This window comes from Balaenoptera musculus, chromosome 8, assembly GCF_009873245.2.
Source record: "Balaenoptera musculus isolate JJ_BM4_2016_0621 chromosome 8, mBalMus1.pri.v3, whole genome shotgun sequence".
In the NCBI taxonomy this organism is placed as follows: domain Eukaryota; kingdom Metazoa; phylum Chordata; class Mammalia; order Artiodactyla; family Balaenopteridae; genus Balaenoptera; species Balaenoptera musculus.
In genome coordinates this window covers 62729365-62864713 of record NC_045792.1, presented here as the reverse complement: position 1 = coordinate 62864713, position 135349 = coordinate 62729365, and the positions used below count along the sequence as shown (strand labels likewise).

At 40.8% G+C, this 135349-nt stretch overlaps 1 protein-coding gene across 2 annotated transcripts; it reads left to right on the top strand.

Moving 5' to 3' along the window:
* Window positions 1-23879: 23879 nt before the first annotated feature.
* Window positions 23880-132782, top strand: DENND5A (DENN domain containing 5A). 2 transcript variants are annotated; one of them, XM_036860164.1, is made up of 23 exons: window positions 23880-24040; window positions 63698-63769; window positions 64532-64641; window positions 66314-66971; window positions 76344-76531; window positions 85981-86298; window positions 87501-87716; window positions 88216-88450; window positions 104924-105074; window positions 106497-106590; window positions 108797-108928; window positions 113814-113966; window positions 119425-119509; window positions 121066-121150; window positions 121942-122070; window positions 125722-125843; window positions 127013-127158; window positions 127736-127854; window positions 128257-128438; window positions 129051-129133; window positions 129631-129754; window positions 130736-130904; window positions 132432-132782. In XM_036860164.1, exons 1-23 carry the CDS (start codon window positions 23929-23931, stop codon window positions 132613-132615), a joined length of 3867 nt encoding a protein of 1288 aa, XP_036716059.1. In that variant the 5' UTR covers window positions 23880-23928; the 3' UTR covers window positions 132616-132782. The 2 variants fall into 2 exon arrangements, with proteins under 2 accessions (XP_036716059.1, XP_036716060.1); XM_036860165.1 differs by lacking the exon at window positions 63698-63769.
* Window positions 132783-135349: the final 2567 nt, after the last annotated feature.

Genomic DNA, 135349 nt, shown 5'->3' with positions numbered 1-135349 from the left:
AGCCATTCTTTATTCTTCACCCTGAATTCGATTCATCAGCACAACTTATTAATTATGCCTCCAGCACTTTTTTAAAAAAAAATAATTAATTAATTAATTTATTTATTTTTGGCTGTGTTGGGTCTTCGTTTCTGTGCAAGGGCTTTCTCTAGTTGCGGCAAGCGGGGGCCACTCTTCATCGCGGTGCGCGGGCCTCTCACTATCGTGGCCTCTCTTGTTGCGGAGCACAGGCTCCAGACGCGCAAGCTCAGTAGTTGTGGCTCACGGGCCTAGTTGCTCCGCGGCATGTGGGATCTTCCCAGACCAGGGCTCGAACCCGTGTCCCCTGCATTAGCAGGCAGATTCTCAACCACTGCGCCACCAGGGAAACCCTCCAGCACTTTTTTAAAAAAATGAATTTATTTATTTATTTATTTATGGCTGAGCTGGGTCTTCATTGCTGCGCGTGGGCTTTCTCTGGTTGCAGTGAGCGGGGGCTACTCTTGGTTGTGGTGCACGGGCTTCTTATTGCAGTGGCTTCTCTTGTTGCAGAGCACGGGCTCTAGGCTTCAGTAGTTGCGGCTCGCAGGCTCAGTAGTTGTGGCTTGCGGGCCCTAGAGCGCAGGCTCAGTAGTTGTGGCGCGTGGGCTTAGTTGCTCTGCGGCATGTGGGTTCTTCCCGGACCAGGGCTCAAACCCGTGTCCCCTGCATTGGCAGGTGAACTCTTAACCACTGCGTCACCAGGGAAGCCCTACCTCCAGAACTCTTGAATCCAACTACTTCTTCCATCTTTATTGCTAGCATTGTAGTTTGTCCAAGTCCATTTACCTTTGACCTGGAGTACTTCAATAACCTAATTTGTCTGCCTTTTGCCAGGCTTGCTCCTCTAAATTCCATTTTCTACACAGCAGCCAGCATGATCTCTTAAAAACTTGTTACCTATCAAGATTGTGAACTAGCATAGCCTGCTGGCTTCGTGTCCAAAATCAGCCCTAGAGGAACAAGGGAAGCAAGAGAGAAGCACAAACATCATGAGAAACCTCTGGGGAGAATGAAAGCTTTAGAGACTCTGTGTGTGTTTGCACATGTATGCTCACTAGTGCTAATAGCTAGAGCCATGGGGGAGGACTGGAGACAAATGAAAGTATGGGTTAAAAGTTTCGAAGTTACATTTTTTCTCTTCCTGCGTTAAATAATAGTCCAGACTCCCTGTATCACTGGGGTAACAACAGGATAGTGCGAAAGTGCTGCTGGGGTGAAGAACTGATGAACACAGGGCCTAGCAGCCCTCAACATTCACTTCTCTCCACCCCTGCCCCCCACCCCACGCCAATCCAGGACTGAGGAATCATAAACTAAGGAGGCTACCTCCTACATTGGGGTTTCTTTCCAAGAGTTTATAGGTAAACCCCTGACGTGAGGAGTGGCCTAATAAAGTGGCAGTCAAAGGAACCTAGTATCTGAGGCTTTCTACCCTGGAACTTATTCCATCCTCTCTCTTTAAATTCACTGGGAGAGACACTGAGACTTGGCCTTCAGTCCCTGCTTGGTAGATATTAACAGAAAGAGTAACTAATACCAGGAAAACATGCGATCATTAACCAAGACAACTAGACACCTAAGAAGAACAATCACTAAAAGAAAGACAGCAAATTGAACAACGTATAATACTTAAAGCAGAATTATTGGATCAGATAAAGGTTAAACAATAAATATATTCAAAATAATAAAGATATTAATATGCTATAAGAACAAGAAATCATAAAGAACTAGGTAAAATATTAAATATGATATGTATAATCATTGAAATAAAGAATATAATAGATGAATATTTAAACAAAAATTTTAAGTGAGAGGATTGAAAGATATACCAGGTAATTCTAAATCAAAAGAAAGCTGGAGCACTTGACAAAATAGACTTAAAGACAAAAATATCATAGGTGATAAACATATACTGGGAAAAAAAGTATAGAGTAGAAGATACAATGATTATAAGTATAAATGCATTAAAAACATAGCTTCAAAATGTAAAAAGTAACAACCTATAGAACTGTGAGGAAAATTAATTGCGGTTGGAGATTTTAACACATCCCTCTCAGAAACTGATAAGCAGACAAAAATGAGCAAACATTGAATATATGAAAAGGAAATTAATTAAAGCATATATATGTATGATATATATGTAGAATTATGCACCCAAAAAAGAATACATATTCCTTCTGAGCACATGCAAAATCTTTACAAAAACAGATCACAGAGGAAGCCTCAATAAATTGCAAAAGATTGATATCAGACAATTTTTTAAAAATAAATGTATTTTATTTATTTATTTTTGGCTGTGTTGGATCTTCATTGCTGCATTCAGGCTTCCTCTAGTTGCGGCAAGCGGGGGCTACTCTTCGTTGCAGTGCGTGGGCTTCTCATTGCAGTGGCTTCTCTTGCTGTGGAGCACGGCTCCAGGCGCATGGGCTTCAGTAGTTGTGGCACGTGGGCTCAGTAGTTGTGGCTCACGGGCTCTAGAGCACAGGCTCAGTAGTTGTGGCCCATGGGCTTAGCTGCTCCACGGAATGTGAGATCTTCCCGGACCAGGGATCGAACCTGTGTCCCCTGCATTGGCAGGTGGATTCTTAACCACTGCGACACCAGGGAAGCCCCTAGACAATCTTTATACTGCAGTGAAGTTAGAAATTAATAACAAAAAGATAGCTTAAAAATCCAATTTGTGGGACTTCCCTGGTGTTCCAGTGGTAAAGAATCCGCCTTACAATGCAGGGGATGCGGGTTTGAACCCTGGTCAGGAAACTAAGATCCCACATACCACACTGGGCAACTGAGCCCATGCGCCACAACTACTGAGCTCGCGCACCTCAACTATGCCCGAGTGCTGCAAACTACAGAGCCCACGCGCTCTGGAGACTGCATGCCACAACTGGAGAGAGAAAACCTGCCCACCACAACTAGAGAGAAGCCTGCGTGCCACAACAAAGAGCCCATGCCACAATGGAAGATCTAGCATGCCTCAGCGAAGATCCCGCATACCACAACTAAGACCTGATGCAGCCAAAAAAAAAAAATAATAAAAAAATTCCAATTTGTGTAGTAAAGGAAAACATAAAGGATATTATGAAATATTTGAAATTGAATGATAACGAATATCTTATATGTTAAAATTTATGAGACACAACTAACACAGTAGTTAAAGTGAGATGGACTAAACACACTTAAATATTTTAATTACATCAGAAAACAAAAAACATTAAAATTTAAAAATCAATCGATGTAATCCACTATATTAACACACTGAAGAAGAAAGTTCATTTATCATTTCAATAGATGCAGAGAAAGCATTTGGCAAAATTCAACAACCACTCATGATAAAAACGTTCAGAAAAATAGGAATACAGAGCAACTTCTTTAACTTGATAGAAAACAACGGCTAACTAAAAAAAAAACAGTTATTATTACACTTAATGGTGAAAGATTGAATGTTTTCCCTTAGATCAGGAACAAGGCAAGGATATCAACTCTCACCAATTTATTTAACACAGTGTTGCAACTTTTAGCTAGTAAAATGAGGCAGAAAAAGGGATAAAAAGCATAGAGGGACTTACCTGGTGGTGCAGTGGTTAAGAATCTCCCTGCCAATGCAGGGGACACGGGTTCGAGCCCTGGTCCTGGAAGATCCCACATGCCGTGGAGCAACTAAGCCCATGAGCCACAACTACTGAGCCTGCGTGCCTAGAGTCTGTGTTCCACAACAAGAGAAGCCACAGCATGAGAAGCCCGTGCACTGCAGCAAAGAGCAGCCGCCGTTGGTCACAACTAGAGAAAGCCCACGCACAGCAACGGAGCCAAAAATAAATAAATAAATAAATTTATATGAAAAGAAGCATACAGATTAGAAAGGAAGAAATAAATTGTCCCTATTTGCATATGACATGATAATTTCCATAGAAAATACCAGGGAATTGACCAAAAAAAATGCCTAGAACTAATAAGTGAGTTCAGCAAGGTTGAATTTCTATATACGACGATGAACACATAGAAATTGAAATTAAAAATATAATACCATTTATAGCCACTCAAAACAAAATGAAATACTTAAGTATAAATCTAACAAAATATATACAGGACTTGTATGCTTAAAACTAGATGGGAAAGAAGAGACATACCGGACTTTCCTGGTGGCGCATTGGTTAAGAATCCGCCTACCAATGCAGGGGGACAAGGGTTCGAGCCCTGGTCCGGGAAGATCCCACATGCTGCAGAGCAACTAAGCCCATGCGCCACAACTACTGAGCCTGTGTGCCACAACTACTGAAGCCCGTGCACCTAGAGCCTGTGCTCCACAACAAGAGAAGTCACCGCAATGAGAAGCCTGCGCACCACAACGAAGAGTAGCCCCAAGCACTGCAACAAAGAGTACCCCTTGCTCACTGCAACTAGAGAAAGCCCGCATGCAGCAACGAAGACCCAACGCAGACAAAAATAAATAAATTAAATTAATAAATTTATTAAAAAAAAAAAAAAAAAGAGAGAAGAGACATACCATCTTCATGGACTGGGAGACTCAACATTGTAAAGATGTCAGGTCTCCCCAAATTGATCTACAGGTTTAACCAATATCTCAGCAAGATATTTTGTAGATATAGATAAGATTATTTTAAAATTTGTATGGAAAGGCAAAGGAACCAGAATAGATAACACTAGAATAGCTAAAAAGTAGAATAAAGTAGGAGGAATCACTCTTCCCCATTTTAAGACTTATTATATAGCTACAGTAATCAAGACAGTGTGGTACTCACAGAGGGACAGATATATAGATCAATGGAACAGAACAGAGAACACAGAAAGAGAACCACACAAATATGCCCAATTGATTTTTGACAAAGGTGCAAAATCAGTTCAATGGAAAAAATATAGCCTTTTTAACAAATAGTGCTGGAGCAATTTGGACATTCATGGGAAAAAAAAATTAACCTCTACAAAAACCTCAAAACACATATTAATTAACTCAAAATTAATAATAAAACTCAAATGTAAAATATAAAACTAAAACTTTTAGAAAGAAATATAAGAGAAAGTCTCTGTTATCTAGAGCTACGTAAGGTTCTTAGACTTGTCATCAGAAGCATGATCCATAAAACGAAAAATTGATAATTGTACTTCAAATTTTAAAATGTTTACAAAAGATCTTGTTAAGAGGATGACAAGACAAGCTACAGAATGGGAGAAAATATTTGCACACCACATATCCAATACAGGCCTGGTATCTAGAATGGATGAAGAGCTCTCAAAATTCAACAGTGAAGGGGCTTCCCTGGTGGCGCAGTGGTTGAGAATCTGCCTGCCAATGCGGGGGACACAGGTTCGAGCCCTGGTCTGGGAAGATCCCACATGCCGCGGAGCCACTAGGCCCGTGAGCCACAATTACTGAGCCTGCGCGTCTGGAGCCTGTGCTCCGCAACAAGAGAGGCCACGATAATGAGAGGCCCGCGCACCACGATGAAGAGTGGCCCCCGCTTGCCGCAACTAGAGAAAGCCCTCGCACAGAAACGAAGACCCAACACAGCCATAAATAAATAAATAAATAAACCCAAAAGTTAAAAAAAAAAAAAAAAAAAATTCAACAGTGAAAAAACCCAACAATGCAATTAGAAAATGGGTGAAAGGTATGAACAAATATTTCACCAGAAACAATATACAGATGACAAACAAGCACATGAAAAGATGTTCAACATCATTAATCATTAGAGAACTGCAAATTAAAACAACAATAAGATATTCCTACACACCTGAGTGGCTAAATAAAAAATAGAGACAATACCAAATGTTGATAAGGATGTGGAGAAACTAGACCATTCATTCATACATTGCTGGTGGAAATGTTAGATAGTATAGCTAATCTGGAAAACAATTTTGCAGTTTCTTAAAAAAAAGTAAACATGCAGCTATCATATGACCCAGCAATTGCGCTACTGGGCATTTATCCCAGAGAAATGAAGACTGTTCACATAGAAACCTGCATATGAATGTTTATAACAGTTTTATTCATAATAGCCCCAAACTGGAAACAATACAGATGTCCTTCAATGGGTGAACCATTAAACTGTGGCACCTTCATACCAGGGAATACTACTCAGCAATAAAAAAGAATGAATTATTTATTCATACAACAACTTGAATGAATCTCCAGAGAATTATACTAAGTGAGAAAAGCCAGTCATAATATGTTATATATGATTCATTTCTATAACATTCTAGAAGTGACAAAATTATAGACATGGAGTAGATATTAGTGGTTGCCAGAGACTAAGGAAAGGGTGGGTGTAGGACAGAAATGGGTGTGGCTATAAAAGGACCACTTTAGGAATCGTTGTAGTAATAGAAGTGTCCTGTATCTTGACAGTAACAATGTCAATATCCTGGTTGTGGTATTGGACTATAGCTTTCCCAGATATTGCCTTTGGAGGAAATTGGGTAAAAAGTAAATGAGATCTTTCCATATTATTTCTCAAGGCAACATATAAATCTACAATTATCTCAAAATAAAAAGAGTAATTTAAAAACAAATGAAATGATGGGACTCCCTGGTGGTCCAGTGGTTAGGACTCTATGCTTTCACTGCCAAGAGCACAGATTGGGAAGCACAGACCAGGGACTGGGAACTAAGAACCCACAAGCCGTGCAGTGTGGCAAAAAAAAAAAAAAAAAAGAGAAAAAGAAGAAGAAACATATTACATAAATATGTTGGAAATAGAGCAAAAAATCAAAGCCCCAAAACAAAAAAAAACAAGAAAGAATAAGATAACAGTAGAAATTAATGAACTAAAGAACAAAAAGCCAATAGAGAAGATTAGCAAAATAAAAGTTAGTACTTTGAAAAGATTAAGTCAGTCATGTTTGACAAGTCTGATCAAGGCAAAAAGAGAAAATGTGCAAATAAATAAAATACAAACAGAAGAAGAGGAAATGGCTATATGCACAATAGAAAATTTTTTATATTTCTGAAATAAATATATATTGGAAAATTTAGATGAAATGAATAAATTCTTAGAAAAACATTGAAAGTATACAATGCCACAACTGGCAGAAGAAAAAACAGAAACCTTATACAGACCAAAATGTACTAAAAGAAATTGCAAAGGTAATCAGGCACATCACTCTCAAAATCCAGGTGTTTCTCAGGTAAGTTCTAACAAACTTTCAAGGAACAGTTTATTCCTATCTTATACAAGCTTTTCCAGAGAGTAGAAAAAGACAGAAAGCCTTCCAGTTCAATGTGCAAGTATAGTGGTATAATTTTGATTCCAAAACCTGGTGAGAATAATTCAGTAAAAAAAAATTATAGACTCATTTCTCTTATGAACACTGATGCAAAAATTCTAAATATTGTATATCTAAATCCAACTCTTATATTTAAAAAATACATCAAGAATAAGTAAAATTTATTCCCAGACTATAGTGATAGTTCAACATGAGAAAAATTTATCAGTGTAATTTGCCACATTAAGAGGAGAAAAAAATACATTATTATCTTGATAGATGCAGGAAAATTTCTGTTAAAGTTCAATATCTATATATAGTAAAAATTGTAATTATTACAAGTCAGTAATAAAAGGTTATTTCTTTAATCTGATAAATTGTTTACCAAATCTATAGCAAATGTCATTCTTTTTTTAATATATAAATTTATTTATTTATTTATGGCTGGATTGGGTCTTCATTGCTGTGTGCGGGCTTTCTCTAGTTGCGGCGAGCGGGGGCTACTCTTGGTTGCAGTGCATGGGCTTCTCATTGCGGTGGTTTCTCTTGTTGTGGAGCACAGGCTCTAGGTGCGCAGGCTTCAGTAGTTGTGGCTCGTGAGCTCTAGAGCTCAAGCTCAGTAGTTGTGGCGCATGGGCTTAGTTGCTCCATGGCATGTTGGATCTTCCTGGACCAGGGCTTGAGCCCGTGTCCCCTGCATTGGCAGGTGGATTCTTAACCACTGTGCCACCAGCGAAGTCCCAAACGTCATTCTTTTTTTTTTTTAATAAATCTATTTATTTTTTATTTATTTAAGTTTGGCTGCATTGGGTCTTCATTGCTGTGTGCAGGCTTTCTCTAGTTGTGGCTAGCGGGGGCTACTCTTCGTTGTGGTGCACAGGCTTCTCACTATGGTGGCTTCTCTTGTTGAGGAGCACGGGCTTAGGCGCACGGGCTTCAGTAGTTGTGGCACAGGCTCAGTAGTTGTGGCTCACGGGCTCTAGAGCGCAGGCTCAGTAGTTGTGGCGCACAGGCCCAGTTGTTCGGCGGCATGTGGGATCTTCACGGACCAGGGCTCGAACCCGTGTCCCCTGCATTGCCAGGCGGATTCTTAACCACTGCACCACCAGGGAAGTCCCCCAAACGTCATTCTTAATGGAAAATTTTAGATGCAATCTCTTTAAGATTGGGAACCAAATAAAGATTCCCACTGTGATTGCTACAGTTTGACATGATACTGAAGGTCTTGGCCAAATGCTGTAAAGAAAGACAAAGAATTATTAGGTATAAAGATTGGAAGGGAAAGATATAACTGGCAGTATTTGAAATTGCTACAATCATCTACTTAAAACAGCAGAATAAACAAACAAATTGAAACTAAAACAAGGCTTTAGCGGGGTTGCTGGACACAAATAAATGGCATACCAGTTAATAGGATCTACCATCTTAAAAGATAATCTTTGGAATCTCAGCCTTAAACTACAAGGCAGTCTCCTCCATGAGGAATTTTTGTACAGCTGTTAAAGGACTAAATGTTCTCAATGTAGTTAGATCTATTTGCTCTTAACTAACCATGAGCTCTTTGAGTACAGGACCTTTGCTGATGAGAGGGAAGTTTGATGCAGTCCCAACCAACTGGTATTACTTCAAGAATGGAGACATAGACTTCCAGTTACAAAATAAGTGAGTCACACACCTGGAGGAAATGTATAGCATGGGGAACACAGTAAAAGAAAATGTAGAGCCCTTTGTTCAAAAAGCAGAAAAAAAATTAGTGCCATTAAAAGTACTTAAATGTGGGACTTCCCTAGTGGCACAGTGGTTAACAATCCGCCTGTCAATGACGATTCCCACGTGCCAAGAGCCCACGCTCCACAACAAGAGAAGCCACCTCAATGAGAAGCCCCTGCACCGCAACCAAGAGTAGCCCCTGCTTACTGCACTAGAGAAAGCCTGAGCGCAGCAACAAAGACCCAGTGCAGCCAAAAAAAAAAAGAAAAAAAAAAAAGTCCTTGAATGTAAACATTTTTCTTTGCTTCCAGGGTCTTCTTGATTTGTCCTGGTGTTTGTGTTTAATGTTGGTCTAAGCAAAGAAAAATTAAGATTGTAAATTATTAGCTTGAATTTTATATTTATCTTTATATGGTGCAGTGGCAGTTTTAAATGCAAATATAAGAGCATTTAACTGAATGTAGAAGCACCGAAATTATACAGTTCTACTGTGACGCTCATGCATGCATATTCACTTTATTCTTACATGAACATTGGAAATACTGCAAAAAGTACCTCAACCGTTTTTGTTTCACTTCTTGATGAGCACTCCTTCTACCAGCATTCTTCGACTTACTGATGAATGAGAAAGGCCTGAAAGGAAAAGGAACTATGGGTTGCCCTGTTTTCCCCCTTCCTTCTATGTCACCATTTTTAGCAAGTCATTGGCTACAACAAGGAAGTCACATAAATAAGAATATGCTAGGGTTCCTCAGTCGTTTGCATTTCTCAGAGTGCCATTGCCCTCTTTCTGTGTTAGAAGCAAGTTCTGGTCTGAATAGAAAGCACACCCTGGCAGGGTAGTCAGCACCCCTACTTATGAAGTTGTAGACATAACATGCTTGCCCTGTACTGGCTTTAAGTCTCGCTGAATTCCCAAGCATCACAGGTCCACCGGAATTCACCAGCCGTGGAGTATTGCAGACACTGTATGGGAATCAGGCAGCAAGGAACAGCCGACATGCATTTGCTCATACGGCATCTGCTCATGGGCCTGCTCCTTCATTCCATCAGACTTCACTTATAAAACACAAGTTCAAAGATAAAGTTACTAAGAATTTTAAGGGAATTCCCTGGCGGTCCAGTGGTTAGGGCTTGGCGCTCTTACTTCTGGGCCCCCGGTTGGATCCCTGTCAGGGAATTAAGGCAAACCCCTCCAGGCGACCAAAAGAAAAAAAAAAAATTAAAACTGCAACAGCCCAGAATTAAACCAAGTTCTGAATACAGAGTCCTGTGCATAGGTGGAAAGCCCATGGAAGTCGCCCTGGGTGTAATAGAAGGAGGTAAGAATCAATGTTGACTCCAACTATTATTATATATCCAGTATAGACATTTGTAAACAGATGAGTGAGGAGTGAGGATGGAAAGTGAGGGAGAAGAAGGAGCAGAGGGGCTAAAAGAAGCCATGGGAGGTGGGGCACGGGGAGAGAGAGAGAACAACTAATGTTGACTTGACTTTCTAGTTCTGTGAGGCCCAGTTCTACTTCCTGTGTCTTGCTGTTGACCAGCACCATGTTGGGCAATGCAGAGAAAATGCAGCCCCACTGGTAGTTCATACTGTGATTCGGGGTGAACTAGAAAAAGATGCCTCTTTCTTAAGATACTTTACTGCCATCTGTTGGAAAACTGTCATAATAACTATGTGAATGAATAGTGACCACAATGAATGGTATCTCTGGGGCAATGCTCTGTCTGTATAGTGAATGGCAGCCCTGCCTGTTACCCTTGGGGTCCCCAGGAGTCAGAGGCACAAATGGGGATAACTTACAGCCTGAGCTTAGCAAACAGTGGGCGGTAGACAGGAGTTGAGGCAGCAGGCCAAGGGGTGGCCCAGGCACACCTCCAAATCGTAGCCTCAGAGGCGTTCAGTTGAGAATCAAAACCAGTAGTTCCTCATTTTAATATTTATTTATTACTTATTTATTTATTTTATTATTTACTTTTGGCTGCATCGGGTCTTAGTTGTGGCACGTGGGATCTTCGTTGAGGCACTCGAGATCTTCCGTTGCAGCATGAGGGCTTTTCCCTAGTTGTGGTGTGTGGGTGTGGGTTTTTTCTCTTCTCTAGTTGTGGCACACAGGCTCTCTAGTTGAGGCGTGTGATCTCAGTATTTGTGGCGCACGGGCGTAGTTGCCCCTCGGCATGTGGGATCTTAGTTCCCTGACCAGGGATGGAACCTGGGTCCCCTGCATTGTAACGTGGATTCTTTACCACTGGACCACCAGGGAAGTCCCCCAGAGATGTCTTTCTAATTATAGGGTCCCTGAGGTGGGAAAGCAATGATAGAACTCTCAATGATGCAGCTATTGGAAACTGTACTCAGGGCCAAGCCCTTCTCTGTAGAACTGGGTAAGCAGAAGACTTGAGAGAATGAGGGACCTACCGAGGTCACATCATCTGAGTGTACTGCAGAGTCAGGATTTTAACTCGGGTTTCCTGGCTCCTGAGCCATACTCCTTTACAGTCCCCAGGAGTGGCATCTGCTTCTTTCTTCCTTCTCCTCCTTGTCTTGAAATTTCATGAACTTTTATTCAGACTAAGAAAAAACCCAAACAATTTCATTAACATTTGCTGAAAGATTATTGGATATTGTGAGTATACTGCATTTAATAACAATCATTAATAATTCTTTTGCAAGCTCCACAGTTACCAGCAACCCAGTAATATCTCTTCCTTGCCCACAGAGTACATTAAACTGTACTCTTTTTTTTTTTTAAACTGTACTCTTAAAAGAGAACATCTTGGGAATTCCCTGGTGGTCCAGTGGTTAGGACTTGGCGCTTCCACTGCCAGGGCCTGGGTTCAATCCTTGGCTGGGGAACTAATATCCTGCAAGCCGCAAGGCGCAGCTAAAAAAGAAAAAAAAAGAACATTAAAAAAAAAAAGAGAACATCTCCCCTATGTACGTACGAATAAAGACAAAGTGTTCCCCAAATATAAACTAGGACATAATGCTCTGAACTTTTTTAGAAGTTCAGTTTATTTTGATTATAGTTAATTCTTGATGTGTTCGAAGTCTTGTGCTGTTTTAGTTCTGTCAATTCATTATTATAAATTTAATCATTTCAGTAATTAAATATCTTTAATTTTTCTATATGTAATTATTCTTACATTTTTTGTCTATCATACTAAAGGCAAATTGATATAACCTAGAAAACTGATAGTGTGACACTGTATGTTTTCGTTTATAGTCAGCTGAAAAAAATACTAACATATTCAATTGTCGATTGTACAGACTTTTCCATATTTTTTATTAAGGTATCGTTTACAGTAGAATTCACTCTTTTTTTTTTTATAAATTTATTTATTTATTTATTTATTTTTGGCTGTTTTGGGTCTTCACTGCTGCGCGAATACTTTCTCTAGTTGTGGCGAGCAGGGGCTACTCTTCGTTGCAATGCGCGGGCTTGTCATTGCGGTGGCTTCTCTTGTTGTAGAGCATGGGCTCTAGGCACACGGACTTCAGTAGCTGTGGCATTTGGGCTCAGTAGTTGTGGCTCACGGGCTCTAGAGCGCAGGCTCTGTAGCTGCGGCGCACGGGCTTAACTGCTCCACAGCATGTGGGATCTTCCTAGCCCAGGGATCGAACCCATGTCCCCTGCATTGGCAGGCGGATTCTTAACCGTTGCGCCACCAGGGAAGTCTTAGAATTCACCCTTTCTAGTGTACAATTCTGTAAGTTTTGACAAACATATACAATTATGGAACCACCATCACAGTTAAGATATATAACAGGGCTTCCCTGGTGGCGCAGTGGTTGAGAATCTGCCTGCCAATGCAGGGGACACGGGTTCGAGCCCTGGGCTAGGAAGATCCCACATGCTGTGGAGCAGTTAAGCCCGTGCACCGCAGCTACAGAGCCTGCGCGTCTGGAGCTTGTGCTCCACAACAAGAGAGGCCGCGACAGTGAGAGGCCCGCGCACCGCGATGTACAGTGGCCCCCGCTCGCCGCAACTAGAGAAGGCCCACGCGCAGAAACGAAGACCCAGCACAGCCAAAAAAAAATAAATAAATAAATAAAGTGTAAAAATTAAAAAAAAAAAAAAAAAGATATATAACAATTCCATCACCCCCCAAAAACCTTTGAGAGCTCAGCCACAGTTAAATATATCTTCTTTTTGGGATCTGGTCCAAGGGCCTTTCACTTCCCCTCAGGAGACCATTTGGCCTTTCCCAGAAAGCTCTTGGCTCTCAAGTTGATGGGAATAGCAAGGGACTGTGTTCACAGTCTAAGGGAGAGGGCCGGATACAGCACACATAAGGCCATCCACCCAGACTCTCAAAATGCTCTCAACCCAGGAGGATAGAAGGGAGGAGGGGACAGAGGGACCACCAGTGAGTCACTCCTAGGTTTGTCAAGAGCCAAAGGTACCCCTTTGCTTATCTGGTCTAGCAACTCTGCCCTGTCTCAGCCTCCTCAGATACATACAACACACACAAACATACACACACTACACACAACACAATTGTTTACACATGCAAATACACAAGACACACATCTAATATATGTGAGTGCCTACATATACATGATCGACTCTATATACAAATGTTCATTCACATACAAATAAATAGACGTGTATAGATAAACACATGCACACGCTCATGCAGAACTTTTGGGAAAGTTGCATCACATGTGAACATTATCAGCAATTGCTCTTCCTGTTGCTCAACTTCATACTTCCCCAGGCCACGGGGCAGCAGATCCTGCTTGATTGCTGACTCTTCTCTGGGGCTTCTTTGTTGCTGTGAGTTATGGTGGCTGAAGGTGATGCCTGATTTTCAACTGATTTAGGGAGCTTGTGTGGTTGAGAGACATGAGGAGCCTGATACTGGTTATGAATGAGGTACTGGGGGCTGGTGGGACAGCAGGACATGGATCAGTGTGCAGAGAGAGCTGACTGCCAGAGATGGCTGTGGGTGTGTCACTCTTTACCCAGATGTATTTGTGTTTCTTGTCTTAAGAAAGACCATATTGTGAAGCTTATGTTTTTCTGTATGATCAGTGAGATTCATTTCAGTTTGCACATGGTGAACTCTTCACTGAGCATTGGAGAGGAAGGGTTTTGAGAATCTCTGGGTTCACCAGCTGACCTTTCTTTATTTTTTTTTAATTAATTAATTAATTAATTAATTAATTTTTGGCTGTGTTGGGTCTTCGTTTCTGTGTGAGGGCTTTCTCTAGTTGTGGCAAGTGGGGGCCACTCTTCATCGCGGTGCGCGGGCCTCTCACTATCGCGGCCTCTCTTGTTGCGGAGCACAGGCTCCAGACGCGCAGGCTCAGTAGCTGTGGCTCACGGGCCCAGTTGCTCCACGGCATGTGGGATCCTCCCAGATCAGGACACGAACCCGTGTCCCCTGCACTGGCAGGCAGATTCTCAACCACTGCACCACCAGGGAAGCCCCAGCTGACCTTTCTTGAATGCTATGCTGTGAGCTGGGAGTGGGCAGGGTCTCGCTGGGTGGAGTCAGCCCTGTTAGTATAGATATGTCTCTGAAAGGATAAACAAGGCATTGCTGACATTGACTGCTTTGGGGGAGGGAAACTGAGTGGTGGTATCAAGACCCTGTGTGGTGAGATGCAGAGGGCTCTAGGAGTCCCCAGTTGTGGACTCTTAGAAGAGGTGCTGCATTAGCTGGGCCCCGAGGGAGGTCAGCAGGTGAAGGAGGGCAATTAATCTGATACTAGCTTGGAGTCCAGCCTTGGCCCTATCTTCTGTTCAGAGGCTCTACCTGAGGCCAAGGCAAGAATGTACAGGTGGGAGGGTAAGGGGGGCTGTCCCAGCCTCCTAGCCTATATGGTGTGTCAGGCCAAGGTCCTCCCATCTGCCTAACCACTTTTCCCTTTCACCTCAGAGCAGGCTTAGTTTGGAAGGAGGAGGTAGGGAAGTTCCTGCTCCTGAGGTTTTCTTAGTGCAAGAGGCCCAGGGACTTTGGGATCCAAAAAGCTCTTTCTCCCTTTCAGAGGTACAGGTCTAAATTGGGTTAGCAGGGCCCCAATCTAAGGCCTGAACTTCTAGGTCGTTATCAGGCTCAGGTAGGGGCAGGGAGGTTTTGTATGTGTTTACTGACACAAATCAGAGAAAACGGGTGAGATGGGAGGTGTGGAGGTGAGACAGACTAGGACCTGGGGCCTTGGACCCTTTGCTGCAGTGGTTGTACAAGGGACTAAAAATAACTGTATGCATGGGCAGTTGGGGCAAATTATGAACAACAAGATACAAAAAGACCAAAAGCCCAACTGCCACTTCTGAGGTGTCAGGAGCAAAAGCAGGGTGTGGCACATGATCCCTGCACACAGCATCACCAAGGGGGTGGGCGGACCATCCAAGCCACCCCTCCATCTCGACCCCTGGACCCGCCCCTACCCTCACCCCATTTAAGGGGTCAACTCATTCCCCTCAGGGAGCGAGCAAGGGCACTTGTTACTTGTTTTCCCTCCCTTGTGCTGCAGCACGAGTCCCAGTAAAGCTTTGCCTGAATTTCTCATCTGGCTTCTTATCAATTTCTATTAATTAAAGAGTCCAAGAACCCGGGTGGGTAACAGAGGAAGAGCCACAAATAAGTGATTAACTTTGGGCTTTCCAAATGCCAAGGTGAGGATGGGTTATGGGTACTACAGTCCCAAACGGGGTGACTGCTGGGAAAGTAGTTGAGTGAGTAGTAAGGCTTGACTGGAGACAGACTGTGTGAAGGGGGGTGTTGGAAGAATAATAGGATGGGTGCGTTGAGCCTGGATCATACAAAGCCTTAGCAGTCACACTAGGAAGAGTTTGTGCCCTACCGAGGATTCTGACTGGCAGGGTGTAGCATGACCAGAGCTGTGTGTCTGGCAGATTAATCTTGCTGTGTGAGTAGGGGAGACTAGAGGAAGGGGATGGCATTTCAAAAAGTTTTAATAATACTTATTTTTTGAGTAGATAACACATTCTTATGGTTCAAAACTCAAAAAATACAAAACAATGTATAATGAAACATTTCCCTTCTGTTCCCGATCCCTGTCATTCAGTTTCTGTCCCTAGAAGCAATAAAGTTTAACAGAATAATTTATTCTTCCAAAAATAGTATATGCATATACAAGAAAGAATAAAGTACATATTTCTTTTATTTTATCTTTTTTACACAGATGATAGCATATTACACACACCTTTTTTTTTACATGTATCACTTTAATTCACACAACAAACATATGAGGCAAGTAATATCATTATCTCCATTTTACAGATGAAAAAATTAAGGCACAGAGAGGTTAAGAAATTTACCTAAAATTACAGATTTTGTAAATGGTAAAGTTGAGATTTGAACCTTGGGTGTCTGACTTCAGAGATCCATTCAGAGTTCCACTCAGAGCTGTTCTTTAATAAGTGACTTTGTTTCTTCTACATTTTATTTATTTATTTTTAATTTTATTTTTTTGAAGTATAATTGATGTACAACATTATATAAATTACAGGTGTACGATGTAGTGATTCACAGTTTTTAAAGGTTATGGTTCATTTATACTTAGCATAAAATATTGGCTATATTCCTCGTGTTGTACACTATATCCTTGTAGCTTATTTTCTACCTAACATTTTGTATCTCTTAATCCCCTACCCCTATATTGCTTTCTCCTTGTGTTGTACACTATATCCTTGTAGCTTATTTTCTACCTAATATTTTGTATCTATCTCTTAATCCCCTACCCCTATATTGCTTTCTCCTACATTTTACTTGTATCTTCAGCTCAGATCTACTTTTTCATTTTTAAAAGCCAGTGTCCAAGAAGTAAATTCAGAACAAACAAAGAATGATGAGTTACCTTGAAATTTTATTTTATTTTTACTGTGGATTTTTTTCTCAATTTGAAAAATTGTGGTAAAATACACATAACATAAAAGTTACCATTTTCATCACGTTTAAGTGTACATTCAGAGGCGTTAAGTACATTCATAATGTTCTGCAGCCACCACCACCATCCATCTCCAGAACTCTTTTTATTTTGCAAAATAGACACTCTATGCCAATTAAACAGTAACTCCTCATTCCTCTCCTCCCATCCCCAGCTCCTGGCAACCGCTTTTCTCTTTCTGTCTCTATGACTTTGACTATTCTAGGTACCTTATATAAATAGAATCACACAGTATTAGTCTTTTTGTGACTGGCTTATGTCACAAAACGACGTCGCATGATGTCCTCAAGCCTCATCCATGTTGTAGCATATGTCAAAATTTCCTTCCTTTTTCAGGCTGAACAATATCCCATTGTATCTATATACTACGTTTTACTTATTCATTCACCTATCGATGGACACTTAGGTTACTTCCATGTTTGAACTGTTACACACACAGTTTTGCACTTGCTTTTTACATTAGCGATACATCTTGGATTTTTTTCTGTATCGGTACCTAATGAGTCTCTTTTATTTTTTTCCTTGTCTTTTCTTCTTTCCTTTTCTTCCTGTTTTGTTTTACAGATGCATAATATTTCAATATTTACAAGCTGTAGTTTCTTTAACCCGTTCCCTAAAGCTGGATATTTAGATTGTTTCCAGTTTTTTTGGGGGGGAAGGGGGTTTCTCTTACAAACAACACTGCAATACAAATATATACAATTTTGCAGTTAGTGTTGATTGAAGATACGCCAATGACCTCATTCCAGCTTTCAAAGCAAGGTTTGGCTCTGTGAGCAGATCTGTGTGGACCTTTCCTAGGGGCTCATTTGCTCTGCTCTTGGGCTGATCTATTGTGATCATATCCTCCCTCCCTTTACTTTGGTGTTGCTTTTGTAAGGTACAGACTTGCAAGGTTAGCCCTGCTGTTCCTGCATTTCTCCAGGGAAGAACTAACACCCAAGGGAGTAATAAGGCAGGTAATCCGGTGTCTTTCAAAATGATATTTAAAAAATATTTGTTGAATATATATTAAGCAAAGGGAAAGAAACTGATTTATTAATTAAAATTATATACTTTTTCTTTTATATTAAAAATAAGGGATTTATTACATGCCCTGTATATATCATTGTATTTTATACAATATGAATTTGCCTTTTTTTAAAAAAAATTTTATTTATTTATTTATTTATGTCTGTGTTGGGTCTTCATTTCTGTGCGAGGGCTTCCTCTAGTTGTGGCAAGCGGGGGCCACTCTTCATCGTGGTGCGCGGGCCTCTCACTATCGCGGCCTCTCTTGTTGCGGAGCACAGGCTCCAGATGCGCAGGCTCAGTAACTGTGGCTCATGGGCCTAGCTGCTCTGCGGCATGTGGGATCTTCCCAGACCAGGGCTTGAACCCATGTCCCCTGCATTAGCAGGCAGATTCTCAACCACTGCGCCACCAGGGAAGCCCTGAATTTGTCTTTTTTCCCAGTTTTTCCATTATTGATATCATTATCCAGCAACACTCACTAAAGGTAGGGGTAACTTATAAGATATAGTTACAAAGTATTTTTCAAAACATGCTTAGTGATTTTCTGGATTTCATGTAACCAGGATGTTTCACATTTTCAGCAACCTGTTCTTTTTCCAGCTTCCTTTTATAATTTTCTGAACCAAACAAGGGTTAAAAGTAGACAGAACTGTGCTATGCTTTACTCATTGTTAAAATTTTCAGAACCAATAGAATTTTCTAATGGATATGACGTGGACTGCGTGTGTGTGTGTGTGTGTGTGGTGTGTAGGTGTGGGGAGGGAGGGAGAGAGAGAGAGAGAGAAGAATGAGTGTAAGGTTTTTGGCATGAACTGAAAGCATGAAGTGCTTTCAGTTACTGAGATGGGGAAAGCATGTGGAAGGGGCAGCATATTACGGGTGTAAATTAGAAATTTGATTTGGAATATGTTAACTTTGAGATGCCTCTTAGACCTCCAGATTGAGATGATAAGAAGTCAGTTGGATATACAAATCTGAGTTCAGGACAAGTTCTAGGCAGAGTTAATATATATGAAGCGCTTAAAATGGTACCTTACATATCCTTTTAAACAAGGCGGATCATGACACTCCTTTGTTCAAAATTCTACAGTGACTTTTCATTTTATTCAGAGACAAAGACAAAATCTTTACAGTGCGCCTACAAGGCTCTCCGTGATCTGCTTCCCCTACCCCAACATATTCTACTTGGGTGATGGTAATGCTAGCTGCTATAACAAATAAACCCCACAGTACCAGTGGCTTCACACAATTGAAGTCTGTTTCTTGTTCACCAAAGAGTCCAGTGGGGGTATTCTTGGTCAGCTGGAGACTTTCCTCCATGTAGTTGATTCAGAGATCCAGGCTCCTCTGTCTTCTGTTTTGCCATTCCTTAGAACCTCACAATTCTCTACTTTTAGCTGGTGGAAGGCAGAAAGAGAGAGGGAAGAAGCCTCATTTGTTTCTTTAAATGTTAATTAATTAATTAATCTCATTTGCTTATTTAAAAAAAATTTTTTTTAAATTAAAATATAGTTGATTTACAATGCTGTGCCAATCTCTGCTGTACGGCAAAGTGACTCAGTTATACACATATGGACATTCTTTTTTTAATATTCTTTTACATTATGGTTTATCACAGGATACTGAATACAGTTCCTTGTGCTACACAGTAGGATCTTGTTGTTTATCCATCCTATATATAATAGTTTACATTTGCTAATCCCCAACTCCCAGTCCTTCTCTCCCCCACTCCCCTCCCCCTTGGCAGCCACAAGTTTGTTCTTTATGTCTGTGAGTCTGTTTCTGTTTTATAGATAGGTTCATTTGTGCCATATTTTAGATTCCACATATAAGTGATATCATATGGTATTTGTCTTTTTCTTTATGACTTACTTCACTTAGTGTGATAATCTCTAGTTGCATCCATGTTGCTGCAAATGGCAATAGTTCTTTCTTTTTTTATGGCTGTGTAGTATTCCACTGCATATATATACCACATGTTCTTTATCCATGCATCTCTTGATGGACATTTAGGTTGTTTCCATGTCTTGGCTATTGTGAATAGTGCTGCTATGAATGAACATAGGGGTGCATGTATCTTTTTGAATTATAGTTTTGTCTGGGTATATGCCCAGGAGTGGGATTGCTGGATCACATGGTAATTCTATTTTTAGTTTTCTGAGGAAGCTCCATACTGTTTTTCATAGTGGCTACACCAACTTACATTCCCACCAACAGTGTAGGAAGGGTTCCCTTTTCTCTCATTTGCTTCTTTTTTTATTTATTTTTAAAAATTTTGGCTGCACTTGGTCTTCGTTGCGGTGTGTGGGCTTCTCTCTAGTTGTGGCGTGCTGGCTGCAGAGCTCGTGGGCTCCAGAGCGCGGGCTCAGTAGTTGCAGCATGTGGGCTTAGTTGCCCTGCGGCATGTGGGATCTTAGTTCCCCGACCAGGGATCGAACCCAAGTCCCCTGCATTGAAAGGTGGATTCTTAACCACTGGACCACCAGGGAAGTCCCCTCATTTGCTTCTTCTTCTTCTTTTTTTTTAATCATTTATTTGGTTGTGCTGGGTCTTAGTTGCAGCCGGCAGACTCCTTAGTTGCAGCTCGCAGGCTCCTTAGTTGTGGCATGTGAACTTCTAGTTGCAGCATGCACATGGGATCTCTTTCCCTGACCAGGGATCAAACCCGGCCCCCTGCATTGGAAGCATGGAGTCTTAACCACTGCGCCACCGGGAAGTCCCCCCTCATTTGCTTCTTAAATACAATAATCTAGCAGTGACACACATAAAGTCCTTCACATATTCTATTGGTGAGAACCAGTCACATGACCAACATGTGACTGCAAGTGGGGTGGGAAACGTTGTCCCTGACCAGGCAGCTGCTTCCTAGGAACAGCTCCACACACTGTGGAAAGGCAAACATGATTATTTGGTGAACTGCAAGCCAACATCACCAAACCTACCATCTTCTCCCACTCCTCCCACCCCCAACACTTCCCAGCCACCCTAACCTTCTTATTGCTCCTTGACCACTCCAGGCACACTTTTGCCTCATGCCCTTTCCTGGATTTATCTTCCCTCAGATGTCAACTTGCTCTCTCTCAGATCCTTCATGCTGAAGTGGGTGCCCCAGGTTGCCGCTTATTAAGAGTATATTATGTTCCAGATATTTAAAATTCCTTTCTTCATTCATTAAAAAAAATTAATTTATGAAACTTAAAAGCAGTCTTGTGGGGGTAACGTTGATTATTCTTATTCCAGAGAAGTTAACTGATGTGCCTCAGCTCATATAGCTAGTAGGAGTGGGGGTGAGGATTTAAACTAAAACTTAAAAGCATTCAGCTCTGTTTTTTTTCTCTGACTCTGGCAGAAGCAATCACTCTGCCAAACATATTTCCTACTGGGAGGGAGATCACTTTACAGTTGAGTATTCTGGGCCTCTGAGCAGTTACATTTCCCAGGGCAAATTAATACAGTCTTTCGTTTCTAACTTGTTTTATGAGTTGAGTTAGTGTGAGAGGTCTCCTAGCACCTGATCACCCTGGACACATTGGATAAAAAGTTTCTGGGCTTCCAACTGAGGATAATTAAGACTTTTTGAAGTCTCTTCTTCCACGTGACTCCCAGAGTGATCATTCTAAGATGTGAGTCAGCTCTTGTCACTACTCAGCTTTATTTTTTTAAAAATTAAGGCTCTTTATTATTTTTTTTTAAATTTATTTATTTTTAAATTCTTGGCTGCGTTGGGTCTTCATTGCTGTGCACGGGCTTTCCCTAGTTGCAGAGTGCAGGGGCTACTCTTTGTGGTGTGTGGGCTTCTCATTGCAGTGCCTTGCACAGGCTTCAGTAGTTGTGGCACGCGGGCTTAGTTGCTCCGCAGCATGTGGGATCTTCCTGGACCAGGGCTCGAACCCGCGTACCCTGCATTGGCAGGCAGATTCTTAACCACTGTGTCACCAGGGAAGTCCCTCCTCAGCTTTAATTCCTGCGGCTTAGCATTCCTCTAACACAGGGTAAATTTACAGGGTAAATTCTTTAGCTTGGCATTGGAAGCCTTTCCTGCTCTGTCTCCCTCCTCTCTCCCTGGTTTTATCTCCTTTTAATTCTCTATCTCCCAGAGAAATGAATTACTTGTTGTTGCCCGTATGTAACCATTTTAATCTGTCACTCCCTGTTGTTGCACACGCTGCCTGAAATATCCTTTCCTCCCCCTTTTACTTGAGAAATTCTTTTTGATCCTTTGGAACTCAGGTCGGATTATATCTCCTTCTGGAAGCCTTCCCTGACCATCCCCCAACCTGGAAAGATGCCCCCCTTCTGTGCTTTGTAACCATTTAGCTCTCTAAGCCTCCTCTACTGTCTCTGCATCCCCAGCATGCAAGATAGGGTGAGGCATCACCCTAAATGCACTTTGTGAAGCTACCTTTTCTACACTTTTCTCTTACTAGTTCAGGCAGGTTACATACAAAGAGGAGCAGGTACTATGGTTCCAAGTGACATTGGCTGTGACCTCCAAGCCACCCCCCCCCCCAAACCAATACTTAAGAGAGGTACCCAGGAGAGAACCCAGGAGATAGCCCAGGGTCAGCCCTTGGGGAAGCCAGCTGCTTTCTAGGGCCTTTAGCAGCAGCCTGCCAGAGCAAACCCTAGGCACACCTCTTGCTGGAATAATAATATAATCTCTAATATTTATTGAGTGCCTTCTACTTCCAGGCACTATTCTGACTACATAAACTGTATGCGTATTTATCTCATGTAATCTTCACAGAAAACATGACTGCTGGCACCTGGAGATTGCCCAAGGTCACACAGTAAATGATAAAGTCCAGATTCAAACTAAGCATTCCGTTTCTAGAGCCCATTTTAGTAACCACTCTACATATTGCCTTCTTGGTTTCTGATCTCCAGTTTCCTGCTTAGCTTCTGTGGGAAACCAAATCGCAGGGTCCCAACACAAGTACCAGGAGGCAAGTTTCTCTCCTCCTCATCACCCACTTCTCTCAGGAGGACGGACTCAGGGATGGAACTGAGAATTCTCAGAAGCAGAAGGGGAGCTCCCAAGTGGCATGGGTCTCTGGAGGCTCTAGGAGAGAAAAAGGGACAGCCTGGTGCATGGGAAAAGGCCTGGCTGGACTCGGGGGGAGGGAGCGGGGACTAACCACGAGCCCAGGATTCTGGACCAGACTTTGTCTCTTAGACTCTATGTAACCCTGGGGAAAGACCTTGCTTCTTTCTGAGCCTTAGTTTCCCCATTTGTAAGCCAAGGGTAAATATAGGGCGGGCAGATCCACCTCGGCCAAAAGAGGGGGAATCCTCAGCTCTACTCGGGAAAGGGCCGGGCGTGGACGTTAGGGAGCGGGGTCAGGGAGAAGGCGCTATCTGGGGTCTAGGCCGGTGGGCTTCCTGGAGTTAGGATGAGGTGGGCTTCCGAGCTCAATCCTGCGACCCTATTGCCGTGACAGGGCCGGTCTAAACAGGAGACCGCCGGACCTCTAGTGGGAGGCGGAGCGTGGGCCAGGGTCCCGGCTCTGCGGGATGCGTCCATCCATCCCGCACCTCCTCTGCCTTCCCTAAAGGAGTCGCAGCCCCGAGGGGGTGGAGGTTGCGGGGGACCCAGTAATTGCCCGCCGCGCTGCGGAGACCGCCTGGGAAGCTGCGGCCAGCCTGCCCGAAGAGCATCACGTCATCCTTTCCGCGAGGCGCCCGCCCCCTCCCCGAAGGCGCCTGCGCAGGCGCGGCGGGAGGGGGCCGCGGTGGGGGTTCTCCTCAGCGCTTTACGCCCTTTTCCAGGCTCGCTCCGGCCGCGGCGCTCTCGGCTGGCGGCGGCGGCGGCGCGGAGGGGAAGGCGTCCAGGATGCGGCGCGGGGCGGCCCGGTGCCCCCCTGCCCCGTCACGGCAGCCGCGGCGGCCGCGGGGACCGGGCCAAGGCCGGGGGCGGCGGCCGGAGCCGCGGTAGCGTCGGCGGCGGCGGGAGGGGCGGCCTGAGGGCGGGCGGGCGCCCGGTGCGGGGGCTCCGCGCTCCGCACGGCCCGGCCCGGCTCGGCCCCGGCGCCATGAGCGGCGGCGGCGGCGGCGGAGGGGGCTCGGCGCCCAGTCGCTTCGCCGACTACTTTGTCATCTGCGGGCTGGACACTGAGACCGGGCTGGAGCCGGACGAGCTGTCGGGTGAGTGCGCGCTGAGCCCGGGGCTGCTTCCCCGCGGCCGCCGGGGACCCCCGAGGAAACCACCCCACCTCCGCTTTGTCCCGGGAGCAGGGCGAGGGTCGGTCGGAAGGACCCAGGGCGGGCGCGGGGTAGGGGGCGTCACTCTGGAGGAGGGGAAACGGGCGAGGGCCTCTGAGCCTTGAGGGTTCCGAACGACCCCTGCTCCCCGCTGAGCTGTGGCCAGGTCCTCCCGGACGAGGAGGAGAGAAGGGTTGTCTTCACAGTCTGGTGAAGGTTGAGTGACTTAGTATAAAATAAAGGGAAGCTTGTCCTCGAACACCCATTAGGGAGGGAAGAAGATATCCCACGTCCTGGTGAAAGTAAGTTCCACCCAGACTTAAAAAAAAACAAACAAACCAAAAACTTGGTGAGTTTATCTGGCCTCTTTCCAAGAAGCCTGTGATTGCAGTTCCTCAAAACCGTTGTAACCGAGCGCTGGGCTGGGCCCCCTGGGTTGATGGGACGTGAAGTAATAAAGTGAACTTGGGCCACATCAAGAAGGATGAGAACTCCCTTACGTCTAGAAAGGGCTTGTACCCCGGGGCCGTGCCTTTTTATTGAAAATAATTTATGTCCTTTATGAGGCCAGCGTCATTTGTGAATAAAAGGGCAGCAGCCTAGTTGGAGAGCCTGGGTTGCGTAGTGATGCTTCTCAAGTCATCTTTCGAAGGGAAGTGGTGGGGAAGTGAAGATAGGGCCCAGATCAGATTTGGCACTAATTGCCCAAGAGTGTCAGAATTGTAAAATCCCATGAATTCCACTGCACCGGTGTCAGAGTTGTAAAATCCCCGCGAACTCCACTGCACCGTCATTGGAGCCTTTGAATCTCAAGGTTTGGAAAAGTTTTTGTCTGGAGTGTCCAGTTTGCAGGTTTCATGTGGGTGGAGGTTTGTTGTGTCATCCTGATTTGATGAGAGATACTCCTTTCTACTGTTCTGTCATGATGTATTTACTGTAAAGTTTCTCTCCTGAGGGTGATTATCCTGTTGACTAATTTTACCTTGCTTCAGAGATGACAGGAGAGGTTTTGTGTGGGTTTTTTTTTCCCCCATCAGAAAAATTTCAGTGTTTCTTACGAAAAAAAAAAAAAGGTGCATACTTCGAAATGGACTTCTTTTTTTTTTTAAGTGTGTTGTATCACATTTATTGATTTGCATATGTTGAACCATTCTTAAATCCCAGGGATAAATCCCCCTTGGTCGTGGTGTATGATCCTTTTAATGTGTTATCGAATTTGGTTTGTTAATATTTTATTGAGAATTTTTACACCTATATTCATCAGGGATACTGACCTATAGTTTTTTTTCCTTGTAGTGTCCTTACCTGGCTTTGGTATCAGAGTGGCCTCGTAAAATGAGTTTGGAAGTGTTCTGACCTCTTCAGTTTTTTGGAAGAGTTTGACAAAGATTGATGTTAATTCTTCTTTAAATGTTTGGTAGAATTCACTAGGGATACCATCTGGTCCTTGGTTTTTCTTGTTGGGAGGTTTTTGATTACTGATTCAATTTCCTTACTCATTATTGGTTTGCTTGGATTTTCTATTTTCTCATGATTCAGTCTTGGTAGGTTGTACGTTTCTAGAAATTTATCCATTTCTTTTAGATTGTCCAATTTGTCAAAATGGACTTTTAAAAAAGTGGTAAATTAATGACCTTTAACAAGGTCAGAGCAAATACACTATTTCCTCAAATCAATAGCAGGTGGAGAAAAAATCATGAAGCAGTAATACAGTTAATACTAGGCCTCTTGTTGGGGGTAGTTTTAAGTTCACTTTTTTAGGTCTTCAAATTTTTATAATACTGATGTTAATTTTTCATGTGTGTTTCCTATTTGTTAAATTTGTGACTTTGCGATGTATCAATAGTTGTTGGAATTCAGTTCATGGTACTGGAGCTAGAAGGGACCTCAGAGAGGAAAATGAAGCCCAGGAAGGACAGTAGGGCCTATGTCCTGTTAGTTAATTGCTTGACTTTGATCCAGTGCTCCTCTTGTGACACTAAACTGCATCTCATTGCTTGGCTGGGTCTTTAGAAAACACTAACATGTTGAGAAAGACTAAAAATGACACAGTTCTCCCCAGTAAAAGAAACTTTAAATTGGTGGAATAAACCAGTGTTATTTTTATGTTGTGCCTTTAAGTGTCTATTAAATTATATAGACATTCGATTTTCAAAAATAAAGAGAATGTTTTGCAAATGGTAAAGCTTAGGAGTGGAGCCGGGAAGTGATTTGTCAGTGAGAGCATGGGTTTTGGGGTTAAACATTCTTGCTCTGCTGTTGACTAACTCTGTGACTGGGGGCCAAGTTAGATAACTCTGCTGGGGTCCTCATTATGAAAAAGAGAATGTAAATAAAAAGTGTCTCATCAAGTAGACTCTCAAAAGGTTAATTCTCTTTTAGTGAATATCTGTTAATTATGTGGCTTTTCAGCAAGCTCAAATTATATACCTGTGAAAGCTTATTGAGAGAATAAAGAAGGGGGGGGATGAGCTGTATAAAATGTGTAAGGAAAGGTATTTTTCTGTCTTTTTAAGTGTGGTTGCAGTAGTGGAATGCCAAGACTATTTATTCAATAGGTGGCCTTTGTTAGAATAAGCACTGATTGAAGGATTTCTTCTTTTCCTTCATTTCATTTCTGGTCGGTTGATAGGGGAATCTGGACTACCCAGAGGGAATCTTTGAGGAAAACAAAACAGAATACAAATAGCTCTTTGCGGGTCAGTCTTGCGACTCTCCAGGGTGCATTTTCTCTCTGCCTTATAGCTCCTAAACTGATGATGTCACGGTAAGTGAAACTACAGGAAATTGTGAATTGCACCCAGGTTCTCTAGGGAGGTACCAAGGAGTCTATGTTCTCTACAAGCAAATTAAGTTATATACATCAGATAGCTTCTATACTCTAGGAGTGAATCCAGAACAAGCAGATCAAAGATGCTCAGTGTTCCTTCTGGCTTTATGGAGAAAGGTTAAGATTCATTTTTTTCTGTTTGCAGCAATAAGCATAGAGCTTGCTGTGTTGAATACAGACTCTGATCATTGAATTTATAGGAGTCTCTCCGTGTCACCTCTCCCCTTTCCTCTAGACTTAAGCATTTAGGCAAGTCATGTAGTTATTTGTTGTGCAAGGAACAGAGGAAGATATGAAAATTAATTTTGTTTTCTCTTCTGGTTAGTTGAGGGAGTACTTTGGATTGAAGGAGAGAAAGGTAATCTATTGGTGAAGCAGAAGTCTAGCCAACTTTAGGAAATGGTATCTGCTTGTTAGCTTTTTGAGTTTGTCAAGGAGATAAGCAAATCTGGAAAAAACGTTTTTGATTTTCATTTTTCGTTATTGTTGGCCCATTCTAAGTGGGGAGGCAGATGGTAGTAGAGTCCAGTCCCTCTTTCTGCCTCTTTGATGGATGGGTGTCCTGGGCATCTTCATTTTCCCTTTTTCTTCTTATGGTCACCACCAGGTAACTGCAGGAGAAGGTTTACCATGACATGGGAGTCCTGAGTTTGCTTTCCCTATCTCTGCCTGAGAGTTAAGTTTCCAGAATGCTAATAACCTGTTTCTTACTATGGAATCTTTACGTTCCTCTGCACTGACCTGCACCCAGCATTGAGATATAAGTATCCTAGGTTTATGCATCCACTACTGCAGTTTCCCAGGCTCTGAGTGGTGGGTCTTGCCAAGAATTGAAGAGAGGGCTTAGGAACATAGATAGTTGGGAAACTGGCCAGTGTCCTGTATGAACCTGCTTAGAACACTGACATACCCTGAAATCATCTCTTAATGTCATCATTAGAAGAGAGAAAAAATGCTCCCTGTCCAGGAAAGCCAGAGGACTGGTCAGATCCTACTTCTCCTTAACTATATTGGGCAATGAAATTAGAACAACAGAATCACGGAATGTCAAACATGGAAGCTCTCTTAGAGACTATATAACCTTCTGATTTTACAGATGAGGAAACTGAGGCTCTGAGAAAGTTGGAGAATATTTGTTTCCCTTGCCACGTTTTATCCTTCTTTTCTCTTACTTGAGTGATGCTTTGCATGCTTTGCAGTAGTTTGATGAGTGTGGGGGAGACAAGTAAAATACTTGTCTGGCAGGGGCAGTAGCAGACATGGCAGTCTTGTCTAGTGCAGGTTTCCGTTTCATGTTAAGCAAGAATACTGTGCATGATTATCAAGAGAGAGATCTTAATTTTTTTTGTCTTTTTCTTTTTTAATATAGTTTTAAAAATTTGTTTATTTTATTTATTTTTGACTGCGTTGGGTCTTCGTTGCTGCGCGCGGGCTTTCTGTAGTTGAGGCGAGTGGGGGCTACTCTTCGTTGTGGTGCACGGGCTTCTCATTGCAGTGGCTTCTCTTGTTGTGGAGCACGGGCTCTAGGCGTGCGGGCTTCAGTAGTTGTGGCACACTGGCTCAGTAGTTGTGGCTCGCGGACCTATTTGCTCCGTGGCATGTGGGATCTTCCTAGACCAGGGTTCGAACCCGTGTCCCCTGTGTTGGCAGGCGGATTCCCAACCACTGCGCCACCAGGGAAGCCTAGCTTTTTCTTTTAATGTAATTTCACACCAAACATTGACATGAATGGTACAAAGAACTTCAGTACATCCTTTTTCCAGAGTCACTGTTAACATTTTGCTCCAGTTGCTTTATCACTTATATATGTGTCTTATCTTTCTAATATATAAAAAATCTTTATTGAGATTTAATTTTATTTAAAGTACACAATTCAGTGTTTTTTAGTATATTCAGAGTTGTGAAAGCATGACTAAAATCAATTTTAGAATATTTTCATCAGCCTCCCCCCAAAACCTATACCCTTTAGCAGTTACTTCCCATATCCTTCCAACTCCCTAACACCCCAGCTCTAAGCAACCACTAATCTACTTTTTTTTTTCCTCCTCGGGTGAAAAAACTTTTATTTTCTTATCACCAAATCAGTACTAGTTCACATCATTATTCTTCACATCCATGATAATAAGAACAACTTAATCTCTTCATAGTAGTTAACATTTTAATATAGATCCTTCTAGACCTTTTATTAAAATGAAAGTTATTTTTGTTATTGTACTTATAATTTCGTAAAAACAGGTGCTGATGAGTTGGAGAAAGAAGAGAGTTTGAGGGCAGTAGGTTGATTGGGAACCACTAATCTACCTTTGATCTTTATGGATTTGTCTATTCTGGATATTTCATATAAATGGAATCATACAATGTATGGTCTTTTGTGATTGGCTTCTTTCACCTAGCATGTTTTCAAGGTTCATCTATGTTGTAGCATGTATCAGTATATCATTTCTTTTTATGGCTGAATGATATTGTATAAATATACCACATTTTACTTATCATAAGTTGATGGACATTTGGGTGATTTATATACTTTTTGGTTATTATAAATAATGCTACTGTAAACATTTGTGTACATATATTTGTGTGGACATATGTTTTCATATCTCTTAGGTATATACCTAGGAGTGGAATAGCTGGGTCGTATGGCAATTCTATGTTTAACCTTTTGAGAAATTGCAGACTGTTTTCCAAAACAGCTGCACCGGTTTACATTCCCACTAGCAGTGTTTGAGGGTTCCACACTCTATATCCTCACCAACACTTATTATCTTTTTGCTCATGGGCATCCTAGTGGGTGTAAAGTGGGTATCTAGTGGGTATCTCAGTGTGGTTTTGATTTGCATATTCTTGATGACTAAGAAGGATGTCTTATTTAAAAGAAAAAAAAAGTTATCTCCTCTCAGAGATGAAGTGGATATAAAAAGTTTGATGAGCCAGTTTCAAACAGGGAGTCAATTTGAAATAACCTTAATTTTTATTTTCCTCTACCAATCTGGTCAATTCAGCACAGATTCTCTCATGATCATTTTATAAAGGCATCCCTGCTCCGAAGCTCAGACTCCTAGCTGAAGCAAAACTCAAATCCTGGTAGCTTACATCAGGCATCTGTGGATACTTCCAGAGTTCAGGGTAGAAGGGGGAGATTTCCTAAGTTAGGTCATGTGTTTCCTTTTATAAGGTAGAGCAAATAAGAAGTCAAGAGGAGACACTACTAGCACACAGAAAACAATTACAGAGCATCCCCAAGGCGATTTAAAATTATATGCTAAATTTAGTTGGAGAGGCTATATTTTTAACATAAGAGCACCCTACTTCACACTCTCTCAGGTAGGGAGGATCACATTGAAGGTAAGTGGATTTTACTTTAATAACAATGGGGCTCTGTTCCTCTCTTCTTAGGAGGAAATCCCGAGTCACTGTGTTTCGTGCTTAAACCAAATTCTCTTAGACTCTGTTCCGCCCTTCCTTCCTTCTGTACTAGATTATAAATAAAGGTTTCTTTGCCTAGGGCCTCCTTCGGCAATACCCATTTCCAGTCCTATATCCTTTTATAAGCTTGTTTTTTTTGCTAACTCTAGTGGAAGGTGTACTTGTACTTGGCTTGGCTTCTCAATTCCTGTTGCCATCCCTGGATTTGAATTACTGTCAGGTGGTCTTAGAGGTCTCTCAGGAACCCAGGTACACATGAGGGAACCTATACTTGATATGTTTTAGGTTACTGCTGATATGGCGTAGGACCTAGTAAAAGAGAGAAAGCCTTGCCCTTTAGAAGCTGGTGACTTCTTGTGGAATTCAGTGATTACACAGAGACTATCGTTGCCAGATTTTTAGGTTTAGTTCTCAAAAGTTATTAAGTGAGGCAGTTACTGGTCAAATGTCTATGTTCCAGATGTTTTGTGATGACTGATTTTAGTTTGGAGTATACAGAACCCTGGACTGGGTTTGTGAGTGTCAGGGTCCTGTCGTGGTGGAAAATGGGGGCATGTGCTAGCTTTCAAGCTATTTTCTTCCAAGTGTGCTTCCAAGGGGTCGGGTATGGCTCCAGGAAGTTAGATGGGAACAGCTATGGTTTAGACCATCAAGTTTCTCAAATGTTATACTTAGGATATTTGCTTGATGGTCATCCACGGGATCTATCATAGTTTCTTGTTAAAGAGAGCCAGGTTAGTAATTCCTGTTTGTTTGTTTCGTTCATTAGTGCGATGGGAAATTCAGGTCAAAATTTTGCTAGGCCATCTGTGGTCTACTGAATGGGCTGAACTAGTTGCATTAGTCTAAAATGTTTTCATGGAGTGCTGAGAGGCTGAGAGCAGGGAGATGTGTGGCGGTTCCTCTTTTTTTAAAATTTATTTATTTTTTAAATTAGTTAATTAATTTATTAGTTATATTTGGTTGCATTGGGTCTTCGTTGCTGCGTGCGGGCTTTCTCTAGTTGCGGTGAGCGGGGGCTGCTCTTCGTTGCGGTGCGCAGGCTTCTCATTGCGGTGACTTCTCTTGTTGCGGAGCACGGGCTCTAGGCCGTACGGGCTTCAGTAGTTGCAGCACGTGGGCTCAGTAGTTGTGGCTTGCAGGCTGTAGAGCGCAGGCTCAGTAGTTGTGGTGCACGGGATTAGTTGCTCCATGGCATGTGGGATCTTCCCGGACCAGGGCTCGAACCCGTGTCCCCTGCATTGGCAGGCAGGTTCTTAACCACTGTGCCACCAGGGAAGCCCCTGGAGGTTCCTCTTATTAAGCTTCATCCCTCTGTGAGTGTGGGATTTCTTGTTTTCTAAACTACTTCTAGGTGGCAAAACATAATATAAGTGTGCATTCATTTATATTGGTCACAGAATCAAAAACTGTCAGAGCTAGATCTGAGATAGTCCAGCCACCACTTTTGACAGATGGTAATGATTAATATTTGTAAATGATTTAATAGTTTTTAAACAGTTTTTAATATTTTCAGTCCCCTTTGAAAATATAATTTTTTGTCCACTGTTACCCAGAAAGTTAGAAAGAACTGTTAGAATCCAGGTCTGTCTGCTGTCTCACCAGTGATGAGATTATTCTTTTTTTTTTTTGGCTGCGTCATGTGGCTTTCAGGATCTTAGTTCCCCGACCAGGGATTGAACCTGAGCCCTCAGCAATGAAAGCCCAGAGTCCTAACCACTGGACCGCCAGGGAATTCCCGAGATTATTCTTTTAAAATGATAGACTTGGGAATACTGAAGCAATGGCTTAATCACTGAGTAGCAGAGCTGTGGCATGGCCTCTTTGATCAGTCCCCAACCCACAATGCAGTAGAGGAACTCTGTCAGGGGAGGAGTCAGGTCACTCGTTTTTTGAATTGTAGTTAAGGCTGGTTGTTATTTTTTATATATATATTTTCCTGTCTCCCTATTCTTATCAGTTCTGGAAATGTTTTTCTTAGACCAAATAGTTACTGGGGCTTTGTTTCTAAGAAGTTCTGTTTTTTGTGTGGCTGTTTCAGGATATTTTATGCTGTTTGTCTGAGGTCTGTTTTCTTTGAAAAGAAAAAAAAGAGGTTTGCACCTACTAACCTCAGAAATCCCTCAGTGTAGCCTGCAGGTTGCATCTTTTTGTGGTTGTTGTTGGGTGCTGGCTATGACTTCTGATTTACCATATTCTTTATAATGAAGGGTAATGGGAAGCAACTAAGAAACTTTCAGGATTTTTTGTTCTTTTGAATTTTTGAATTTTATTTAATTTATTTTTTTATACAACAGGTTCTTATTAGTTATCTGTTTTATACATATTAGTGTATACGTGTCAATCCCAATATCCCAGTTCATCCCACCACCACCACCTCCCCTGCCACTTTCTCCCTTGGTGTCCATACGTTTTGTTCTCTACATCTGTGTCTCTATTTCTGCCCTGCAAACCGGTTCATCTGTACCATTTTTCTAGGTTCCACATATATGCGTTAATATACGATATTTGTTTTTCTCTTTCGGACTTACTTCACTTTGTATGACAGTGTCTAGATCCATCCACGTCTCTACAAATCACCCAATTTCGTTCCTTTTTATGGCTGAGTAATATTCCATTGTATATATGTACTACATCTTCTTTATCCATTCGTCTGTCGATGGGCATTTAGGTTGCTTCCATGACCTGGCTATTGTAAAGAAACTTTCAGGATTTTTAAAGTCAGGAAGACAGAGAAGGAAATGATTTAGAAATAATAATCATAAGCCATGATTTATAAGTGGATAAACCCAATTTACAACAAATTACATTCATTAAAGACAGTAATACATTAGAATTACTCTCCAGGAATGTCAAAAGAATTGGTTCCTTTCTCAGTTGTGTCATCTCTGGTGTCCTTTTTTTCTTTATTTTTGTAGTTTTAGAATAATGGCTTTCTAACAATGTCATGAAGATAGGTATTAATTATCGTTATATTGTTGAAGAAAACCAGAGGTTTTATTTTGAGTAAGTTAAATGTCTCTTTTCTTGTTTTCCCCATAGTCTTTTTTTTTTTTAATTAAAAAAAATATTTATTTATTTATTTATTGGCTGCATCAGGTCTTAGTTGTGGCACGCGGGATATTTTGTTGCAGCGCATGGGCCCTTTGTTGCAGTGTGTGGGCTTCTCTCTAGTTGTGGCACACAGGTTCATTAGTTGTGGCGCACGGGCTCATTAGTTGTGGAGCATGGGCTTAGTTGCCCCATGGCATGTGGGATCTTAGTTCCCTGACCAGGGATCAACCCGACGTCTCCTGCATTGCAAGACGGATTCTTAACCACTGGACCACCAGGGAAGTCCCTTCCCTGGAGTCTTTGACAATGACCATTACATTAAAATTTTTTTTCCTGATTATAAAAACCATAGGTCATTATACAAATTTAAAAATGACAGAACTATGTTATAACTTCTCTTGTCCCAGAGTCAGGTAGACAAATTTCTGAGCTTTGCTAGAAGAAATGCTTTACATAGTAGGTATTTGATAAAGATTTGTATTAATTATGAAAAGGTAAAGGCTGCTTATTCAGATTTTCAAAGAATTGTATGTAATCCTATCTATATATTTTTCTGATATAAGGCATAGTACTTAACTTTTTAGAACTTAAAGAAGCCAGACTTCCACAACTTTTCTAAGTGCTAAGTAATAAAGAAGGTGGGGTCTGTAGAGGAGAAGAGTAGCAATGATTGTTTACCCATACTCAAAAAGCTGAGGGTCAGCGTCAGATTTAGAGGTAAGATGGTGATGGGAGAGGCATTTTGTATTGCACTGTGATTATTTTGTAATTTTTAATGTATAAAGCTAAATTTTATAATAGTTCAGATGAACCTTTTTTTAAAAAAATGAATCTAGTTTTAGTTTATTTAACCAGTCCCGTGGACTTAGGATCACAATCTCTTATTGGGAAAAATAAAACAAATACCTAGAAGTATCACCTGCTAAACTGACATCCATCCAGTTTTGCTTAACTCTGAGGTTCTGTATGTTCAAATGGTATTTAATCCCTTTCTTTGCTAAGTAATTAACCTAGTATTCTTCTTTTGCCCCCATTTTCTCTCATCTCTGTGAAACACATTCTTTCCACTGCACTTTTATTGTGTGGAAAGTTGGTATTTAAGCATTTGTAGTTTTATCTTCTAGAAGAATGTTTAGTGTTTTGTGGAGGATTGTTGGTCTCCTGGTCTAGCTCTGTTGGCTGCTTAGCTCAGTTGGTTATGAGTGTGATGAATTTAATAAGGCCAGGGTCATTGAGTCAGTCTTGGTAAGGACCAGTTAGCTTTGTTTACCCACTTTTGTACTAGCCTCAGCTGACCATCCCACTCACAAGTACACTGCAGTTAATGGGGAACACAGGCAAGGAATGAGGCTAGACTCAATCCCTGATAACTAAATTAATAGCTATTTATTGTTTAGTGAATACATTTCAATTCTAGGTACCAAATGACATTATCCTCGCTTTACGGATTAGGAAACTAAAGTGCAGAGAATTTAAATAACATGCTTGAGTTCACATAGCAAGAATTGGGAACCTCTTTTCCCTGTCTCTAAAGTCCTCTACCATATACCTTTCTGTTATTGAAAGACCAACTCAGTGATGGGACACTTGTTTGCATACATGTGTGAGATAGAGTTGCTGTTCTTGTGGAGCTCATAGTCTTCTGACCAGTCAGGCATATATAAACCAATAGCTGTGGAAAAGGATCAGTTCCTTAAGTGAGGAGCAGATAATGAGGTGTTGCTGGGGTTCAGGAGAGGGAAAGAGTTCTGTTCTCTAGCTTTGTAGTTTATGTCTTGCAAAATTTGCTGTAGAGGGCTTAGCTCTGGCTGTGACCCTGAACAAAAACATGGTCTCTCATGTATTCATTGATTAGTTCAATGCTCATTTAATATGTGCAAAAACACCTTTGGCCTATACATAAGTTATAGACTCTGAGGTTTGGAAAAAACATATTTGAAGGTCAACCATGTAAGGAGTGGTATTTTCTCTCTTTAAAAATAAAACTTTAAATTATAAAGTACATATTTCTTATAGGGAACTTAGAAATTATAGAAAGGTACAGAAATAAGTCACTCACGAGTGACTATTCAGAATTAAGCTTGTAGCATTTTGATGTCTTTTTGTAGTTCCTTCCAATTTTTAAAAATTTGTATTGCAGTCTGCCTTAAGCACAAATCCTAAGTATATAGCTTGATTTATTTTTACATCTGTTTACATGTGTATAATCATCACCGATATTCTTTCCAGTTTTTACTATATGTGGGTGTATGTGTGTATACTTTTACATACTGTGATAAGGCGAAATGTAAACGTTTTGTTTTGATTTTGTTTTTCACTTAATGTCCTGTCATGAATATTTCTCAATATCAGCAAGTATTCTCCTGAAATTTTATTGTGCCTAGTTAAGAGTTAATTAATTACAAGTAATAGAAACTCATTCAAACAAGCTGAAGTAAAAAGGGGATTTATTTCAAATTATAACATTCTATATATTTATAAATAACATCTTAAAAAGTATCCCACATCAGTACAAAGATCTTTCAGGTGAATATATTCAAATTTTTCTTTCATCAAATACCCTTGTACAAGTATTTTTACACTTGTGGGAGTCATTGTATGGGATTAATTGCTAAAACTAGACTGTGAGTCCAAGGAATAATGTACCTTTTACGTTTTAATAGATATTGCCAAATTGCCCTCTTCAAAAGGTTAGCCTCTCACCAACAATAAGATTCTACCAATTTTTTCTCTACATCTGTAACAAAATATTAACTGCTTTTCTAAAATGTTTTCAATCTGCTGGGAAGAAAATGTGTGTTTTAATCTAAATTTAATTATTTGTGAGGCTGAGTATCTTTTCATATATTTCATGTACACTTGTGTATTTCATGTTTTACTCCTTCAATGAATTACCTGTTCAGTCCTTTTGTTCGTATTTCTGTTGTGTTGTTTATCTTTTTCTTATTGATTTGCAGAAACTTTATCTCTTAGGAATATTTTGATTCTCAGGAAATACCTCAAAAACACTTGCAGTGAAAAAAAATATGTGTACACTAATATAGAGTTATAAAATTGAGATCATAAGAGAAAAAAAGTGTTGTATCCTGCTTTTTAAATTTACTACTATATGTTGATCATTTTCCCATGTTTTTAAATATGTCTTGAATAGTTTTCTCATGCCATTAAGTATTCTTCATAAACATGATTTTAATTGTTATTTGATTCCAAAGTATGAGTGAACTGTAAAATTTTGATGATTACTTGGCACTTGGGTGGTTTGTTTATACTTTTTAATGATAAATAATTTTACAACGTGTATACTTTATACAAATCTGTGTGTCTGTTGCTTTAGTATATATAACAGTAAGACAGTTATTAAGTCAAATTAGATGAACCTTTAAGCACATTTCATGTGTAATGATGAATTTCTTCTTGAAAGTGCTATACCAATTTATGCTCACTTCTAGCTTGCCATCATTTATGTGTGTATATATATATATATATATATATTTTTTTTTTTGGTGGGGGTGGTAGATTACACATAACATAAAATTTACCATTTTAACCATTTAACACAGTTCAGTGGCATTTAGTACATTTCACAATATTGTGCAGCCATCACCATTATGATATATATAACATGTTCATCACCCCAAAAGGAAACCTGTACTCATTGAACAGTCACTCCCTATTCCTTCCTCCCCCAAACCCCCGACAACCTCTAATCTGCTTTCCGTTTCTTTGAATTTGCCTATTCTAGATATTTCATATAAATGGAATCATACAATATATGGCCTTTTGTGACTGGCTTCTTTCACTTAGCATAATGTTTCCAAGGTTTATCCATGTTGTAGCCTAAATTAGTACCTCATTCCTTCCATTATATGGCTATTATTGTATATATGAATGTTTATTCATCCATCTCTTGATGGACACTTGGGTTGTTTCCACTTTTTGGCTATTATGAATAGTGCTGCTGTGAGCATTTGTGTTCAAGGTTCTGTAGCAACACCTGTTTGAGTATACACCCAGGAGTGGAATTGTTGGGTCATATGGTAACTCTGTGTTTAATCTTTTGAAGAACTGCCAAACTATTTTCCACAGTGACTGCACCATTTTACATTCACACTGTCAACACACGAGGGCTCTACTTTCTCCACATCCTCACTAATTCTCATTATTTTCCTTTTTTGGGCTATCACTATTATTATTATTATTATTTTTATCATTATGTTTTAATCTGTATTTCTTTGACTACTACTAAGGTAGATTTTTAAAAAAGCTATTTATTAATCCTTTGTATTTGTATCGTGAATTGTCTGTGTATGCTTTTTATAATTTCTCTTATTGCTCTTTTTTTGTGGGGGATTGGGGAGGGTTGAGGTTGGGGTACTTTTGAAGGATAATTATGGATTTCTTTTGCTTAGGAAAGCTGGTGAGTTTGCTACAGAAGTAAGGGGTAAAAAAATGTGGTTTGGAGGGTGTATTAGTTTCCTATGGCTGCTGCAACAGATTACCATAAACTGGGCTGCTTAAAACAATAGTGATTTTTTTTTTTTTCCCCTCTGTTCTGGAGGCCAGAAGTCCAAATTCAAGGTGTCAGCAGGCTGCATTCCCTCAGAGGGCCCTGGGGAGAATAATTCTTTGCCTCTCCCAGCTTCTGGTGGCTGCCAGCATTTCTTGGCTTCTGGCCACATCACTCACATCTTTACATCACCATCACCTTTGTGTCTTCTCTGTGTGTCTATCTTATAAGGATACTTCTCTTTGGATTTAGGGCCCACTCAGCTAATTCAGGATGATCTTCTCATCTCAAGATCTTTGATAACATCTGTAAAGATCTTTTCAAATAAGATAATATTCACGGGTTCTGGGGAGTACGATGTGGACATATCTTTTTTGGGGCCAGCATTCCACCCACTACAGAGGGGCTAAAGGGTAGGTCTTGAATTTCTCCAAGTGTGAGCAAGAAGCAGAGAGGAGTAAAAAGGAGAGCCTAGGAAGAATACTTAGGAAAGAAGAAACTAGTATCACCATTGCTCTGTACTGTTACTACACTTGGCATTGAGAAATACCATTGGACTTTTTTTGGCCGTGCTGCTCGGCTTGTGGGATCTTAGTTCCCCGACCAGGGATTGAACCTGGGGCATGGCAGTGAAAGCGCTGAGTCCTAACCCCTGGACTGCCAGGGAACTCTCTAGGACTGTTTTTTTAAATTAAAGTATAGTTGATTTACAGTGTTATACCATAGGATTTTAGGATAAAAATGACTTAGGTCCATTTGTCAGAAGCCATGTAACTCCGACAAAAATCAAACTTCTGTTTTGGTAGAACATTCTTATCTATAATAAAGTATTTCTTTAGCACAGTGATGTTGGAACCAGTCAGATATGTTGTCATTGTCATCAGTAATCACTGTCTTATCTAGGCCTTGTATTTGTACTATATTCTTTTAATATAGGCAACAAAGGCTCATAAAAGAGAAGCAAGAGCTGTTTAGACTTTCCAAACCTCTCATTTTACAGAGGAAGAACATGTGGCTGGGAGGATTTTTTTTTGGGGGGGGGAGGGTTTTGAATAATTTGTCTGGGTTCCCACAGCTGGTTAGTTAACTTAGCACTGAAACTTGAATTTGGGGTCCCTTAATTCTTAGGTGAGTGTTGTTTCCCATGATATGGTATACAAACTGTGCAAACTGTTAAAGAAGTAAATATTTGTGAATCTATATCTGTATCTATATTGGTCTCCTCTCCTTAAAGCTGAGGTTCTCTGCTGGGATAGTAAAGGATATAGTGTAGCCTAAAAGTTACATCTGTCACCTGGATCAGAATCTTCCATTTACTGTTTGTGTGACCTTGGGTGATTTACTTCTCTGTGTTTTTTTTTTTTTAATTAATTAATTTATTTATTTATTTATGGCTGTGTTGGGTCTTCGTTTCTGTGCGAGGGCTTTCTCTAGTTGTGGCAAGCGGGGGCCACTCTTCATCGCGGTGCGCGGGCCTCTCACTATCGCGGCCTCTCTTGTTGCGGAGCACAGGCTCCAGACGCGCAGGCTCAGTAATTGTGGCTCACGGGCCCAGCTGCTCTGCGGCATGTGGGATCTTCCCAGACCAGGGCTCGAACCCATGTCCCCTGCATTAGCAGGCAGATTCTCAACCACTGCGCCACCGGGGAAGCCCTTCTCTGTGTTTTAATTACTTCTTTTTTTTTTTTGTAAATTTATTCATTTTATTTATTTTTGGCTGCGTTGGGTCTTTGTTGCTGCACGCGGGTTTCTCTAGTTGTGGCAAGTGGGGGCCACTCTTCGTCGCTTTGCACGGGCTTCTCATTGTGGTAGCTTCTCTTGTTGCAGAGCATGGGCTCCAGGTGCGTGGGCTTCAGTAGTTGTGGCACGTGGGCTCAGTGGTTGTGGCTCGTGGGCTCTAGACTGCAGGCTCAGTAGTTGTGGTGCACGGGTTTAGTTGCTCCGCAGCATGTGAGATCTTCCAGGACTAGGGCTCGAACCCGTGTGCCCTGCATTGGTAGGTGGACTCTCAACCACTGTGCCACCAGGGAAGCCCTAGTTACTTCGTTTTTAAAATGGAAATAAAACCTATCTCTTAGGATTCTTGTAGGATTAAATAAGTTAATACATTAAATGGCTTGGAATAGTGCTTGGCACATGATGAGTATCCATTAAATGTTTGCTATTGCTAACATTTTTATTCTTTGCATCACTTAATTTTCTATATAATTTTGACATTGTTGGGAAGTGGAAATGGGGTAATAGTACTACATGCATTATCTCATTTGGGCCTGTTAGCAACCATATGAGAGAAGTTCTATTTTTCCCATTTTATGGATGAGGAAACTGAGGCACAACACAATTAATTTGCCTGAGGTCATACAGCTAATATTCAGAAAGGCTGGGGTTTGAACTCAGATCTGTCAGAATCTGGAGTTTATGCTTTAAAAAAAAAGTAAAACTTTACTAAGGAAACAAACAAACAAACATAGTACAGTACACGTCAAGTGTACGCTGTGATATATTTTCACAAACTGAGCACACCCGTGTTGCCAGAACCCCAGAATCCTTCCTTGTGCTTCTTCCAGTCCGTAATTGCCCTCCCACCCACCAAAGGTAACCACTGTTCTGACTTCTAACAGCATAAATTAGTTTTGCCTGTCTTTGTACTTTATATAAATGTAACCATACACTATGTGCTCTTTCGTGTCTGGATTTTTCTTTGCACAACGTTATGTCTGAGAGGTTCATTCATACTGTTATATGCAGTTTCAGATTGATCATTCTCACTGCTGTGTTTCCTATCGTGTAAACTATTCCATAATTTCTCTTTCAATTCCACTGTTGTTGACACTTGGATAGTGTCTAGATTTTGAGTGTTACAATAGTGATATGTTATGAACTTTTCCTGTATGTGCCTTTTTGGTGAACATGCACTTTGTCCTGTTGAGTACATACCTAGGAGTGGAGTTGCTGGGTCATAGGTTTATGTTCAGCTTCAGTAGATACTGCCGTGCTGTTTTCCACAGTAGTTGGATCAATTTACATTCTCAGTTGCAGTGCATGAGAGTGTAGGTTGCTCCCTATCCTTACCAACACTCAGCATTTTCCTTCCTTTTCATTTTAGTTATTCTGATGGTTATGTAGTGGTATTGCATTACTTAAATTTGCATTTTCTGGATGACTAATGAAGTTGAGTACCTCTCAAAGGTTTATCCGATATTTGTATATCCTCTTTATAGAAGTATCCAAGTCTTTTGCCATTTTTCTTTTAGGTGGTCTTTTTTTTCCTTATTGATTTAATGGAATTCTTTATATGTTTCTAGATATGTTTCTTTTTTCAGTAATATGCATTGCAAGTATCTTCTTGTGATTTGTGTATTTCCTTTTCATTCTCTTCACGGTGACTTTTAAAGAACAGAAATTTTTAGTTATAATCCATTTTATCAGTTTTCTCTTTTTATGTTTCATGCATCTTGTATTCTGTTTAAGATATCTTTGCTATTGCAGGGTCACAAAGATGTTCTGTGTTTCCGTCTAAAGCTTTTATTGTTTTACCTTTCACATTTAGATCTGAAATCCCAGAGCTAACTCTTTCAAGCACTATGCTATAACACAATTCTGTACTGCCTGAAGAAGCTCCCCCATCTGTGTGTGTGTGTGTGTGTGTGTGTGTGTCTGCATGCACGGGCGCACACCATTTATCAGCATTCTATAGAGTGAAAGAGAAACATTTCCATTGCTCTCACAGCTGGGCCCAAAGTACAACAAGGCTTTGAAATGACCAATACAGTGCTTTTAATACACATTTAGTAAAACAAATGTTAGTCATTGTTCTTTTTTTTAGAAATTTATTTATTTAATTTATTTATTTTTGGCTGCATTGGGTCTTTGTTGCTGTGCGCGGGCTTTCTCTAGTTGTGGCGAGTGGGGGCTACTCTTCGTTGCGGTGCGCGGGCTTCTCATTGCAGTGGCTTCTCTTGTTGCGGAGCACGGGCTCTAGGCATGCGGGCTTCAGTAGTTGTGGCTCATGGGCTCTAGAGCGCAGCCTCAGTAGTTGTGGAGCACTGACTTAGTTGTTCCATGGCATGTGGGATCTTCCCGGACCAGGACTTGAACCTGTGTCCCCTGCATTGGCAGGCGAATTCTTAACCACTGTGCCACCAGGGAAGCCCAGTCATTGTTCTTTGATTTAGTACCAATTGGTAAAATTTTAGTGGTTTAGGAAACTCTGTAAAAAAAAAAGGTTGTTACTATAAAAGGCCTTAAGGGTGAAGATAATTCTCTTCTGTTATTGAGGGTAACCTGACAGGAGGCTCCCAGATTCTTAAATCTTGGCACTCTGGGAAAGAAGACTGTTGGGTGCTTCCTTGTGAGCTGTGGTTTGAAATTTGGATTTAGGGGCATTTTAGTGTTTTTGGTACAGCCATGTTTCCTGCTGGGTTCTGCTTTGGTACTCATTCTGTGAAACAGATAAATGCTGTCACTTTCATGCAGTAGAGGCTTCCTTTTGGGGAAGCATTTGGGAATTTCCAGGGCATTTCTGTGCCTTGTTTTCATGGTTGAAGGTTTAGGTGTGATTCTTGCATGTATGGCTGTTTTTTTGCCTCTTGTGTTCCATACAAGTATGTCCCATATGCTTTACACATATTTACACACTCAGTCCTCTCAATACGCCTATGAAATAGGTATTATTATCCCTGCGTTACAGGTGAGGAAACAGATTTATAGAAGAGAGACCTTGGGCATATTACTTAAAATTCAACAAGACATGGAACTAGTATTTGAATTTAGATTTGCTGTCATTAAAGTCCTGTTTCTTCCACTGTTATAGTATCTGTACCACAGGATATACAGCAGTACCTTCCTAGCTTCATCTGGATGAGAGGCCCATTCAGATTTCGGAGGCCTGTCTGCCTGGAGGACGAGATACAAGTTTACTCAAGTGTGTTCATGAATTCCAGGAGGGGTTGGTTTTGAATGATAATTTTTAAAAATTAATTAATTGATTAATTTTTGGCTGTGTTGGGTCTTCGTTGCTGCGCATGGGCTTTCTCTCGTTGCGGTGAGTGGGCTTCTCATTGCGGTGGCTTCTCTTGTTGTGGAGCACGGGCTCTAGGGTGTGCAGGCTTCAGTGGTTATAGCACATGGGCTCAGTAGTTGTGGCTCACGGGCTCCAGAACGCAGGCTCAGTAGTTGTGGTGCACGGGCTTAGTTGCTCCGCGACATGTGGGATCTTCCTGGACTAGGGCTCGAACCCGTGTCCCCTGCATTGGCAGGCGGATTCTTAACCACTGCGCCGCCAAGGAAGTCCGTTGAATGATAAATTTTTATGTCTCTATAGCACTTAGCTGCATAGAGCTGTGTGCTACACAGTAGGAACTCAATGAAGATTAATGGGTAAATTGCTTGAGTACGGAATAATGTAGTAATGTCGCAGAATGGGTGAATGTGGGGTAGACAGGGTCTCTATCCGGTGGCTGAGTGGAGAAAACATCAGTCTGTGCTTATATTTATAGCTTGGATTTGTTGAGAGGGTGTGATTATTATGTTAGGTTTTGGATGAACTCTTTTGATTAAATGTCTTGCACAATGAGTAAATATCTGTGGGTTGATATGTTGATGAATTTTGGGGATATTTTCACCTTGGGAGACAATTAACATTTTTGGCTTGACACATTTTCTTCCCTCTCTGTGGTAGCAGAAGTGTATTCATTTTCAAAATTCTTCTTTAGCCTCATTTGGAATAGGTTGGCTGGTTTGGTTTTTGCTGCTGTGGTAAGAAGAACTGTGTTATAATTAGCATCTCTGCTTCCTCTAACAGTTTTATGGATTTGCTTTGAAGACCCCTAAAAAAGAAGAAACTTTTATTGTGATAAATAGTTCTTCAAGAAGGATGTTTTATACTGGGTGATACTCTAAATGTGATACCCCAAATAACCACATTTGAAAAAAATGTTTCCAAGACTGAAATGGCCCCAGAAGCTCCCCCCTCCATTGTCATGGTAAATTATCAATAGATTGGCAAGGATAGAACTGAATTGGTAAGAGGAGACTGAAACCTGAGATCATTAAGCATTTACATAGGAGCATTTAATTCCTCTGAATGAATTCAAGTCTCCTGACCCAGATAAATTACACCCCAGAGTTCTGAAAGAATTTTGGTATGATTATCATTTAGTCACTGTCAGTAACCTGTAAGGAATCATAGAATTACCACAAAAGACATATTTTCAAGTCTGAGAAGAAGGTAAGAGCTTGACATATTCCTAGTCAAAATCTAGAATGGTTTATTAAGGACGTAGTATGAGGATTTAGAAGAGGAAACTGTGATTATTAGGAGCTAACATGGACCCACTAAGAATACGTTAGTGACTTAACTAACCACATTTTCTTTATTAAGGGAGTAGACTAGTAGAAGAGGGGAACACTGTCAGCTACCATTTTTTTTTTTTTTACTTTTTATTTTTTATTGGAGTATAACCGATTAACAATGTTGTGATAATTTCAGGTGCACAGCAAAGCGACTCAACCGTACATATACATGTATCCATTCTCCCCCCGACTCCCCTCCCATCCAGGCTGCCACACACTTCCCTGGTGGTCCATTGGTTAAGGATCCGCCTTTCAGTGCAGGGGACATGGGTTCAAACCCTGGTTGGGGAACTAAGATTCCCACATGCTGCAGTGCAACTAAGCCTTCGCACCACAACTAAGACCCGACACAGCCAAAAATAATAAATAAGTAAATATTAAAAAAAAAAAAAGAGTAAGGGATCTTAACTCTAAAAAAAAACCCAAAAAACATTGAGCAGAGTTCCCTGTGCTGTACAGTAAGTCCTTGTCTGTTATCCTTTTTAAATATAGTAGTGTGTTCATGTCAATCCTAACCTCCCTAACTATCCCTTCCCTCCACCCTTCCCCCCCCACCCCCCATAACCATAAATTCATTCTCTTAAGTCTGTGAGTCTGTTTCTGTTTTGTAAGTACGTTCATTTGTATCATTTCTTTTTAGATTCCGCATATAAACTATATCATACGATATTTCTCTGTCTGACTTTCACTCAGTATGACAATCTCAGTATGACAGTTTCATGAGTATGGTAGCTCATGTTGGTAAATGAGCTACCATTTTTTGATTCAAGAATGTTTTGAAGGGAATGATTAGGATATAGTTGGGAATAAGAGATTTGAGCTGTATGATGAAATAGGTGATGCAGGGAGTTCCCTGGCGGTCCAGTGGTTAGGACTTGGCACTTTCACTGCTGTGGCCCTGGGTTCAGTCCCTGGTCGGGGAATTAAGATCCTGCAAGCTGCGTGGCATGGCCAAAAAAAGAAAAAAAAAAAACCCAAGGGGGGAAAAAAAGAAATAGGTAATGTAAAAGTATAGAAGGGAGGTATGACTTAATAGCAACACAAAAATGTAAGGCTTGTAGTTGGCTGCAAGTTGGATTTATGGCAAAAGTGTGGTTTGGTTGACGAAAAGTTGTGGTTTTAGCTTTTCTTAATAGATGTTGTTGAAAGAGCGAGTGGATAGTGCTGTTTTAAACGATGTTAGTTAGACCACACCGAGGTAGAGTACTGATTTCAGTTCTAGGATCTAGGGTGGTGAGGGACCTGAAAATATCATATGAACTACATTCAAAGGAGCAGATTTGTTTTTTGACCAGTATATAGCTCTGACAGTAGCTCCCACAGAAGAGTTCCAGAAAAACTTGGAGATGGAGAGACGGCAACATTGTTGGACTACCGTAGATTTTGATAGCACTCACTTGAATAAATGTAAATTTTGGCTAAGCAGGCAAAGAAGGGTATGAAGGTCATTCTAGGCAGAGAATAGCATCTACAAAAAGAATGAAGGCATGAAAAAGCATGCCATATTTGAGGAACTACAAGTGAGTTAGTACAGATAGTGTGTAAAGGGGAAGAGGAGGGTGGTAGGAGGTGAGACTGGGGAAATTGGCAGGTGCCTTATATGAAGGTGGAGAAGCTGGAATCCAGGAGGATAAAAGTGATGGGCATAAGTCTTGATTGTATATTGAACCAGGCCTAGAATTCCAGGCTTTCTTGTGTCCTTTCAAGAGCTCTCCCTCTTCCTTTTCTTTAGGTATGTTGTTTTACGTTTACTTTAAAATGGTCAGGGCATGGCCTATGGTTATGAAAGGATTCTAGATAATCATACAAGACTATCTTTTACATTCTATAGCAAGCTAAAAAAACTGAAGAAAAGCTGTGACCTACAAGCAGTAGGTTCAGGTGTTAACTTTCGTAGTTATCAGTGCCAGATAATGGTTTTAACTTTTAGAGACAGACAGCCTATATTCTAGGTCATGCTAGAATCAAGAACTCTTTCTGCTTTTCCATGCATATGCTTAAAAGAGGGTTATTTCTTTGCCTAGTTCAAATGATAGATGCTTGAATGAACAGTTGCAGCTATAGTGATCCAGCAGTTAACAGCTGTGCCAAATAGAAGATATGTTTATCAAGACCTTGTGGTAACTTTGCGTGTGACTGCTGTGGTTGTAGCTTATTGTTCCACTGCCGGCAGGGTTGAATTTCAGCATGGGAAGCAGGTTCCTGAGGCCTCTCTGCTTGTTCCTTAGTCAGGGCTCTCTCTATCCAGGGTTGATATCCCGTTTGTATACTATATGTGTATGGCTAGCATTTGTCCTGATTGGTTGGTGCCCACATTGTACTGATTGTTAAATATTTTGAGAATCATGTCTAACTCTAACCATCCCTCTTTCCTGATCTTATGCCAGACCTGAAGTTTCTGTAATTTGTTTGTGGTTTATTCATACAGAGAAATTGCCTCTTTTTCTCCTCATGCTCTTAAACAATTTTATTTAAAAAATTCCTGGAAACAATTTTTTTTTTAATTATTAAAGGCTGTTATGTAGTATTTTCCTTTAAGTCCACTCAGTGATTGGAAAGCTAGGTTCAAACATTACGAGACAATTAAGGAAATTTGAACACTGACTAAGGATTCTTTTGGTCAAATTTTTCTAGGTGTATTAATAGTATTATGGTTATGTTAAAAGAAAAAAAAGCTCTTATTTTTTAGAGACACATGCCGAAATGTTTTAGATAAAATGTCAAGATTTGCTTTAAAATAATTTGGTATGGGGGTGTACAGATATAAAGTAACATTGGACATGCATTCATATTTGTTGAAACCGGATGATGGATTCACAGTAATTCATTGTACTTTTCATAATAAAGAGTTAGAAAAAGCTTATGTATTTTAACCCCCCCCACATTTATAAAATTATAATTGGATTTTAAAAAATTCTCAAAGGTACATTATTGGCAATTATAACTTCTGATTGCCTTGCAATAATTAGAAGTACAACTTGGGGTTAATATGGGTATACCTCATTTTATTGCACTTCCTTTTATTGGGCTTCACAGATATTGCATTTTTACAGATCAAAGGTTTGTGGCCACCTTGCATGGAGCAAGTCTGTCAGCTCCATTTTCCCAACAGCGTTTACTCACTTCATATCTCTGTGTCACATTTTGGTAATTCTGGCAATATTTTAGACTTTTTCATTATTATTGTATTTGCTCTGGTGATCTGTAATTAGTGATCTTTGATGTTATTATTGCAAAAAAGATTGACTTGCTGAAGGCTTCAGTGATGGTTAGCATTTTTTAGAATGAAGTATTTTTAATTAAGATATGTTGGAGACTTCCTTGGTGGTCCAATGGTTAAGACTCTGTGCTCCCAGTGCAGGGGGCCCAGGTTCGATCCCTGATCAGGGAACTAGATCCCACATGCCGCAACTAAGAGTCCGCATGCCACAACTAAAAGATCCCACACATGGCAAGGAAGGTCCCTTGTGCCGCAGCTAATACCCTGCACAGCCAAATAAATAAATCAAGAAAAAAAAGATATGTACATTGTTTGTTTAGACATAATACTATTGCACACTTACTAGTGTAGCGTAAACATAACTTTTATACGCATTGGGAAACCAAAAAATTCGTGTGACTCACTCTTGCTGTATTGTGATATTTGCTTTATTGCGGTGGTCTGGAACCAAACCCACGATATCTCTCAGGTATGTCTGTACTTCCAGCCAAGGCAAAGAAATTTGACCTTTTAGTTTATATAATATTTTTATATAGTATAGCTTTTTGAAATATTAAAAGTGATGCCCCCCAGCTTCCCTGGTGGCGCAGTGGTTGAGAGTCTGCCTGCCAATGCAGGGGACACGGGTTCGAGCCCTGGCCCTGGAGGATCCCGCATGCTGCGGAGCAGCTAAGCCCATGCACGACAACTACTTAGCCTGCGCTCTAGAGCCCGCGAGCCACAGCTACTGAAGCCCGCGCGCCTAGAGCCCATGCTCCGCAACAAGAGAAGCCACCACGATGAGAAGCCCGTGCGCCGCAACGAGGAGTAGCCCCCACTCGCCTCAACTGGAGAGGGCCCGCACGCAGCAACAAAGACCCAACTCAGCCATAAAGGAAGAAAGGCTTTATGGGCTTCTAGTTGGGAGCCATTGGCTCTAAAAATTTTGATCAACCTTGTTTGTATTTAGGGTTCTTAGCCCAATTGTAATTAATATTGTAATTGGGAATTTTTTCTTTTCCTGTGTATGTTGCTTTAATGGTTAGATTGTATTCCAGTGCCTTAATATACCAAACTATCTTCTTGTTAAGCATTTGCTTTTCTGCTTTTTATTGCAGTTGTTAATAGCTCTACTATGAGAAATAGCTTTTTTAAAAAATGCTATTTGAGTGCTATTTTAGTGGGTGCTTTTTTTTTTTTTTTTTTTCCTGGTGCCTTTTGGGTGGTATTTTAGTGGATTTAGCAGGTCAAAGGGTATGGATTTTTTTTTTTTTACAGCTTTTGTGATGTTGTGCTAGTTTGGTTGAGCTTCTTTCAAAGGTGTCACTTAGTGTGTTGGAACCATTTCAGTGTTTAATTCTCTGACTGCTATACCAAAGTTTTAAGGCATGTTAACAGTCTGGAAAAAAGGATAAATTTGGTTCTATTCAGAAGAACTGAGCTTTCATTGGGAACAGGTGGAAGGCTAGGAATGTATTAACTAAATTTTGCCTTCAGTGAAGTCAGTTTAAGATACTGCCGTTTGGCTCAATTAGAGAGTTAGCTGCATAATAAAGGTGGCATTTGAATGAAGTCTTGAAGGATAGGAACAACTTAGACTTGAGGATGTGAGTGGGGCAGGTAAAAGGTGGATGAGCAGGGAGCTATGGGGCATGTTTAGGCAACGTCGAGTCATATTTGGCCATAACATATGCTATTTATAGCATGGTAATGGAAGCTAGGATTAAAAAGTTAGAGGAACAAGTAAAATAAACAAGAATATGCCAGACAGACTGTGTGAAAAATAATAGTGGGGGAAAAAAAGAGAAATGATGGTATTTGACTGTAATAGCTTGAAGACTATCAGCTGCCACTATTGCTTCTATAAATAACTGTTGCAGGAAAATTGCTACCCTGTTAGTCATTCTGCTAGGATCCTCATTTTAGCAGACCTATGATTTTCTAGGAAAAGTAGGATCAGTGTTTGTAGGGTTGTTGATCTAAATGGAACTGATTAATTTTCATAGTCTATCCAGATAAGAGAGTATGAGAGATGTAGAAGACAATGGACATTGGGAAGGTGGAGAGAAAAAAATTGACATAGCGTTTACTCCTTGGACTCTTTCTAAGAAGCTTTCATCTAAAGCTTTGGCAACAGTGGTGGCTTTTAGTCTTGGTTTTCTTCCCAGGGCTGATAGAAAGCCCTAGCCTCATGAGTTCATGTTCCTCTTACTAAGCTCAGTTACTGGCAGGTTGGGCCCCCAGTTTAACCTCATTTTTTACTCTCTGTGGATCTCTAGTACCAAGAGAAGGCTCTGAGGGGTCATCTTTGTCCTAACTGCTAAAGGGTATGGCAACTTGGAGATTGATGGTGCTTGGTGCAGTGAAAGGATCCAGGAGATTTGGGTTGCTTTAGTTGGGGAGGAACCCCTATTATGACCTGTGGCTTGAGGATACTGCTTTGTATCACAGCAGAGAGCTTGGGGTTTTATGGCTTTTTAGCCTTCTGATGAAGATTACTTACTCTTACACCAAGATTTTACTTCTTGACTGCTCTAAATTTTAAAGTTCTAAGAGACATACACTCTCGTGTAGTATGTGTAAAGAACATTGGATGGGGTGTCTGGAGGGGTTTCTAATCCCATTTTGCCTTATACCCATTGGTGACTTATTATCTCTGAGCCAGTTTCCTTATCTGTAAAATCCCTCTGAGGGTTGTGGTGAAGCTTAATAAAATAATATACTGTGTGAAAATGTTTTCAGTGAGTTTCAGATAGTATATATATTTTTTCATTTTTTGCATTCAAGGTTTCTCATTCTGTATAATGCCAAGAGTAGAGGAAATGTGCAGGAGTAATGTGTGGATAATTATGGAAAGTTTGGGTTCATGAAATTGACCTTTTGAGGAGGAATGCTTTTCATTTTCTAAGACTTAAAGAAGATATAGAGAAAACTCCGATAGTGAGGGCTTTAAGGAAAAGATTTGTATTTTCCTCTTTGGAAATCTTTGCAAAAACGCAGAGAAAGTGGGTATTGGGTGAGCAGAAATCTGGGAAGGAAGAAATTATCTTGAAATTTTATTTGTGAGGAGGCCCTGCTTTACTCACTTGTGGCAATCTGGGAAGGGAGAACAATGCTGACTCAAGTTGGAAACTAAATCTAGAGCCTTGGTAGATTTTTCACTATAAGGTAGTACTGGGTTATGAATTTCAAATACTTTTTCCTCCCAAGAGGGCTTTTAGTAACAAGGCGGGGAGTGATGGTTATTCTCCTTTTTGCTATCAATGAATAATGTAGCTATGCGAATCCCTTTGTAGGTCATGAGTCAGGACTCCTACAGTTGTTTTGGCTTTGAGTTAAAGTTTTGTTCATTTCAGTTTTCAAATACTGTGTTAATATTGTTTAACTATTTTAATACACGTTTCTTTCGTTTAAAATAACTACGTGATTAATATTAGTCTTCTAGTATTTACCTTTAAGTTGGTGCATATAAATAGGAAGAGTTTTTTTTTAATCCTTGTACTTTAATATTGTTAAGATATCTAAATTTTGCAGTATAGAAATTAGGAATTAAATTAGAGTTCTAAATCCTAGTTTAAAAAAAAAATCTCTCTTTACCAGCTCAAGAGAAATGTGCTATTAAATTATGCATATTTTTTAGTATAATCTCTTTATCTTGAGATCATACATGCTCAAGGTAGGCAATTTAGAAAGTAGGTAAAAGCATAAGGAAAAAAATAGCAATCACCCATAGTCCAGCCTTCTAGAAGTAACATAACCATGTTTAATATTTTGTGTATTTCTTTCCATAATTTTTTCTGTTTTGAATTACTTAAAAATATATTGTAATGCACCCCAGTGTTCATAGCAGCACTGTTTACAATAGCCAAGACATGGAAGCAACGTAAATGTCCATTGACAGATGAATGGATAAAAAAGATGTGGAATATATACACAATGGAATCTTAGCCATAAAAAAGAATGAAATAATGCCATTTGCAGCAACATGGATGGACATAGAGATTATCATACTAAGTGAAGTAAGTCAAACAAGGAAAGACATATTCATATGATGGGCTTCCCTGGTGGCGCAGTGGTTAAGAATCCACCTGTCAATGCAGGGAATATGGCTTTGAGCCCTGGTCTGGGAAGATCTTACATGCTGCAGAGCAACTAAGCCCAAGTGCCACAACAACTGAGCCTGCGCTCTAGAGCCCGCAAGACACAACACGTGTTGTGTCTTGCCCACGTGCCCAGAGCCCATGCTCCACAACAAGAGAAGCCACCGCAATGAGAAGCCCGCATACTACAACGAAGAGTAGCCTGTGCTCGCCGCAACTAGAGAAAGCCTCATGCAGGCAACAAAGACCCAATGCAGCCAAAAATAAATAAATAAAAATAAATTAAAAAAAAGCAAATATCATGATATCACTTATATGTGGAATCTTAAAAAATGATACAAATGAACTTAATTACAAAACAGAAATGTACTCCTAGACATAGAAAACAAACTTATGGTTACCAAAGGGGAAAAGGTGTGTGTGGGGGGGAGGGATAAATTGGGAATTTGGGATTAACAGATACACACTACTATATATACAATAAACAACAAGGACCTACTGTATAGCACAGGGAACTATATTCAATATCTTGTAATAACCTATAATAGAAAAGAATCTGAAAAAGTATGTATATGTATAGATACATATAACAGTCACTTTGCTGTATACCTGAAACATTGTAAATCAACTATACTTCAGTAAAAAATATATATTATAAGCAAACTATCATTTTTTTGCAATTTATGGGAAATGTATGTCATAGGTACTTAACATCTATTTTATTTGCTTCTTTTAATGTTCTTCTGATTTAAAATTTTTATGATTTTTCTTATGTCATTTTATTTTTTGAGATAGGTAGGACAGAAATCACAAAATTAAATAAAATACCATTATCTTCAGGATGTCTTAAGCTCTGTAGAGTAAGGTATCAAGTTTCATCTGAAATCACATTCACAAGGCTTCTTGAGTGCTTTAACTGTGCCTCTGTTTCCTTTCTTTCCTTTTATTTGTACATGATCATATCTAGTTAGGAAAACTGTGTTAATCTTCATTACTCTCTGTATTTCTTCTCTTTGAGATTTGCAACATCTGAGAGATTCTTTTTGTTATAGGAGTCTGTTGTGGTTTGACCCTTGGGTGAGACCTGTAATGGATACTTTGAAGCAGTGGCTTATGGTAGTTTTTGGTTCACAGATCCCTTTGAGAATCTTACACAAACTATGGATCCTTGCTCTAGCTCCATCAATCTGGATCATTTGAAATCTTGGCTTGCTAGGCCTATTGCACAGCTAATACCTTAGGTTGTCCCTTTATCTTGGAGTTATACTTTGCGACACTTTTCTTGTGATAGATCTAGTTTGCTGCACATCCCATATATACATCTTTCTTGGTTAATTTTAGTTTTGGCAGAGACCTTTTAAATTTCCACAAGCTTGTTGTTGTTGTTTGTCCCTTTATTTTTTTTTAAAACAACTTTATTGAGATATAATTTGCATACCATGAAGTCCATATCCACCCACTGTAGGCAACTACAAATGTACTTTCTGTCTTTGTAGATTTGCTTATTCTGGACATTTTGTTTAAATGGTATATAATTTTAAAAATCTTTTAAATAAACTGTTTTAGAATAGATTTAAATTTATAGAAAAGTTGTGAAGATAGTGCAGGAAGTTCCTATGTACCCCGCACGCAGTTTCCCCAATAGTAGTATCTTAACATTCAGTATGGTACATTTGTCACAATTAGTGAGCCAATATTGATACATTATTATAATTAAAGTGTGGGTCTGTTTTCATCCACTGTGCTGGATTGTTGGAGTGTACTTGCAAATTTGGGAATTGATGCCCTTCATTTCTGGGAAATTTTGTTGATAAGATCTTCCCCTTTATTTTCTCTGTTCTCTCTTTATGGGATTCTATTATTTGAATATTAGACTTAGTGGACTGACTCCATACTTTATTCATATTTTCTTAGTTTTTGCATAACTCTCTTTCTGTCCAGTATTCCCCATTCGGGATACCATATTATAAATAGTCGTTATGTTTGCTTAGGCTTCTTTTAGCTGTAACCTTTTCTCAGGCTTGTTTTCTTTTTGATGACTTTGGCAGTTTTGAAGAATATTGGTCAACTGTTTTGTAGAATGTCCCTCAATCGGGATGTGTGTGATGTTTTTCTTCATGATTAGACTGGGGTTATGGTTTTTTGAGAGGAAGACTACAGAGGTAAAGTATCATTTTCATCATATTATATCAGGAATACATACATACTCTCAACATGACTTATCATTGTTGATGTTTATCTTGATCTCCTGATAGTGTTTGTCAGATTTTTCCAATGTTTGTCAGATTTGGTAGCGTTTGTCACATTTTTCCTATGAGCAGCCCATCCTTAAGGAGTGGGGAGTTATTTTCCACCTCATGATCTCTGGCTATGCATTACATCTAAGAATAATGCATCAAGAAGCTGATTGGAATCTCTGTGTTCATAGGTGGGATTTGGTTACTGAGAGGTTCACTATAGAATGATTTGGCTGTGTAGTTTTTTCCCTGTACCATCAGTATCTCTAGGTCTTTTTTCTTGTGCTGGTCAGGTTCACATAAAATGCTCCTTCAGATCTCTGCCTTGAGGGCATAATCCTAGCTGCCAACTTTCTGAGAGCCAAGTAGTGGAAGAGCACTGAGGGTCTCAATGTTCAGTATGTAAATCTTCTCTTATTTCCCTATTTTTAGAATGATACCCTTGTTCTCAGCTATGTCTGTGGTTTCTCAGCTGTTAATGCTTGATAACTGTGCAATCCCAAGTATAGACACCCATTCTTCTTATTATTATTTTTAATTTATTTTTTTTGGCTGCACCGTGCGGCATGTGGGATCTTAGTTCCCCAACCAGGGATTGAACCCATGCCCTCTGCAATGGGAGCGTGGAGTCTTAACCACTGGACTGCTAGGGAAGTCCCTTCTTTTTTTATTTTAATTGAGATATAATTGACATATAACAATATATTGTTTTAAGTGTACAACAATGATTTGATATATGTATATATTGCAAAATGATTACATAATGTCTAGTTAATATCTATCACCATAGCTACAGGTTTTTTTTTTTCTTGTGATGAGAACTTTTAAGATTTACTCTCTTAGCAGCTTTTAGATATACAATACAGTATTTGTAAACTATAGTCACCATGCTGTACATTACAGCCCCAAGACTTATTTATCTTATAACTGGAAGTTTGTAGCTTTTGACCACCATCACCCATTTGCCCTCCCCACTCATTCTTTTATTTATCCATTGTAAAGAATAAACTTTGTTTTCTTCTTGAATGGAGGAGGCCAGATGGAGTGGTAAAGGTATGGGGTGGGGTGGGGTGGGCTGGGTGGTCCAGCTGGTTCAAAATTGAGATATAATTCATGTAACATAAATGTGGCATTTTGAAGTATACACTTCAGTGGTTTTTAGTGTATTCACTGTGTTGTGCAGCCATCACACTATCTAGTTCCAGAACATTTCCATCATCCCAAAAGGAAACTGCATACCTATTAGCAGTTAGTCCCCTGGCAACCACTTTTTGTCTCTGTAAATATGCCTCTTCTGGGCATTTCATATACATGAAATTATACAGCATTTGGCCTTTTGTGTCTGGCTTCTTTAACTTAGCATACTGTTTTCACGGTTCATTTGTGTTGCGGGATGTAACAGTACTTCATTTCTTTTTATGGCTGAATAATGTTCCATTGTGTAGTTACACAACATTTTGTTTATTCATGAGCTGATGCCAGCTGGTTCTTAAATAGACTTTCAATCAATTCCTCTGTTTTTAGCCCCGTCGTAATCCCTACTTCCATAAGTACCTGATGCTACAAGTTCCTGAGCTTTTTGGAGGTTATGTTGTATCTCAGTTTTCTCAAGTCTACTGTCAGTAATGATTCATCCGTCTGCTTCCCAGCTTCTAAAATTTTGTTGCTATTATCTTCACTTTCATTCTATAGGTTTATGCTTCCCCACCTCTACTACTGTTTTTAGTGGGATTTTGGGAAGAGAGAGGCAGTAGAGGGAGAACTAACGCACGCCTAGAGCTCACAATTTGAAAGGTAGAATTTCCACGCTTGGTCAGACTGTAGGCCCAGCAGTCATTAAGTCATGGAATGATCGAGCTGGAAAAACCTTTACGGATCACCAACTAGTTCTCTGCTTCTTTATCTTTCAGTTGAGGAAAGTGAGACCCACAAAACTCAGTAAATTGTTTAGGATCATACAATTAGTAGCCATGGTGGGACCTTGACCCTCTCTCCTCCCTTCTAGGCTAGTTGCTTACACGTAATTTAGGCTGCTTATTTTAAAATTTGGTATTGAGGAGAGCATGGGGACCATTGCTCATATTTGTCCTCTGCTATTTCTTACTTAGAGATTCCAGTCCAGTGGGTTTGCCTAAGCCCAGTTTTCCGGAGGGCCCAGCTTATAGAGAAAAGTGCCTGTGTATACACACGTAAAGCCTCTGGGAGCCCTCACTCTATTTAGAACAGTATGTGTATTTCCATCTCACAGGACTGGGTTCGTTAAACTGGTCTGAAAGACCATGAATTTGAGAGCTTTTTGCTTTCTCCACTAAACACAGCAAATTACATATCTTAGTTCAAGATGTTAGCTCAACAAATGTGTGCCCTGCAGGGTATTCAGCTGGGCTGAAAGGGAGGCAGTGTCTACACTTGATGCCTTGCTACCAAAGTTCTGTCTTAGCTGTGGTTTGGAGCAGTCATCTCTGGATAGGTTCTCAAATCTCAGTCTCTTGTTAAAATCAGGTGCATGAGAAGTTCAGCCATTTTAGGAATACTAGGTTCATGAGTTGGACTAGGTGTGGTGCCTGGATGATATCAAGCAGGAGGCAAAGCATCAATAAGAGTAGTGGTTGTCTACACAAATCTAAAGTTATCTGACAAAGAAAATATGTTGAGAAAGAAAGTGAACAAATGTTCCTCAGGGGAACACATAGGAGTAACAGATGGTTTCTATTGCTCTTTCATTGAAAAGCCTGGTGAATAGCTTTCCTGGGTTAGATAGTGCCTTAGAAGAGGCCTTGTGGCTTGTCCAAGGTGGGGGCAGCTCACTATCTACATTCTGGATATTTGTTTTTAAATGTCTGACTCCTGAGCACCACAGTCATCTTGGTGATGTGGGCCAAGGTATAGGCTGTCTCTTCAAGGAGCAGTTACCTCCTTCACTTTATGCTGCAGGAGCTGTGAATTTACCTCAATTTTATGTGTACAAGAGAGGAAGAAGACAGTGATGAGGGCAGTGTAAGATGGCTTTCTTTAGCTACCAGAACTCTGCTTGCTAGTCTTACTGTGTGTTTTAAAGCTGTCTCTATTTAAAAAGTGCTGATATTAAAGAAGTAGTCATCTAAAAGTAATAACAAGGTTAATTTAGTTAGAAATTTGCATTCCCTTCTCTTACTACATTGTGCCCTGTTAGTCAAAGATGACAGAAGATGATCTCTGATTTGTACAGGGGTTCAGAAATTATCTAGAAGACGAGAATTGAAATGCTGGGGCAACAAATGAATTGAAGATAAAACCAGCTGGTTTTCAACGTGAACTGAAAACCCAAGTATGAGTTGGTAGTAATACTATTCTGATGTGCAGTCAGTTTCGGAAATGTTTGTAACAGGAAAAATACAGTGATGTCTTTTAGTGCAGGAAGGAAATTGATTATAGCATGAGTAGCACTGAATTGATGGCCAGTGTCACTAACGGGATCAATTGTAGGACATCCCAGGATGCCAGTATGCAAAGGATAGCATAATAACCTGGTTATATCCATTCCCAGAGGAAAAAATTTCATCATTCTTGCTGTAGATAATGTGAACTAGACCTTGTAGGACTGGTGTTGATGTGGTGAGGTGAGGCAGTTTATGTGACACTTATGTCTTGGGCCTGGAGAGAGGGATAGCTTAGCTGCCTTCAAAGAGTTCTGTCCAAGGTATAGCTTTGAATGCTTCAATTGTGTTGCCTGCAGCCTTGCTTTAAAACTTTGGCAGGTTGTCAAAAACATTAAAACACTTTTTAAAAATTAAAAATATACTTTTTAAATACATTAAACTTTTTATTTGACGTAATTGTAGATTCATATGCTGTTGTAAGAAATAATACAGGGAGATTACCCTGTACCCTTTACCCAATGGTAACATCTTAAAAAACTATAGTATACTGTCACAACCAGGATATTGACATTGATACAGTCAAGATACAGAATAGTTCCATCACCACAAGAATTCTTGGGGTTGCCTTTTTATAGCCACCCTCCCCCCATCCCTGACCTTTGGCAACCACTAACCTGTTCGTTTCTATAATTTTGTCATTTCAAGAATGTTATATAAATGGAATCATACAGCATGTAGCCTATTGGGATGGGCTCTTCTTACTCTTGTAGTGCAGATCTGCAGCAATGAATTCTCTTAGTTTTGTTTTACTTGCAAATGTTTTAATTTTGCCTTCATTTTTGAAGGATTTTTGTTTGTTTATAGAATTCTAGGTTGACAAGGCCTTTTTTTCTTTTTCTTTTTCTTTTAGTGCTTGTAAGGTGTTGTTCCGTGTCTTCTAATCTCCATTGTTTCTGTTAAAAAGGCAGTAGTAATTTCAATCATTTTTTCTTCTTTAATGTAATGTATTTTTTTTCCCTCTGGCTCCATTCAAGATTTTCTCTTTAAAATTTTTTCTCTCTTTTTTTTTCCAAAAATTTGACTGCATATGATTTTCTTGGTATTTATCCTGCTTGGGATTCAGCTGAGCTTCTTGACTCTGTAAATTTATATCTTTTACCAAATTTGGGAATATTTTGATCAGTATTTCTTCAAATATTCTTTTTTACCTCATTTGCTCTCCTTTCCTTTGGGGCTCCAATTATATGTATGTTAGACTTGCTGCCCCACATATCTTTGGGTCCCTCCCCCCCCACACCCTTTCTCTCACTAATCTTTTTTCTCTCTGTTCTTCAGATTGGTTACTTTTTGGTTACTATTGGTTACTAGATTGGTTACTATTAGATTGGTTAGATTGGTTACTATTTTTAAGTTCACTAACTCTTCTGCATCTCCAATCTGCTGTTAAGGCTGTCCACTTAATTATAGTGCTATTTCGTTGTACTGTCTTTTCATTCATTATGAACATTGCTGTTTTAAATCCTTGTCTGCTAATCCCAATATTTGGGTCAATGCAAAGTCGTTTTCTTTTGATTGACTCTTCTCTTGAGAATGGGTCATGTTTTTCTGTTTTTTTATATGCTGAACAATTTTAGATTGTGTCCTTGACATTATGTACAATATGTTGTAGAGACTCTGGGTTCTGTCACCTTCCTCCAAAAACATTGAGTTTTGTTTGTTCTGTTTCCCAGCAGTGAGCGGCCGCTTAAATCTCAGTTCAGTTCTGTTAGCCCTAACTTTGCTGCTTGGGACCTGTTCCATGCACGCATGGTTCAGGGATCAGCCGGAGATTTGAACAGCGTTTATACACAGAGTTAGGGGCACCCCCTCTCTGGCTGTCTCTGGAATTTCCTTCCCTTGCTTCCCAGCTGTTGTGGTTGCCTTTAAATTCTGTCCTCCGATTCCTTAAGCTAGTAAAACTATGGATTTTTATCTGAATTTTAGCCACCTCTCATGGCACAGACTGGGACCTGCCTAGCCAAAAGCCATGAAAAGGGGACATTTATCCAGTGTTGTTACCTTTTTGCAAGAGTTGACCCTCCATCTGACTTCATAATCTGCCTGCTTTTCATTCTCTAGTACCTTCAGGTAGTTGTTTTTTATATTTTGTCCGGAGTTCATAGTTATCTGCAAGAGAGTTGGTCTCGCTGGAAGCAGAACTTCCATCAAACTCGATATAAATTATTCTGCTGACAAAGTCAGTTTTTGTTTTTTTTGTGTTTTGTTTCAGTTTCACAGATATTTATTTATATTATCCTCCCTATCTCCTCCAAGGGACCAGATATAAAAATGTCCTTAGTTTTTTTTTTCTTTAATATTTATTTAATTTATTTATTTGGTTGTGCCGGCCCTTAGTTGCGGCATGTGTGCTCCTTAGTTGTGGCTGGTGGGCTCCTTAGTTGCGGCATGCGAACTCTTAGTTGCGGCATGCATGTGGGATCTAGTTCCCTGACCAGGGATCGAACCCAGGCCCCCTGCATTGGGAGCGTGGAGTCTTAACCACTGTGCCACCAGCGAAGTCCGTTTTTGTTTTTTTTTTTTAACTTCAAATTTTATGTAAAACTCCTTTAGTGTATCCAAACTCTGATTACTGATAGGTTTAGAAATTGAAATATTCATTTTATTTGGTATATCTAATCCAAGATGTAGATATAACAGATGTGTCCCATAAACAGTTTCCCAGGAAATGATGGTTACTTTTATTGTGCTTGAATCTAAGCTAACACTGTGATCTGGAGAAGCTTTGTGTGGTTCAACATAAACCAGGTTGAGATTTAACCATATTGGGTCTTTCTCAGGTAGCTGTTTGGGTACCTACCTTTTCATATCTGCTCTACCATTTAAAAGCACAGATGTAATAAATTTAATATAAATGTACAACTTGGAGATCTTGGTGAACGTTTTCTGATGACCTTACAGAGGACTTCAGACAGAAGTTTTGAGGATATTTTTTTTTTCTTTTTTAACTTGTTGACATGCATGTATGAAACAATCAACATAGGTGTCTCATGATAAGAAAGGAGAAAATAATGGTCTTAATTTGGGTCATCATCAACCTAGAAAGCAGTTATTTAGTAGTATGTGTATTTTATTTTAGATTGTATGAAAACCTGCCCATTTAGGTTAACCTTTAAGTGGTCAAAATATTTTCTGCCCAAATTAAGATAAACATTTGGAGCTGTGGTTTTTAACTTTTTCGAGTCATGAGATCCTTTGAGATCTGATAGAAATTGTGTCCTCTCCCCAGAAAAATGCAAATGTCTTCATACAAAAATTTGTAAATTATTTCAGAGAGTTTAGGTGTTCCTTTGAAGCTTCTCAGCATAAGCATCCCTCATTCAGGGTTATTCAAATCAAGCCAGTACCAAGAGGCTAATAGCAATACAAATGTCAGTTTGTTTCTGGCTTGGCCAGAGCAGAACAAGTAAACAAAGAACCTATTAGAAGTCCTTGTAAGGCATGCAGGCTTTAAAAAAAAATCTGTCGTGATTTTATCTGAACTGTACTTTCCAGGGAGCAGATTCATAAAGACAGACTGATACCTAGTTGACTAATTTTTAAGTTGCCGTTAGAAATGGGCCTTAGTTTTGATATTCAGACCTGCTGACATTTGTGTTGGGCAAATAATTAGTTGTTGTTTCTAGGACAATAGGACAGTAGTTGTTGTGATGTCATATTCCTGATATTGTCTGAATTTCCAAAGGTCTAAATAATTGAGGATTTAAGGGACCTGTGACACATGTGTAGGTTTCAGGAGGTGGGGCTATGTAGATGTTCCTGAGGCAATAAGTCTCCATTGCTTATTCTCAAAAAACTCAGCCCTCGGTAAATGATGAAAGATTGAATTGTTTTTTTTTTTTTTTCCAAAGTGTAAAGGGTTTTTTTTAATTATGTGTAACACAAAGTTATTTAAGTCAATAAATTTTTAAGGAATTTCACATGTTCTGTTTCTTTCCACTGCCAATCACCTTAGTTCCTCCAAACTCATAATCTTCAAGATAAAATAGCCCTTTCAAAAAGAAATTATCGTGTGAGTCAGCCCTGTATAACAAATATAAAGGTAAGGGTCCATTTTCAGAGATGCTCATGTAAAATTCTGAAGCCAGCCTCCCCTCCTTTAGTAACCAGGCAACCTGTAATGTAATAAACTGTAATCTTTGGGATCCAGTTTCCTCAAGCGATTTACTTTAGGACCATGTTTAGGGTCAGGCGATGGATCTGCCTGGTTCTGAATTTGACACCCTCTAAAAATGTATTAGGTTCAAATCATATTCACTCCTAAGCCATCACACCCTAGAACAGTACAGATCATTGGGATATGCCAATACCTAAGATAAAAATTTTGTTAGGTTTTTCATAGTTTACTTGGCAGCTGATTGAATGGTTTTAACAAAAAGATCTTAGGTTTGTGATCTCCTTCCTCTATTACTTTCTGACACTTCAGAGCGTGATTATAATGAACACGATTGTTCTCAGGGCCTTCATACCTCTTCTTTATACATCTTCTTTCCCCTTGCAGTGAAAAGAGTATGTTCCTGCTACTGGTCCAGTCTAATACACAGAAGGAATTTTGTCTGAGATTGGCACTCTCTGCTGTGCCTTTACTCAGAACCTGACTCTAACAAGACTTCTTTACTCAGCTTGTTTAAAGAAGGAGCAGGAGGTGGACAGGTAGTGGTGGGGACAGAGGATCTGAAGGCCAGTTCTCCCTGTGATTCACAGCTTCCCCCACCTCTTTGTCTACACTCCAGGTCAGCTCATCATGTTCACTTCTGGCTCTATTCTACATCTCACTGGTTGTTTAAAATTCTCCCCCTAAATAGTCCCCTGTTCCATCCTTTGAATGCTCTTCAAGTCTTAGGGGGCACCTTGTAGCCATCTTAGGAAAACATCTTTCTCTAAAGGCTTCCATGTAGGACATTGCTAACTGCCCTGATTCCTGTATATGTTCAAATAGTTCGTGGTTTTAACTGAGGGGATTTTCTAGCCTACTAAGGAAGAAATGAGCAAACTGACAATTAAAAATAAAGAAGCTTAGGAGGAAGAAATAGTTATCTTCTCTCAGAACTGAATGCAGTTTAAAAATACATTCTGAGAATGTCAGACTGTAGACAAGACCTTATGTCAGCTGCTTGCTGTTTAATTACTTTGTACAGTGAGTGCAGGCTTGCCATGGGTGGGCTCTTTGCACTCTTTGCCGATGTTAGTGAAAACTCTGAGACTAGCTCAACATAGCCGTAGGGCTTTGTTGCTACTGGTATTACCAGCTGCCGGCTGATTTTGCCAGTTTTATTTAGCGAAGATTATGAAATGTATTTTGAGAGATGAAATTTGCTAGAAAAGAGTTTCAGAAAAATCAATTTGGAAGAAGGGATTAGAAATTAGAGGAATTGAATTGTGGAACTTGCTTTACTAACAGAAGGTTGGGTCTTGTCAGAAGTTGAAAATTATGAATAAGTGGGCTTCTGATGGTGATGGTGGACGAAACCTGAGAGAAAATGGAAGTGAAGGTTTTAATTGTTAAAAGCAATAACTCTCTGACTGGAATCATTATTAGTTTCTGGAACAGGTGCCTTAGAAGTAATATAATATAAACGCTGTTTTAAAAAACTTTCAAGGTGCCTCTGGGCTGATTTAGAGTGAAGGACTATCTGACTTTAGGTTCATTCCAGTCTTGTGTTGGTGAGGAGTGCATCTTCCTTAATAATCACCAGCCCCTTTGGGTTCTAAGCCAACTTATAAAAACTTTAGTTGGAACAGAATTTATTCTGTCAACTAGAGCACATGAACAGGATCCTGTGCAAGTGTGCTCTGAATGGATAGACCACATAAGCTGGAGCCTCCCAGATAATAACCTTCCTGGGAAATTGTTATTTGTGTATGTTCTTTTTCCTATACGTTTAACGGAAAGGTCCTTGAGGATGGGTGTTTCATCTGGTTCATCTCTATCCTTCACAGTACCTAAGGCCCTTGTATAACATGATTACTCAATAAATAGATATAGAATTCAATTGAATTGTCCTTGATCATGTTTCCCACATATTTTTCCATGATTCTTACTAAATTTATTTATTCAAAGTATTTAGGTGCATTTAATTTGTTCCCTTTTCCCTAGTCCCTTGGGAAAAGCAATATTTGGGGTATACTTTTAGAAAAAGCACTAGTGGCTTTATAGTAATTTAATACTTGTAGAGCTCTTCATCCCATTATACTATTTTGTAGTGTTTTTCAAACTGTGAATCGTGACCATTAGTAGGTCTGCAGTTAGCCTTTTTGGTTTTAATGATATAGAGTAGAAATTATGAGAACACATTCCATATAGTAAGGGTATTTTTTTGGTGAAATTTTTGTTTTAAGTAAATTTATATATATTAATATATATCATGTGTGTGTTTATTGCTTCATGATATAAACTTTGTTTCATACTGGGGTCATGGTCAAAAAAGTTTGAATAACATTGCTTTATTGTAATACTATGTTATTTCATTTATCATATAGCATTATGCCAGTACATACAGGCTTCTAAAGCCAGGGATGGTGCCAGCCCTTTCATTTCAAGTACAACTGAAGGTAAAAACAAAACAAAATTGAGAACACCCAAAGCATTCTGGTGGCTCTTACATAAGTCTCTCCAGTGGCATTTTGTACCCTTTGACCTAACTTTCTTAAGCCTTTTTCGACCAATAGATTTTTTCATATTTGTATCCCTCTAGGTGGTGGGTTCTTTGATTCTTCCTCTTTTCTCTTCAGTGTTCTTATTTCAGTATGCTCTAATGTTTTTAGGAGGGGGAAGGGGAAAACAAAGGAGAATTTCAGAAATTTCAAATGATTCTCAATTGACAAAATAGCTCATTAGATTTATCCTGAAATCTGCTCTCTTAATGTTCTTGAATTTTTAAATCCCCTTTGTATTTTTTCAGAGATCATAGAAATGCATACTTCGTTTTGAATTTAAAATAATTTATGCTTCTATGATGTTATTAGTTGACTTTAAGCAAACGAAATGTAGCTTTTAGGGGAAAAAAAAATGATGGATATAATCCTTAATCTTTCTTTGTGCTTTCTCCCCTCTTCTCCCAAGAAGATTGTAGTAATGATTTCATTTTAAAGAAAAGCCAAGGTAGCTAACAGTGTCCAGTATTAACCGTGCTAAACTTTTCCAGCTTCTTACTGATCTAATAACTATAATACCTTTCCTGTTCTTAGATGGTTGGCATACTAACCCTTTTGCCTTCATTTCTGTACTTTGCTGGACTGCCAAGCTCAGATATTCATAACCTGTGGTTTCAGGGGACTTTGTGGAGATGACTTGCTTCATTCTTTTTCTTGCAGGAGAAAATTTTGAGCAGACACCATTGAGACGAACATTCAAGTCTAAGGTTCTTGCACGATATCCTGAGAATGTGGACTGGAATCCCTTTGACCAAGATGCAGTGGGAATGGTTAGTATTTGTTAGCTACAAGTGTGAGATAATTTACAGAGTAATTCACAGTAGGATTGTGAGTTCAGACTATGGTAGCAGTGGTTCCACCAAGTATCAGTAACTTCTTATATGCATATTGTTCGTGATTCTGCATTTTGATCACTATATCAAATACTTGGAATATATCAGATATACCAAAAGTCACAAGGTGCTTCTGTTGAGTCAGACAAATACATAGTACTGGGTCAGTGAACTGTTTTTGTGAGATTGAGCTATTGGTTGCTTATAGCATTGATTTTACACAATAAGTGAGGTTTAAAGCAGTTTTCATCTGTATTGTATATATATCTGAGTAATATGACAGAAATGGGTGTTTTTGTTTTATTATACTTTTAGATAGGGCAGCATTTTAAATTTGTAGATGAATACTACCATGAATAAGCTAATGTTTGTTGAGTATTCACCTTGTGCTAGGCACTGTGGTAAGTATTATACATGAATTAACTCATTTAATCCTCACAATACCCCTTATGTAGATAATATTAAGTAAACACACACAGACACAGACACATATTTTATGGGTGAGGAAACTAAGATCCAGAGAGGTTAAGTAATGTGTTCAAGGTCATATGGCTAACGAGCAGTTGAGCAAGCTTAAATACCATAGTCTGGTTCCAGAACTCTGCTCTTAACCATATCTTTGTACTGCCTCTGTTACTTTTTAATAGCTTTTTGAGGATGATCTTGTTTGATGCACACAATAACCCTGTGAAGTACGCAGAGTAAACTGTATTATCTTCATTTCACAGGGGAGGAAACTGAATCGTAGAGAGCCTCAAGTTTTTTGACTCCTAGTCCAGTGCTTATTTCCTTTTAACATACTATATTCTAGAAACACTTAGGCTTTGAGAAGTCAAGTTCAAGGGTAATGGATATACCATAATGTAGCTCCTTGTACTTGTTAACCCAGGCTCCTCGTAGTTCCTTTGTATAGCCAGGTTTGTGGAAAAGTGGAAAATGGAAACTGATTGATTCAGGTCAGTTAGATTAGCCACCCAAGTTTCTTTATATAACCCATCTGAGTTAAAGTGAAAAAAGTGCATCTTTATCCTGATTATGTCATCTCCTTGCATACATGAAATGAACACCCTTTTTTTTTTTTATATGAAAAGAGAATATTTTATTGATGACAGAATCTTGTGAGCTGATAGAATCTAAAACTTTGTTTATTTTTAGGTATGAAGTTGCATCTGTCTGGTTTTTAGATATATTTCTAGCATCATCTCCTAATACATGCTGTCATGCTTAACCACCTACCTAAATTCTCCAAGCTTTCTTTTACCTCCTTTGTGCATTTTCTTCATGCCCCTGAAATACCCTTCTTTCTCTTATCTAGCATAAGCTCATCTCTGAAGCCTTTTCTGATGAAGGCTGAGACTGAGTTGTTTGTTTTTTTTTCCTCTAGCGCTTTGTGTATACTTCTGTATAGCCTTGATAAATGCATTATAATTTTAGTTACTTGTGTGTCTTAGAATGGGAGGTCTTGAGGACAGATATTTTGCTGTGTTGGTCTTATATCCCAGACACCCAGCATAGTAGGTGCTCTTTAAGTAAATAAGTAGTGATGGTGTTCTGAGAAGAGGATCAGCAGTGAGTGTTCTCACCAGTTGTTTCCTTGTGTCTTTTGCAGCTGTGCATGCCCAAAGGGCTGGCATTCAAGACCCAGGCTGATCCCAGGGAGCCTCAGTTCCATGCCTTTATTATCACAAGGGAGGATGGCTCTCGGACATTTGGGTTTTCCCTCACATTTTATGAGGAGGTGACTAGCAAGCAGATCTGCAGTGCAATGCAGACCCTCTACCACATGCATAATGCTGAGTATGATGTCCTCCATGCTCCCCTTGCTGATGGCCAAGACCACAGTGACATGGAGGATGGTGAAGGCACTCCTGGGACCAAGCTGCAGCGCTTCAACTCCTACGACATTAGCCGGGATACGCTCTACGTCTCTAAGTGCATTTGCCTCATCACGCCCATGTCCTTCATGAAAGCATGTCGGAGTGTGCTGGAACAACTTCACCAGGCAGTCACTTCACCTCAGCCCCCTCCACTGCCCCTTGAGAGCTACATATACAATGTACTCTACGAGGTGCCACTCCCACCTCCTGGCCGGTCATTGAAGTTTTCTGGGGTCTATGGGCCAATTGTCTGCCAGAGACCAAGTACCAATGAGCTTCCCTTATTCGACTTTCCTGTCAGAGAGGTCTTTGAACTGCTTGGGGTGGAGAATGTGTTTCAACTTTTTACTTGTGCCCTTCTGGAGTTTCAAATCCTGCTCTACTCACAGCGTAAGTCAGTGCTTACTACAGCTCTCTCTCTTCATAGGGCCTCTCTTCTTTCCATATCAGATACAGTGGGTCTGACTGTAAAGGACACGGGCTGTTACAGTTTGAGCAAAACTCAGATCTTTTGCAGGTAGGTGCTGGATGGCAAACTAATGGAACATGAGAGGTCTACCATTTCTAATTGGCTATCATCGTGGCCTTTTGCTGGGCACTCCAGTCTGGGAGGGGAACCCTGCCTCCTGACGTCTGATTGATGTTGAAAAGAGGAGGCAGGAGTTGATGGTCATGGGAAACTGACTTTCCATCAGTTCTGTTCTATCACTCTGCAGAGTTATTTCTGCCCCTTCCTCAGCCTGACAGTAACGATGATCCTTCGTATATTTGAAAAAATATATTTGAGAAAACGAGGTTGTGTTGCTTTTTTCTGTTGTTTGTTTGTTATAACTGAATTGTTTTTATAAGTGAGAGGTTAAGTGATGGTGAGCAGCAGATTTGGACAAAACAGTAAAATAGAGCAGAAGGAAACAAATGTTTATTAAAGGAGCCAGATAAGTAACATAAAATTCATTCATTCAGTATATATTTATTGAGAATCTGCTGTGTGCCAGGAGTTATTCTAGGGGCTAGAGATTCAGGGTGGACAAAATAGATAAAAATCCCTGCTATAATAGAACTTATATTTTAGTGGGGAAAGAGAGGTGATTTTTTTTTTTTTGGCCTCACGGCTTGTGGGATCTTAGTTCCCTGAGCAAGGATTGAACCTGGGCCCTGGCAGTGAAAGCACCGAGTCTTAACCACTGGACTGCCAGGGAATTCCCCCCCCCCCCTTTTTTTTTTTTTGAGAGGTGACTAAATAAATAAATAAAATATATAGTATGTAAGGTGGTAATAAGGTCTGTGGAAAAAAATAAAACAGGAAGGAAGATAGTATTGGGGGAAGGGAAATTCCAATTTTTAATAGAGTGATTAGGTTAGGCCTCTGTGAGCGACTCATGTTAATGTCTGTAGGAAAAGTATTCCAGGCAAAGGGCACAGGAAGTAGAAAGGTTCTGAGACAAAAATGTGATTGGTATGTTCAAGGACATTGAGGAAGCCTGGAGAGCAGGAGCGTAGTAGCAGATAGTGTTAGAGACTTAACAGGAGGCCAAATTGTACAGAGTACTGTAGGCCACTGTAAGGACTTTGTTACTCTGAGATGCTTAGTCATTGGAGGTTTTAAGATTTTTGACTTTTTGTTTTGAAATAATTCCCAGCTTATAGAAGAGTTGTAAGAAATGTTCAAAGAACTCTTCTACACTCTCCCACAGTACACCAGTTATTAACATTTAGCCACATTTGTTTTATCATTCCCTCTGTATCTCTGTATGTGTGTGAACATAACTGAACCATTGAGAGTCATTGTAGACTCCATGTTCCTTGGCTCCTTAATACTTCAGCTTTTATTTCATAAGAACAAGAACATTTTTTTTACATAACCATAGTATGATTAATAAATTTAGGAAATCTAACATTGATAAAATAACAATACTGTATTCAGGTTTTACCATTGTCCAATAATGTCTGTTATGATGAATTTTTAAAAATTGAGGTATGGTTGATACACAATATTATACGTTTCAGGTGTACAACATAGTGATTCACAATTTTTAAAGGTTATATTCCATTTATAGTTATTATAAAATATTGGCTGCCCTGTGTTGTACAATAAATCCTCGTAGCTTATTTATTTATTTATTTATTTTAAATTTATTTATTTTTGGCTGTGTCGGGTCTTAATTGTTGCGCACGGGCTTTCTCTGGTTGCGGCAAGCAGGACCTACTCTTTGTTGTGGTGCGCGGGCCTCTCACTGTGGTGGCCTCTCTCGCTGCGGAGCACAGGCTCCCGGCACGCAGGCTTCAGCAATCGTGGCCTGTGGGCTCCAGAGCGCAGGCCCAGCAGTTGTGGCGCATGGGCCCAGCCGCTCCGCGGCATGTGGGATCCTCCTGGACGAGGGCCCGAACCCGTGTCCTCTGCACTGGCAGGCGGATTCCCAACCACTGTGCCACCAGGGAAGCCCCCCTTGTGGCATATTTTATACATAATAGTTTTTACCTCTTAATCCTCTACCCCTATATTGCCCCTCCCCCTCTTCCTTCTCCCCTCTGGTAACCACTTGTTTGTTCTCTATATCTGTGAGTCTCTCTTTTTTAATAATCTCTAGTTTGTTTTATTTTTTAGATTTCACATAAAAGTGAATGATAATTTTTAAAAAAATTCCTGGTCCAGGATTTAGTCCAGTAACATGCATTGCTTTTAGTAGTAAATTCCTCATGTCTTTCATGACTGACATTTTTGAAGAGTACAGGCAAGGTATTTTGTAGAATGTCCCTCAATTTGGGTTTGTCTGATGTTTCCTCATGACTAGATTCAGGTTATAAATTTTTGGCTGCAATATCACAGAAGTGATGTTGTGGTTCTCTCAGTGCATTGTATCAAGAGACACATAATGTCTATTTATCATCATAGGAGGCACATGGTGTTCATTTGTCCCATTTTTGGTAATGTAATTTGATCACTTGGTTAAGATGATGTCTGCTGAGTTTCTTAACTGGAAAGTTATCATTTTTCCCTTTGTAATTAATAAGTAATTTGTGGGGAGATACTTTGAAACCCTGTAAATATACTGTTTCTCTTCAAATTTTTGCCTAATAGCTTTAACATCCATTGATGATTCTAGTCTGAACCAGTTACCAGGATGGTTGCATTTTACTGTGAGGAAGAACATTTCATTCTCCCTTGTTTGTTTATTATTGTATGGACTCATAGATTTTTATTTTATTCAGTAGGTTATATAGTCCATTACTATGATTAATTATTTTGATGGTCAAATGTCCCAGATTTGGTCCATGGGCAGAGTCTGAATAATGTTAGTTAGGAGGCCATTTTAACAATCTAAGTGAGAGATTATGTTGTCTCTGACTAGGGAGGTAACAGCGAAGTGATATGATATGGTTGGATTCTGAAGGTGAAGTAATGGAGACTATGTTGAATTGAAGAGCATATACCCCATCTAAAGTGGACAGCCACTAGTTAGCTACAATTAATTCCTTGTGGAAATGCTGGCCTAATGTTACTAGGTCTTCCAATTTTTCATGAGGACCCAAATTTTTTACGTGAAATTTTTGATTTTTAAACGTTGGTAACAACATTCTTGTTGAACACTGAAGACTGAACAAAAGCATCTGTTGACTAAAATGTGGTTCCTGAGGTTTTACTTTGCAACTTGTTTAAAATAATGATGTTTCAGATTTCTGTCTCTGGGTGAAGTATAGACTTGTACAATTCTTGTTGCTTTTTTAGTTACTGTTTCTTGACTGGAGCTGGGCGAAACAGTTGACCCTTGAACAACATGGGTTTGAACTGCACAGATCCACTTATATGTGGATTTTTTTCAATAAATATGTACTATAGGACTACATGATCCATGGTTGGTTGAATCCTTGGATGTGGAACTGTGGATACAGAGGGCCGCCTATAAAGTTATGTGCGGGTTTTAAACTGTGTGGGTGGTAGGCACCCCTAACCCCCCTGTTATTCAAAGGTCAACTGTACTTTGAAACAGAGACTTGGTTGAGTAGTGAAGACTGTCTGGTTTAGACCAGAACAGAGGAAGAAACCAAACCAGATAGAGTATTAAAATGTGCAGTGGCATTTTAATACCTATGATGCAGTTGGGGATGTTTAAAGGTGAGAAAAGGAGAATTAAAACCAGAAATATGATACGTAACATCTTTTCCTTCAGTGCTCCTTCTTATATTTCCCAGAATATGGGTTATTGTATACATAATAATTTTAAGAGGTTTGAAGGCAGTTGAGAAGGTTTGTGTGTAGAATCAAATTGAACTCAGGACCTAAAAGTCATGCTTAGCATGGTTAAAAAAGACTTCTTCCGAAAACCTCCTGGGCATTGCTGAGCATGGCTGAGGCTAAAATGGAGTGGATTGCCTTTTATTGGATGTAGATTGTGCTCTCTATTGTTAATAGAGTACTTGAAACAATTTAGGTTGGTTTTCTTGAAGTAATTTTATTTATGATTCAGAGGACTCATGTGGATGGAAATCTCTCTGGCCCTCGAAAAACATGCCATCAGCACTCAGAGTTGGTGTTGCCCACTACATGTCCTTTCTTCTGAATAGAAAAGAGGTGTTATTTAGGGAAAATCTTTTTTTTAAGATATGTGTAGACCATTTTATTTACTACTGGATAATATTTGTTCTTTGGTCCCTATAGATATAGTTTTTTTTTAAATAGCATATTTTTTAGTGGTTGTTTTAAAATTATATACAGAGCAGAAGTTCTTTATCTGATGTGATTTAGTAGGGTAGTGAATTGGATAATTGAAAAAGTCGCTTAAGTTTGGGAATCCTAAAAGGATATATACATCCATTAAACATTTTAATTTAAACCATATGACTGTATAATCACCAGTCTTTTGATGAAGCGTCTGTGCATTTTCTTTGATTATGGATCCAGTAATCAGGGGTCTGCATTGTTTCTCTTGCATAAATCTCACCCATAATTCATTCACTGAGTTTTCCAGTTTTTAAAGTGGAGCGAGAACTTTTAAAGGACCTTGCAAAAGAACCATAGTAGATGCTAGTTTTCCCACGTTTTTTGCACTTAAGTGGTATGCCTAATTCAATTGCTGTATTTTTTAGTGACTTTGCTTTACTGAGTCTTTTTAAAGCATTTAATTTTGTTTTCAGAGAAACAGTTCTTTTTTTTGCCCTCATATCTTACCATTTATTTACATAATATTTGGTTAAATTATACAACCCAGTAATAAGTTCAACTAGTGCAGACAAGCTTGGAAACAAATGCATACATTAGTTTTTTTTAAATTAATTTTTTAATTGAAGTATAGTTGATGTACAATAGTATATAAGTTACAGGTGTACAATATAGTGATTCACAATTTTTAAAGGTTATACTCCATTTATACATATTATAAAATATTGGCTATATTCCCCGTGTTGTACAATGTATTCTTGTAGCTTATTTTATACATAAACTTACATTAGTTTCTGGGTTTTTTTTTGCAAAAGTAATGCAAACTCAAGGCATGCAATCAAAACAATTTTAAAAGGAATAAAATGAAATCTCCTTCCTCTCTCCTTCCTGTGGTAGCCAGAGATCAAGTTTCTTGTGCATCCCTAATGAAAATAATAGTTTTTTTAAAACAAATAAATAATGTGTGGAAAAACAGTGCAGAGAGAATTGAATGTTTCCCTTTCTTCTTTGTTTTTTTGGCTGTGTGGGCTTTCTCTAGTCATGGTGAGCAGGGGCTACTCTTCATTGTGATGCGCGGGCTTCTCATTGCGGTGGCTTCTCTTGTTGTGGAGCATGGGCTCTAGGCATGCGGGCTTCAGTAGTTGCAGTGCATGGGCTTAGTTGCTCCGCAGCATGTGGGGTCTTCCCGGACCAGGGATCGAACCCATGTCCCGTGCATTGGCAGGCGGATTCTTAACCACTGCGCTACCAGGGAAGTCCCTGTTTCCCTTTCTTTTTCATCTAAAATCCTACCCTTGTGAAATAATCTCTTGATTTTTTTTCATGCCCTCCTCCTGAATACTTTTATATAATGCACTATTTTTAATGTTGTGTTGCACATTTATTAATTATAATATTCTTTAAATTATATACATTTTGATATACATATGGTATATTAAAGTAAAATGGAAAATAAGCATTTCAGTCATATGGTAGAAATTTAAAGTATTACAGAAGGGTGTATGTACAGTGATGAGTTAAGACTTATCACTGTTTCCTGTTTCCTTCCAGACATAGACATGCATATACAGCATGTATACCTTTTAAAAACAACACAGATGGGAGCATACTAATCATTGTTTTATACCTTCTTTCATTTAATAATTTATCTTGGAGATATCAGGACATAGATTTGGTTGTTTCCTAAGAACAAAGATTGCATGAGAAACATCCTTGTTCGTACAATTTTCACAGAAGTGTGAGTATGCAAGGACAGTTTCTAATTCAATTTCTGATTTGCAGGGACTTCCCTGTAGTTTGTTTTAGGAGTGAACTTATCTGTAAAGTGATCCCAAGTCTAATGTCTTTCTCTGCACAGAGAGAAGTCATAAGAATGTGCTGATTATTCTCTGTTCACCACTCAGAAGTGGTTGTAATCCCAGTATGCTTTGCATTATCTCCTTTTGTTAAAAGTAATTGCTCATTACAGCATTATGGGAGTTGTGAGAAAACCCAGAGAGTTGCCTCGAGCTGAAGTGTTTCCAGTTGATTTTGATTGGCTAAAACTCTTTGGATGCAGATGACCTTCAGCTGTTTCCTATTTATTAGTTTCACCTTCTTGGAATGATGAGCACAGAGACAGGCAATGGCAAAAGGAGGTACTGATTTTATCGTTTGTACTGGTGTATAGCAATGGATTTTGTGCTGTTGCTTACAGCTCTTGGAGGTCAGCATCCTAGTGTGGGTACCACAGGTGGATGGATCCCAGAGGCATGGTTTATTAGGCCATCCTTCAAGGTGGGTTGTTGCTTTTTTAAAATACAAAAATGTAGGGAAAAAGAAACCCACAACTCAGACCAGAGAGGCCATAAAATTCCAAGTTTCTAGTGTCTGTAAAACCAAACCATATAAATGGAAAGCAGTTTAGCCTTCAAAGAGGAGATTATTTCTCATCCCCTAAAGTGTTTTGTTTCTAAGAATCGCACACTTTCAAGTGCATCACAGGGAATTCTTCAGGGATTTCAATCTGAGGCGAATAAAGTTACCCACTCTAGCAGAAATAAGTGGGCTGAGCTTCAGATACTGGATTAGACTCATCCTGAAGAGTAGGGAAAAACCAGAACTAGATGTCTGTGCTATTGAAAAACCTGCTTTTATGGAGCAGAGGAAGCCCCTTCCTTCAGACTTCAGCGTGCCCTGTTTCATGGTTAGAGAGTAGATAGATGTTCCCTGACACTGTAACTAGGTACACTATAAGGAGTAGTCCAGTGTCCAGGAAGCCTCATGAGGAAGGCATTTCAGGGACTCCTTTACTCAGAGTGTCTGTTGGCCCCCTATGAGATGTTCTTGTCTCTGAGCAGACCTGTCAGGAATGCCAGCCACGAAAAGGAGTAGCACCTGCTTTATTGACTTTCGGTAAAAGAAGCAGCCTTTTGGTTTTCACATGATTGAAAAGGCCTTGCTCCTTCCTACCTTTTTAAAAAAAACCCAGAAATGGTGTGTGTCTATATGTGTGTGTACACTGAAACGGGGGGAGAAATTATTCAGTGTAATATTTATTCAAAATATGTGTTTAAGAGCCAGTGTTGGGACACAGTAAGACTGGACCTTCAGCTTTAAATATCTCTTGGAGGTTTTCTCTCTCACCCTTACATTCTTTTGATCATCTTAAGTTTGAATTTTAAAGTATATTCTTATCACGTCTGAGATCTCCAGATTATTGCTCTTAGTAGATTATTTACAGGCATTCATATCTAGAAAAGAGAGGTGAAAGATACAAAAACTGAGGCCTCACCTAGAGAATCATTAGAATTCTTCTTAATAATAATTGTTAGAATAATCATAGAGCAGGAAGACTTCAGCAGAAAGATAACAAGCCAAGTTGTACAGGTGCCCCATGGAACTGAGGTATCTCAGAAGAGGCTGAAGATAGAACTTGCAGTGGCCTAAATTTTGTTCCTCAGTTGTTGCTTACTCTCACGTTGGAGTAAATACTTTTTCTGAAAGGCTATATAGATTAACTATTTAATCCTTGAAAGAGTTTTTTGTTTTTTTTTTGTAATTTGGGAAATATTTTTGTTGTTGTTTCAATTGGGAGAGGGTCCTCACCAAATAGTCTTTAATATGGGAATGGCAGTGCTTTGTAGGGCACAGTGAAAAATGAGATCGACTTTCTTCTTGAACTCTTATCAGTCTGTTCCTGATTTTAGTGAATACGAAAAGCTTGTGCTCTTTTGTCCTTCTGCTAAATGAGTTGTATTTTTTAAAAAATCATTATTGATGACCAAATCTCTGAGCTCAGTTTTACCCACTGATTGTTTTACATCACTTATCTATTATCTATCAAACGCCTTAGCTTTCCCCGAAGAAGCATGAGGCACTTCCTTAGAGTGTACTCAAAATGCTTGAGATGATGAAGTTTTAGTCATCAATTTTTATTTATTTGCATTACTAGTTAAAAAGAAACTATTTCCAGGTCATGCTTAGCCAGGAGCAAGGTGGTAAGCTGCTCCAAAGTTTTATTGGTGAGCACACAGGATGCTTTGCTAAAACCTAGTTGATAAATATCAGCTTCTGCTCACTTCCTACTCATTCTTCTTCATTTTCTGGAAAGCTTTTTGTTACTTATTACTCCTTTATGAACCAAGCTGGGACTTGCTTAAATGGTGGGCTGAGTTTTCAGTGCATAAAACTGTTTAACTCCTGTGAAAACTCATTTGAAATCAGCCATTCCAGGAGGATATTACTCATATGATTTTAAAATTGATGTTCCTACTTTGTCTTTAAGTGTCTGAAACCATCATACCATTTGTAAATAGTAATGTGTTAAATTTCAATCTATTGTATTGGCTTTGCCGATGTATTTTTTACTCATTTTAAAAATAAAACAAGTCTAGAAATTGCATTCTGAAGAAAAGCTAAACTTTGAGCACAAGCTTCTCTTCCAAGATACACTCTCTGACCTAGAATAAGAGTTTTGAGTAATGAAAGTCAATCTTCTGGGTCTTTCAGGTTCTTGGGGAGCTTTTTATCAAAGTGTTAAAATGACACTTTCATGCTGTTACCATTCAAGAAAGGTTGCCAGGTGGAAGGCAGACTTGGCTAGTGTGGAAAACCAGCCTCTGCATGCTTGAAGGTTCTTTGGGCTTGATCTTGAAGGCAAAGTTCACATCAGCTCCTTGTAGAATGCAGACATGTGAGTGGTAAATGAGGTCTTTTGACATTCATGCCGAACAGAGACTAGACCACTGTTCCTTTTCTTTTTGTTCCACTTCCCCATTCTCCTTCTACTGAAGAGAATCTACTTAACATTCTGGTTTAGTATTTGGAGCAAGGTGCTATTTATGATTCCTATTGTATTTCTTTTTTTTAAATTATATTTCTATATTAAATTTTATTACTAGCATGGACCTGTGTGGGAGGGGGTATACTTCAGCTTGTGGTCCATTGAGGTCTCTGGGTTGTCTCTCTGATACCCACAAGGGAATCATACTCTGAGCATACCCTTGCTGAAGTTTATCCTGTTCCTTTCTAAATGTGAAATTGTGTTGAAGATTTTAACTTACTATTTGAGAAGCAAGTACCTTGTTTTTGACTGGTTTTGTTTTGTTTTGTTTTTGACCTAGATTACCAGAGACTGATGACTGTGGCGGAGACAATTACAGCTCTCCTGTTTCCTTTCCAGTGGCAGCATGTCTATGTTCCTATTCTCCCAGCTTCTCTCCTACATTTCTTAGATGCTCCTGTGCCATACCTGATGGGCTTGCATTCGAATGGCCTGGATGACCGGTCAAAACTGGAGCTGCCTCAAGAGGTAAGAAAAACGTGGAGCTTGGGTGCTGGTGCCTGTGGCCCTGATACAGGATTTGGGAGAGAAGGGCTTTGGGATGAGCCCAGGGTGGTATCACCAAGTTTATTTTCTTTTATTTTGGGGAACACAAACAACTTTCCAGTAAAAAAGTAAAAAGAATGAACATTTAGCTCAACTTATATAATTCCAGAAACACTTGTTTCCTTTATCACCTGACATACTTTTATAATAATCTCTGTTTATACTATTGTGAACTGCCTTTTCAAACATGATAGTTTACATATTTTTAAGAAAATCTTTTTATTATGTAAAAGTTTAAACTTACACAGAAGAGTAGCATAGTGAATCTCTGTGTTTTCAATACTTAGCTTTAACAGTTATCATACATTTAAATTGTATCTTACTTCTGTACTTTCTACCCCCTATTTTTTAAAGAAGTTCCACATAATATAATTTTATAACTGCTTTAGTAGCCAGACATGTATTAATAAATCAGTGGTTTTGTTTTATAGGCCACAGTTGCTCTGTAAAAGTTGACCTGGTCATAGTGATTCTTGTAGTACTGAATGTAGCTTTGAAAACTTTCCTTGCTCAAGATAAGGAAGGCCTTGAGAGAATGCTTCTCCTCCCTTGCTGTGAGGATGGCCTGCTCCTCTTTCCTGTTGTTTCAAATACTAAAATAATTGATTAAAAAAAATTTTTGTTTATTTACTACTTCATTCTAAAATAGATTTAAAGCATCATGAGAAAGAAGATTGTTTTGTTTTTTATTTTCCTAGAATTACCAAGAGAACTGGTCTACCTCTTTTGGTCATTTTGTGGCTTGTATGAAACTAGCTGGGGGAAGGCCTTTCCTACTCTGAATTTCGTAGTCAATAGAAAGGCCTGGGAAGAAGACTTTGGACTATGCACACACTGGTATCAACAGGACTCTGTCTCATCCTTCCACCAATGATTTTTGGGGGGAAGATATTTATGTATAGCTGGGGAATATGAGTAAGAGGACCTCCAAAGAAGAGACCATTCTCATGGAATTGGATCTAAGCAGCATTCACATTGTTGGGCATGTCTGGGCAGCCATCTTGATGAACATGCCTGATAATTAGATCATACCCGTAATATTTAAGTTATAGTCAATTGCATTGCTTTTTCTCTCTCCTTTGGTTTTATTTTTATTTATTTATTTATTTGGCTGTGTTGGGTCTTAGTTGCGGCACGTGGGCTCAGTAGTTGCAGCATGCTGGCTCTCTAGTTGTGGCATATGGGCTCTGGAGTGTGTGGGCTCAGTAGTTGCAGCGCGCGGGCTTTGTTGCCCCGCAGCATGTAGGATCTTAGTTCCCTAACCAGGGATTGAACCCACGTCCCTTGTATTGGAAGGCAGATTCCTTTTTTCTTTTTTAAATTTATTTTATGTACTTATTTTTCGCTGCATTGGGTCCTTGTTGCTGCGCGCGGGCTCACCCGAGCTGCGGCGAGCGGGGGCCACCTCTCGCCACAGTACGCGGTCTTCCCATTGCGGTGGCTTCTCCTGTTGCGGAGCACGGGCTCTAGGTGTGCGGGCCTCAGTAGTTATGGCACCTGGGCTCAGTAGTTGTGGCTCGTGAGCTCTAGAGTACAGGCGCAGTAGTTGTGCTGCACGGGTTTAGTTGCTCCGCGACATGTGGGATCTTCCCGGACCAGGGCTTGAACCCATGTCCCTTGCATTGGCAGGTGGATTCTTAACCACTGCGCCACCAGGGAGGCCCCGGAAGGTGGATTCTTAACCACTGGACCACCAGGGAAGTCCCTCGCCTTTGGTTTTAGAATCAGAATGTCTTCCTTATAGTTTTTTCCGTTTCTGCCTCCTTTGCTCCTTTGAATCTATAGAGCTTTGTGCTATTTGGGGTGGGACAAGATTAATTAAGGAAGAAAAGATCTAAATAATGTCAACTAAAAAAAATGCAGGAGGCTGCAAAAAGAACAGAGTTTATTTGGGGACTTAAGAATTGCAATTGGGGAGACACAGATTCAGTTAACCCTGAAAGAGTATTCTGAGGAAGAGAAAGAGTCAGGGGCTTACAAAGACAAAAACCACGAGGTTGTTAAAAGTTGCCCTGGTGAGAGTTGTGATCGACTCTGATGCGAGTCAAAATATTTGTCCTTAAGAAATCACAGGTTATTTTAGGGTAGGGGTCTTATAAGTATATAGACTGTCACGAATTGTTTTAGGTTAAAGGTCTGATTAGTATCTTGAGTTTCTGCCAGGTGTTCTGGTGTTCTGTTCTTCATCAGGTCAAAAGGTCAGATTCCATCCAGGCTGAGTCATGCATACTTCCTTAATGGCTTCCCGGCTCCATTTTAGAGATCTCTCTTAGAAATACTGACTCCATTTTGACTTTCCTTTCACAATGATGGAGAAGACCATTGAGTTTTGGGGTACTGGGTTTTTATATGTATTTGTCTACTGATAAATATGCATAAAGACTAGATATCAAAGATTGGAGAATGGGGAGCTTTTAGTTGTTGCTTTAAATGATTGCATATTTAATATTGACACCTCCTTCTGGTAAACCTAATTATCATTTTGTAAAAGTCAAAATAAGAATAACAGTAAAAATGTTCATTGCAGCTCTACTGACAGTAGTCTGGACATGGAAGCAACCTAAGTGTCCATCGATAGATGAATGGATAAAGAAGATGTGGCACATATATACAATGGAATATTACTCAGCCATAAAAAGAAACGAAATTGAGTTATTTGTAGTGAGGTGGATGGACCTAGAGTCTGTCATACAGAGTGAAGTAAGTCAGAAAGAGAAAAATACCATATGCTAACACATACATATGGAATCTAAAAACCAAAAACAAAAAATGTCATGAAGAACCTAGGGGCAAGACGGGAATAAAGACACAGACATAGAGAATGGACTTGAGGCCATGGGGAGGGGGAAGGGTAAGCTGGACGAAGTGAGAGAATGGCATCGACATATATATACTACCAAATGTAAAATAGATAGCTAGTGGAAAGCAGCCTCATAGCACAGGGAGATCAGCTCAGAGGGGTGGGATAGGGAGGGTGGGAGGGGAGGTGCAAGAGCGAGGAGACATGGGGTTATATGTATATGTATAGCTGATTCACTTTGTTATAAAGCAGAAACCATCACACCATTGTAAAGCAATTATACTCCAATAAAGATGTTAAAAAAAAGAATAACAGTAAAAAATGATTGAAGGTAGAAAGCCGAAGAGGCATGCATAATCTGATAAATAGGTCACTAGGCAAGAAGCCAGATTTCTGTTTTATTTTCATCTTTGGCATCAGCTTGCTGTATACTTGGGGCAAGTTCTATTTCCTGTAGGCTCTCTCAGCATCATTTTGTGTGTGCTTCATGTTTGTGGGTGTGTGAAGAGGCTGCTGGGAGACCAGCAGTTTTCTTAACAGGACTGAGAAACTGGGGGTTGTTTGAGAAACCCAAAATTTCACTCTGTTCTGGGATATTGGATTCTCCACTTTTGCAGCCTCCACCATTGCTGCATGTTTTGTACTCTGCTTCTCCTTGTGGTCTACTTGAGAAGGAGTGGTGACAGTGGGATTGTAGAATACCTGTGTGTATTTCATAAGCAGTTCTAGGGTTTCAGAGTCCCACTTCATCCAGCCTGTTCCTCTGAAGTTCACGTATTTGTGTGGACAGTTACATAGCTGGATATTTTCTAACTTGATTTTTAGCAGATAACCTCTGGGATATCTGAGTCTGTGCAGTCCCCATGGAAAACTTCAGGCTGGTGCGAAAAGACTGGCTTTCTCAAGGAGTAAAGCACCATGAAAGGTACACATAATGAATGAAGCGTGATAATATCTCTGAAAGACAGCTTTGGGATGTCTCAGAAATGATACATTTATAGTTAAAAATTCTAACAATGCACAAAAGTATAAAGTAAAAATTACCTCAGATTTTACCACCCAGAGATAACTACTTTCAACATTTTGGTGGCCGTCCTGTGGTATCTTTACGCTGCTAGAAGGAAGCATTGAGGCTGGGAAATGCACTTGGGCCTTTGCAGGTGGGCACCATCAGGGTAGTGGGGTGGGGGCACATTAGACTTATAAAAGGGACTTTCTCCAGAGACATGGGGAGTGTACATTCTCTAACCCCCCAAGTAAAATTCATCAGTTGCTGCCCTATCTTTGGGCATCAAAAGTCTGTGAAAAGCCCTTTGTTTCTTTTTACACCAACACATGAGCTCAGCTGGCCCTGAGCAAGTGAGAGTGCTGAGCTGCCTTTGTGAGGCATTCTTTGTCCTGTGCTTCTCTTTTGGGTTTCATTGTCTGAGCACAGGAAGGAGGCAGTTCTTCCACAGCTATGTCAGGGGAAGGGGGTGTTACTTCTTTCTATCTTGGGCCTCTCTTTCTTTCCTACTTTTTTTTTCTCCTTTCTCCGGATACTTTTTCCATAGCTTTTCCCCAGTTATCTGTTGAGCTTCCCTTCAGTGAATAACTTGAAAATAGACTAGCAAGTGAGGCTGTCTGTGATTTGGTGGTAGGAACTCAGGGCTGGGAAGGGCCATTGTGACCTTTTGCAGGAAGGGATTTGGGAAACTTTTTGTGGTTTGGGATATCCACGTGATCACTACCCCAGAGTAGCTAAGTCTTCCCATGACCTCTCCCGACGAGACAGGAGGTTAACTGAGGAAGACTGATCACTTGGGTTCAGTGCCCCTTCCAGGTTGCTTCTTGTCCCCCAAGCTGTTTTGCAGGAGTTGGCCTCTTTTCAGGTGAGGAAGGGGGAGCATGAGGGGTTTGAGGTAGGTTTGCAAGTTACTTCTGTTTGCCAGAGCCCTCTGAGTACTGAGAGGAGAAAGCGTGAGGCTGTTGTATGAGTCTAGTAATTGAATGGCCCCCTTTTCATTTTGCCTTCTTATCCCTACCTGCTTCAGCCCAACTCTGCAAAGAATGGCTAGTAGTGTATCAGAGGCTTCTATCTTAATCTCTGAAGTGTGCCTGAGCTGCTTTCTCTCCTCTGGCCACCTCTATCTAGGAGTATCTACAATATGTGGATACAGCATTTGGAGTTTATAAAGTTCTTTATAGACATTCTGTGTTTGGTCAATAACAGTGGGAGAAAAGCCAGCCAAGCATTGTCGAGTGGTTATAGTTGTATTTAGCTGCCTTTATGTTTCCTATTGGACAAACTGGTTTTTTTCCTCTAAAGAGAGGAGGACCAAGAGGATAAATGATTGCACTGTGTGCTTCTGGTGGGTCACAGTGCTTTTCTTCTGTTAGCTGTATGGACAGGCTTATGAGGCAGGTGAGCTTCATGACTAGATGATTTAATTCTGTCTTTACTATATTTTTTAATTGCTTGACCTGAAGGCACTTATAATTTTAAAATCTTAGAGGAATAGACAAAAAATAGGTGTTATTTTTAGGTGTTAAACATTTATTGTCTCTTTAACAAGGATGGGTTTAAAGTTGTCGTCTAGTGGAGGAACTCTCGAAGGTGAAATTTAAAGTGATTCTTCTAATTTTTGAATCTTGGATATGGGAAAGTTCTCTTTATTAGTTATAGATTTGTAAATGGAGTAATTTATGCACTCAGCAAATGTGTGTTGAATGAACGCATACATGGACATGTTAAAACATGCAGTTTTAATAGATTGAGAGTTTGTGGAATAGTTATATTAATCTGGATTTACTATATGGTCCTCCTGCCTCTTAGAATACAAGACTTACTGGTACAGCGATAAACAGCAGGATCAGTGGAACAGTATTTTGATATATAATAAACATACCATGCCAAAGAACTTTTTAATAACAGAGCTGGAAAAATTGCTTGTCCCTAGGGAAAAAAAGTGAAGAAAGATTCCTACCCAATGCCATAACAAAATCAACTTGAGACGGATTAAGCAGTTAAATGTCAAAAAGAAAAATTTAAATCTTCTCGAAGAAAATATTAATAAATACCTTTTTGACCTCTGGGTAGGTAGGGACTTTGTAAACAAGATGAAGAAAGCACTTTCCATAAAATAAAAGATTGATAACTTTGATTTTTTTAATTAAGAAAAAGACATCTTAAAATGAAAAAATAAAAACTAGGAGAAGATATGTGTAGGACACATAACCTATGAAGAGTTAGCATCAGGAGGTTATAAAGAACTCCTACAAATCAGTAAGAAGATAAGCATCCCAATAGAAAAATGGGCTAAAGACATGAAGAGGGATTGCACAAAAAATACACATTTCTTCACTAGCAATTAGGAAAGTGTAAATAAATGTACCCACTAAAGTGGTAATATTAAGAAATCTGATGATACCAAGTTTTGGAAATATTTGAATCAGTAGGATCACTTTAGATTGTTGGTAAAAATGTAAATTGTTATAACCACTTTGGAACACAGCTAGGCCTTATAAAATTGAACATTTGCATACCTCACAACGTAGCAGTTCCACTCCTAGGATATACCCAAGAGAAGATCTTGCACACGTGTCCAAGAAAACATGTATAACAATGTAAAAGCAATAAACAGGAAGCAAGTCAAATGCCTTTTGATGGGAAAATTGATGAATAAATTGTAGTATATCCACATAGTGGAATATTATACAAGAGTGAAAATGAATAATGGGTAGCTACATACAACAAAATGGCTGAATCTTAGTAACTTAATGTTCAGTGAAGAAAAATAGTACCACAAGACTGTGTAAAGAATAATCCTTTTATAAAATTCAAGAACAAGCAAAAATTGAAAGGCATGTACTATACATACGTGATAAATTAAAAAACAAAAGGCAAAAAGATAATAAACAGAATTCAGGATAGTGATTACATGGGGGTGGGACTGTGTAGGTTGGGGGATGGGATTGGGGAGGAGTACATAAGTAGATAAAAATATTGGTAATTTCTAGTTCTTGGGTTGGACTGGTTAAAAAAAAAAAAAGTTCTTTAAGATTGTTCCCAGAAAGTTTTCAGTTCACATTCCCAATAACAGTGTATGAGTTGTTTGTTTCCTAGTAACTTTGCCAGCATTGGACATTATAAATCTTTTAAATCTTTGCTAACCCAGGAGGTAAAAAATATTTTGTTTGCATTTCTTGGTTTATTAGTGAAATTGAACATCTTTTCATATATTTGAAGTTAATTAACCAAAACTTCTTCTGTGTTTGCCTTTTATAACCTGTTTCCATTTTTCAGCTGGGTAAATTATCTTTATCTCAATAATTTCTTTGGATGTTAACCTTTTACATGTTATGTATGACAATTATTGTTTCCCAGATTATCTTTAATTTTTTTTATGGCAGTATTTACCTTTATGTTTTTTAGCCTTGTATAAAGTTTAGAAAGTCCAACTCTACCCTAAGGCATAATAGTAATCTTTTATGTTTTCTTTTAATACTTTTGTGGGGGTATTTATTTTTTCACTTTTTGTTATAGAAAATGTTGAACACATGTAAGAGTAAAGAGACTAGCATCCATCATTACACGATAATCATCAACTCATGGCCACTCTTCTTTCTATATCCTCCATTCTTTTCCCATTTACCCTACTGGATTATTTTGAAGCAAATCTCACACAGCATTATTATGTCATCATATATTTAGTATGTATCTCTAAAAGGTAGAGATTCTTTTTTAAAACATAAAGAGGCTTTATTTTTTATATTTAAATCTTCAGTCTATCTCAAATTTATTTTTGAGTATGGTATTATACTTTAACATTTCTAAATTTACAGTCATTTGTCCCCCAAACATTTATTGAATAATTCATCCACAATAAATGGGTCTGTTCAAGACTGTTCTTTTCCAATAGATTATTGTTTTATATTTGTTTTTTTTAAAAAAAAAACACTTTATTTATTTATTTTTAAATATTTATTTATCTATTTGGCTGCGCCGGGTGTTAGTTGTGGTACACGGGATCTTCATTGAGGCATGTGGGATCTTCAGTTGCAGCATGTGGGATTTTAAGTTGCGGCATGTGGGATTTTACGTTGCAGCATGTGAACTCTTAGTTGCGACATGCAGGATCTAGTTCCCTGACCAGGGATTGAACCTGGGCCCCCTGCATTGGGAGCGCAGAGTCTTAGCCACTGGACCACCAGGGAAGTCCCATTGTTTTATATTTGTATTAGAATCCAACAAGGCAAGTCTCCCCTCAGGATTTTCTTGGCTATTTTTTTCTTTTATTTTTTTAGGTAAGATTCAGAATCAATTCATCAGATACTCCCTTGAAAAAAATAAAAATCTTTCTGAGATTTAAAAAAAATTTAAATTAAATTTACAAATAAATGTGGGGATTATTAGCATCTTTTCATTATGGAATTTTCCTATTTAGTAATATAGTATATATATTGTGTGTGTGTGTATTCATTTATTGGAGTTTTATATTCCACAGTGATAATAACAATGTTAATTGACATTTATTGTATACTAACACTGTCCTAAATCCTTGACATTGTCTCATAATCCTCAAAACAAACCTGTGACCTAGGTAATATTATTATCCTTGCTATAACAAACACTTAAGCATTTAATAATGCTCTGCAGTGAAGGAAATAACAGTTGTCTTGGCTAGAACAGGTTCATGGTTATAAAAGAAATATACAAAAGTAAAAAGCTTTTCTAATTAATAGCTGCACTGCAAGAAAATTCCAACAGGGATGAGAACTATAAAATATTTAAGTTAAATTGAACAAGAAATGTGTAAGACCTCTAAGGAGAAGAATGTATGGTTAAGAGCTTGAGGGTATGACTGAAGTCAGGCTAGCTGAGTTCAAATCCCAGCTCTACTACTTACTAGCTGTGTGACTTTGGACAAGTTACTTAACCTCTCTGTGTCTATAAAATAAGGATAGATATTGCCAGGTTATTTTTTGTTAATCCAGATTACCTGCCTCCCCAGCAGTGTATGAAAGTACTGTCTCTCTACATCCTATCAGAAGCAATCTTAAAGCCAGAAGGAAGCACAAAAATCAAGACCAGCCACCAAATCTTACAAATCAGAAATGAGGCTCAGAAAGGGATACTGGTATGCTCAGGGTCAAATAGGGAGATAGTGACAGATTCAGGTCTGGAACGTAGACTTTCTGACACACTCCTAGCATTCTTTTTACTCTTGTAAGAATTTGTGAGCTCAACAAATATTCTATGAGCACCTACTATACATCAGAATTTTGTGCTAGATGCTAAACATCTATGTCATTATGTAATCCTTATCACTCTCTAAGATAAGTTGTTTTTATCACCATTTTATAGCTGAGGAAACAGAGTTATGTAACTTCCCCAAGATCCCACAACTAGAAAGCATCAGGGGAAGACTGGAACTCAGGTCTACCTCCTTCCACACCATCTTCTTTAACCATACCTAAGTTATGCCCATTGCGGACGTTTGCTCTTTCCTTCTTGTTCATTATCCCCTCTAAAGCTTCTTCCTTAATACTTTGGAGTTGTTCACACTCCTCATCATGTTTTGACTGCCAGGCTAACCTCTGCTTTGTGGACATTGACAACCACTTCATTGAGCTGCCGGAGGACTTGCCTCAGTTTCCCAACAAACTGGAGTTTGTCCAGGAAGTCTCTGAGATTCTCATGGCATTTGGCATTCCCCCTGAAGGGAACCTTCACTGTAGCGAGAGTGCCTCCAAGCTGAAGAGGCTCCGGGCCTCTGAGCTCGTCTCCGACAAGAGGAATGGAAACATCGCAGGCTCCCCTTTACATTCCTACGAGTTCCTCAAGGAGAACGAAACTATCGCCCGCCTGCAGGCCTTGGTCAAGAGGACTGGGGTGAGCCTGGAGAAGGTATGATGCTGTGTATGGGTCTGTGCTAAGGTGATGTCCTGGTGAAATAAAGTGTGGAATGAGAAGGCACCCAGTTCAGGGCAAGGCATATCTGTGAGTACTGAAAGGATGCTCTGTGTGGGAGACTCTGGATTTAGCTCTGGCAAACATTATCCTAGTATAAATGCTACTTGAATCTAAATCTCGGTAGTTTCTCACTTCAACAGCAAGGAGAAGCTGCTGTCATTCTCTGTAAACACAACTGCAGAGAGACTTGGAGGGATGGTGGTGGCAGTCTTTGTGTTCAGACCTCTTTCAGATCCATTGCCTTGTGAATTTCACAGCATCCTAAAGCGCATAGAGCAGGAATTGTTGACTTAGAGATCCTGAGTGTTTTACCTAAGATTAAATGCTTCTATGTGGCTGACTTGAGGCTGGAACCTGGTCCTCTTGAATTCTAGCCCTCTGCTCTTCCCAGGGATGTACTGTACTTTCCATTTCCTGACTTTGATGAGACTGTCTGCTTTCTGTAGTTGTTTACCCATCTCTTCACCCTCCCCATTCTCACTATTAAATTACTTTCTTAAATTACATATAAACAAAATGGGGTAATGTAATCATTTCGTTGGGCTATTTTTTAGTGAAGTGTGAAACATTTCATTTTCCTGATTTTCCTGGTTTGTTTAGTTAGTAGAGCAGATATTAAAAAAGAAAAATCATGGCCAGTTAAAGAAGAGCAGAGAAATATTTAGAGAGATTAAAAAAGTTAAGAAAACCAGTAAGGAAACATTTTTAAGGAGAAAGATAGGGAAAGTGACATGGGGGAGAAAAATCAAAGAGATGAAGGGAAATCCAGAGTCTGACCTTGTTGCTTTGCATTATCATTTTCTCGTTGACTTCCCAGACTCCTTCCTTTCCCTGACCCTTGAGATACCTGGTGTCTTTTCCTCTATTGCTGGATCTCTCTCTGCCTGTAATGAGTTCCTCTCCACTTTCGTTGGGTTGCTGGGTACCTGCAAGTGGAACACCCTCATTTATCTCTTCTCCATGTCAGAATTCCTTTCTTTTTCTTTTCTTCCCATTTTTTTCTCTTTTGTTTATTTTCTCCATTTGCTGCAAAAGTAAATGACCATTGGCGGGGGCGGGGGGAAGGATGAGTTGCATTTCTCTGGGATAAAAGGAAAAGCTTGCATGTTCTCAACTGTTTTGTTTTGTTTTTGTAGCTGGAAGTACGTGAAGACCCCAGCAGCAATAAGGATCTCAAAGTTCAGTGTGATGAAGAAGAACTCAGGATTTACCAGCTAAACATTCAGATCCGGGAAGTTTTTGCAAATCGTTTCACTCAGATGTTTGCAGATTATGAGGTGTTTGTCATTCAGCCCAGCCAGGATAAGGAGTCCTGGTTTACCAACAGGGAGCAGATGCAAAACTTTGACAAAGTGAGTATAATCCCACTGGGGAGGTGGTAAGAAATGAGGACATGCCAGACTCTCTTAAAGATGTGACTGAAGATGAGTTTTTCTTTCATAATATGTGCTGGAAACAAGTTCATGGTCCTTCTGATGCTGATAAAATATAAGGTCTTCTTGCTTTAGAGCAGAGTGCTGGTTATTGCTATCAGGTGGTTTACCTTCAGTCAAAGAGCTCTCTTAGGCAAAGATGTGCATGCAGGTTGAACATCAGGATTCTGGGAACATTGGTTGCCACAGTAGGTTACCTGAGTGAGTTAAACGGGCCAGTGTGTGAAAGTTTCAGGATATCTGAAATTATATGAATTTTTAAAAAGGATGGAGAGGTTTTACTGTTTACAATTTATAAAGACCTAAGAAGCTTCAGAGAAGAGGTAACCTACTGAATCCCTTGGGTATGTAGCCTTGATTGATTAAGGCTGATATGCCCTCTTCCCTGTTGATGACTTTTTCCTTTTGGTCCCACCAGGCATCTTTTCTGTCAGATCAGCCTGAGCCCTACCTGCCTTTCCTCTCAAGATTCTTGGAGACCCAGATGTTTGCTTCCTTCATTGACAACAAAATCATGTGTCATGACGATGATGATAAAGATCCTGTGCTCCGGGTGTTTGATTCCCGAGTAGACAAGATCAGGCTGTTGAATGTTCGGACACCTACTCTGCGCACATCCATGTACCAGAAGTGTACCACTGTGGATGAAGCAAGTGAGGCCTCCTTGTTGTTGTACTTTCTAGCCTCTTGGATTATGTCACTAACATGTCCCTGTTCCTAAACATGCCAGCTTCTTTCCCTGTTTCTGTTTTTGCGTAAGTTGTTCCCATTGCCTGAAATGCTTTCGCCTGTCTTTTTTGCCTGGCAGACTTCTTCTTATCCTTTAACACTGTGTCAGTTAGGAATGGGTCCTGCTGTAAGTCCTAGAGAATCTAATCAGCAGTGCATGAGATAAATGGGGGTTATTTTTCTTAAATTATCAAGAAGTGCAGAATTGGTGGTTGCTCAGCTGCTCAACAATGTAATCAGGAAATGAGAGTCTATGATTTGACTCAGCTGTCCTTAGCATGTTGACTTTTATATTCATACTTGTTGCCTCTTTGTTACAAGAGGCCTTTTATGTTCACATTCAGGGCAAAGGGGAAAGTTGATTCCAGCTGTATTTTCCCTCTTACATCAGAAAGCAAAAGCTTTCCCAGAAATTCCCAACAACTTCTGTTGTCTCATAGGCCAGAACCATGACCACCCTTAAGTGCAAGGGAGGCTGTGAAAGTGAGTATTGACCTGGGTGTAATGTTACCCTGAACTGTATTGAGATTCTATTAGCAAGAAATAACGGGCGAGTGAGTTATGGGCAAGCAGCTTATAGAAATCCAGCTGTTGTGTCTCCTCCTCTGTGAAGCCTTCTCTGATGCTCTCAGGTTGAGTTGATCCTCCGCTAAGCTCCTGTTGTGCATTGTTCTTGCCTCCCCTTTATAATCTCTATTGTTTTGAGCCATCATTATCAGGGAGCAATTTAAGAGCAGAGACTGTATTTACTCATTGTCTTACCCCCAGTCCTCTAACATTGTGCCTAGAACATGTAGATGTTAAAAGTTGTTTGCTACTTGCATGATGGAATACACCTTTTCGTTCATAGAGGCCCCGTCTAGGTCGGTTTCTCCAGAGAACAGTCTCAGCTTGAGGTGTCAGATTAAGTAGTGTGTTCTCTTCCTTGTGCGATATTCAGTGTCCTTGTTGTAGCCTTTTTGTATATTTTGTTTATTCATTTACCAAATATAAATACCCACTACATGCCCAGTGTATAGGAAGTGCTCACCAAGTATTTACTGAATGAATGAATGTGCCAGGCATGTTTTTAGGTTTTGAAGATACAAGTGGTGACAGTTTGGACAAAATCCTGGGTTCCTCGGCCTTATGCTCGATAGCCTTCTGACTTTATCTTTCAGCTCTTGCTCCAAGCCTTTCATTAAGGTGACAGTCCTCTTGGCCAAGACTTGAGGACGTGTTGCCCGTGCAAGTGGAATACTCTAACACAGTCCTCCTTGCCTCCTGGTGTACACACATCAAGTTTCAGGTCCTGAACCCTGCCTAAGGCGTTGGTCCTGGAGAGCTTGATGGAGACTTTTTTACAAGATTGTGGGTTTAGAGAAACATCTCCTAAACCATCACTTTAAATCAGGACTTCCCAATCTTTTCATGTTGTGTTACACCTGAAAAATGACAATATTTATATATTGCTTGTGGGAATAAAGGGAGGAGTCTGCTTATAGCTGGAGACTGTAAGATGAGGCACTCTAGTCGCTTGAGGCCTTGCCCTTGTGCCCCAAGGGTTGAGGCAGTCAGTTCTCAGCCCATCTGTAATCCAATTGTTGAACACCAAATACTGATATGAGTTACTCTGGTCTCATTTGTGGCCAGGACATGAATTCTTGTGGTCCCATTAGAATGTGGAGTTTGGGATATGGAAGGAGGGTTAACTAACCCTCATTTCTATGACTTATTTCAGAAAAATGGGTATCACAGAGACCCTCCAGGCAACTACATGCTCTGTTCCCAGGAATCATGCCCTTGGTGTAGCCCTTAGGTATTTCCCTGAGATATGTACTCCAAATATGCTAGTTCAGGGTTCTTGCCACTGGCTTCAGATTTCTAGCCTAGAGGAGTAGTTCAGCTACCTCACGCCAGTCCTCATGGACACCTTAGCTTCTTGAATCAGTCTGATTGGAAAATGGTAAAAATATAACTAAAGGGGTCTTTCTGGAGATTCTTTAAAATTTACATTTAGAAGGGATCTTGATGGCAATTAACTCTACTCATTCACTAATTTTACAGGTAAAGATTTTCCTTTGGCCCACCATTGTATCTGGGGACCTAGAATAGTGCCTAGCACGTTTGAGAGACTAAATAAGTTCTGATGAAGGAGAGTAAGGGTGGGAGGAAGTAAGGTAGGCCCAGAGAGAGAAGGCCACTTGACCTAGGACACTCAGCAAGGCCCAAAGGTGAGATGTTTTTATATGTATCTAGACAATACCAGGAGAATTACCAGCTTTTTTTGTTCTTACTCTTTAAAATTTTTGAGATATTATTGACATACAGTAAACTGCACACATTTAAAGTTTTGTTATATGTGTTCACTGACATCGGGAACATACCCTTTACCCTCAAAGGTTTTCTCATGCCCTTTTGTAATACCTTCATCCTGTCCTGTCTGCGTTCTCTCCCCCAGTCTCTAGGCAACCACTGATATGATTTCTGTTACTATAGAGTTTGAATTTTCTAGGTTTTTATATAAATGAAATCATGCAGTATGTATTCTTTTTTTCTTTTTCTTTTTTTGGCTGAGTTGTGTCTTCGTTGCTGCGCATGGACTTTCTTTAGTTGCGGCGAGCGGGGGCTACTCTTTGTTGCAGTACACGGGCTTCTCATTGCTGTGGCTTCTCTTGTTGTGGAGCACGGGCTCTAGGTGTGTGGGCTTCCGTAGTTGTGGTGTGCAGGCTCAGTAGTTGTGGCTCACGGGCTCTAGAGCACAGGCTCAGTAGTTGCTTCGCGGCATGTGGGATCTTCCCGGACCAGGGCTCGAACCCGTGTCCCCTGCTGGCAGGCAGATTCTTAACCACTGCGCCACCAGGGAAGCCCCAGTATGCATTCTTTATTTTAGTCTGTCTTCTTTTACTCAGCATAATTATATTGAGATTCATTCATGTTCCTTTTATTGTTGAGTAGTATTCCACTGTATGGATATTACTACAATTTGTTTGTTTACCTGTTGGTGGGCATTAGAGCTATGAACATTTGTATGTAAGTTTTTGTATAGACATATGTTTTCTTTTCCCTTGCATAAATACCTAGGAGAAGAATGACTGCACCATATGATATTCGTATGTTGACTTTTTAAAGAAATTGCCAAATTGTCTTTCAAAGTAGTTGTGTATTTTACATTCCCACTAGCAGTGTATGAGAGTTATAGTTCTTCCACATTGTTGTTAACATTTAGTATGCTCAGTCTTTTCAGTTTTAGCCATCTAATAGGTATGTAGTGATATCTCATTGTGGTTTTGATTTGCGTGTGCTTGATGACTAGTAATGTTGAACATTTTTTCATTTGCTTATTTGCCATTCACAGGTCTTCTATGGTGAAGTGCCTGTTTAAATCTTTTGCCCATTTTTTTTATTGTGTTGTTTTCTTATTACTGAGTTTTGGAAGTTCTTTGTATATTCTGGATACAGGTCCTTTATCAGATATATGATTTGCAGATGTTTCCCCGTTCTGTGGCTTGTCTTTTTGCTCTCTTATTGGTGTCCTTCAAAGAACAGTTCTTAATTTTGATGAAGTCTACTTATCAGTTTTTTTAATGGATTATGCTTTTAGTGTTGTATCTAAGAAAATTTTGCCTAACCAAGGTAACATAGTTTTTATTTTCTATACATATCCTTCTAGAAGTTTTTAGTCTTAGGCTTAACATTTAAGTCTACATTTAAGTCTATGATCCATTTCAAGTTGATTTTGGTAAATGGTGTAACCTAAGGGTCCAGGTTTATTTTTTCCGGATGGATATCCAGTTGTTCCAGAATCATATGTTGAAAAGATTATCCTCTCTCTGATAAATTGTCTTTTCACCTTTGTCAAAACATTAGTGATCTGTATATGTGTGAGTCTTTTTCTGGATTCTTTGTTCTGTTTCATTGATGTGTTAGTCTACATTTACACCAATACCACACTGTATTGATTACTGTAGCTTTATATTAAATCTTGAAGTCAGGTAGTGTTAGTCTTTCAACTTTGTTCTTATTTTCAAAGTTGTTTTGGCTATTGTAGGTCCTTTTTATTTCATATATATTTAGAATCAGCTTGCCAATCTACAAATAACCTTCTGAAATTTTCATTTGGATTGCCTTGCATCTATAGACCAATTTAGGGAGAATTGACATTTTAACATTATTGAGTCTTCTGATACATGAACATGGCATATCTCTCCATTTATTCAGGTCTTTAATTTCTCTCAGCAGTGTTATATAGTTTTCAGTGAACAGGTTTTGCATATCTTTTGTCAGATTTATTCCTAAGTATTTCATATGTTTAGTGCTATTGTAAATGGTATTTTAAGATTTCAATTTCTGATTGTTCATTGCTAATATATAGAAATATAATAGAGTTTTGTATATTGATCTGTGTCCTACAACCCTCCTAAACTAGTAGCTTTTTGTATATTCCTTCAAATTTTTTATGTAGACAGTCTTATTGCCTGCAAATAATAATAGTTTTACTTTTTCCTTTCCAGTCTTGATGTCTTTTCTTTTTCTTGCCTTATTGCCTTATTGCACTGAACCTCTAGTGCAATGTCGAATAGAATATGGCATGCTTGTCTTATTTCTGATCTTAAGGGGAAAGCATTCACCATTAAGTATGGTGTTATCACTATGGTTTTTTCTTTTAATTAATTAATTAATTAATTAATTAATTAATTAATTTTTGGCTGAGTTGAGTCTTTGTTGCTGCGCACAGGCTTTCTCTAGTTGCGGCGAGTGGGGGCTACTCTTCCTTACGGTGCGCGGGCTTCTCATTGCGGTGGCTTCTCTTGTTGTGGAGCATGGGCTCTAGGCGTGTGGGCTTCAGTAGTTGTGGCTCGTGGGCTCTAGAGCACAGGCTCAGTAGTTGTGGTGCAAAGGCTTAGTTGCTCCACAGCATGTGGGATCTTCCTGGACCAGAGCTTGAACCAGTGTCCCCTGCATTGGCAGACGGATTTTTAACCACTGCGCCACCACGGAAGCCCATCACTATGGTTTTTCATGGATACTTTTGTATCTAGTTGAGAATGTTGGTTCCTGTTAGTAGCTTGCTGAGAGTTTTTATCAGAAGTGGTGGTTGTATTTTGCCAAATGCTGTTTTGCATCTATTGAGGTAATTATGTGGTTTTTAGCTTTAGTTCGTGAAAATGGTGAATTATATTCATTGATCTTTGAATGTGGAAACCAGTCTTGCAGTCCTGAGATAAACTCTCTTTGGTCATGATGTATTATCCTTTTGTTTATTATTGGATTCGCTTTACTAAAAATTTGTTTAGAATTTTTGCATCTGTGTTCATGAGGGATTTGGTTCATAGTTTTCATGTAATGTCTTGGTCTGATTTGGTATCAGGGTAATGCTGGCCTCATAGAATAAGTTGGGAAATACTCTCTTCAGTTTTCTGGGAGAGATTGTGTAAGTGATACTATTTCTTCTTTAAATGTTTAGCAGAATTCTTCAGTGGAGCCATCTGGGCCTGGAGTTTTCTTTGTAGGAAGGTTTTAGACTACAGATTCAATTAAAAAATTAGATATAGAGCTATTCAGGTTATCTGTTTTCTTGAGTGAGCTTTGACAGTTTGTGTCTTTCATCTGTGGTCAATTTGTTGGCATTGAGTTGTTTGTAATATTCATGGCCTAAGATAGGCTGTAAATCTTTCAAGTAATATTTTAATGACATTCCACAAATTTTGATATTTTGTGTTTTCATTTTTATTCAGCTCAAAATACTTTATTTCCTTTTTTGTTTTTCCGTAGAAATTCTGGAATTCCTTTAATGTTCTCTGACATATATTTAATTCTGTACCATTATTATCAAAATAATCTTTTTTTTTTAACTATCTTTATTGGAGTATAATTGCTTTACAATGGTGTGTTAGTTTCTGATTTATAACAAAGTGAATCAGTTATACATATACATATATCCCCATGTCTCTTCCCTCTTGTGTCTCCCTCCCTCCCACCTTCCCTATCCCACCCCTCTAGGGGATCACAAAGCACCGAGCTGATCTCCCTGTGCTATGCGGCTGCTTCCCACTAGCTATCTATTTTACATTTGGTAGTGTATATATGTCCATGTCACTCTCTCACTTCATCCCAGCTTACCCTTCACCCTCCTCATGTCCTCAAGTCCATTCTCTAGTAGGTCTGCGTCTTTATTCCCATCTTGACCCTAGGTTCTTCATGACATTTTTTTTGTTTGTTTTTTAGATTCCATATATATGTGTTAGCATACGGTATTTGTTTTTCTCTTTCTGACTTACTTCACTCTGAATGACAGACTCTAGGTCCATCCACCTCACTACAAATAACTCAATTTCGTTTCTTTTTATGGCTGAGTAATATTCCATTGTATATATGTGCCACATCTTCTTTATCCATTCATCTGTTGATGGACACTTAGGTTGCTTCCGTGTCCAGACTATCATCAATAGAGCTGCAATGAACATTTTTACTGTTATTCTTATTTTGACTTTTACAAAATGATAATTAGGTTTACCAGAAAGAGGTGTCAGTATTAAATATGCAATCATTTAAAGCAACAACAAAAAGCTCCCCATTCTCCAGTCTTTGATATCTAGTCTTTATGCATATTTATCAGTAGACAAATACATATAAAAACCCAGTACCCCAAAACTCAATGGTTTTCTCCATCATTGTGAAAGGAAAGTCAAAATGGAGTCAGTATTTCTAAGAGAGATCTCTAAAATGGAGCCGGGAAGCCATTAAGGAAGTACGATGTTTGCATGACTCAGCCTGGATGGAATCTGACCTTTTGACCTGATGAAGAACAGACACCAGAACATCTGCCAGAAACTCAAGATACTAATCAGACCCTTACCCTAAAACAATTAGTGACAGTCTATATACTTATAAGACCCCTACCCTAAAATAACCTGTGATTTCTTAAGGACAAATATTTTGACTCGCATCAGAGTCGATCACAACTCTCACCAGGGCAACTTTTAACAACCTCATGGTTTTTGTCTTTATAAGCCCCTGACTCTTTCTCTTCCTCAGAATACTTTTTCGGGGTTAACTGAATCTGTGTCTCCCCAATTGCAATTCTTTTTTTTTTTTTTTTTAAACAACAGCTCCTGTTTATTTTTTTAATTAATTAATTAATTAATTTTTCATTTTATTTATTTATTTAATTTATGGCTGTGTTGGGTCTTCGTTTCTGTGCGAGGGCATTCTCTAGTTGTGGCAAGTGGGGGCCACTCTTCATCGCGGTGCGCGGGCCTCTCACTATCGCGGCCTCTCTTGTTGCAGAGCACGGGCTCCAGACGCGCAGGCTCAGTAGTTGTGGCACACGGGCCTAGTTGCTCCGCGGCATGTGGGATCCTCCCAGACCAGGGCTCGAACCCGTGTCCCCTGCATCGGCAGGCAGGTTCTCAACCACTGCGCCACCAGGGAAGCCCCCCAACTGCAATTCTTAAGTCCGCAAATAAACTCTGTTCTTTTTGCAGCCTCCTGCATTTTTTTTAGTTGACATTATTTAGATCTTTTCTTCCTTAATTAATCTTGTCCCACCCCAAATAGCACAAAGCTCTATAGATTCAAAGGAGCAAAGGGGGCAGAAACGGAAAAAACTATAAGGAAGACATTCTGATTCTAAAACCAAAGGCGAGGGACTTCCCTGGTGGTCCAGTGGTTAAGAATCCACCTTCTGGGGCCTCCCTGGTGGCGCAGTGGTTAAGAATCCACCTGCCAATGCAAGGGACATAGGTTCGAGCCCTGGTCCGGGAAGATCCCACATGTCGCGGAGCAACTAAGCCCGTGCAGCACAACTACTGCGCCTGTACTCTAGAGCTCATGAGCCACAACTACTGAGCCCAGGTGCCACAACTACTGAGGCCCGCACACCTAGAGCACGTGCTCCGCAACAGGAGAAGCCACTGCAATGGGAAGACCGCGTACCATGGCGAGAGGTGACCCCCACTTGCCGCACCTGGGGGGAGCCCGCGTGCAGCAACATGGACCCAATGCAGCCAGAAATAAATAAATAAAATAAATTAAAAAAAGAAAAAAAGAATCCGCCTTCCAATGCAAGGGACGTGGGTTCGAACCTTGGTCGGGGAACTAAGATCCTACATGCTGCGGGGCAACTAAGCCTGCGCGCTGCAACTACTGAGCCCACATGCTCCAGAGCCCGTGCGCCACAACTAGAGAGCCCGCGTGCTGCAGCTACTGAGCCCACGCGCCGCAACTAAGACCCGACGCAGCCAAATAAATAAAAATAAAACCAAAGGAGAGAGAAAAAGCGATGCAATTGACTATAACTTAAATATTACGGGTATGATCTAATTATCAGGCATGTTCATCAAGATGGCTGCCCAGACATGCCCAACAATGTGAATGCTGCTTAGATCCAATTCCATGAGAACGGTCTCTTCTTTGGAGGTCCTCTTACTCATATTCCCCAGCTATACATAAATATCTTCCCCCCAAAAATCATTGGTGGAAGGATGAGACAGAGTCCTGTTGATACCAGTGTGTGCATAGTCCAAAGTCTTCTTCCCAGGCCTTTCTATTGACTACGAAATTCAGAGTAGGAAAGGCCTTCCCCCAGCTAGTTTCATACAAGCCACAAAGTGACCAAAAGAGGTAGACCAGTTCTCTTGGTAATTCTAGGAAAATAAAAAACAAAACAATCTTATTTCTCATGATGCTTTAAATCTATTTTAGAATGAAGTAGTAAATAAACAAAAATTTTTTTTAATAAATTATTTTAGTATTTGAAACAATAGGAAAGAGGAGCAGGCCGTCCTCACAGCAAGGGAGGAGAAGCATTCTCTCAAGGCCTTCCTTATCTTGAGCAAGGAAAGTTTTCAAAGCTACATTCAGTACTACAAGAATCACTATGATCAGGTCAACTTTTACAGAGCAACTGTGGCCTATAAAACAAAACCACTGATTTATTAATACATATCTGGCTACTAAAGCAGTTATAAAATTATATTATGTGGAACTTCTTTAAAAAATAGGGGGTAGAAAGTACAGAAGTAAGATACAATTTAAATGTATGATAACTGTTAAAGCTAAGTATTGAAAACACAGAGATTCACTATGCTACTCTTCTGTGTAAGTTTAAACTTTTACATAATAAAAAGATTTTCTTAAAAATATGTAAACTATCATGTTTGAAAAGGCAGTTCACAATAGTATAAACAGAGATTATTATAAAAGTATGTCAGGTGATAAAGGAAACAAGTGTTTCTGGAATTATATAAGTTGAGCTAAATGTTCATTCTTTTTACTTTTTTACTGGAAAGTTGTTTGTGTTCCCCAAAATAAAAGAAAATAAACTTGGTGATACCACCCTGGGCTCATCCCAAAGCCCTTCTCTCCCAAATCCTGTATCAGGGCCACAGGCACCAGCACCCAAGCTCCACGTTTTTCTTACCTCTTTTTTTTTTTTTTAATTTTTATTTATTTATTTATTTATTTATGGCTGTGTTGGGTCTTCATTTCTGTGCGAGGGCTCTCTCCAGTTGCGGCAAGTGGGGGCCACTCTTCATCGCGGTGCGTGGGCCTCTCACTGTCGTGGCCTCTCCTTTTCTTACCTCTTGAGGCAGCTCCAGTTTTGACTGGTCATCCAGGCCATTGGAATGCAAGCCCATCAGGTATGGCACAGGAGCATCTAAGAAATGTAGGAGAGAAGCTGGGAGAATAGGAACATAGACATGCTGCCACTGGAAAGGAAACAGGAGAGCTGTAATTGTCTCCGCCACAGTCATCAGTCTCTGGTAATCTAGGTCAAAAAAAAACCAAAACAAAACCAGTCAAAAACAAGGTACTTGCTTCTCAAATAGTAAGTTAAAATCTTCAACACAATTTCACATTTAGAAAGGAACAGGATAAACTTCAGCAAGGGTATGCTCAGAGTATGATTCCCTTGTGGGTATCGGAGAGACAACCCAGAGACCTCAATGGACCACAAGCTGAAGTATACCCCCTCCCACACAGGTCCATGCTATTAATAAAATTTAATATAGAAATACAACTTAAAGAAAAAGAAATACAATAGGAATCATAAATAGCACCTTGCTCCAAATACTAAACCAGAATGTTAAGTAGATTCTCTTCAGTAGAAGGAGAATGGGGAAGTGGAACAAAAAGAAAAGGAACAGTGGTCTAGTCTCTGTTCGGCATGAATGTCAAAAGACCTCATTTACCACTCACATGTCTGCATTCTACAAGGAGCTGATGTGAACTTTGCCTTCAAGATCAAGCCCAAAGAACCTTCAAGCATGCAGAGGCTGGTTTTCCACACTAGCCAAGTCTGCCTTCCACCTGGCAACCTTTCTTGAATGGTAACAGCATGAAAGTGTCATTTTAACACTTTGATAAAAAGCTCCCCAAGAACCTGAAAGACCCAGAAGATTGACTTTCATTACTCAAAACTCTTATTCTAGGTCAGAGAGTGTATCTTGGAAGAGAAGCTTGTGCTCAAAGTTTAGCTTTTCTTCAGAATGCAATTTCTAGACTTGTTTTATTTTTAAAATGAGTAAAAAATACATCGGCAAAGCCAATACAATAGATTGAAATTTAACACATTACTATTTACAAATGGTATGATGGTTTCAGACACTTAAAGACAAAGTAGGAACATCAATTTTAAAATCATATGAGTAATATCCTCCTGGAATGGCTGATTTCAAATGAGTTTTCACAGGAGTTAAACAGTTTTATGCACTGAAAACTCAGCCCACCATTTAAGCAAGTCCCAGCTTGGTTCATAAAGGAGTAATAAGTAACAAAAAGCTTTCCAGAAAATGAAGAAGAATGAGTAGGAAGTGAGCAGAAGCTGATATTTATCAACTAGGTTTTAGCAAAGCATCCTGTGTGCTCACCAATAAAACTTTGGAGCAGCTTACCACTTTGCTCCTGACTAAGCATGACCTGGAAATAGTTTTTTTTTTTTTAACTAGTAATGCAAATAAATAAAAATTGATGACTAAAACTTCATCATCTCAAGCATTTTGAGGACACTCTTAAGGAAGTGCCTCACGCTTCTTCAGGGAAAGCTAAGGCATTTGATAGATAATAGATAAGTGATGTACAGCAATCAGTGGGTAAAACTGAGCTCAGAGATTTGGTCATCAATAATGATTTTTTAAAAAATACAACTCATTTAGCAGAAGGACAAAAGAGCACAAGCCTTTCGTATTCACTAAAATCAGGAACAGACTGATAAGAGTTCAAGAAGAAAGTCGATCTCATTTTTCACTGTGCCCTACAAAGCACTACCATTCCCATATTAAAGACTATTTGGTGAGGACCCTCTCCCAGTTGAAGCAACAACAAAAATATTTCCCAAATTACAAAAAAAAAAAAAACAAAACTCTTTCACAGATTAAATAGTTAATCTATATAACCTTTCAGAAAAAGTATTTACTCCAACGTGAGAGTAAGCAACAACTGAGGAACAAAATTTAGGCCACTGCAAGTTCTATCTTCAGCCTCTTCTGAGATACCTCAGTTCCATGGGGCACCTGTACAACTTGGCTTGTTATCTTTCTGCTGAAATCTTCCTGCTCTATGATTATTTTTATTTTTAAAAAAATTTTTTTTAATTAATTAATTAATTTATTATTTATGTCTGTGTTGAGTCTTCGTTTCTGTGCGAGGGCTTTCTCTAGTTGTGGCAAGTGGGGGCCACTCTTCATCGCTGTGCGCAGGCCTCTCACTATCGCAGCCTCTCTTGTTGCGGAGCACAGGCTCCAGACGCGCAGACTCAGTAATTGTGGCTCACGGGCCCAGTTGCTCCGCGGCACGTGGGATCCTCCCAGACCAGGGCTCGAACCCGTGTCCCCTGCATTGGCAGGCAGACTCTCAACCACTGCGCCACCAGGGAAGCCCTCTATGATTATTCTAACCATTATTATTAAGAAGAATTCTAATGATTCTCTAGGTGAGGCCTCAGTTTTTGTATCTTTCACCTCTCTTTTCTAGATATGAATGCCTGTAAATAATCTACTAAGAGCAATAATCTTGAGAATCTCAGACGTGATAAGAATATACTTTAAAATTCAAACTTAAGATGATCAAAAGAATGTAAGGGTGAGAGAGAAAACCTCCAAGAGATATTTAAAGCTGAAGGCCTAGTCTTACTGTGTCCCAACACTGGCTCTTAAACACATATTTTGAATAAATATTACACTGAATAATTTCTCCCCCCGTTTCAGTGTACACACACATATAGACACACACCATTTCTGGGTTTTTTTTAAAAAGGTAGGAAGGAGCAAGGCCTTTTCAATCATGTGAAAACCAAAAAGCTGCTTCTTTTACCGAAAGTCAATAAAGCAGGTGCTACTCCTTTTCGTGGCTGGCATTCCTGACAGGTCTGCTCAGAGACAAGAACATCTCATAGGGGGCCAACAGACACTCTGAGTAAAGGAGTCCCTGAAATGCCTTCCTCATGAGGCTTCCTGGACACTGGACTACTCCTTATAGTGTACCTAGTTACAGTGTCAGGGAACATCTATCTACTCTCTAACCATGAAACAGGGCACACTAAAGTCTGAAGGAAGGGGCTTCCTCTGCTCCATAAAAGCAGGTTTTTCAATAGCACAGACATCTAGTTCTGGTTTTTCCCTACTCTTCAGGATGAGTCTAATCCAGTATCTGAAGCTCAGCCCACTTATTTCTGCTAGAGTGGGTAACTTTATTCGCCTCAGATTGAAATCCCTGAAGAATTCCCTGTGATGCACTTGAAAGTGTGCGATTCTTAGAAACAAAACACTTTAGGGGATGAGAAATAATCTCCTCTTTGAAGGCTAAACTGCTTTCCATTTATATGGTTTGGTTTTACAGATACTAGAAACTTGGAATTCTATGGCCTCTCTGGTCTGAGTTGTGGGTTTCTTTTTCCCTACATTTTTGTATTTTAAAAAAGCAACAACCCACCTTGAAGGATGGCCTAATAAACCATGCCTCCGGGATCCATCCACCCGTGGTACCCACACTAGGATGCTGACCTCCAAGAGCTGTAAGCAACAGCACAAAATCCACTGCTATACACCAGTACAAACGATAAAATCAGTACCTCCTTTTGCCATTGCCTGTCTCTGTGCTCATCATTCCAAGAAGGTGAAACTAATAAATAGGAAACAGCTGAAGGTCATCTGCATCCAAAGAGTTTTAGCCAATCAAAATCAACTGGAAACACTTCAGCTCGAGGCAACTCTCTGGGTTTTCTCACAACTCCCATAATGCTGTAATGAGCAATTACTTTTAACAAAAGGAGATAATGCAAAGCATACTGGGATTACAACCACTTCTGAGTGGTGAACAGAGAATAATCAGCACATTCTTATGACTTCTCTCTGTGCAGAGAAAGACTTGGGATCACTTTACAGATAAGTTCACTCCTAAAACAAACTACAGGGAAGTCCCTGCAAATCAGAAATTGAATTAGAAACTGTCCTTGCATACTCACACTTCTGTGAAAATTGTACGAACAAGGATGTTTCTCATGCAGTCTTTGTTCTTAGGAAACAACCTAATCTATGTCCTGATATCTCCAAGATAAATTATTAAATGAAAGAAGGTATAAAACAATGATTAGTATGCTCCCATCTGTGTTGTTTTTAAAAGGTATACATGCTGTATATGCATGTCTATGTCTGGAAGGAAATAGGAAACAGTGATAAGTCTTAACTCATCACTGTACATACATCCTTTTGTAATATTTTAAATTTCTACCATATGCCTGAAATGCTTTTTTTCCGTTTTACTTTAATATACCATATGTATATCAAAATGTATATAATTTAAAGAATATGATAATACATGTGCAACACAACATTAAAAATAGTGCTTTAGGGCTTCCCTGGTGGCGCAGTGGTTGAGAATCTGCAAATGCAGGGGACACGGGTTCGAGCCCTGGTCTGGGAAGATCCCACATGCCCCAGAGCAACTAAGCCCTTGAGCCACAACTACGGAGCCTGTGCGTCTGGAGCCTGTGCTCCACAACAAGAGAGGCCACGATAGTGAGAGGCCTGCGCACTGCGATGAAGAGTGGCCCCCGGGGCTTCCTTGGTGGCGCAGTGCTTAAGAATCCTCGTGCCAATGCAGGGGACGTGGGTTCAAACCCTGGTCCGGGAAGATCCCACATGCCGTGGAGCAACTGAGCCCGTGTGCCACAACTACTGAGCGTGCACTCTAGAGCCTGCAAGCCACAACTACTGAGCCCATGTGCCACAACTACTGAAGCCCACATGCCTAGAGCCCGTGCTCCACAACAAGAGTAGCCACCGCAATGAGAAGCCCGTGCACCACAATGGAGAGTAGCCCCCACTCGCCGCAACTAGAGAACGCTCGGATGCAACAACAAAGACCCAACACAGCCAAAAATAAATAAACAAATAAAAAAAAAAAAAAAAAAAGAGTGGCCCCCGGTTGACGCAACTAGAGAAAGCCCTCGCACAGAAACGAAGACCCAACACAGCCAAAAATAAATAAATTAATTAGTTTTAAAAAATAGTGCATTATATAAAAGTATTTAAGAGGAGGGCTTGAAAAAAAATCAAGAGATTATTTCACAAGGGTAGGATTTTAGATGAAAAAGAAAGGAAACAGGGACTTCCCTGGTGGCACAGCGGTTAAGAATCTGCCTGCCAATGCAGGGGACATGGGTTCGATCCCTGGTCTGGGAAGACCCCACATGCCGCGTAGCAGCTAAGCCTGTGCGCCACAACTACTGAGCCTGCACTCTAGAGCCCACGAGCCACAACTACTGAGCCCATGTGCCGCAACTACTGAAGCCCGCATGCCTAGAGCCCATGCTCCGCAACAAGAGAAGCCACCGCAATGAGAAGCCCATGCATCACAACGAAGAGTAGCCCCTGCTCACCACAACTAGAGAAAGCCCGTGCAGCCAAAAAAAAAAAGGGAAACATTCATTTCTCTCTGCACTGTTTTTCCACACATTATTTATTTATTTTAAAGAAACTATTATTTTGATTACGGATGCACAAGAAACTTGATCTCCGGCTACCACAGGACGGAGAGAGGAAGGAGATTTCATTTTATTCCCTTTAAAATTGTTTTGATTGCATGCCTTGAGTTTGCATTACTTTTGCAAAAAAACCCCCAAAAACTGATGTAAGCTTATGTATAAAATAAGCTACAAGGATACATTGTCCAACATAGGGAATATAGCCAATATTTTATAATATGTATAAATGGAGTATAACCTTTAAAAATTGTGAATCACTATATTGTACACCTGTAACTTATATACTATTGTACATCAACTATACTTCAATTAAAAAATTAATTAAAAAAAATAATGTATGCATTTGTTTCCAAGCTTGTCTGCACTAGTTGAACTTATTACTGGGTTGTATAATTTAACCGAATATTATGTAAATAAATGGTAAGATATGAGGGCAAAAAAAAGAACTGTTTCTCTGAAAACAAAATTAAATGCTTTAAAAAGACTCAGTAAAGCAAAGTCACTAAAAAATACAGCAATTGAATTAGGCATACCACTTAAGTGCAAAAAACTTGGGAAAACTAGCATCTACTATGGTTCTTTTGCAAGGTCCTTTAAAAGTTCTCGCTCCACTTTAAAAACTGGAAAACTCAGTGAATGAATTATGGGTGAGATTTATGCAAGAGAAACAATGCAGACCCCTGATTAGTGGATCCATAATCAAAGAAACTGCACAGACACTTCATCAAAAGACTGGTGATTATACAGTCATATGGTTTAAATTAAAATGTTTAACGGAGGTATATATCCTTTTAAGATTCCCAAACTTTAAGTGACTTTTTCAGTTATCCAATTCACTACCCTACTAAATCACATCAGATAAAGAACTTCTGCTCTCTATATAATTTTAAAACAACCAGTAAAAAGTATGCTATTAAAGAAAAATGGTCTCTATAGGGACCAAAGAACAAGTATTATCCAGTAGTAAATAAAATGGTCTACACATATCTTAAAAAAAAGATTTTCCCTAAATAACACCTCTTTTCTATTCAGAAGAAAGGACATGTAGTGGGCAACACCAACTCTGAGTGCTGATGGCATGTTTTTCGAGGGCCAGAGAGATTTCCATCCACATGAGTCCTCTGAATCATAAATAAAAGTTACTTCAAGAAAACCAACCTGAATTGTTTCAAGTACTCTATTAACAATAGAGAGTACAATCTACATCCAATAAAAGGCAATCCACTCCATTTTAGCCTCAGCCATGCTGATTTCTTTTTTGACCCCTTGGTTATTTAGAAGTGTGTTTTTTAGTTTTAAGATATTATTGATTATTGTTGGTCACAGGACATACTGTGTATGATTCAAATTATTTTAAATTTATTGAGACTTGTTTTATGGCCCAGAATATGGTATGTTTTTTAAAATATTGGACTTTTTCATTCTCATCCAGAGAAAGCAATTGAGCTGCGACTGGCAAAAATCGATCATACTGCGGTTCACCCCCATTTACTTGACATGAAGATTGGACAAGGGAAGTATGAACCAGGCTTCTTCCCTAAGCTGCAGTCTGATGTGCTTTCCACCGGGCCAGCCAGCAACAAGTGAGTCAACCCCAGGGATTCCCTGATCCAGCTCCCTAGCCACAGTGGTGAGGGTTATACAGTATCTGGACCTAGACTCTTATCTCCAGAAGACCTTGACATTTGTAAAGTAAATATGGAGAAGACACACACTATCCAGGTTGTTCACTTGTTTGAACAAGGAAACAGGTGACAGAGTATCATCAGCTCCTGTCTCCACTGTGCAAATTGGGATAGCTCCATGCGTCAGGGCCTGTAAAAGGCCGGACTGCAGGTGGGTTGAAATCATCTCATGACTGAATCCATACAACACCTAGCTAGCACTGTATCGTTAGTAAGTGGTGGTTGAAATAACTGAACTGAAAGTAGATAGCTTAGCAGGATTGCTCTTCTTCGTTACTTTTGGAGATGAGTGTATCAAAGCCCAGGCAGAGTTGAGTGAGTATAGATTTGAATCTGCAAGTGAAGTTTTTGTAGGTGTTTCAAGAGAGATATGTCTCTTGGGACTTCCCTGGTGGTGCAGTGGTTAAGAATCTGCATGCCAATGCAGGGGACATGGGTTCGAGCCCTGGTCTGGGAAGATCCCACATGCCACGGAGCAACTAGGCCCGTGCGCCACAACTACTGAGCCCGCACGCCTAGAGCCAGTGCTCCACAACAGGAAAAGCCACCGCAATGAGAAGCCCACGCACAGCAACGCAACTAGAGAAAGCCCATGCACAGCAACAAAGACCCAATGCAGCCAAAAATAAATAAGTAAATAAATTTATTTAAAAAAAAGATATGTCTCTGTCCCTGGGGAATTATCTCTTTCTTGCCCAGTAACTGATCTTTAAGCTACCCTTCTCAAGGTTTCTGAGCTATCTCTGGTGATTTCTTGGTGGTTTCCCATGGCCAGCATTGGTCCCTAGACGTTTAAGTTTTCTCCTGTCAGCTGACCTTACTTTCTTAGCAGAATATTCTTTCTTTCTTCCTTTCTTCCCTTCTGTCTTTCTTCCTTCCTTCCTTCCTTCCTTTCCTTCTTTCCTCCCTCCCTCCCTTCCTTCCTTCCTTTCTTCTCTCTTTATTTATTTATTTTTGGCTGTGTTGGGTCTTCATTGCTGTGCGCAGGCTTTCTCTAGTTGTGGCGAGCGGGAGCTACTCTTGCTTGCGGTGCGCGGGCTTCTCATTGTGGTGGCTTCTTTTGTTGTGGAGCACGGGCTCTAGGCGCACGGGCTTCAGTAGTTGTTGCACGCGGGCTCAGTAGTTGTGGCTTGCGGGCTCTAGAGCGCAGGCTCAGTAGTTGTGGTGCACAGGCTTAGTTGCTCCGCGGCATGTGGGATCTTCCCAGACCAGGGCTCGAACCCGTGTCCACTGCATTGGCAGGCAGATTCTTAACCACTGCACCACCAGGGAAGTCCCTCTTAGCGGAATATTCTTAATTGTCTGCTTTGATTCTGTCAGGTGGACAAAAAGGAATGCCCCTGCCCAGTGGAGGCGTAAAGACCGGCAGAAGCAGCACACAGAACACCTGCGTTTAGACAATGACCAGAGAGAGGTAAGACACCTTGAGAATGACAAGGAATGACCCTGTTATCATGCTACACCCTCCTTCTCTTTCCCATTTCCTTGGCCTCTGGTCTGATTCAAATATCCTCCTCAAAAAGAAGGGTTAATAATAAGTTAGTTCCTGATCCCTGATACGGGCCTCGGTTGTGACAAATCCAGGATGTACAGTGTTTCACAAGGGGCAGCAGGGCCACTAGCCATGTGCGTCCTCTCCCTGAACCAGATTTGCACCTCTGTTCAGGGATGATACCAGTGCTTGGAAGAGAACCTTTCACTGTCCTTTCAGTAGTCACTCATGCATGATACTCACTTCCTCCCAGGGGTTGGGAGAGTGGGAGGGGTGACAGGAACCTCAGAAGATAAGATTCTAAAACTTGGGAAAAATCCCTTTAAAATTTTTGAGGCTTTTGTGTGTGTGTGTGTGGTATGGTGGTAAAGAAGTTAATTTTGTTAGAGTGAGAAAGAGGAAGAGCTGAACTTGGGTTAATGCTGTGACTCTGTGAACCTGGGGAGGAGGAACCTTTTTTCCTATTTTTTTCTTTATCTTAATTTAAAACAGGTAATCTTGACTTTTTTTTCTCAGAGGAGCAAAGGAATATTATTATCAGATGTGTGGGGATTGAGGATTCTTGAATTGACCTGAGTCCTTATTGCTTGTAAGCTGAGTTTCTCAGCTCTACTATAACTTGTTCCCAGTAAAGTTTCTAGTTATAAACCTCAGGTTGGAGACCCTGCCTTACTGAGTTGCAGAGAACTTGTGAAAATGGAGCTTCACCTTCAGAAACCTATTTCAGCAACTTCTCTTTGAGAAAAGACCCTGCAGTTTGCATTTTATACAGATAAAATCCAGTAAAGCATGTTGTTTTCATATGTGTCTGGCATCTCAATGAATGGGAAAATATTTTGCCTTTGCTGTTTTTTAAAGGAATAAATTAATATTGCAAAATATGGTTATGAATTTTTAACTGCTGGTTTATAGGATACAGTTGTACTTGGTGTTTTTGTGAGGGTGGCGTAATGGGTGTTGGGTGTAGGTGTTATTTTAAAAGTCTCCCCTGGGTCTTCCACCTCACCTCCATATTATTTCTTTCAGCAGTGTTTATTGAGTACGTTTTCTTGGTCAAAATCACTATAGTAAACACTTTGAAATATAAAGATGATAAGGAGGTAGCCTTGTCCTCAGGGAATACCAGTTTATTAAGGGAGCAAAGGCCATATGAAAGGGCCATACGAGAGGCACGCCAGTGTTTGATCACTGATTAGAGAAAGCAGAGGTCAGTTCTGTCTGGGGTAATCTCAAACAAGACTGTTTGGAGGAACCAGCATCTGTTTAAGTCTTGAGGATGATAGGATTGTTAGGGACAAAGACGAGTATCGCAAATAGAGGAGATGGCAGGATCCAAAGTTTGGTGGTGGTTGTGTGAAGGAGGCTGTGGGCAGAATATTTGGGAGGCAAGAGGTACTGGAGGTAGCTAGCAAGTTAGGAGCAGGTAGCAGTAGTGCAGGTGATAGTAATTGAAGCCTAATCTTAGGGGCTGGTAGTAGGGGCAGATTGAGGGGCCAGAAGATAGAATGGACAGAATTGTACTACTGGAATAAATATGGGGAAAGAAAGAAGTTGGGAGTAAAAATGTAGGTTGTGAACCTGGGACACTGAGAGGATGTCAGTGTGCAGTTTACTACATTGATTTGGTTATATGTTAAAACAGGCAGCATATGGGGAATCACCAGCAAATTGTAGAAAATCAGAAAATGCAGTTGTTGTTTTGAGTGTACACACATGTTCTTCAGGCCCTAATTTAGCAAGGATGGATATCTTTGATATGAGCAGAGGAATTAAATACCTCCAAACTTGGTGGGGAAAATGATTTTCCTCAATAGTACTCTGAGATTTGAGTTGGTCTGCCTACTCATAGGAGTTTGCACACTCATACATGTTGCAGCCATACGTTTTTTACCTCTTGTATCATTAAAGCCAAGAGGGCTTTACATTAGAAAAAACAGAATTAATTCATCATATTTTCTCAGTTTTCCCTACGATACAAGCACTGCATTTTAAACTTTGCCCTGAGCCTAGGAAAGAGGCAGTAAGAAAGTGCGGGGTGATAGTGCCCTCTTCAGGTCCCATCAGTACTGGTTGCCTGTGGTCTGTGTGCATGGCCACGAAGAGTCTTTGATTTTTCCTTTTGCTTTAGAAATACATCCAAGAAGCCAGGAATATGGGCAGCACCATCCGCCAGCCCAAACTGTCCAACCTTTCCCCGTCAGTGATTGCCCAAACCAACTGGAAGTTTGTGGAGGGTCTGCTGAAGGAATGCCGCAACAAGGTGAGCTGTGGACACTTCTGAATGTGTATTTTCTTTGGCAGCCAAGATGAGACCAAGGCTTAGCTCTGACCACTCTTTTTTTTTTTTTTTTAATTTTTTTTTTATAGCTACTTAATTTATTTATTTATTTATTTTTGGCTGTGTTGGGTCTTCGTTTCTGTGCGAGGGCTTTCTCTAGTTGTGGCAAGTGGGGGCCACTCTTCATCGCGGTGCGGGGACCGCTCTTCATCGCGGTGCGCGGACCTTTCACTATCGCGGCCCCTCCCGTTGCGGGGCACAGGCTCCAGACGTGCAGGCTCAGTAGTTGTGGCTCACGGGCCCAGCCGCTCCGTGGCATGTGGGATCTTCCCAGACCAGGGCTCGAACCCGTGTCCCCTGCATTAGCAGGCAGATTCTCAACCACTGCGCCACCAGGGAAGCCCTCTGACCACTCTTTTCTTGATTTTGAAAATATTGTTAATATAATGGGATAGTACTAATGTCAAGATCCTGTTAACTTGGAATTAGGTGTATCTATTTTAAATAAAATATACCATTAATTGAGAGCAAGCACGCTTTGCTTGATAAAAACTTAATATGTATTCTTTAAAACTGAGAGACAGATGTAGTTTTTAATTTCAGACATCTTATGTTACTTAAAATCATTAATTTTAAGTAATATCTTAAGTAAGTAATGTAGTTGAATTGTCTTCAACAGATTAGTCTTACACGTATGCAAATGTTTTTGCCTCTCTGATTTAATCTGATAGCACTGATCTCATGTGTCTAGAAACAAGAATTTGCTGAGTGCCTACTGTGTGCCAGATCAAGGTGTATTATTCAGTTTAAGCTTGCTGTTGGCATGTTTTTTTCCATTCTATAAGAATAGTAATTTTTTAAAGCTTTATTAAGGTATAATTGATATACAAAAAATTACACACATATAATGTATACATCTTGATGAGTTTGGACATATGCATACACTGGTGATACTGTTACCACCAATCAAGGTAGACATATCTGTCACTTCCAAAAATTTCCTTATATTCTTTTGTGTTTTTTGTTTGTTTTTGTAGTAAGAACACAACATGAGATCTGTCCTCTTAACATATTTTAAATTGCACAGTATTATATTGTTATAGGTGCTATGTTGTACAGCAGATCTCCAGAGCTTATTCTTCTTACCTATGAATACTGAAACTTCATACCTCTTGAGCAACAATTCCCTATTTTTCCCTCCCCACAGCCCCTAGCAACCACCATTCTATTCTCTGCTTGTATGAATTTGTTTGACTATTTCAGATACCTTATATAAGTGGAATCATGTAGTATTTGTCCTGTTTGGCGTATTTCACTTAGCATAATGTCATCCAGGTTCATCCACGTTGCTGCAAATGGCAGGATTTCCTTCTTTTTAAAGGCTTTTTTAAGGCTGAATTATACTCCATCATATATATGTATATACCACATATTGTTTATCCATTCATCTATCGGTAGATACTTGGGTAGTTTCCATATCTAGGCTGTCATGAATAATGCTGCAGTGAACTTGGGGATGCAGATATTTCTTTGAGATCCTAATTTCAGTTCTTTTGGATATATACTCAGAAGTGGGATTGCTGGATCAAAAGATAGTCATTCTTTTTTTTTTTTTATAACAGATTTGTAGAGATCTGCTTTCTTTTATTTTTTATCTTCAAAATTATTATTTCTAGTTTTGGTTGCATTGGGTCTTCGTTGCTGTGACGGGCTTTCTCTGGTTGCAGTGAGCGGGGGCTACTCTTTGTTGCGGTGTACGGGCTTCTCATTGTGGTGGCTTCTCTTGTTGCAGAGCACGGGCTCTAGGTGCGCAGGCTTCAGTAGTTGTGGCGCATGGGCTCAGTAGTTGTGGCTTGCGGCCTCTAGAGCATGGGCTCTAGGCACGCAGGCTTCAGTAGTTGTGGCTTGCGGGCTTTAGAGCGCAGGCTCAGTAGTTGTGGTGCACGGGCTTAGTTGCTCTGCGGCACGTGGGATCTTCTGGGACCAGGGATCAAACCCGTGTCCTCTGCATTGGCAGAGGGATTCTTAACCACTGTGCCACCAGGGAAGTCCCAAGATAGTCATTCTTAACTTTTAATATTTTAGTTCAGAACTTAAATTTCTAATAAAAACACAGCCTTTCAACCAAGTCAGTATACTGTGCTTTTTAGGACAGTTGAACTAACTTGGCCCCTACTACATCCTGTTCATTCATCAAAGGAAAAAAAAGATTTTCCTGCATTTCAGTTTCTAAGTGATGCATTTTTATGGGATGAAATCAAATATACTTTCTCTTGCAGAAAGAATTATTACTGTTACAAGTTAGGTTGTTATACCAGTACTGATATTTTGAATTCAGGCATTTTAAAAACTTCATCAGTTAATTCTAAGTCGTTGATATCCATGATTTTTCCCAACAATGTTGTCTTTTCTCCCATCAAGAACATTGGTGATGCTGCCTTTCTTGAAAGAGGGCTTGTCTCTTGTCTCTGGGATTTGTTTTCCATGCCCCTTGCATTCATTCTCAAGTTTTGAAATGCATGCTCTGGCAGTGACAACTTTCTTATGTCTACTGCCTGGTCAACAATGATGGTGAAATATATCCTAACTTCAGATTTGTTAATATGTGGAAAAGTGTACATATTAGAATTGAAGAAACATAGTAATCAGCCTAACGCTATCAACTGTTGGCTAGCATGTGGAGCAACAGGGAACTCTGATACTGTTGGAAATGTAAATTGGTATGATTGCTTTGCAAAACAGCATAGCATTTATATCCAGTATTCTTCTCCTAGCTATATTCCCTAGAGAAACCTTTGCAGCATGACCCAGGAGATATGTATGAGACGTTTACAGCAGAATTCTTTGTAATAGTCCCACACCGGAAACAACCCAAATACCACTCAGTAGGAGAATAAATAATAAATTGCAGTATATTTATACAGTGGAATGCTATACAGCGTGGAAATAGACAACAGATATATTGATCAGTGTGTATGAATTTCACAAACATAAAGTTGAGTGAAAAGAAAATAACAAAAGGGGATTCCCTGGTGGCGCAGTGGTTAAGAATCCGCCTGCCAAGGCAGGGGACACGGGTTCGAGCCCCGGTCCGGGAAGATCCCACATGCTGCAAAGCAGCTAAGCCCATGTGCCACAACTACTGAGCCTGTGCTGTAGAGCCCACGAGCCACAACTGCTGAGCCCGTGTGCCACAACTGCTGAAGCCCGAGCACCTAGAGCCCGTGCTCTGCAGCAAGAAAAGCCACTGCAATGAGAAGCCTGCACACTGCAACGAAGAGTGGCCCCCCTCACCACAACTAGAGAAAGCCTGCACACAGCAACAAAGACCCAATGCAGCCAAAAATAAATAAATAAAATAAATAAATTAAAAAAAGAAAATAACAAAAAAAAACATACTGGCAAAACTAAACTACATTGTTTAGGGATACAAATATAGGTGTTAATCATTTCCTTGCTTTTCTGTAGTTTTAGTTTGTAAGTCAGAACAATGATCACTTCTAGAGTGGGAAAGGTGACTGGAGAAGGCACATAGGATTCTTCAAAAGTATAGATGGGCAATGGGCAGTATTTTTTTTCTTAATCTGGTTGATGGTTATGATAGTCTAATAGTATACATTCACATACACACATATATGTGTCTGTATATGAGATATATTTCACAATAAAAAATTAAGAATAGTAACACTGGAAAGAAATATGCCAAAGTGTTAAGAGTTGTTGCTTCTGCAGGGTAGGGTATGGGGTGATATTTTTCCTTGCTCTTTAGATTCTTTTTTTTAATATAAATTTATTGATTTTTATTTTTGGCTGTGTTGGGTCTTCGTTGCTGCATGCGGGCTTTCTCTACTTGCAATGAGTGGGAGCTACTCTTCGTCGCGGTGTGCAGGCTTCTTATTGTGGTGGCTTCTCTTGTTGTGGAGCACGGGCTCTAGGCGCACGGGCTTCGGTAGTTGTGTCACGTGGGCTCAGTAGTTGTGGCTTGCGGGCTCTAGAGCGCAGGCTCAGTAGTTGTGGCGCACGGGCTTATTTGCTCCATGACATGTGGGATCTTCCCGGACCGGGGCTCCATCCCGTGTCCCCTGCATTGGCAGGCGGATTCTTAACCATTGCGCCACCAGGGAAACCCCTAGATTTTATATGTCACAAATTTATAACATGATTAAATCTTCCTTAAGAACTTGGATTCAATATTTAGGCAGCTTTAGGTTCAAAGACCAGATCTGCTTCTTTGCTGTGTGAATTTGGGCAAGTTACTTAAGTTCTCTGACCTCAATTTCCTTATCAGTAAATTGTGAAAAATAATAATACTTCTCATAGAGTTATTAGACTTAAATGAGATAATGTAATACTTAGTACAGTGCCTGGCACAAAGCTGCAATTATCATTATTCAGTGTGTTTTTTTGTTTTTGTTTTACAATGAGCACGTGAAAAATTTTACCTAAAAGTAAGTTATTCCTCTTCAACTTTTCATCCCCTTGATGGATACTTTAGGTATATTTCTAGGATTAAATGCTGAAAGGTTTGTTTAATAGGGTCAGTTAAGCAGTCAGGGTCAGAGAATGTCAGAGATGAGCATGACCAAAGGGTTTTATTCAACTCTTTTCATTTCATAAATGTAAAAACTTAATCCAGAGTGATGAAATCACTTGCCCAAGGTCAAATAGTGATTTCTGTGTTTTTATTTTCTTTGAAGAAGGCTCTCTACTATAACCTGACCTCAGTGGTAGAGAATAAATACACTCTTTATCTCTGGGTCTTACTCCCAGCCCAGCAGATATGCTGGGCAGTTGGCCACAACCCTCTCTAGTTGAATGTGATCTGGCTAACTGTGGGTGTCTAATCTTACCGACTCATTTCTTATAGACCAAGAGGATGCTGGTGGAGAAGATGGGCCGAGAGGCTGTGGAGCTAGGGCATGGGGAGGTGAACATCACAGGGGTGGAGGAGAACACCTTGATTGCCAGCCTTTGTGACCTCCTGGAAAGGATTTGGAGTCATGGGCTACAAGTGAAACAGGTAATGAATGTCTGGCCTCTCCCTGTTGAGCAGACTGTCTTCCTGTTTTTGCTTACTAGCTTTCCCACACTTTTCCAGCTGGCTGGCTTTGAAGAATGGTGCATGGTGCTTTTGGAGTGAGACTTGAAATAGTTCAACAAATAAGTAAATAAATGTGACCCAAGCCATCTTCTTTAAAAATAAGCTTTATAAATCTGTGTATTTGTCAGACATTTTAAAAGTGGCATCTTTTTTCCTGCAAATAGAGCTGAAGGCCAAACTGATAGGTCCTGTTTGGTAGCTGGTCCTAGTCTGGAGATAGAACACAAAGGAAAGAGAACTTGGAGCTCAGGAAGTACCAAATGTATTTTAAGGGTCCTTCACTATTTGTACATTCCCAGTGGGAAAAGGTTTGTCATTAACATTTCTTTTATATGCAGATAGCTTAACCTTCTAAAGATTTGAGAGAATACCAAAAAAGTTAAGTAAGTTTGATTTTTACTGCTTAATACCAAGAGAATCTCCTTATTTCAAAATACTGAACTTTGAATAACTAGGCAAGATGGACAGCTTACACTTTCATGCATTTTTAAATTTGAAAAGAACTTGAAAAGTTTTCAAAAGCAGTTTTATTATGGAAAAATTAGGAAATATATATAAGTATCCAGCAAATACTTAGTTAGGGCCTGCAGTGTGCCAGCCACTGTTGTAGGCACTTGAAATACCTCAGTGAATAAAGCAGACCAAGATCTCTGCACTCCTGGAGTTTTCATTCTCATGGGCATAGAGGCAATCTACCTCATCTGTCCTTCAAAACATTTTTCTGTGCGCATATGCCCATGTACAGCTGTATATTTAAAAATCCAACAGAACTGCAATGAGATACCTTTTCACATCTACTAGGATAGCTAAAATAAAGAAGACAGACAATAACAAGAGTTAGTAAGGGTGCAGAGAAATTGGAACCTTCAGATATTGCTGATGGGAATGTAAAGTGGTGCAGCCTCTTTGGAAAACAATCTGGCAGTTCCTTGAAATGTTAGAGTTATCATATGACCCAGCAAGTCCATTTCTAGCTATGTACTCAAGAGAAAGGGAAACATGTCTATGTAAATATGTGTATGAAAATGTTCATATTCTTAGCAGCATTATTCCTAATAACCAAAAGTTGCAACAACCCTAATGTCCATAAGCTGGTGAATGGATAAACTGAATGTGGTGTATTCATACAGTGGAATATTTTTCAGCAATAAAAGGAATGAAGTGTGGATACATGGTACAATATGGATGAAATTTGAAAACATACTAAGTGGAAGAAGTCAGTCACAGAAGACCACATAGTGTATGATTTCATTTATATAAAATGTCCAGAATAGGCAAATCCATAGACAGAAAGTAGATTAGGGGTTGCCATAGGCTAGGGAGGGATAAGGAGTGACTGCTAATGGGTTTTTTGGGGTGGTAAAAATCACCTAAAGTTAGGTAGTGGTGATGGTTGCACAACTCTGTGACTATACTGAAACAGATTTTTTTTTTTTTTTTGGTACAGAACTTTGTACACTTTATAAGTATGAATTTTATGGTAATGTGAAGTATGTCTCAATAAAGCTGTTTTTTTAAAAAATCCAAATGGGATCATACTGTACATAATGTTTTGAAACTTGTTTTTTCTTGCCTCAGAATATCTTTTCCATGCCCTTAACTAATTAGGTGATAGTATAGTAAGTGTTTAAGAGCTGAGACTATAAATCAGATAGTCCTGGGTTTAATTCCTGCTTTAAGTTTATGAAACTGAGCATGGTACCTAGCTTCTCTAAGCTTCTGTTTCCTCATGTGTATGATGGAATTTTAAAAGAACCGCCTCTACCTCTGTAGGGTTCTTGTGAGGATTTGATAAGATAATTTGTGTAAAGCAGTAAGCTCAGAGCCTGGTATCTGGGAGTTTCTCTGTAAATGTTTGTGGTTATTCCTCTAAAATCTCAGTTTTAATTGTTTCCACTGTATAGATGTGCAGTACTTGAATCAGTCCTTTATTATTGGTTGTTTGAGTTATTTCTGATTTTTCAGTATTACAAACAGCACTGTGATTATAGATTTTTTAAAATGTTAATAATTGTGTATCACATCCCTAAAATGTTGAGAGTCTTGTAGTATAGTAGCAACACTGTGGGCTAAAACCTATCTTTCAGGGTTGTTATGATAATTAGATGTAGTAAAAAAAAGTACCTGGCATGCGGTGGGTATGCAGCTTATGACAGCTCTTATTATGCTGGGTTCTACATGAAGGATTTCTCTTTCTTTCCTTTTCTCTGTAATAAATGAGTAGAATATACATAATCATTTTATCATTTTCTTTGAAGTTTAGCAAGCCTGGCAATATAGTTGAGCTCTTTCGGTTTTTTGGTAAAACATATGCCTCCCAAACTTCTTGATATTCTCCATAAAAGTCTTCAGGGAGTTAGTGAGGCATTAAAAAAATGATACCATATCATCACAGGTGTTTTAAACCTGTGTCCTGAGGCTTTGCAGCTATATCCTTCAAGAATTCCCATAGCTTGAGGAATTTCTTTTGGAGCCCATTTGATCCCCCTCTCAGTTTGGATAGACAGAGGCTACTTACTGGTGAGAAACCAGTAGAGAATAGTGGGGGCTTTTCAATTGAGGTTCCATTTTGTTCTGAGCCCTGCTTTTGGAGCTCTAAAAGTGAACCACTGACAGTGTCGCAGAAGGAAGTGAGGGTCTGTGCCTGCTGGTAGGGATTGTTCAGTTGGGGGTTGAAATCCCTATCTTTGTGGGGTTCCTACAGCATGTTCTCCTTAGGCCTCCATTTTGTTAGCCTGTGTTTAGACTACTTTTCTCCTGCTGAGACATTCTTCAGTTATGTTGCAGTCCAGGGATTATAACCTGGCTCCCTGGTCTCTTCCATCATGCACCCGATTGCGATCAAATTCACTCTCAGAGGGTGATCTTATCGCCCCACTGTGGGGGCACGTTACTGAGCAACTACCCATAGTATCTGCTTAGAAAGTGGAGAGAACCCGAACTGCAGTTTTTGCTGCTGGCCTCCTAGGTTTTGTTATTAGCTGCCTGCAGGGCTGCCTGCCGCAAGTCCTCATAAAAACCTCTGTTATCATCACCATTCTCTTTGGCTTTCGGTGACATTTTCCGAGGACATGGACTTTCTCCTTTAGTATATTTTCTGACAATTAAAGGTGAGGTTTGGTTTTCTCATACTGTTTTTGTAACTGCTGCCATTTGAGGACTGGTAAATGAAAAGGGGTTGTTTCTCATCTTTCATGCATGTGACATTCTTGGAGAATCTGGTGCTATATATTGTGTGGCCACATTCCCAAATGGGTAGTTGGACTGTATTGAATCTTGCAATCCCAATCAGCCCCTTTGCAAAAGAGGAAAAGAATAATCCATGTCTCCTGAACTAGAAAACCCCCAGTGCCCTGTCACTAGGCTTCAGCCCAGCTGCTGCTCTCTCACTCTTGCCCCGGCTCTCCCTCCTCCCCAGTGCAATCACTGAGCACCCGGGCGTCCTTCTGGCACAGTGGCCTGGTGTTGCTCTTGCCTTTGGCTCTTCGGTATCGTTGCATGTGAGGACTCTCTGGTGACCAGCTGTATTTTACTTCCAGACAGTTCTGTTAAGGGAGGCTGCCTTCCTCGTCTGCCCAGATTTTGGGGATACAGTGATGAAAAAGGCTGTCTCTGCCTTTTTAGGGGCCTATGCTATGGTTTCAGTAAATGGATGGATGAATGGGTTTTTAGAAGTTGTATTACTAAATCAAAGAGCATGAATATTTTAAGGTCTCGTATTGTCTTCTACATACATTGTATTAATATACCAGTTAGTAACAGTTTAGGAGTAGTCTCATTGATGTTGTTGAACAGCTGTTTTCTCAAACGTTTGGTAATTCAGTGAATTAAAAAAATGGTCTTGTCTAGTTTTAACTTGTGTGTTTTTTAAAAAACTGCCATTGAGGTTGTTGGGTTTTAAGTTGGTTAAATCTTGTAGGAAAGCCTAACATACAGCAAGTTTATGTCAACAGCTTGCTGATCTATAGATGAGGGGTTTTTTTCCATTCAAATGCTTGATTTTTTTCCCCCCAAAACCGATCAAGTTGGAGGTTAAAAATAAAACAGATCCTTGATATTCTCAGGGGGAAAATCTTGAGACCTTAAATCCTCACATTCATTCCAGAGAATAAAATTTTCTTCAGAAAATATAACTTCAGAAGTTAAATGCTCTCTTCCAGAAGCAGCCATATAGCATCATTATTAACAGCAATGGGTCTAATATTAGATACACTTAAGCTTGCCCAACACTCTACTTCCTAGCTGTGTGATCTTTTACAAGTTCCTTAGTCTTTCTGATCCTCAGTTTGCTCTTTTCTAAAGAAAATGAGGATAGAGGTACCTACCTTTTAGGACTGTTGAAAGCATTAAATAGAGTATTGTATTTTAAACATTTAACATAGTGCTTAGTTCGTAGAAAAACTCAAGACATGGTAGCTTCTGTCCTTATTATTACTCTTACTTTTATGAAATACAGACACTAAGTGACTTATAAAATGATCATAATAAATCCTACTATTAAAACAAACTTATACTACATTTATATTATATCAACTATATAGGAACATTTACCATGAATCTGAAATAAAGTTTTGAATCCCATAACAAGGGTCACTGTGTACTGAAGGATGACTAGAAAGAGACAAAGCAGTTGCTGGGTGACCAGCTAGGCTTATTCACTATGTAGGCAAATTGCTTCCTTATGTCAGGCTTGAGAATGCTGTGCAGATTTGAGCCTTGGTAAAATGACAAATCACTGCGTGTCTCCAGCAGTTTAAACTGCAGCTTTTATGTTTTCAAATGCCAAGGTTCTGCTGTGTCGACTATAGTATATCTCAGACTTGCAGTTAAGTACCGGCCTCCTTTCCTGCAGGCTTCTTCAAAGTACCTTCCACAGTAAATCCCCATCCTTGTGATGACTTACCCTCCCTAGGCTGCACTAAGGGCAGGAATGCCTTTAAATATTTTAGGAAATTCGGGAGCTGTTACAGAATCTTGTAGGCTCGGTATCCACTCCTCTGTGCAAAAGCCATCATGCACTACCCAAGCTGACCTTCAACCAACAGACCATTTAGAGATTGATAGGTTATTTGCTTTTTTCTTTCTTATCCACTGGTCCATTCCCAGGCTCTTTTTTGGCCATGTCCTTCCTATTCCCAGTGGGGGATCATTTCTTTTTTCTGTTCCCTTCCATTCTTTATATTTCTCCTGGATTTTAGTAAGGGGATATATATTTGTATACATTGCATCTGGGTGTACATCGAGCTAACAAATAGGACAAATACTTTTTAGCAAAAGCGCATATCTATATGTTCAAATTATCTCTGACTCTGCTCACTAGATGCCTTGCCCTTAGAAATCTAAACTGATAGATATTTCTCCCTTGCATTGGTTCCAGGGGAAATCAGCCTTGTGGTCCCACCTGTTACATTATCAGGAAAACCGGCAGAGAAAACTCACATCAGGAAGCCTCAGTACCTCAGGTAAGATGGTCTCTGCACCATTGGACAAACTCCCTCCACTCACTTTCCCATCCCCCACTGAAGTGATCATCTGTAGCAGACTGTTCCAGGTCAATGAAGTCTTCACTCTGTAATGTTTAAGCCACAGGGCTCTCTGAACCACAGAGCATACCAAAACCATGGGGTTTGCTTTTATTATGTGTTTCTATACACTTGATCAGTGAGATAGAAGATTTATATCAGCAAGAGGCCAGTCTTAGAATAAATTTGGGTTTTAAATGAATTTGGATTGATACTGATGTCCTGTGTTTAGAGTGTTTTCAGAGTCTTTTGTTTTATTTCTGTGAGATGAGCATTGAGATGATCTATCCTATCAGTTAAGAGAGCCTGTTTGTCAGTGTCCTGCCTTGGAACTTCTCAAAGTCAAGGCCTGGTGTGCATGATCCCTTCCACTTGCTTTCTGTTTCTATTTAATAAAAATATCAGAGTTGGCATGGACCCCAGAAATCATCTAGTCCAGCCCCCTTGTTTTACAAGAGGAGGAAACTGGGATCCAGAGAGGAATTTAATTTACTCAAGGTCACACAGTGAATTGATAGAAGAGGCCAGATCAAGAGCCAGGCCTCTTATCTCCAGCCTACTGTTCTTTATAACATCCTGCAGTGTCCCTTCCAGGACAGTCTCCCTCCTTCCTTTTCTTCTTGGCAGCATCACCCCTTCATACCATCCTTCATTCTCCTCTCTCTGCCAGGGAGTTTGTTTAACTTTCTTAGATGTTCTTGTCCTAATGGTAAAGGTCAGTTTAAGTGGGGGTGAAAAGGTAGGCATATACTCAGTGTTGTCTTTGCCCTTGAATTAGTTGATCTCAGCTAGCACTGAACATGGGGAAAACAGCTGGCAAAAAACCAGGTAAAAAAGCTCCCTATGTAGCCTCATAAGGAGTTTTTTGTCCACTTTCTGAGTATGAGAGCAGAGTCTTCTCAGGAAAGCTGTAGAATTTATCGGCAAGGGATAAAACTGTAGCCAAAAATTATCAACAGCTGAATGATGAAGATACTGATTTTAATTGCTGGGCCAGACATGAGGATATAAAGGTATTGTATCTAGAGGTCCTAAGCATCCTGGATCATGTTCTTTACATATTCCCTTGGCTCTTTTGTAGTCCATTTTGAGGCAAGAGCAGGGCATGAGTAGTGGCTCCTAGTGGAAGCACTGCTTCCATGGATTCTGATGAGAACACACTGGATTAGGAGCCAGAGTATCTGTGTTCCTTCCAGTCCTGACTTTGCCACTTGGTGACTGGGGCAAAGCAGCTAACCTCTCTGAATTTCAGTTTCCTCCTCTGTGATACCGTCCATGGCTATCGTATAAGTTGTTACAGAATTAAGTGAGATAATATGCATAAAAGTATAAAATTTGATACCTAGTAGGTACTTAATATTCATGAAATGATTGATCAAAGTGTTACCAAAGTAACCCCAGCTTTTTTCTGTAGATATTTGTGATTTGAGATAAGAAGGGTAGTCAGCTATTTGGGTATACAGATCTCTTTGGACTTAACCAACTTTTTGTTCTAGGAATATTTCTTGATTCAGAACGGAGGAAGTCTGATGCCAGCTCAGTCATGCCTCCCCTGAGAATCTCCCTCATTCAGGATATGAGGTCAGTCTGGGCTCATTTGTAGTAAGCCACTAAAATCCTGTTTTCAGTTGCTGCTTAGGTGTCCACTTTATTTATTTATTTATTTTTGGCTGCGTTGGGTCTTCGTTGCTGTGCGCAGGCTTTCTCTAGTTGTGGCGAGCGGGGGCTACTCTTCATTTCAGTGCACGGGCTTCTCATTGTGGTAGCTTCTCTTGTTGCAGAGCACGGGCTCTAGGTGCGTGGGCTTCCATAGTTGTGGCATGCAGGCTGAGTAGTTGTGGCGCACGGGCTTAGTTGCTACACAGCATGTGGGACCTTCCCGGACCAGGGCTCGAACCCGTGTCCCCTGCATTGGCAGGCGGATTCTTAACCACTGCACCACTAGGGAAGTCCGAGGTGTCCACTTTAAATAGCAGGGTCTCAGTGACCTGGGCTTCTACAGTGTCTCATTTAACCAGGAATCCCTCCTCATTGGTCCTGTGCTTCATGATGCATTTGTAGAGCTGTACAAGCAGTTGTGTTTCCTAACACTTTTGGAGAATTACACCAGAGTATTTCCAGGCCTGAGACCTCTGGGGTTAGCCTTGCTTTCTAAGAGCTGTACTGGCTTCCTCCCCAGCCCCCCAAATTATGGTGAGCCCATCTGGCAAAGTTATCTGGAAGCTCAGGATTTAGAGAACAAGAGAGATGGACTCTCTCAGGATGCAGTAGGGCTCCCTGGCCAGGCTTCCTTTGGTGTTACAGGGGAGGTATTGATAGTGAGTTCATCTCCCACCCTACCCTCCACTCCCCTTTTCCCATTCCCCCTTCAGGCACATCCAGAACATTGGGGAAATCAAGACTGATGTGGGAAAAGCCAGAGCATGGGTGCGACTGTCCATGGAAAAAAAGTTACTTTCCAGACACCTGAAGCAGCTTCTCTCAGACCATGAGCTCACCAAGTAAGGCCACTCCACCTGGAGTAGAACCAGCTCCTGGGAATGGCGGGAGGGACTGGAAACCCCCGTGGGAAGGGAGGGGTATTCGGTATATCATTACTGCTGAATTCAGCTAAACTCAAATTGCATATGAAGGGTTTGCAGCATTTCTTCTTTTTTTCTTTATTCCTTTCTGTGTAGAACACTGTTGTACACTTACACTGCAATATTTCTTATATTTTCCTGTAGATGAATTAACTCTTTTGGCACTGCTCAACACAGCACACTTGTTTTTTTTAGTAGGAACATTCAGACATAATCAGTTGACTGCATGCTCTCTAACTTAGTTCTTTTTTTTTTTTTTTTTTTTTTTTTTCTAAAGGCCTGGATTCTTCGGGCCTCTGGCCACAACCACTCCAGGAAACAGTGGTCCTCCCTTTTGGCTGTTGGTTTCTCTTCTGGGACCTACTATGGTTTATCCAGGCTCTTTCAGCCATTGGTCAACCAATGAGCTCTTGTTGTGCTCTACCTCGGATCAGTTCCCATAAAGAAGATGGGAGGACTTTTCTTGTTTTGGTGGTATATTCTTCCTGAAGTTTTTGGTGATGTAACATTTCTTCTTCTTCTTTATCTGTAGAAGAATAATTCTGTTATATCTGTTCTCCCTACCTTCTTGATCTATATCCCCCCCCAAATACCTTTCTTACAGAGGTAGTGAGAAGGATGGAATCCTCGTTGGATACCTCAGAGTTTTGGGGGTCCTCCTCTCCTTGTGGCACTCAAGTGACCTGTATACCTGTTGGGCATAGGGCATTTTCTTGGTCTCTTTCCTGTCTTGAGGGGGAAAGGATTGGAGAATTAAAAAGAAACTTCTAAGATATACACTATCTCTTTTGTTCTCTCCTGAGCCTAGGCCAGCCCAAAGTAACCAAGTCCTTGCTCTTCCTCACTCCTAGGAGCCACTAAATCTACAGTTCCCTTCTCTTGATTTTATATCCTTTGCATTCATTCCATACCCTAGTTACTAGAGCAGGAGTGGGGAGGAAGGCTGTCTCCTTTCTCTGCCTCTCAGTTACCACCTCTCTGTCTTTTCCTAAATATAATATGTTTGGTTCTTTCTTCATTGGCAAGCCTGTTGGGCATTTTTCTTTTTGGCATTTCCTTGGGCATCTTTTCATGGTATCCTTTATTATGTGACTTCCCTGTGGACGATAAAGCAGAGAAGTGGACCTTGGGGAAACTTTGTGTAAGTGAATTGATTAAACCTGAAGAATCTGTTTTTATTTAAAGTGAAAATGTAATTTTTTAGACTTTGTGTGTTTAAACCACAGCAAGAAACCGGTTTCAAAATCTTAATAGGTTAGAGAGCTCACTTTGAGAGGTTACAAAATAGCAATTTTTAAAGTGCTTACATTTGATTCCCTTTAGTGACGAAAAAGTTTAGAAATAAAATTTGAAGGTTGGAAGGACAACTGAAAGAGAACAAGTGAACATTTAAGCCTGGAGTTTGGAAGGGAGTTGTTTGCATACCAGACTCTAGAGGACAGTTGTGTGTCCTGGGAAAATCTGTGGCTGTGTGGGCACTAGGGTCTGACAGGGCAGGAGTGATTCCTGTGGGCCGGTGTGGGCATCATCTGTCAGGCGATGCTGCAAGTTGGCAGGAGGACATGGCAGAGAGGTAGCCGAGAGGGAGTCAAGCCCAGGAACTTTATGCAGGTCTAGGGCAGTGGATGGGTCTAGGGCCTGTGAACTTAAGGGCCTAGGCAGGAGCAAACAGGGCACAGACTTTGGTGAGGAGACTAATTTTGGTTTCTTTAAACTGTAGCCCTGTTAGAGGACAAAAGCTCAGAATTTACTCCAGTGAGTAGAAAATGAGAGTTTTGCTGCCACAGATTGCGTTTTGGGTGGGATATAGGGAGAGAGAAAGGTGTTCTTCATCAAAACCTACCTACTACTCCATCCTACCCTCTCTCATCTTTCTCCTAAGTTTGCTTAAAGCTCCAGCCACATCAGACCCCTCACACTTCTCAGGATGTGTTCAGCCCTTTCAGGGCCTAGTCAGAAGTCTTCTTTGCCAGAGTTTGCCTAGACTCCTCAGAGACTTAGTCCATTCCTCCTCCAGGCACCCATAGCATTTGTTACAGTATTTGTTCTTTCTTTTTTTTTTTTTTTTTTTTACCATTGGTGGTCTGTATTATCATTATCCATTTGTTTGCCACTTATTAAAATTTGCTTTCATTGGAGGCGTGAACCATGTACCTCTCCCAATACTCCTTCTCCCTACCTCGGTTCACAGTTTGGAGTTCGTGTGACTCCTTGCTTAGCTTTACCTCCCGCATACACATTTCAGGTCCTTAGCCGCTGTTGCATCTGTCTCCTTACTTACTGCCACTCCCTAGGTTTCATCCTCATGCCCCTTTCACCCTTCAGCTGTACTAAATTCAAATTTCTTGAAGTTAGTTATGGCTTTCCCTTTACTTCTAAGAAACCTATTACTTGTAGGGCAGATTACAAACTCTTCAGCCTGAATATTTAGGGCCTGCCTTCATTTTACCCTAGCCAGACTTTTCAGTCTCATTGCTAACTGATCACTTCTCTGAGCCCTCAACTCTAGCCAAACTGGCTTTTATACCCTGTCCTTCTCCTTCTTCTACAACCCCTGTCTAAATTTGTGCTGTCCTTCAGGCCCTCCTGTTCTAGGACCATCCAAACTTCTGGGTCTTTAAATTCCCAGAGAATGCCTTTCATTTGGCAACTCATTATGTCTTATACTGTGGCCTTTATCAGATTTATTCATCTAGACTGTATGTGAGGATAGGTGCTTCCCTCTCCAGCACCTGCACAGAGTAGGTTTTGGTTGGCGAATTTTCTGTGGAAACTACCTTATAAAATGTCTAAGTAGAACCTCACAGGTCTACTGAATCCCATACCTCTCTGGCATGGTGACTGCAGTCTGGGCAGGCAGGACAAGGACCTTCCTTTGTTCTCTGTATGTTTCTTGTGCTGGGGGCCTGTGCATTTGGCTCTCTGTGTCCCTGCTACTTGGGGAAGGTACCATTGCTGTGCAGGCCCAGAAGGCCTGCAGTGTCAGGCAGAGGGGTTGGCCTTTGATGAGTGAGCAGTGGATGAGGGGTGGGGATGGGAGGAAATTGAAAAGAGGGGAAGGACATCGTCTGCACAGCTCTTCCTTGCCTGTGACCTGGATCATTCCATTCCTTGCCTCTGAAGCTGTCCTCAGCTTACATTCACGTTCAGAGCAGTGTTCTGACTTGTGGGTCTCAGGTCTGCTGAGGGTCAGAGACTAGCCCTGGTACGGAATGGTGACCACAGACCTCCTGCCATTGCTACTCCTACACGATACACTGGGGTGATGCCCTATAGAAGCCCTCAGGTTAGGAAAGAAGATCCCACGACGTCTGACACTTTACATTATAGTAACGTCAACTCTTGGACACAGGTGGAGTTTGGTTTTTGTTGTTCCTGCTGTAGCTAAAGCCACTTTCCCTCTAGCCCTCAGTTGGAGTAGCTGGCTTTGTTCCTTTTTTCGGTGGCCCTAAAGAGCTTGAGGCTTGACTCACATTCTTCCCTTAGCTGTGTCCTTCCAGAACTGAATAATTCTAGCCTCTTACCCCTCCTTTTGTCTGGGAGACTGATGTATCGCCTCTTCTCCGACAGAAAGTTGTACAAGCGCTATGCCTTCCTGCGCTGTGACGACGAGAAGGAGCAGTTCCTCTATCACCTCCTCTCTTTCAATGCCGTCGATTACTTCTGCTTCACCAATGTCTTCACAACTATCCGTGAGTAGCCCTGTGCTCCCCACTAGCCTTCCCAATGCCAGTCTTCATGAGCCTGTCTGAGGCTAACTTACTGTCCCCTTTTTAAAGAAAGATTATCACTTGTACTTTCTTCTGTGGGGAGAGAGGTGTACTTGCCCCTCCTTGGAGGTTGTATTTTCTCTCAAGCTTCTTACTCTTGTTCTGAACTAGGGAGCTCAGCGCTTTTGGCCATTGTGTTGTCACTGTGGTCCTGGGCGCTGGGGGCCTAAGGTGGAGTGGGGTGTGGGGGGTGAAGTTCACTGCCCTCCCTGCACACCTGTAAAGAAATCTCCCTCTTGTTTTGGGCTGAGAGAGTCATTCAGCATCACAGAAAGTTTCAGACTAGCCCCCAGGGAACAACAACTCTTCCTGAAGTAGCAGAAAGAACTCCAGATGGCAGTGGGAGGTTTGGGTCCAGGCCCTGTTCTGCCCTAACTCATTATGGATCTGTGAGCAGTGTCTACCCCTGCAGTGGGGCTCAGTCTCCCTATTTGCAGAGCGAGGAAGAGGGTTTAAAATGGTCTAAGGAAGGCTCTTGGAGTCTCAACTTTCTTTGGTGCTAGGATGCTTTGTTTGGTGGGGGGTGGTCTGAATTTGCCCCATGACTAGTTGTTTGGCCAGTGACTCAGCAGCTTCAGCAGTGTGGACTCTTGTTCTATATGACACCCATCCTCCCTCTCAGAGAAAAGGGTTGTAGGCGTCAGTGGAAGCAGCACTGGACTGGAATACAGGAGACCTGGGGGAAACTATTTCCCTCTCACTGCCTCAGAAAAGGCATTGTGATACCTGCCTGGCCTCTCTGGAGATTGTTATTAGAGTCCTTGATATGATAGACAGAAAAGTGCTCTGAAAAGCAATTCAGTGCAGTGTTGAGTTGGTGATATTGTTTAAGGAACAGGTTTACTTAGCTCTGAGCTTGCAGATGGGCTTGGATTTGGATGTTTGGGTGATAACCCTGGGAGGAGTGAGATTGAGGGGAAGATTGGCTAATATTCTAAGCCGGCCAGAGACTGGGTCCTCAGGACCTGCTGCTCCAGGCTCTGTACCAGGAACCCCAATCATGCCAGCACGCCTGGGGCAGGTCAGGGCTCTCTCAGGTACGGGAGGGATTCCTGATCCCCTCCAATGCCTTTGTGGCTTCCCCTAAACAGTGATTCCTTACCACATCCTGATCGTACCAAGCAAGAAGCTGGGGGGCTCCATGTTCACCGCCAACCCATGGATCTGCATCTCGGGAGAACTGGGTGAGACACAGATCCTGCAGATTCCCAGGAATGTGTTAGAGATGACCTTCGAGGTACGTGTTATCCGGCGACCACAGCCCCAGGCTCTATGGGGATCTGAGTTTCAACAGCTACTTTGGGAAGCCTTCTCCAGGGTTTTAGAGGCCTTGCTCTATACAGTGTTATGCTTCAGCACAGCTGACCTGTCCCAAGACGATCAGAGGCCAGGGCCAAGGGTTGACTGAGGACGGGGGAGCCTGCCCTGTCTAAATGGTTTCTGGCTGGAAGGCACCCATCTGGACTTGTATGCCTCCTTGTCCATGGTGTATTGAGAAATCCCCAAGAGTTCTTTCAGCTGCTGAGCCCAAATGTTCACAGAGGGCTCCGACTGCTCTGCCATTTCCAGAGCCTTCTGCTCCCAGGCCCTAGTCTTCCTCAGGTAGTGGTCTCTTTCTTTCTCGGCATCGTCCCTCATGAGGTAGTACGATACTGCCAGCTTTGGCGGTAGGTGGAGCCATGAGCTCTGCCCCTGCAGATACTGGGGGGCCAGGTTGCAGGGAGCCAGTCAGATGTGTGCCTCTGAGGAGTGTGGCGCTTTTCTTCTGTTTTCTTGACCTACCCCATCTTCTCTGTTTGGCTGTTCTCTCACAGTACCAGAACTTGGGGAAGCTCACTACGGTGCAGATAGGCCATGATAACTCTGGGCTGTATGCCAAATGGCTTGTTGAGTATGTGATGGTCAGGAATGAGATCACCGGACATACCTACAAGTAAGTGTTCCCTCAGCTATGCCCGGAGACACTGGGGCTAGGTGTACCACCAGGGCTGTGTTTGATGCTTGGGTATGTGGGGTTCTCAAGGAGACCTTTTAGGTTGTGATAGGCTGAGGCAATTTCCTGTTTGGCTCTGCCTCATGCCCTGAAAAGAAATAGAAGGAGGGCTTTACAAGTGAAGGTGTATGACATCGCTGTGCACAGGTTCCAGGCCACCCATCGCTCGGGTGGCTTCCCTGATGCCGCACGGTGGGATGAGGAGCAGGGCCTTGAGGATCCCCAACCCGGTTTTCAGAGCCTATCCTCAGGGATTGGCTTTTTTGATGGCCTTTGCTGATCAGCAAGGGGAAGGACGCTGGAGGAGCTGGCAGCTCTGACAGGCTATTGCCTTACCCTCAGGTTCCCGTGTGGCCGGTGGTTGGGGAAGGGCATGGATGACGGAAGCCTGGAGCGGGTCCTAGTCGGGGACCTGCTCACATCCCAGCCTGAGGTGGACGAGAGGCCGTGCCGGACCCCGCCCCTGCAGCAGTCTCCCAGCGTCATCCGGAGGCTCGTTACCATCTCACCCAACAACAAGCCCAGTAAGTGGGAGATGGGGCTGGGCCCTCCTGTTGCCCTGCCTGGGGAATGGGCAGATTTCTGGAAGTCCTGATAAGGGAGCCCGGGTCCCCCGCAGCCTGTGCAGCTGCCTCAGGAACCACCTCTGCCGACAAAGACAAAGCAGCCTCAGGCATTTGTCACCCTCCTCTCATGAATCAGTTGGGGGGGTTTGGCACTCTCGTTAGAGGACTGGAAGGAGAGGGGAGAGCTCCTGGATCCTGGCCTGGGTCCTCTGTGCTATTTGTATATGACCCTATAGAGGAGAGGGGTTTACTTTCTGGCCTTCCCCTTCCTGGTTCCTGGGCTTTACTGTCAAGTCGTGGCACTCTTTTGGTTGCCAAAAGTTCCAGGGCAGAGTGGAGAAGAAACTTGACCAGCATCTCCTGGAGACAGAACTCTAAGATCCTAGCTTTTGCTTTTTGTCCCAAGATTTTAGGAAGAGCTAGCTCAGCAAAGTTGGGTGGGCAAGAGCCACCCTTCCCAGGGTCCAAGCTGCCCTGCCTCTCCCGTGGGTCTTCCTATGTCCTCAGTCTTTTGCTCAGTCAACTAAGTACTGTTAACCTGAGACTGGATATCTGCTTGATTTTTATCAGAGCTGAACACTGGGCAGATCCAGGAGTCCATCGGTGAGGCAGTCAATGGCATCGTGAAGCACTTCCATAAGCCTGAGAAAGAGGTGAGCCTCCCTGCCCTCCAACCCAGGGCCTTATATTGAGTAAGAGAGAATAATCTTGTTCCAGGCCCATGTGCTGTGGACAGCCCAGCGCATAGAGTGTGTGCCTCAGTTAGTTTGAGATTCAGCGGATTCCTTTCTCTGGGGACCTGTGCCTAGGGTTGCCCTGTTTTCCTTACTCACTGACAACCCAGCAGAGTCCCTGGGCCTCCAATGGACAGTGTATTTCTGTCCTCTTCTGAATTTGTCTGGGTCTCCCTGAACAATGGCCACATGGGCTTTGTCCCCTGCTGGGGGCCCAGAACCATCATCTGTTCATTCAACAGCTATTCACTGAGAGCTGCTCTAAGTCAGGCCCTGCCAGGTGCTGGGGAGACTAGACAAGGTCCCTGCGTGTCTTTTGCTGCCCTCCCAGGTGTGGGCAGTGGGCTGGGGATGCAGTGGTGGGAGGGCATCTTGGCTGAGGCAAGCCTGGCACTCTCCCCTGTTTCCTTATATAGCGAGGTAGTCTGACGCTGTTGCTTTGTGGAGAATGTGGCCTTGTCTCGGCCCTGGAACAGGCTTTCCAGCATGGATTTAAATCGCCGCGGCTCTTCAAAAATGTCTTCATTTGGGATTTCTTGGGTGAGTTGGGCTAGGGCGTGAGGGTGGGAAAAGCATGCAGAGACATGGGGGAATCATCAGCATAATGTGGGTGCTGACCACTGGGGTCTGAGGTACAGAAGCCGAATCAGGTGACTCTCAGGTTAGATGTGTTTGCTTGCCCTGGCTTTTCTCGGAGGTAATAACAGAAGCCCTCCCACCCTTCGCCCCTCATCTCCTGAGAATTGGACAGGAAAGATTCTTTCCAGGCATCTGTCATATATAATACAGGCTTAGTCATGACTCCTCACACTTCCTGCTCGTAGGTCCAAAAGACCAGTTGCATTGGAGTCCAAGCCCTGTGTTACACCCCCTTGGAGAATTTGATGCAAGAAGCTTCTCCCTCAAGAGTTTTGTTGAGAAAGGACCATCTTTATATCAAGGGCCACATAAAGAAATTTAAAATACAGAGATAGGGAACATAAGGATCATTTTTTATTTTTATTTTTTTTTAAAGTGCTGATTGTTTTAATTTATTCAAAGTGAAAATAAATATCCATATGGAACATTTTATAAAGTAAATGGTTTCAAAATAAAACATTTAAGACAAAATGGCCAGTTAAACCATACTATCAAAGTGAATGAAACACAAATTTTCAAATTTTTCAAGCTAAATATACATAGTCTGTCTCATTTTCAGTTGAAGATGCAGTATTGAACATTGGTCAGTCATGTGTGATTTTTAGGATGCCTTTAGAATTGAAGTCTGAGACTACAACTAACAAAAAGCAAGCACTTGGCTGCTTCACAGCAGGAGGCAGATTCCTCTTTCTCAGCAGAATTCCAGACATTCATAAGGGTCATTTTGAAGTGTGACCAGTGGCCTCAGAGCACTCATGTTATTCCCACTAAGTTACTTGCGTTGACATGGAGGTAGGCCTGTGGCAAGCGGCCTACAGGACAGTCAGGGACAGGTCGGTTTTGAGAGCCTTTGTCACTGGCAAGCTTGTCTCCTCTTCACAGAAAAAGCACAAACCTATTACGAGACTTTGGAGCAGAATGAACTTGTTCCTGAGGAAAACTGGCATATGAGGGCCCGGAACTTCTGCCGTTTTGTCACTGCGATCAACAATAATCCCCGGAACATTGGCAAGGATGGCAAGTTTCAGATGCTGGTGTGCTTGGGAGCCAGGTACTGCAGCCTCATGGCCCAGTGTGCACACAGCCAGCCCTGCAGGTGGTGCTGGAGGCCCAGTGTGGTGCGGGGGTGGGGAGTGGCTAATGGCCAGGTGCCCTTGGGCAGGTGAGGCCTTGGAGGCCTTGGTAGAGGCCCCTACTTTTCTTCATGTACCACGTGTGTGTGTGTGTGTGTGTGTGTGTGTGTGTGTGTGTGTGTATGTGAGTGAGAGGGGTGGGGTGGGGTGGGGATGAAAGCGTGTGTGTAACTGGGGAGGAGGGGCTGCATTTTGATGCGAAGGAATAAAACCGTCCCCCTGACAAAATTTGAAGTAGAGTATATATATCTAGTCATTTCTTTAACAAACATTTGAATGTGCCAGGCCTCATGGAAGGTGTGGGAATAGAGCTGAATAAAATACGGTCTCTACCATTTAGAAGTTCACTTGTCCTGATTATTTAGTACAAGGCAGAAGTTTGGGAGAGTTCAAAAAAGTACGCATTCATAATGTTTGCTGAAAATGTAGAGAAGGAACAGAGGAGGCTCAGGGAGGAGGTGGTATTTGAGGTGAGCCTTAACGGAAGGGTAGACGTGAGGAGGGAGCTTGAAGCAGACAGAACTAACAGAGAGGCCCTAAAGGAAGAAAAGCATGTGGGGTCAGGAAATAACAGGTGGAATGTGGGAAGGAAACACTTTAAGGGATAGGGGCCATGAGGAGCTGGGACAGAGTTGATTTTTAATCAGGGAACTGAAATGATAGTAATTTGATATCATGGATGGTATGCATGGGCAAGATTGTTAGGGGTTATTCCAGTGGGTCAGGTGAGAGCACGAAGCCCAGATAAACAAGGCAGTTTTTATTTAGGCCGTGGAAGGGAGGGAGTTGGCATAGTTGTTAAAAACAGATTCAGGAACCAGATTCACCAGGTTCACATCGCAGATCAGCCACTTACTAGCTGTGTGCTCTTGGACGAGCTGCTTAACCTCCATCAGCCTCACTTTCTTCGTCTGTAAAGTGGGGATAATAATAGCACTGATAGCACCTACCTCACATCATGGGGTTGTCATGAAGGTTGAATCTCTTATAATGGTGCCTGGCACATGCTGAGTGCTATGTGGATGTCAGCTTGCAGTGTTTTTCCTGGTGGTGGTCGCTGTGGGGAGGAGCGACGATCTAGGAGAGACTGGCTGTTGAGATGGAGGAAGTGCTGCTGACAGGACATGGTGTCTTGTTGGTGGGGTCGTCTGGGGGGCTAGAGGGGGAGGCGGAGCAGGCCTTGTGGCAGATGACAGGGCCTGTTTGGGTCAGGTTGGGTTGGCATCCCTAGGGCTCGGTAGCCCACAGTGGGAGCCTTTTAAAGCCATGTAAGACATCTTCGCCAAGTGCTCTTAGGGGAGGGAAAGGGGGCTGCGGGGAGATCTGCTTCTCCAGCTTCAGACTTTGTTCAGGGAGTGATGGAGCGGGTTTCCCCCTTGGGCTTTCGCTAACTGCCTCCCTTCCCTTTCCCTTCTAACGCATCTGGACTGATCCTTCCCTGCCAGAGATCACCTCCTGCACCACTGGATTGCCCTGCTGGCTGACTGCCCCATCACCGCACACATGTATGAGGATGTGGCGCTGATCAAAGACCACACACTTGTCAATTCCTTGATCCGCGTGCTGCAGACACTGCAGGAGTTCAACATCACGCTGGAGACATCCCTGGTCAAGGGCATCGACATCTGACCTCCCAGCACCAGCTAGCAGCAGGACCCAGAGACTCGCCTGTAGCTCTGCCCACCTTCTTCCCAAAGGGACCTACGCGAGTTGTGCAGGAGATGAGAGGAGATGTACACTCACTGTAAAAAGAAAAGTAGAGGATTTTTGGAATAAATAATCTATTTTAGAGTTTATTTGCTGATTTGCTTTTTACACACTTTCATGTGAAAGAGTGATAGGGAGAGGGAGACGAGGTTGGTGCCGCTTATTTTGAAGCTGGTGCCCTCCCTCGCCGTGGCCACGCGCTGGAGCCTGCGGCCTCCCTGGACTGAGCCTGCGGCACGTGCGGGGCAGCTCTGCTTCCTCGTCCCCGCCGCGTTAATGAGGCCATTCCACATTGTTTTTAAACTGATGTTTTCTATATTAACATTATTATGGATATTTGGCTTTCACGGGCCACACACAGGTGTGCTGAGCAGGAAGCCCCAAGCTCCAATCAAAGGGATTTTTAGTAGTGCCTCTAAAAGCACTGATGAGGCAGCTCCATGGCTTTTCTTTTTCTTGTCAGTATTATTTGGGAAGGAGACATGCCAGGATGTATCATTGTGCAGAAAATCAGTTTCCTCTTGGCACACAGTTGCACAGAAGTAAACATAAGCACGTTTTAACAGGTTTTCCTTTTCTTTCTTTTATGTATTATTTATTTAACCCTCCATTGTGTGTTTTAAGTCTTTTTCTTTTTTTTAAGGAAAGAAAAAGCTGTCACAGTCTAACTGGCTATGTTATCATTGTTAAATTTATGTTATTTTGCGACTTAGAAACCAGCTGCAGTATGGCCCACTTAATAAAACACCTGAAACAGAACTGTGTGGGTCCCTGACTTTCATGGCGTGTTGCGAGGAGTGGGTAGTGGAGGGTGCAGTTGGGTCTGTCTGAGAGAACCAGGCTGTGGCGCTGCCTCCCAGGCCAGGACTGCCCAGAGGGGCTTGTGTGTCCTGGGTCCTACCCACTGCGGCACCAGGAGCTTTCCTGGCTGTTTGAGAGGGAGGCATCCCAGGGTTAATTTCCCACTACCCAGAGGAGGAGGCTGAGGCAGAGAGGGGAAAAGACCTGGCCAAGGTTGCAAAAGTTGTCACTTGACCGAGACGGGATGGGCCATTTCTTGAAGGGTAAGAAAGACCAGGTGTGGGAACATGGCACATGAGACCCTGTCTGCGCTCGGGAAGGAAAGCTTTTTCCTGAGAGAAGGTTTGCTTTTCCCCAGATGGCAGGTGATAGAGCTTTATAAGGGTCCCAGGAATCAGCTTCCTTTGGTTTTATTCTTCAACCAAGCTGCTTTGGCAGGAAGCTCCAGAAGTGTAGCACAATCAAGTACAGCACCTCAAGCCAGTCAGTGTCCTCTTTTATGCTTCCCTGACTTTGCATGTTCTGTTCTCTGCCTGGAATGCCTCCCCTCATGTCCACTTATGTTCATTGTTCAGGGTTTCCTTTACCCCCCGGGGAACGGTTAATCATTTCCTCATTGTGCTCCTGTAGTTTCTTAGATGCTGGGACTTCCTCTCTGGGTTGTTATTGCCTGCTTTCATGTTGGGCCCACTCCCTAGACTGAGCTCCTAGAGGGCGGGGAGGGTCTCCTGTTCATCTCCCTCCCTGGTGACTGGCAGTGCTAAGGTGAGGCTTTTTAAAGAGGTGAGGAAAGCGACTGGAGGCTTCCGGGACAGCTGCAGTGCGCCATCCTGCCGGCAGGGGGTGTGAGTGGGTGGTGGGAGTCTTCAGGTTTTTTTGGAAGTGGGGCAGGTAGGCAGTGCCTCTGGAGCATGTGTATGTTCTGGGCCGAGATCAGAGATGACCTTAAGCCAGGTGCTTTACACATACCTCTCCCTTTTCCTCACAACTCTGCAAGGCAAGTTTAGATTATTCCCAGTTTATAGGCGAGGAAATCGAAGTTCGGAGAAGGTTAGTCATTTGCCCAAGGCCACACATCATGTAAGTAGTTTGCAGTTACCAGAACTGTTTCACTCCAAGCTTGTGGCTTTTCCATTGACAACTGCTCCCTTATTGGATTCAGGTCTCTGCTCAGATGTCCTTAGAGAGACCTACTCTGACCACTCTAAAATACCAACAGTCACTTTTTTCCCCTATTCTGCTTTATTTTTCTTCCTAACATCGGCAACCATTATACTAATTATTTGCTAATTCTAAATGTAAGTTTTATGAGGGAGGAACCCAATCCACTTTGTTCATGAAGTAGTAACTGGCACAGGTTATGTACCTAGTAGGTGTCTGTGGAATGCGTGAATTCATTGGCACTGGTTAACATCACAGACTATGGGCCAAAGTCCTTGGGTTGAATTCTTGCTCTGCTACTGGGACTTAGAGCAAGCTATGTAACTTTGCCGAACCTCAGTTTACTCACCATCGATGAAATGGGAATGGTAATAGTGGCTGCCTCATAGCGTTGTTGTGGGGACTAAATGACTCTGCATATATGCCTGGAATAGGTCAGCTGTGTGTAAATGTTGGTTGTTGTTATTACCCCATTGTATCAAGCCCTGTCCTAGTTCCTGACTGAGACCCAGACCCCCTGTCCTTGAAGAGCTCGGAGGCAAGTGCTGCAGGAGAATATGACATCAGGGAAGATACTGACCACAATGAGTTGTGCTTAGGGTGGAGGATTGTCCCAAGAGTGGACATTGCATGTAGAGTGAACAGCATGTGCAAAGGCATGGCGATGTGAAGGTGCCTGCCGAACTGTGAAGCT

Excerpts from the sequence above, each read along its gene's own strand:
- DENND5A (XM_036860164.1), top strand. The coding sequence starts at position 23,929 with ATGAGCGGCGGCGGCGGCGGCGGAGGGGGCTCGGCGCCCAGTCGCTTC. Across the intron at positions 127,159-127,735 it reads TGTTAGAGATGACCTTCGAG|TACCAGAACTTGGGGAAGCT; the intron begins GTACGTGTTATC and ends GTTCTCTCACAG. Across the intron at positions 129,755-130,735 it reads CTTCATTTGGGATTTCTTGG|AAAAAGCACAAACCTATTAC; the intron begins GTGAGTTGGGCT and ends TCCTCTTCACAG.